Source organism: Leptopilina heterotoma, unplaced genomic scaffold (assembly GCF_015476425.1).
Source record: "Leptopilina heterotoma isolate Lh14 unplaced genomic scaffold, ASM1547642v1 Lhet_191, whole genome shotgun sequence".
Taxonomy (NCBI): domain Eukaryota; kingdom Metazoa; phylum Arthropoda; class Insecta; order Hymenoptera; family Figitidae; genus Leptopilina; species Leptopilina heterotoma.
This window is the reverse complement of record NW_025110910.1, coordinates 640,146-753,197: the sequence shown is the minus strand read 5'-3', so window position 1 is coordinate 753,197 and position 113,052 is coordinate 640,146. Positions and strand designations below refer to the sequence as shown.

The window sequence follows — 113,052 nt, the reverse complement described above, 5'->3', positions numbered from 1 at the left end:
GATCTCTAGAAAATGAACACCTATCTGCGGTCAGGTGTACCAAATACAATTTTTGTCAGTCCTTTACCTCTTCAATTGAGCCTCCTCTGTTCAGTTCAGGCCTTCCGGTCAATGACCTCTTCCCGTCAGGTCTCAATCGTCACTGATTTAAGCACTTGATCCCTTCTTCTTGCACCGTCTCTCTCCCTCTCTTTTCCTTCTTTCATGAGTGTCAATTTTCATTGTTCTAGTCGGCAACAGTATTATTAAATTTTTTTTAAAACTTAATGAATTTCAATAAAACCTAAATATTGTTTGACGGTATAAATATAAATAAAATTATTTATAATGGTAAATAAATTTGAAAAAGTAACATTTACTGAAATTTATTTTTTAATATAAAAGAAAGCTTGATTCTTGACAAAACATTATAAGAGATGATTCCACAATAATAATTACCGCAGAAAGTGCAATCAGTGAGTACGGCTATAAAGAAATTGTGCAATAACTTCCGCTTGCTGGTGAACAAATAAACTTGAAAGCAAAATGTACTGTTATTATTTTCTAAATCTTTACTACTGATGGTGTCTTACGTTTCTTTCGATTGTGATGCGAATTTTATTGTTCGGAATAAGAGAAAAGTAAACCACCCATTTTTTTTTAATTTAATGAGTATTTTCTTCGCGATAAAATTAATAAGTTTTCCAATTATTTGAAAAGCAGAGATCAATTTTAATGTTGAGAATATGAAAATTTTTATTAACGACTTTAAGATAAATTTTTTTATTAGCAAAAAGTTATTTTGGGGAATATATTAATGTTTACAATAGAAGAGTTAAATATTATATACTTTTAAGTTGATAGTGGGTACTTTAAAGTAGAAAAATAACTTTATTACTTCGAAGAAAAAGCTATTGCTGCATCGAATGGTCTGCCCTATTCCACGAAGAATTCAAGAGGGAAGTTATGAAGTTTCAAGTGTTGACTCTAAGGTACAAAGTACGCTTGAGATTTATTACAACGGTACTTTTTAAACCTGTGGAGAGAAAAAAACGTATGGAAGAAATTACCCGCTACCTTTTGCTTCGTCGCTAAGCGAGCTTCAAGTTTATGTTACCTTTCAAAGTTAAATACAGAATGAAACTGAAGATAAAGCGAAAAAACAAGAAAAAAAATTTCCAATATCAACAGGAACTGTTTGTACCATAGCAAGAATTTAGTTTCGTACCAATTCTTATAGTTTACTTTGTTATAACGTTTTATTTGTCATTGCAAACATGACAGAACTTTAGTTAAAAAGGTATCTCACTCATTGTACTATTATAAGACAATATTATTAAAATTAAATTTGTAAGTCATTAAATGAACTAATTAAAATTTTAGATGATAAAGTAAAAAAACTTGCAAACAAAAATAATGATATTAGAAAATGAAAGGTCTTGATCCAGGATTGAAGTTGGCTTTCGGTGGTATGGAGTGAATACTGGACAACAAATTAGTCATTAACACAATGGACAAGCATATTAAAATACAAGCTGCTTCTTTTTGTTGGCACACCCAGGAGAGCAAACGACGAACAAAAAATGCCCACAATCCAGTAAAATATTACAATGATAGATACTTTAATGCATAAAAAAGGCGTACCTTTAATTAGGTAACCAAAGCCTAATGCATTGAAGTCATCGAATGTCAATTAAAATGTGCAAATACTCGTTCACTAGATTCGATATATTTTGCATGCCTGTGACGCCACACGAACTGCTCCTATTTCACCGTATGACACTGAAGTAAATATAGTTTGACAGATTTGACAAGTTGCTGGATAAATTCGTTTGCCTGGAATTCTTGAATAATCGAGATTCACATCCGATTACATGTGTGCCAAGAAGCACATTCCACGATGATTTTCGCTTATAATACGTGATATGCTATGACAAAACTAACAATGGTTGTCAAGTCTAGAGTTTAGACGAAGTTTATACTGGAGTTCAGATTTAGCGAAAGCTACACCAGTTGACTTTGGTCAATTTAATTTTATTTCGATAATCTTCTAATCCAGAAGAACAAAAAGACATTCGAGAACAAAAAGCACAATGTTAAAAAATATTTGACATAGAACGAGGTGAAGTTAATTCTAATTAGATTTAATATCAATTTTGGGAATATTGATAACATTGTTAATTAATTCATCAAACTCGTCCTAAATTTAACGGATTAGTTTAATTAAATTAGGAACTGCGGTAATGTATTATACCAGTGAAAGAGATATTTTATTTGAAATGGAAATGAATTGGTGAAGGCATTGATGGATTTGATTACAACAGATATGTTATGTAGTCCAAATATTCGATTAGCAAAATTCATTATTACATTCGATTAATTATTCTCAATTCCGTGTTGCATGAGTAACTCGATAAAGTATACTTCTTTTGTTCATATAAAGGTAATTGGTGAATTTATTATTACGAATAGTATTTCTGGCTGAATTGAGAAGGAAAGTGTCAAACATAAATTTCAAGAGTTGCTTTCGAGGAAGACAAATGCATACCTGGTTCGCTGGTTGCTTGCCACCCATCGCGCACTACTGAGGTAATTGAGCTTGTTTCCTAGGAAGCTGGGATTACGAGCTCGCCAGACCTTCGTGATTTGTCTTTCTTCAAAGTTTCGACTTATCGAATCAATAGTGAAGTCACGTAATGCCGCCTGCACACGTCCCTAGATTGCGCCGAACCTCTAATAAAAGCAGCTGTTGTCGCTAACCGAAAAGTACAAAGTCTACACGTACCTCATGAGATGTCGAATGTGCCCAAGAATAAATGGGGGGAAAATGTTTTTTTATCATTAAAGTTTTTATATTTTTACATAGAGCCAGAAGTAAGTAATTTTCTACTTTTCTATTTCATTTAATTAATTTTTTGTATCATGGGTAGTCTAGCAAAATATGGGCATTGTTGAGAGTACCCCATAGCAGGTTACAGAGGCTCCCTGCTTCATCTCTGTGGGTCACCTGCGAACAATAGCAATTACTGCCGATCCAAACAAAGGTCAACACAAGTATTCATTTTAAGAAGGGTACACCAGTTGTAACTGGTCAGGTGGCAGTCAAGCCACACAATTGGTGTTTCCATGATGTCTTCCCCTTCGGTATTCCGGATTTATTTACCTGTTTTCACACCTCTTCAGATTTTCTTCTTCGAAGACGAGGAAGGATAGCAAAAAGAATATTTGTCCAATCAGCAAAAATCAAAGTGATCTAGCTTCAGTATTAAATTATCTTCTATTTGAACTAAAATAGTTGGACAAAAGTATTATTTAAACTACTTCTTTTGAAAGTAGAAAAGAAACTTATAAAAATTAACAAAAATTTGGTTTGACTGTTTCAGATGCATCGCACGACCTCCATCACCGGCACCGATTTGCAAGTGCAGACTGAAGGCGCACCACAAAAATTGTTATAACTTAGAAGAATTTCAATATTTTTTAATAATAAAAATTGTTTTTTTAAGCTGAAATATAGTAGAATATCACCTAAAAATTTCGTTTACTGCATTCATTTCCTTCCCCTTCAAAAAAATTGCTGAAAAAACGCTTTTTTCAGCTTCTAAAGGAGACTACTGCCTTTAACGTGAATTTCAAACACGAGACATCAATTGTCTCTTCAAGACAAAAAATTTTAAGTTTGTTTTGATGAGTAAGTCTAAACCATTATTATGCCAGTCGTTGGATTGGTCCTAGTTGTACAGTTTATTAATCCGCTAAAAAACCTATTAATTATTTTTTTCTATCCAATTTTTAGATTCTTTTTTGAATCCAGAAAAATTCAAAAGATCCAAAGAAAAGTTTAATTTATTCTAGTGCCCTATTCCTTACTCTCCCCTCTTGACTATTTGCAGATTTCGAAGTTTAATATCTGTAAAAATATAATTAACATATAAAAATATTTTTAGTATACATAGTATAATTTTTCTAACATAAAAAAGAACTTTTCTTTTTTTATAAAATGCGAAAATTTCGTCCAGACGAATATCTTTTACATTTTCCAGTTTGTTTTATATACCCATGATGAAGTATATACGTCAACGTATTAACTAAGTAACCACACCCAGTTCACTCCCTAATAAAAAAACTCCTGGTATGCTTTTAAGCTTTTCTTCCACAATTATATACTTTTATATACATACATATATATAGAATATATGCGCCACTTTGGTTAGACTATCCATTATTTTAATTATATTTTTAAAAAAATGAACCAAAAGAGAAAATGGAACTTTGGAAACAGTTTTAGTTTCACGAACATAAGCTCCAGAAAGACTATAAAGTGCAAAAAGTTTAAATTAAAATATCCTATTCTCACTTTGCGCCTCAAAATGCATCCTATACTTTTTTTTAGTCGCTTAATAAAAGTGCTTAATTGAAAAATGTTCACTCAACATTATTAAAAACTTTTTAACTTAATGTGTGACTTTTAATTTTCATTTTAACTGTTAGTTGAAAAATTTATATTTTTAGAAATTTTTTCATGCGCAAAATTTTCTCTTTTGAAAAGTACTATGTATATAAATGCGCGCTAGTAAAAAAAAGTGAGCAAAATTGTAGAGGTCATTTCTTTGCAAGCGAAATTCTCCCGCGGGAAATGAAATGAGACAGAAGACATCTTCTTCTACGAAAAAAATAGAAACCCTTAATTATTTTTCCTTTTGAAAAGAAATCGCAACGTCTCTTTTTTTCTTTTACTTGTGTTTTCTCCTGTACTTTCTCAACGCCTTTTCTTTTACGAAAATGGTTAATTACTCTAGAAAAAAGCATTTCTTGTTTTTTCCTTTTTACATTTTTGTTACTTGTTTTTTTTTTCGACGGAAAAAAATTTGGTACGAGAGTCTCTTTATCTTATCCCTTGTAAAACTTTTCACGCTGTATTTAATTAAGCACTTAATTTCCACATTTTTCTGTAAAGTAGAGATTTAAAAAAAAAACAGTGTAGAAGATTTTATTTTCTTTTAAAATTTTCGTATATTTTATTCTATTCTATTAATTAGCGGTAGTAAATTTATAATTCTAAAATTTAGGTATTCGATTTAACAAAAAAGTCCAATTTAAAAATTTGTTTTACTTCTGAATAGAATTTAGTTTATATAGAAATTTTATTTTTTTCGAAAAGCGAAAGAACTCTTAGTCTATGAAAAAGATGTCTAAGACGAACATAAAAAGTATTGGAATTACTTAATTAAATTAACACAATCAAAGAATTTATTTATTACACAATCAGCATACAGGTCAATGGATACGAAAGGTAGTTGAGTCAGTCAAACGAAAAATTAATCGTCGCGTCTCGCTGATAGTTCAATCAGTCGTCATAGAAAGCACAATTATCAACTTGTAAAAATTTCAAGAATTTGCCAATTAAAATCTTAACTCTTTTTTCAAGTCCAGCCATTGATTGAATAAAAAGTTCATTAATATTGTTTTATAAGTAGACATATACAACAATAAATCATTAAAAGTAGAATGACGTATGAAATTTATATAATTAAATAGATTTTTCAGTACGAATAAAATATTTTATTAAAAAAAGTAATTAAAAAACCAACTTTATTTCTCTCTCTTTTTCAAACTTTACAGATAGTTTATCTTTTTTTTTCATTTCGAGGATCGTAACTTGTTTTTGTTGAAAAAGCAGTTTTTGTTTGAAAGTTATGATTTTTTCGATTAAAAGGTTACTATAAAAAGAGTTTTCCAGGGAGCCTTGAATTCAGAAACTTTTTTCTGTGCGACAAGAATTTTTCTTTTCTTTTCTTCTGTTTTTTTTGTTTGTTTACCAAGTTTACGAAATGATTCTTCTCTCTGTGAAAAGTATAGCGATGCTTCTTTCCTATTCCTGAAATTGCCACTTTCTCTACGGTGGAAAACGTAAATAGAAATCTGCAAAAAGGATTGAAACGAGTGTACGTTTTGTATTTTTCGTATATTCACACACCCATTGTTGTATTCACAACAACAAAGACATATTTTTCAAGTTTCTACTTATTTTCTCAGTTATTGCAGATTTACAAACAAAAATATGTAGTAAACTCTACATTTCTCGAAATAACCCGGAGAATATTTCGAGAAAGTTATTATTATAGTTTTTAGAAAAATTTTTCCAATAACTGAAATTTCAAAAGCTTTCAAATTTTTTCCATAAAATTATTGGAAATTTGAGGAAGGAATTGGACAGAAAGTAGTAATATAAATTTTGATATATTTTTGCAGTCATTTTGAAAAAAAATCAGCTGGTACAATACTGGTTTAGACTTACTCACCAAAACAAACTTTCTGGTTGAAGGCATAATATTTTTCTTGACGTTAAAATTTCGAGGAAGTTCGATATGATTGTAAGGACTGTTATGATTTAAACTTTGTGAAATATTGCTTTAATGACAGTAAACCTTGATATTTAAAAAAATCTGCTGGTAAAATACTGGTTTAGACTCACTCATCAAAACAAACTTTCTGGTTGAAGGTATCATATTTTTCTTGACGTTAAAATTTCGTGGAAGTTCGATATGATATTGCTTTAAAACAGAGAATATTGAAATAAAATTCAAATTCTGTATTTAGAGAACCATAACTACCTTAGTGATTGGTCTTATTCAGTGCTTAGTTAAACTAACCAGTTTGCAGCAACTAACGCATTTGGCGCTGAGGCAATTACGACACTCCTCCGGATATAGAAGCACGCGGCCCTCGAGAAACAGACTGTGGTCCATGGGATAATCCAATAATTCCATTACGGCATATTATAACGCAGCAAAGTTACATCTCAAGCATCCACTCGTTCCAAATTGCCTCAGGTGTTTACTCAGCACTACCGTTGACAAGTAAGCGCCAGTCAAAATACAACTAAAGTGACACTGGCTTCCGAACGGAGATTCTATCGCAGCTCATAATTCAACACAACAATAAACAATGTCTATTCAATTTCAAACTTTAATTTCACCCTTTAGCACCTAGCGTAAATTTTTCAAATTTATAATAAATTAAACAAACCATAAAAGGGTTTATCTCCAACTGAGATATTTAAAAAAAGGGTATATTGTATTGAAACGACCTTTTCACTACCTACAAAGATGTGGATTTCATAACACAGAAGTAACAGTTTGCTAAAACGGTTAAAAAAAGGAGTTTAACAATAGAAGAATCGAAAATATTCTTTCATTCATGGCAATGGAATTTTATTTTTTAAATAGTAAATATTCTCCAGTAATTGGAGCATTGATTTTGCATAAAGACGTAAAATTTTTATATTCGTAGAGAGGATACAGAATACGTATGACTTGAATCGATACTATCTTTTTTATGTTCTAGAAAAGTAAATATGAATAGAAAGTTTTATATAGAATATTTACTTCTATTCCTGATTATATCCTGAAACATATGAGAACGTCTAGTTTCAAAAACAGTGCCAAATAGGTTGAGTCGATGTAGTAATTTTTTTTTGTACTTGATTTTGCTCTCAAGGAATCTATCCCTGAGGCTACAAAAGACATACAATGATATGTCAAAAGCCTTTCTTTCTATTTTTAAATTTTTCGATTTTTGGTTCAAATTATTTCTTTAAGAATACCACCCTAGTTGGAGCTTAAAAAAGTTTGAACTTTTGTTCGATAACTTAATTGAATAGCCATTTGATTGTAAAGCAATAGAATAAAAATTTGTTCAGGGTTTTTTATTTAGAAGAAGACCTGACCTAAAAAGAGATAATTCTCAATTACTTTAAACGATTTTAATTTTACCTCTACATTTCTTAATCAACAATTCAGCACTTTTTACTAAAGCTTCTCCTATCTAGACTTTCACTTCTAACGTGAACTTCACAATCTGCTACTAAATTCCCCGTTAAATTTGTTCTTTATCCCAGTTCTCAACTTTAAAGAGTTTTAAAACAGTCAAGATGGTCTTGCCCAGTGAAATAAATCAAAAGAAATTACAAAAGTAGCAAGAAAATTATTAAAGATTAATTGCTTTAAATCTAATGTAAAATAGAAAAGAATTTATTTTGTCCAAATTAATAAATGAATAATTTAATAAACTATGCAATTAAGACAAATGCAATGCCTGGTACTGTAGTGGTTTAGACTTACTCATCAAGACAACCTTTCAATGACTGGTACTGTAGCGGTTTAGACTTACTCATAAAAACAACCTATCAATGACTGTTACTATAATGGTTTAGACTTACTCATCAAAACAACTTATCAATGACTGGTACTGTTATGGTTAGACTTACTCATCAAGACAAACTGTCTCGATTTTTCTTTGGCGATATGCTGTTGTTAATCCAAAAAAATACATTCAAGAAAAATATTTCAATTATTTGTTTTTCTTTCGTATTTCTCTTACTTTCAGATATTTTTCAATATAGAATTTAATGATGAAATAAAAAGTGTGAAAAAGTTTTAAATGAGCTTCTGAGTATTTCTTGATATTTAAATACTTGAATGTATTCGAATCACGTCGCTTGATAAAATCACTTTTGTCCAGTAGTTTGAGTTTGTTGGGAATGATCTGATTCACTCCCAACTCCCACCCACTGAGTAAATTTGTAATGCAAGTGGCATCTATCTTGCCATTCTCGTATTACGAAGAAGAGACACTAAGGAGAGGACAAAATGCAAACCATAAAGCTTGAGGCACTCCACTATGGTGAAATTTGCGATCCAAATGTCGTACTAGCTTTGGAAGTCCTAAAAAATCAGATCACGTGTTGATCTAAAGCTTTTGCAATCTCTCATTTCCACTGTTCTATTTTTTTCCTTTTCCTTTTATCCGAACTCTGTGGAACGTACCTTTAAAACGAGAGCAGTTCTTTACACGTGGCGCTTTATCGAGGCTTCACAAGACTCTTTTTTTTAAGTGTTATCGAGCTACGAACGCGAATGATATGTTTACTTCCAGAAGGTAATGTTTAGTAGATAAAAGCAGCTGCCGTTATTTGGACCGTTGTAAAAAGATGATAAACTTTATATATAAAAAAAAAACATTTTATGTTATATAAGAAGATGAAAAAAAAATTATTATAGTACGAAATGTTCAGAGGAAAGTTTATTAATAAATAGTTTCTGAAATTCTTACTGTAGAAGATAATATTTGTAAAATGGGAATTTTCTCTTTACAACAGAAAAAAATTTCTCCTTGGGTAGAATGTTAAATTTTTCAACTCATTGTTGTTCCTTGATTTTAATTATTGTTTTTAACGAATTTCCAATATGATATAAAATTTTTTTAATTTACACAATATATGTCTGTATACAGTTTCTGAACATTTAATAAAAACTATTTTACCTTCACACTATCAGTTCAATTTATAATTAATATTATAAATTTTATACCTCCATTTACTTTATAACCTTCTACACGCATTGAGCATCAATGAACCAAAAATTAATAATATTCGAACACACAATGAAGTATAATAAATCAATTTTGGAAAATGTCTGAAAAAATTATTTCTCTCTCATCCGTTTTAACGCAATTTTACTTACCATATAACAGTTAAATAATATTCACAGATTTAAGTACATTTTTTAAAAGTTTTATTTAAATTAACCTAAATTATTTAAACAATTCTCTCAATTGTGATTGATCAATACTTACTATTGAAATTTTGTTTCAAAATTAATTTATCTCTTATTCTATATTTTGGAAATGATATTATTTAGTAATTTAATAATTAATTTACAATTACAATATTATAATACCTATAGTAAAACAAACAAAACAACGTCAATATTCATTTTACAAAATTTTCATGTCAACAAAATTTGTTTGGTTAAGTTTTACTGTTTGGAAAATTTAATTTTGTAAAATTTTTATTTGGAAAAAAGGGGAAAAATTAAAAATGTGTCAAATAATTAAATGTCAAGGCTGAATTTAAAATATCAATGGAAAAGAAATTCTTACCGAAAAATTCTAAAGAACTTGCTCTTCATAGATATTCAGGAAAAATTACAGACAAGAAACGTCATTCGAAGAAAGCAGGAGGAATTAAATTGGAATTGCCTAATCATTCAAATGCAGAAGATGCACGAAAGGAGAAATTTGAGAATTTCATTTATTATTCCTTGTCTCAAAATGAGAGTCGATCACTGTCAAGAGATTTTTTGCTCAAGTAATTAAAGAAATATCTTTTCGTTTTTATTAATAAAATTACTTGAATAATTTAATTCTATTCTTGTTTCACATTTTCTATATTTTTCTATTATTACTAAAAGAGTAAATTTTATCATTTATTGTGTATTCTGATATTTTAATTAAAAAGCATAATTTAATTAAATTAAATTAATTCCAAACTTAAATTTGATTTGATAAATAAATATTTATATACATATTGTTTATTACATTTTCTATGTTTCAATTTAATTTAATTAATTTCTCGTCCAGTAATCTTTAAAAATATTTCATTCTTCCTGAATTTCTTTTTCTGTTTTTATGCTTGTTTTCCTTTTAAACTTTGAAATGACCACGAATTTCGAATACAACCTTAAATTTTTGTTATTTCTCACAATAATTAATTTTTACAGAATATGGAATTGAATTTATTCGAAATAATTTAATTCTTAGAGAACTATTATAAAATTCTTACTTATATAATTTATTTAACAAATAATTTTTTATGTAACAAATTTTACTTAAAATTTTTTAAAATAATTGAATTTTAGAAGCTTTGCCTTTTGAAGAATAATTGAATTGCATAATAAGGTTTCAAATTAAAATTTTAGAAAATTGGAATTTTAAATAATATTAACAGAAAAATTCAAAAAAAGTTTGTTTTTGAAAAATTCTTATTTTAATTTCTTTGAAATTAAAAAAATTAAAATTGTGGTTTTACTGACTGGTACTGTAATGGTGTAGACTTACTTATCAAAAAAACTATCTCGAGTCTACTTTGCCGATATGTTGTTAATGCAAGAAAAAATAAATACATTCAAGCAAAATTTTTAATTATTTATTGTATATGTGTAATTATTAGTAAAGGGATAATTTTTATTCAGAGACAGAAAAAAATGTTAATAAAAAAATCTCATTCATATTAAATGCGCCATTTTTAATTTTTTAAATTTTACATTGACTTGGCAATCTGGTAAAAAAAATCCTAAAATCAATTAAAGATGACTGGTACTGTAATGGTTTAGATTTACTCATCAAAACAACTTATCAATTACTGTAGTAGTTTAGACTTACTCATCAAGACAAACTATCTCGATTCCACTCTGGCAACAGGAAAAAAAATACATTCAAGCAAAATATTTTCATTATATATTTATAATTATTAGTAAAGAGAAAAATTTTATTCAGAGACAGAAAAAATTCCTGATTTGTACGAAATTAGAAAAATAATTTAAAAATAGTTTGTAGCTTACCGCAAAAAGTTGTTTGAAGAGGAAGGAAAGTTGTGTTACTTTGATGAACGCAATTGTGTGTTATTATTAAGACCTGTTTATTTCAATATTGATCAATATTTTGAAAGCATTTGTTGACTTGTCATGAAACGTATGTATATTTTCACCATCTAGCTGCTGCTGCTACTGCTGCTCTGGCAATATCAGAGTGAGTGAATGAATCTTGTCGAACGTTGTCGAGTTTGAAAAGCGCTATTGATTTATCCCACTTTAAGACTCTATGTATATCAAGCGGTCACGTGAGGCGTGACGTTTCGCAATCTAAATCGACATCTTAAATTCGACATTTACATTTTTAGAAATTTCCGTAATTTTCGTACACATTCCTCCCTTTAACTTCCGTCTTATGTTCTTTAGAACTCGTGGTTCTTTGTTTATTAACAGAAAATGCTTATAAATAGCCACTTGGAATAAATTTATTTACCTTTACTTTTATTTTATATTTTTTTAAATGAAAATTCTTGTTCCACATTAGTTCACTTTAGTGGAGCCAAAGGTACTTTCTCTTACAAACGATTTTTTTTTTTGCTTTCGCGATATTCGTAATTGACAAAAATTGATATGAAAATAAAAAAAGAAAACTGCGTTATTGCTTTTTCCAAATTCACTTCTAGAATGAAATTGATAAAATAAAGAATTGGGAAAGAACATTTATCGGGAAATTAATATTCTGAAAACGAAATTAGTTTTTCTACGTGTTTGCTTTAAGAAATGATTTTAAATCCTCTGACGCACTGTAGGAATTATTTTCTCCGTGTTTTTTTCCAACATCTTTTTCCCGGCGAGTGATTTGCATATATTTTTTTTCAAAATACTATTCGAGAATTTCTTCTACGGTATATAAAATTGGAAATAACTTATAGCTTTTCTTCCAATTGCTGACATAAAATATTCTTCCTTTTTTTCCCTCTTTCATTTTTTTTGCACCAGAGAATTCGTAATTAGAGATAAAAGTGTATTTTTCTTTTTTTTTTGGCACTGCAGGAACAATAAATTTGTTTTGAAAAAAGAAAATGCCGCAACTTCATCGAGTGAATGGAAGAAGGATAAAGAAAGTTGTGAAAATTTGTCGACAGAAGTACTGGTGAGAAAGGATAGTCCCATTAATCCATACAATCGACTTGAGTATCCTCGAGAGCAGTGGTTAACACCGGATGCGAATGAAAACACAGTTGTTGCAATTTCTGGCGTTGAGCACGAAAACTCTATCAAGGCACACATGTTCCTGTGTTCTAAGTCATCAAAAGAATCGCTAAAAAGGGAAAATTTATTTTCCTCCCCTTCAAGAGTGGAGAGTTTTTGCTTTAGAAAGGAAATTATCAAGAAGGAAATTTGTCGAAAAGTGGAAAATAAAGTTAAGAATGCAGTCAAGGTAAATTTTTTATAATAGATTATAAAAAAAATCTGTTACTAGACTCGCTCGAAGTGCATCATTAAATAAAATTATTCTTCTTTAATTAAAATAGTTTAAAACTATTTTTAAAAATGTTGTTAAATAAAACATTTGTTGAAAACAGTTTGAAACAGTTTGAAACAGTTTAAAAATTTTTTTAAAAATTTCTCAATTAGTTTAAAACATTTTTTAAAAATAGTTTAAAATAAAATTTTTATAAACAGTTTGAAATAATTTTATACAAAAAAATATAAACATTCTTTTTTGCAAAAAAATCCGATTAATATAGAAGCATAAAATTTTTTTTCTTTTCGAATACAGAAACATAAAGTCTTTTTAATACGTGGGGAACTACCGAAATTGAGAGAAGCTTTAGAAAATAGAGGATGGATCCAGAAGTACGAGAGCAGCAAAACAAGATCACTTCCATATGGTTAGATTTTGCGCTTGAAATAGTTTCTTGAGTGGACTTTCCGTTGTCCTTGGTAAAACACGAGGAGATGCATACCAAAGAGGCTGTTATTTTGGCTCCATCTCGTACCACCACCTCCTTTTCAATTCAGTTTAAACGTCGTTTTGTGAAAATCTAAACGCTTCATTGGAAAATTTTCTCACACATAATTTCACTCCAATTGGGTCTTTAGATTTTTTTTCTCTCTCTTCCTCCCAATACTTTGTGTCAATTTCTCTGCTAAAAAGAAAAAAAACACATAAAATCCAGTCAGAGAATTTTTTTTCTTTCCGTTGTCACTTCAAATTTTTTTTCTTAATTTTCCATAAATTTTTTTTTTATTTTTTGTAATTCCTTCAACTTTTGTTTTAATTTTTCATAAAAGAAACTTTTTTCTAATTTTTAATCTCACTTAATTTGTAATTACTCCACATTTTTTAAATTTTTCATAAAAAAAAACTTTTATTAATTTTTAATTTAACTTTTTAATTACTTTACATTTTTTTTATTCAAAAAATTTATAACTTTTCAAATTTTTAAAAAATAATATTTAACACTTGGTCAAAGGATTATTATGAAATAAATATAAAATATATTTTTATGGCATGAAAAATTCAAAATGGCGAATTCAACATGTCTGACAAAATTTGCAAGATTTATAGGTTATGTAAGATTTCTCTCTGGTTTTTGGGGTTCTTGATTATTAAAAATAATTTTCAGTTTGAAATTTTGGGGCATAATGAAATTATGAGTAAATAAATAAACAATTTTTTAATAATAATATAATTAAATAATAACATAAATAAACGTCATTAAAAATGGATTCGAAATTTTTGAAATTATGAAAATTTGATAAAAATTAAAAAAGCGTTGTGTTATAAAAAAAAACCTGAGTTTCAAAGTATTAAGCTACGTAATCCTGGACCAAAGTTTAAAAATTTATAAAAGGTATAATAAAAAGTAGGAAAACAAAAAAAAATAAAAAACGAAAAAACTTTTTCATTTCGAGTAAGAAAATTTATGGCATTGAAATTAAATTGAAAGTCGTCTTTTTTCAACACTATATACTTCTTTCTTTTTTTTCAGGTCAAAATCCATGCTTAGAGAGCAAATCTCTAGGGGATATTCAACAATCCGATGGTACATTGAATGAGAAAGCATTAATTTTCGCAATGTTGTGTCACACAGATCCGGACTTCATTTGGGACTGTCGCAATAATTTCACTGAATGGGACAGCAGTATAAAAAGCAATATACTTTTGAATAGATTACAGAATTCAGCTACCTATACATCGAAAGTATAATTTTCTTCTTTTAAAATTCAACTAAATACCCTGCTGGAAGTGAAGATAATTAAAGATAATTTTTTTTTTGAAGAAAATTAAATCTTTGATTTCTAAGGCTTAGGTTTTCAAAAACGTACATATTTTAAACAATTAACTCTTTAAAAAAATAATTCTGAATCGTAAAGTTCAAAAAATTGATTCATCAAATCTTGAAGATCGAAATCTTGTAATTCGAAGTTCATTATTGCCCTAGGGTAATAATAAGTACTTTATTGATCATGATTGGCACTCATTATCACCCTAGGGCAATAATGACCACTTTATTGTCTATAATTATCCATTATTGCTCTAGGGTAATAATTAGTACTTTATTGACCATGATTGGCACTCATTATCACCCTAGGGCAATAATGATCACTTTATTGTCTATAATTATCTATTATTGCTCTAGGGTAATAATGAGTACCTTATTGATAAAAAAATTTGTTGTAGCACTGAATAATTTTTCTGCCTCATTCTACTTTTTCCATTTGAGTTGACAATAATTGATAGAATTCGTGAAAAATTAAAGAAGGCGTTGAAAGGAAGCACTGAAACAGATGAGTTTCAAATTTCGTAACTTCTAGCGGGGTGCAATTGAGCCATAAAAGCACTATAAAAGCAATTGGATTTTATGATTGTAGCTGGGAATGGCGAACATTTTACAAGACTTTCAGTGGTTATACGAGCAGGACGTAGCAGATGTCAACTTTCCACGTAGCTTCAACCCTTCAAGAGAGCTGACCGACTTCATAAAAGATTTTCGTCGAACAGCCGCAGCGGGACTTTTGCGATGGTTCGTGCAAAGCGTGGACAAAGATTGTGATACACTTCCACCGATGTTGGACATTGCTCATGTGGAATTTGCTCTTAAACGCTGCGAGGAATATGTAGCCGAACTGAAACAGGAGAATATCGATCATCACGATTCAGAAGATATCATCAGTGAAGACGAATGGAAATGCTTTTGTGATGATTACAATTCACTGCTTAAAGTGGACGAGAATTCCAGTGGCAATAGCAGCAGTACCAGTGGCAGTAATACTACGATGAGCGTTCAATCTGGATTCAAGGTGTGAATCTCTCGTTTGGGATTATTCTACTTCTACTCTTACTAACCCTTGTTGCCGTTTCTTCCGATTGTTCAATTATCCAATCTCAAGAGCAGCTTAGGAGAATCTGATCCGTTGGATGAACAAGTTTTGTGGTTTCAACTAACACCTTACTTGTTTGACCTAATTTCCATTTATCTCTATTGTCACGAACCATTGTTTTCCCGCAGATTTTCAATTTAGACTTTTCTCACTCACATTTCGTCTAATTTCACAAATCTCCTTTTTTCATCGAGAGCATTTCGATTTGTTCAAAATCTCTAAAAGAATTTTCTCCGAATTCAAAAGGGAAAAGTATGCGATATTTCTTAAAATTGAAAACCAATAATTTCTGATGTGGAATCGACAACGACAAAATTTGAAATATTTTCATAGTTGAATGCTCGCATTGATACTTGTTAATTTTTACCATTTTTGTAAATTCCATAGGTGAAATAAAAAAAAAAATTGAAAAAAAATTTATTACTGATGATAGGAGGCGTATACAGCGGCCGTTTCTATATTGGAACAATTAAAAGAAGTCGATTGTCAGTACAATTTAAATGGAACAAGAAATGTATGGATTTTAAAACCAAATTATCTATGTTGTGGAGTTGGAATCAGTATTTCACATAATCTAAAGGAAATTCAACAGCGTGTGGAGGCAAAACCGAGGGATTATTTTATCATTCAAAAATATATTGGTATATAGATAGATTGTGTGCCCAGTGTGGAGATATAAATTACAAATAAACTAATTTATCAATGTTTTGTAATTTTCTAGAGCATCCATTGTTAGTGCAAGGCACGAAATTCGATATTCGTTTATGGTATCTCGTGACGTCGAGTTTTCCCCTCACAATATGGATTTTCAAGTAATACTTCATATATAGAATATCAAATATTTCATATTTTCTTCGATATACACATATTTTTACAATGTGGTAATAAAAAAATTAATTAAAATTTTCCACTGGAAGATTCTTTTGTGAAAGTTAAATTGAAAATTTTCCGAGAGATAAACGTTGCCTTGGCTGTGGGGAAAAAAAATTATAAAAAAAGAGACTTTTGTATTAATATTTTGGAATATTAAATTTTTTTTTCTATGAAAATTACTGAGTTGAATGGAGAACAATGTTGAAATCTTATTGTTAAAGGGAAGCGCTTCTTCGATTCAGCTCGAAACGCTATAGCTTTTCTTCGTACCATGAAGTGATTCACATCTGTAACACTGCCATTCAAGAGAGGTATGACTATGAGCGGCGAAGGAGAAGAAAGAGAGGCGATGTCGTCGAGACCACAGAGACTGTTCGAGATCAAGGATGGGATTGCGAGAAGCTCAACGAATGTTTGAAGTAATTTTCTGAAAATCGCTATTCTTTTTTACCAGTCGAGGGATACTTGCTTAATGGCACGTTCCGTTTTGCACGATTCCCCAGGGAAGCTTCACTGAACTCGAGGACTTGACTCGAATACGTCCTCTTTAATATCAAAAGCTATGGACGTGAAGCTCAACTCTTAATGTTTCCCAAGAGAATTTTACAAGGCGTTAGCAATTAGATTATTCTTACTTTGTTTCTCTTTTGATACTTTTCAAAATATTGTCAATTTTTGGAATTATTTGTAAATAATCTGTTTTTGCAGAAATTTTTTGTTTTGCAGTTATGAAAAATGTTTTCTGTATGTTCACTTCACTTTCACTTCACTTTTACTTCACTTTTACTCCACTTTCACTTCATTCTCACTTCACTCCAATACCACTTTTACTTCACTTTCACTTCACTTTTACTTCTGTTTCACACTATGTTCACTTCACTTTCTCTCACCTTTAAATTCACTCCACTCTCACTTAACTTTTACTTCACTCTCTTCTCTTTCACTCTACTTTCATTTGTCAATCAATCCACTTTCACTTCATTTACACTTCACTCTAATACCACTTTTACTTCACTTTCACTTCACTCTAATACCACTTTCACTTTATTTTCACTTCACTTTCTTCGTTCTTTCATTTCAATTCTAAACATCTTTCACCCCACTTTCACTTCACTTTTACTTCTGATTCACACTATTTTCACTTCACTTTTTCACCTTTAAATTCACTTTTACTCCATTTTCACCTAACTTTTACTTCACTCTCTTCTCAATCACTTCACTTATATTTGCCAATCAATTCACTTTTACTTTATTTTCACTTTACTTTCACTTCACTTTCATCTAACTTTTACTCTATTTTTATATCACTTCCGAAGTTGAACTGCAATTAAAGCGACGTGAAATAAAAAAGGAGTGAAAATGTAATTAAAGTGAAGTGAAGTGAAAGTGAGGTGTAAGTTTAACTATAGTGAAGTGAAAGCACCGAAATAAAGTGAAAATGTACTTGAAGTGAAGTGAAAGAGAATTAAAAATGAGGTGAAAGTGTTACTATAGTGAAGTGAAGGCTGTGAATGTGAAGTGAAAAAAGAATTAAAGTGAAGTGAAAATGAGGTGAAAGTGGAATTAAAGTGAAGTGAAAATGAAGTAAAAGTGGATTCAAAGTGATGTGAAAGGGGTAAAAGTGAGGTGAAAGTGTAACTATAGTGAAGTGAAAATGTAGTGAAAGTGTAATTGAAGTGAAGTGAAAGAGGATTGAAAATGAGGTTAAAGTGTTACTATAGTGAAGTAAAAGCTGTGAAAGTGAAGTGAAAGGAGAACTGAAGTGAAGTGAAAATGAAGTGAAACTGGAATTAAAGTGAGGTGAAAGTAAGGTGAAAGTGGAATAAAAGTGAAGTGAAAATGAAGTAAAAGTGTATTTAATGTGAAATGAGAGGAGTGTAAGTGTAACTATAGTGAAGAGAAAGCTGTGAAAGTGAAGTGAAAGTAGAAATGTGCTGAAAGTGGAATTAAAATGAAGTGGAATTAAATTGAAGTGAAAATAAGATAAAAGTGGATTTAAACTGAAGTGAAAGGAGTAAAAAAGTAAGGTGAAAGTGTAACTATAGTGAAGTGAAAGAGGAGTATTGAAGTGAAGTGAAAAAGGAGTGAAAATGAGGTGACGGTTAAAATATTAAATATTATCTCCTTTCCACAACAATATTTTTTCCACCCTATTTCTAATTACCCTTTTTCCTATCTCAATTTTTCACTACTGAATAATGCAAAATCCGAATAAATACGTTGGGGTGAGACACATTTTCATTGAAATTAAAGAGCTTTATTTTTTATCAGAAGAAGTTCTCTATCCTCTACAGGATTGAAAAAAATCGATTTTTAAAGAAATAAATATATTTTCAGTTTACTTTGTTTGGGAAAAAAATGATACAAAATAAAAAAAATACGGGAACAACTGAAAGAAAACATTGAAATAATAGTTCAGTACAATGCTGACAATCCCTCGCCACCAAAACGTTATTTGCAATACGCGTAAAAATTCAGTTTATCCTTCAAACAAAAACACGAATAGTGAACAATGCTTATATCACGTAAACAAATCTTTGCCATGAAAATAAAATGTGCAAAACCTTATGAGCGTTTGCTTAATGGAAATGGAATTAAAATAATAATAAAATTTTGAATTAACGACCACCAAAGATGGATTGAGAAATATTAGCATTAAAATCAAAATAAAAAAAAGTTACTTTTTTCCAGTAGTAACAAAATGAGAGGGAATCGTAAAAATTCGTAAATGTCATTTTTCAGGGTCTCCCTATTTCTCTTTGCATAATTTTAACATCAAGCCAATCAATATTATGTAAAGAAGCATCATCATCATCATGCCTGATATTCGAAATTGCATGTTTCGTAACCACTTTATGATAGTGTTCTCACAAATTAATAATGGATTGATGTTCATTAATTCTTGTTTTTAGTAATCGCTTCTTGTTTGACCTACAAATGTATGATCGCAGTCTGAGTATTTCAATTTATAAACAACTCCTGTTGTGTCAAATTTGCCAACCGAATGTTTACCGTCAATTTTATATAATTTTGGTTTACAATCAAAAGTCAACTTTTGGACCCAAAACGACAAAAAAAGTTTTTAAATGTATTTTTTAAGCTAAATTCAAATCCCTTGTTAGTTATTTTGAAATATTAAAATCAGACATTATTTTCGTAATCATCGACCCCAATAACCCCCGAGTAACAAGTTTCAAGCAATTCTGATTGATTTTTAACTGTTTCGTCCGCCATATTGCATCCGCCATTTTGTATTTTAAAAATCCGACTTTATATTCGTAATCAGCGACCTAAAAAACCCCTGAGTAACAAGTTTCAAGCAAATCCGAGTGATTTTTAATTTTTCGTCCGCCATATTGGAACCGCCATTTTGAATTTTAGAAATCTGACTTTATTTTCGTAATCAGAGACTCCATAAACCTCTGAGTTACAATTTTTAAGCAAATGCAAGTTATTTTCATCTTTTTCAACCGCCATGTTGGATCCGCCATTTTGAATTTTTAAAAACAGACATTAGATTCGAAATTAATAACAAAAAACATGAGGAATATTTTTATTTAAAGACATCTTTTGCATTCTGCTTTTCGACACCAAAAATTTGATTTATTCGACATTTTTATTTATTGAAAAAAATCTGGTGGCCGATAATTGAAAATTTTATTAATTCAAAAAAACGTAAATAAAATTTTTAATATTAAAACAATATTGTTTGATGATTATTTAACAGAAGTATGGGCTATAATGGAGAGCCTTTCTACGACACGATATATCCGAGAATGTCAGAAGCAATCGTGATGACAATGTTAGCAGCACAAGAACCAATGGATAAACGTCGTTGTAGCTTCGAATTATATGGCGCTGATTTTATGGTTATGGAAGATCTCTCTGTTTGGCTCATAGAAATTAACACCAATCCCCGAATGCACCCACCGAGTTCGAAAATCACTCAACGACTTTACGACTCTGTTTTGGACAGCCTCGTCAAAGGTATACACACACATGAATCGATACTAAGTCCCAACTAAGCTCTCCTCTCCTCTTTAATGCTCCAACGATTCGAATTTAATTTGTGACCGTGTAGATAGGGTGTTTCGCAATGCTTTGAAAAGAGGCGCCCTAATCCTAGCCAAAGCAGAACTTGAGATCATTTCCGAGGGACAACATTTTAAATCGGTTTTCATTGACTCAGAGGGGTTTGTGGATTTCTAACAAGATACCGAGGGATAGTTATCAGAGGGCGAGAGACCCTTTCAGTGCATGAGCTTTAGAAAGGCAATTTATCTCCCGCTTCTTTTTTTTCTCACATGACCCTGTTGCTATAATGTTGAGATAAAATTTTTTTGCCAAAAAAGGGAATTTCTGCGTAAGATTTAATCAATTTTGACACGAATTTTAATGGGATTTTGATATAGAGGAAATATTTTTTTTTTGGGGAAAGAAGCGAGGATCTGTTTCACAATGATAAAGCTGGTTTTTCATGCTAAAATATACAATTTGCCATTCAGTCCTTTGTCAAACTGTGACAAAGTTTGTGTGGCTTTTCCAAAAGCGTTCCGTAAAGTGATTTAAACAAAATTTAGTGCCAAACAGTAGTTTGGAGAAAATTTTGCTAGGTGAATGGTGAGTGAAATGGAGATCCAACGGTTGCTGAAAAGTGGACAATAAAGGGAAAATAAATTACAGTGGGCACCAAAAACCTTCTGCTGTCCCAGAATATCCTTTTGGGAACGTTCATCAATCATTTCGTAAAAGTCGTCTTAGAGATATCCTCCTTAAATTTATTTTTATCCTCATATCATAAAAAGGATCTGAAAAATATTCTAAACATGTTCTAAAAAATCTAGAGTATCCTAAACAGCTCCCAAAGATGTTCTAAAGATCTGGGACAGACATATGGGTCTTACTGTCCCACTTTTCCGATTCGTTATTAAGTTAAAATTAACCTATTCCCCAAATCACTTTTAATTGCTGAATGACAACAACAAGTTTCGTAATTTTTACTTCTCTTCTCAAATGAAATTCATTAAAACGAATTTCCAAAGTTTGGAAACATATACGGTCAGTGGTAGACAGAGAAGGAAAAGCGACTTGTAAGGTGTCATAATAGAAGGAAGAGAGAATCTTGGCTTGAGAAGAGGCGAACTGGAAACTAGATGTGCGCTATCAATAGGGAGGAAACCCAAACGTCTTACTCGATTCAAGACGAGGATCAAGTCTCTTGAGCTTTTCGTAACCTCGGTTTCCCGGCCCTTTCAACGACTTTTCCCAAGATTGACTCATCGGAAATCGCGAGACTTGGGGAGTGAAGTTAATTTCAGAGTTTCGCCAACTATATCAACTCGAGAAAGTGGTTGTATGAAAAAAAAAGAAATTGAAAACTGAAACTTTTTTAAACTACTAACGTTTACTGAAATCTCAAATTTTTCTATTCAAATTAGATAGCTTTTGGGAGTGGCTGGCTTTCCTTTTTGTTGTGATAATTCCCCTGAAAACAAACAAAAAAAGTAGTTCTATTTTTAGAAGAATGTTGAAAGGGAAAAAAACATGGATTGTTATTTTTATCTTTATGGAAACATTTTTTTCTTGTCTTTTTTTTTCAGTAATCCTGGATCTACCTTTGAACCCAAGTGCCGACACGGGAGGATTTGCTTTAGCGTATAAGCAAACTACACCAGAGTTTCGTCCATATCTCGGGCCATGTTTATTTGCCGTGGGCAAGTCGATGGAGTTACATGAGTGTCCTGAGAAGAAACAGGACGATAGTCAGGCAATCATTTGTAGTCCTTGGAGCAAGGAAAATCGTGCTCGGACTGCCCCGCCTAGTGTCTCTCGCTTGAGGGATCCTCAAGTCGTTGACTTTATCGACTATTTAAACTCCGAGGGCTGAGCTGCTGGAAACTTAATATATTCTCACATCAAAAGTAAGTTACCTTAATAAACTTATACAGCATCAATGGAATACTTTAAGGATTGTAACAAATTTTCTCCAACAAATAACTAAAGTGATTTTTATTATCTTGTGGCATCGATGCGGGAACTTATTTTACTATTTTTGATTATTTTCCTACTGGGGAGATGCTTCTTGTCAATCAAAACAAGAAGGAGATTAAAAGGCTTATCTGCAGATAAGTCCGCGTCATGTATCAGCGCTTTCTGTTTGCTAGTGAGTCCCAGGTGAACTAATTACTGAATTACAGATTCTGGTTATCTGCGGTCGATAATTATCCGCAGTCGGTAAAACAGAACACCAATTTGTCACAACTACTCTTAGAGCTTAGTTTTTAATTGAAGATGGACGCTGCATATTAAAATAAAAACTGCTTCTTTTCGTAGGCACACCCAGGAGAACAAACGATGACAAGCACTATTTAAAAATGACCACAATCCAGTAAAATATTACAATGACCAGCTACAGACTGATAAATTTAAAAAAATTCAAATTTCGAATAAAGGTAGACATTTCAATGCCTGAAATAGGCGAACCTTTTATTAGGTATCAAATTCCCCAGTAAAGTCTTAGGTCAAGTGATTTATGGAACACCCCAACACTAAAGCTTACAATGCCGGACCGTACTGTTAGTTTATATTAAGAGAGACTTAGATACTAAGTAGTTTAAGTCACCAAGAGCTGGACACCTATTTTAATTAGCTTGCAAATAATCCTCAGCTGAAAATTTTATTTCCAACTTCAGCCCTAAGTGAATAATTTTAATCCTACCTTCTCTTCTCGAAATAATAATTTTATAGAATTACAATGTTATGGATTAAAGATTTCATTCTTTTTTTAAATGTTATATTCATTTATACCATACTTACACAGGTAAAAAATTTATTGTTAAATGCGGCAAGCTGAAAATCCAATAATTATTAAATCAATGAAGTAAATAGACGACGAATTCAATTTAAAATCAGCGAATCAGACGTTATTCAGCTAATAAGAATAATTAATGAAAAATCAACAAATGATGGGGGAGTCAATCGATCAGTTCGAGAATCGACTTATCAATCAAGTCAATTAACTGCTTTTCAATAAATTATTTAATCACTCTAATACCAATCAGTAGTTTAATTAATTAAAAAATTACTTATTCTCTTAATTTGTCATCTCGGAATGTAATTTCTTTTAATAGAACAACTAATTTTAATCCATAATTTTAATAACAATTAAACTTTTATTACAACAAACTTGGTATATTCTAATTTGCAGACCACTTGTTTATATTTTCCAAAAAGACTCCGAGATTTAGAGGCTTTTGAAAGAAATATTTGAAACGCAAAATAAACGAATCGATTCTATTTTCCGCAATCTGTTCTTCGAATGAAATTTGTAATTCAAACCACCACTTTTCAGAATGGAGCAAAATGTACAAACCAAATAAACTATTCAATTACGAAATCTTTTAGATTGTTAATTTTCAATTGCTTTGTTCCATTTTTATTTGAGTGTCGCTACGGGCTTTTATTTTTATTATTTCACGCCAAGATTTTCAATTTCCTGTTCAGTGACACAGATGAAAAAAAAAATATTTAAAAACTTCCTATGTATAGAATATTTTTTTTAAAAAGAATTCTGTTTTCAAATGATAACATGTTTCATGATGCTGTTGCATATGATATAAGAAAAAGATCTTTTTAGAAATTTTTTTTCCCAAGAAGAATCGCAACAGTTGCGAAAGGAGTCTTTTAGTTTAACGAGAGACACTTTTACCGTGGTGATCATGAAAATGCAAGCAACTGCTGCGTCGAAAGAGAAGAATTCCAACGTCGAGTCTTTTTACCGTGAAAATACCTGTATTGGGGCCATGAGAGAGCAGAGCACTACCGAATCGTAAAAGTTTGCCACAAAATTCCTAAAATTTCCCTCTAAAGTGCGATTCTGAATTGTGGAATTTCCGCGCACCAATAAAAATAACAAGTGAAAAGATGCCGCAGAAAAGTCGATTTGCAATTTTCAAACGAATTGCGGTAACGTGAATTTAATTCTCGATCAGTTTTTCAAGAACTCGAAATTTCTTGTTAATAATTTAGATTTTACTTAAGGGGATTAACATAGTGCTATCGGATATTGTTTCTTATATCGTAGTTACTTTGGCAATTCAAAAGACTTGATGTTTTGAAGGTACCCCAGTCTTTGGTACCATCCTTTAATTTTAACGCGGACTCCGGATCTACCACAACGTTCGGAATTTAATGATTCTACCATTGTTTCTGATTTTTATTTATTCGTGCTTAACGCGAAAAAACTTTTGGATTTCCAATAATTAATTGAATAATTAAGAGGGTATGGGACCCTCACACCACAAAGTTTGAAGCCAATAGGTAATTCCGTGGGTTGAAGAATAGTCCAGATTAAGACGGGAGTGGTTTTTAGGGGGTCGACCAGAACAAGAGTGATTATCTCCACATAACCTGAGATTCTTTATCCAGGTATCTGAATTCACAGATTTTCCACTTCTGACTATAAAAAAAATAATAATCCAATAATAAATCCAGTAATTGATTCAGTAGTTAATCCAGTAATTCAATTAGTTATTAATCTTGTAGACCATCTAGTAAGTTACCAGTAAGTTTCTGTTAAAAAAATTTACTCACATTAATGAAATCATGTACTTTTGGGTCCTCAATAATATTTTCAACAAAACATCCTGACTTGTTGGAAAAAAATTCCTTTTTCCACATTATCAGTTGGTGTACCCCAAACTACAAAAGAATTGAACACAAATTTTTAAGACAATCTGTTTTATTGATATGTACATACAATAAATTTATTTACACTTTTCGATTTTTACCAATAATGAATGATATCATTCAACAAAAAGAACTACACATTCACCGACAACGGGTTGATATATTAGAAATAATTTTTTTTTTTGGTCAGAGCTACGTGAACGAGCTGTCGATAAAATTGCTATACCCTGCACACTGTCTTGTTTTTAATTCATAATATATCAACTGTCGTTTGGCGATCCCGATCATGAAGATCGTTTTAATTAATTTAAGAATTGGATTTAATTATGACTTCATATAAACATTATAGTAATTATCAAGATTATAAAACACACTGGATTTTCTCTATTGTAAGAAGTGCTCCCTTCACCGTGATGCATGGCAGCTGGTTGATCCTCTGGAAAAAAATAAAAAAAATTAATTTCTAATCCTCTGCAATAAATCAATCAATTACAAAATTTTCGAAAATTGTTTAAACATTCGAATTTTCTTATTTCCAACCATTTTCTTGATTTTAACATTGCCAGGGAGTGGAAAAAAATATGATTTAGTGGAGTATTAAGAAGAATATAATGTGAAACTACAACCTATGAATAATGGAGTACATTATGTGGAGAAAATATTGGAAAAAGGAGAAGGAAAAGAAAGTTGATTTTCAATACCGCTATAGTTCCTTGTTTGCTTCATTGGACATTTACATTGTTATTCGCAAACGATCGATCATTCCATTACTGTTCTTTTCGAGTTTCTTACTAAAGTTAAGCAAGTTCAACACTAAGGATGTGATGTCCTTCAGGATAATAGATTTTTAAAGTAGGCGACTTGAAAAATTGATCAAAAAAAAATTAAATAAAGAAGTACCGAATGACCGGAAATAAATGACATTTAACCAGTGAGGGAGATAAATCGTTTTTCCCTGAGTCATATAAACTTTTTGCGGAACTTAAGAAACTGCGATCCCTTGTCATTAGTTGTACTGCAGTTTATTTGACACCTCAATCGACTGTTTTGATAAAATATAACGTTTGTATGAACTTTCTAACCAGGTTCAATTTTTTTCTTCTTTAATTTTAATTATCTTTAGGGATTCTGATGAATTTCGGTGAATTAGAAATTAGGAAAGATGATTTAATTGAATAAATGCAGATTAAAGAATATTACCATTAACAACGTGGACTCTAATGCTGCTTGGATTGGCGTTGCTTGGCCCGCAAGTATATTTTCCCGAGTCACTTGGCACAGCTTTCTGAATCATCAGGCGACTCGTTGTTTCAGGTCCTTTTTCCGTAACGAGGCTGATGCCACCGCGCGGCGAGTCAAAATTTATTTCCTACAAAACCGGTGAATTATGTTACATAAAATTTTTTACTTCCAGTTTTTTCAGACCATTACACAAACATGTACATTAATTTTCTCTATTATTCGGATTTTCAAAGTGCATTTAACTTCCCGACATTTTTAAAGATGAGACATAAATGACCCCATTCCTTTTTTTACTCCATCAAAAAAAAAACTAGACGTTCTTTTAACTAATTTCCATATTTACTCGTTTCATAATAATTGATTAATTTACCACAAACTAAATCTACATTACACTAAAAATGCTTTTAAAAAAATTGCAGTCATTCAGTGAAGAGAAAAAAATAGTTTCTGGAACAAGTAATCCAATTTATTTTATATTGTTCATCAGATCAATTCTGATCAGTAATTAAACGTCTGTAAAATAAATCAACCAATCAATGCCCGTTCCAACTTTAAACAAAAAAATACCGTAGAGAAACGCAGCAAAAAAAGAAGAGAAATAAAAAAAATAAAATTGAAGTGATGTACAAGGTGACATGAATCAGGTGTCAAATTGTCTGAAGATAAGTTAATTGATCGCCAATGGGTATTGAACATGAATAGTTTATTGGTGTGTGAGGAGAATACGTTTTGCGACCGAAACGTACATCACAATAGGACATTTGACTAAGCGTAGTACTCACCTCACTGTTATGACTCCAAACCATCATTGGAGGCGGCTCGGGGGCATATTTGACGAGACAGGTTAGGTTGATGGTGCTTCCTTTGTTGACGAAAAGATCTGGAGCTCCCACTATTAACGTCACCGGTTCTAAAACATCAGTAAATTTTGCTAGATAAAACAATTCCCTGTAGGGATACTTGCTTTTGATATGAATGTGGAAAAGAGACCGGCGAAATAATGTATACGATGTTTCTTTATCATTTGGAGTGATAGTGTATGACGTCAAGCGGGAGAAAGAGAGATTCATGATTACCATGGAAAATGGGGTTGTCTTGAAATGGTGACTAGAAAATTTAGTGGCAAACATTGCGAAGTTAAGTATTTGTCTATTTCTCTACCTGAGGTATTATTCTCATTCCTTATAGTTCAATGTCTCTCACCCTCTCTTTTTCTCGCTTCATATCTTCCAACCCTTTTTCCGAATAACTCTGTGACAAAAAGTGGAGGGGATGAGAATGGATTAAGAAGTTAAACGGACAGTGTTCATTCAAAAGTTGAGCTGCTGACATGAGGGAAAATTTCGTGGAGTGCTAACAGAAGGAGAATAATAATTTGGTATGTTAATTTCTACTGCTTGTAATTATGATTGCTCTTAAGATCTGGGCTTCCTCCCCCTGCTGCTGATAAAACCTCTCCCTTTTCTTAAGGCAAACACTGAATCTGTCCAAAATGATGCAATGAGCTTATACGGCTCTGCTGAATTATCAATTTTACGTTTCATTTAAGAAATACGTCATTAATATATACTGATGGCGATAGGAACACAGACAAAAGGATCAATATTTTGGATGATAGTCAGTCGACTCCGAAAAAGAATTCTGCAATCAAATCAAAGCCGATCTGGGAATGCCGGAGGCTACCACACGAGGTGGGCTCAAGAAACAAACTTTTATTGATCTCCCAGGACCCTCGGGAATCGAGCAAGCGGAGAAAGCATATGTCTTGGCATGTATGAGTCAGAAAAAAAATGTTAGAATCTGATTTGACAGTCGCAATGAGGCCAAACCTGATTCAAGGAGCAGGAAAGACGAAGCCAGAAGGAGGAAGAATAGCATTGGACTGGAATCAAGCTAGGAAGATAGACGAGGACCTTGTAGCTGCCAAAACTTAACAAGAGTTTCGTGAAGAACCTTCTAAAACTCGATAAGGTTCAGAATTAGAATTAGTGACCACGCCTCGTCTCTCGACTTTCGATACTTTCAAGATATATTAAGAGTTTTGACGTCGAAGTATAAAGATGTCCACTGTCGATTATTGTCCAGTATCATTAGAACCTAAATATCCACAAAACCGGTTGTACCCACCGGATGAATCCTTTCTTAGCACAATCGGTTTTTTTAAAAACCCACTAGACGACTGGTCTAGGCAAATTCGAGTACTGCTAATTTCAACTCCTTCTGTAGATTCAATACCAAATTTATAATTTAGATTTCAAAGTACGTGATTTAGGAATCAGTAGATAACAAACATCCGCACGAAAAGAGGAACACTCCTGTTTGCATTATCGCAGACTAATGACAATGAGGCATGTGATCGGCATAAAGACGTGCAGAAACTCAAGTATATGCTTTGCTTATGATTCTCACGTACGCAAAGTTAGTCTGCATTTCCTCAAATGCGGATCCATTCACATGGTGATAGGACAAGGATAAAATCATCAATACTTTAATAGTTGCAAAACATTAAAATAATAAAATAACTTTCTGGTGAATTCCGTTCTTGATTTTCACCTTTATTGTTTTTTAACTGATATTTTAAAACAGATTGCACATTTCAGTTCTGTAAACACGTTAAAACTTGGGCACATGTAATTTCCCAAATTGAACCTAATGTACACAAAATTATTCAAATTTATTCAATTCCGCTCCAAATGTACACTACAAACAATTTTATTGGATCAATAAAGAGTTTATAATGTTATGATACGCTTTTATGTAAATGAGGGCATAATATTTTTTTAAGTAGTTATTTTTTTTACTTAAATGGAGAATAAACCGAAATTCAAGTCTATGAGGAATTATAGTTATTAGTCATGATTACCTAAATGTGCGGGAGAGAATTTTATTTGTTTGCTTTTGTGAAAAAAAATATGGAATCTTACCAACTACTGTCAGATAGACTGGATGACCAATAGGAGGAGTTGTGGAGATTTGGCACTCGTAAATTCCCGAATCTTTGCGCTGGGGATATTTTATCCTCAAGGTCCATTCTTCGGAGTGTGGTGAGTGAAGTGCTTCGAAACGTTGATCGCTTGTGTAGGTGTATCGACCTACAGTCAATAAGTGTATATCTCGATGTCTTATCCACGAAACCTGAAAGATAAAATTACATTCACGTTAATTTATCACCAAGAACAATTTACGTCTTTTGATTCCTTGATGCAAATGCAAAGGAGAATAGATTAGATAATGGGTCATGTAGGACAAACAATGATTAAAGTGTAGCTAAATTACGAAACAGATTACAGCTGAAATATAATCTGTGTATCAAGGGAATTTCAATGCTAACCTGAGAGGTATCAGAATCATTATCGAACACACTTCATTGAGTTGGTTACACCATTTCTAATAATTTATGTGCCACAGTAAGCTTTAAATCTCCTTACATGTGATGTTGATGTAATATACCTTAAGGGTCAGCACGTAATGACCGGCAACTTGTTGTCAATTATTTAGAAGTATAAAGCCCTTGTAGTACAAGAGCTGCACGTGTACCAATTATTGACCCCCCGAGAGTTTTTAGAAGTTCTCTGATTTATTAAAAAGCATTAACCTAGTGGGTATGGGGACATTAGCTAATTTGATGTGATCGATTTTTTTTAATCGAAAACAGTTTTATCCTCATCCTAAATTAAGTTCAATTCTGAATTTAAAACACGGAAAATAGGTATATTCAAAAAGGTTTCTTTTTTGACGTAACAAGTAACAAAATATTTACCCAATAAAGTTAATTATACCTCTGTCAAAAATCGGAAATCATCAAATAAAATTACTCATATTTTTTATTTACTTTTACAACTGCGAATTGCAGTCTCTTTTTTTAATGAAACCGGAAATTATTTTTTTTTGAAGACAGGGCAACGAATACTTTTTAATTGAATTTTCTCAATTTGATGATATATGGTAGCAAAATATTGACATACACAGGAACATCCACTTTGATTTAAAATTTTTTAATTGGCCTTTTTTTAAATTGATAAGCTTTACCTTATATTCACGCATTCTAATATTTGTATTTTGAATTCCGATAACTAGGTCAAAATTGATTTTAAATATTGTGGAATCTATAAATAAGTTTAAAAAACTTAAAAATAAGTTACTTAAATTAAAAGAATAATCGTATTTTTATTCCACTCAATAGTAATTTATTAAAAGGATTTTAACATTTAATTTCACAAATGAGGTTCTCTAAATTCCTGGACATAATTTTATTTTAAAACTAAAATCACTGAGACCTTTAGCAAATATTATTACCTTTTAGGTGTATGGGAGTATACATACTGAAATGCTTGGGTAACGCGTTTGACCCATTTACGTCATTTGATGATACAGAAAAAAAGGGGTATTAAAAATATTTTTTTATCAAATATTTGGATATTGTTCGAAAAATTCTTTCTGCCATTGCAAACACTTTTTTTTTCGTTTTACAAACAGTCGGAGATAATTGCTTGTTATAAATAACAGAGAAACTTTTTATTATTCCTTGGTTTTTCACGATTCATCCTCCTAGACTATATGCTTCTTTTTAATTTATTTTTACTTTCATGTTTCCTCACTGACGTTATGAAAATATGTACCTGCACTCTCTCGAGAGACGAACAAGACTCAACATTTTTTAATTTCTTTCATCTCGAATAAAAAATCGAGTATAATATGAATGTCGATAAAGTTAAAAATTTTAAGTTTCGGTATGTGAAAAATAATTGTAGTAATTATTGTTAGTTAATGATGATGCGGTGAAATCTATACGATCATTTGACACAGATTATGAATCAAACGTATAATTATTAAATAGGAGACATTAATGTATAAACCTATTCTTTGTTAAAACGTTTCTAAAGGCTTTTAGTATCAGTTTAGTTCTCCTTTGAATGTCGTAAGTAAACATGGTTTCCTCTTTCAATTAAATTCAACCCTTTTATTTACAGGTCGACAATTATCATGAAAACACACATTCAATTTAAAATAGAATTATTTGATTTAACACATATTTACATTTCTGGAAAATTCATGAAATCGTTTTTGTTGTTGCTTTCATAATTCATCTTTTGAGAATGTACTCACCGCAGAGTAATACGAAACTTCAATAGAAAAAAAAATTTTAAAGGTATTATTGTTTATTGTGAACTAGTGTTTACATTTTCCAACCACACTTTGGACGTTGTTACATCTTTAACAATGTTTTCTCATTCAAGAGAGTTTGCAATTTTGCAAGTTGTATTTTTTACTGAATTGAAAATGGCATCTACTTCAAATAATAAGAAGTGTACTAAGTATAGTAGGGAAATTGCACGTTGTGTTCTGGATGTAAACTTCCTTATCATCCGAGCTGTGCAATGCAGACCTCTACTTTGCCTGATGAATCATTTGCTAAATGCTGTAAACCAAGGTCACTGTCCCCATTAGCTGATTGTCAGTGTTCACAGTCTTCTGCCAATTTGGAGTGTAATATGATTAAAGCAATTAACTCAACCTGTCTCTAAAAACTTTACCACAATGTCAAAAAATTTTGTGGACATAAATGCCAAACTTGATAACACAAACTGGATGATTCTATAGACTCACCCATATGGAGGGTAGAGTGGTTTATTTGACGGATCGTCTTGCTGTTGTTGAGGAGAGACTTGACAAGTATCAGGCTGTTCACAAATAGTTAAACCAGTACTGGTGACCCATGTCTTCATCAATTGTTGATTGGTTGGAAAGAAAGTGTAATCTAGTTTTTGTTAATCTTCCTGAAGATAAAACACGAAACACAGACTCTAATACCTTGAAAGCTGTTGTCATTAACAAATTCAAAAAGTTTACTAAATCAACGGATCTTGATGGATTTCGAACATTCAGAATTGGTGGTCGTGGAATTCCCACAATTATCAAAAACCCTTCTCGCAAATAATCTAGTTTTGTTTTATCTTCCTGAAAATAAAACACCAAACACAGACTCTAACACCTTAAAAGCTGTTGTCATTAACAAATTTAAAAAGTTAACTAAATCAACGGATCTTGATGGATTTCGAACATTCAGAATTGATGATCGTGGAATTCCCGCAATTATCAAAAACCCTTCTCGCAAACTTACTTCAACTCTCCTGGTTCAGGTAGTCGGGTCAACAATTATGCAACTTCTAATTTCGTCTTAAAATCTTCTATCATTATTCCCATTAGTGATCAAGTGTATTCAGTTCGATTCAATTTTCCCAGATTTTAGATCATCCAGTAAAAGTCTGTGTGATGGTCACCGCAGGCAATACACGTTCAGCAGGGCCAAACATACGTGCATGTAATAATACAATCATTATTAATGCGAGGCTGACTAAATTTCTACCCGATTAGGTTTAGTCCACGTACGATGTAACACTACAATAGCAAACCGTATTACCATATGGCGAAGTGTTCACTCTAGCAACGAATTCAGCTGGGCGAAACGTGCGCACAAAACCCGACTCTAATAATAATAATAAACACTTTTCCCAAAAGTAGCACAACTACACTCTACTCCATTTTCCAAAATTAATCTTTCTAAATTTACGAAAACCAAATATCGTAGTCGATTTCCCAAAAGCCACAAAGATCTGAATTATTCACTGTAAGTCCTGGTCGATTGACCAGGAGCTAAAACTAAGAGACGAAGCCAGACTATGTCGTTGGCATTAACCGCTTTATCGTTCGATGAAATCCAACCGAAATCTATGTGACAGGGCCGGGGGTGTAAATCGCGGTCACTCGCACAAGTGCGAGGGCGTTGGGGCGATTGTCGGAATTACACAATCGTGCCACCATGCGGGCATGGTCACCTAGATCGATTTCCGCACATGCATTGCACGCTCGTTGCTCCTTGCTTTTCTCCTCTATATACACCTGCACCAGTATTAGTTCTGGTCCTGTAGTTTTATCCAACTCGCGTATAATCCCGACAGCAAAAACACGTGGGAGAAATTCTGTTAGACACACCTTTTCACTGCTCTTTTTTCCCATTTTTTTCTTAAAACACCTATATAGCTGGACGACAAAAATATACTATTACAAATAATATTGAAATAGCGGATTACAATTGATTTATTATTATTTTAGCAGGAGCGGAATTAGATATTCAGTATTTATGGGTTTGCTTTTAGTATATCAATGTATTGCTGTTAAATATTCACGAATTACATGTTTAATTTGCAGAAATTTGATGATTGATCAATGCACTGAATATGAATAATGAAAATTTTGAATTTATCACTGACGACGTATTTTAGTAGGTAGCTGATATTGATTGTGGAGTTTAGTTTACTAATCGCTCACTAGTGGAGTAATGGCTAGTATACTCATTTATTTTAATTTTTCGAATCGTCTGTCCCTTTTTTCTACTTGACTATTGTGAATGAAAAAGACCAAAAAAAGTTCTAGAAGGTGCTGAAGATGCAGAGGATTCATAACATGATCATGAAATAGACGATTCAATGTACGTTGAAAAAATAATTTTACTATCCAGTCCAGAAATATCCTGCTCACAGCAAGATGCCTATCGACAAAGAAGAGCAGAAAAAGTTGTCTTGATGAGTAAGTCTAAACCAATGTTATAGACAGAGTATAGCAGAAATAGTTGTTCTGATGAGTAAGTCTAAACCAATGTTAGCCGGAACTCTCACAAATTTTTTAAAGAAGTTTTAAAAAAAAAATTATATAATAAAATCATATATCTCTAAAAAAGATATTATATTAAATATATTATTTACTTTTTGTTATTAAATGTTTTTATTTATTTCTATTTTGTAATTTGTTTTCATGTTTATATCCCTGTTATTTCATTCTGGGTTTATTACCAATTCATAAATTAGATTGTTCTCGGTATGACGTCCATAGAATAATATCCATCAAAACCACAAGCGAATATTGAGCGGTTACCAAATCTTGCCATTGCACAATTTATTCCACTAAATATCCTTAAACTCGTGACCTATTGTCATTGAACGATTGATTGCTAACCAAATAATCTATTGTTCAAAACGCAAAAGGAATTCTGTTGTTAAAGATATGAATTAGTTTCATTTTCCATTTTATTTTCCGGTTTAAGGTTATATTACTCAGAGGTCACGTGTTTCAATCATAAATTATATAAGGCACGTGACCACTGAATAACATGACCTTATGGTATATTCTATTTCTTAATTTCCTAGTGCATATTTTTTTACCATCTTCATTCTTGAGAGTAAAAAATTCAGTTAAAGTTTCTATCGAAATAAGTAATTAAATCCCTTGAAAATAATCAAAAAAAATTAATTTATATTTGTAAATATAATTCTTTCAATGTTTCAAAATATTTACATTAAACTTCGGTGAAACTGGAATTATTACACCAACCACAATGTCCCAGATCCAAACACAATAATTGATTATCTCGCTCTTGAATCTCCCCCTTTTCTTGCTGGTTCTTCCTGAAGCTGATATATACTAGAGTGAATTCCAGCCAAATTCTTGTGGCATGAATAAAGTACTTCTTTTTTTTATCATCATTTATTTTTTCTTCTTTTATTTTTATTTCTATTTTATCTTTGAAAAATAAATTTCATCCCACAGGGTTTTCCAAGTTTTAGAAAGGAATTGATATTCCTGGAATTATTTTAATAAAGACATCCTTTTCGCAAAGCGCTGATGTATTTTCAAATTAATATAGAAGGAAATTTTAGGAATATTTCAGCAAATATTTCTGCTTTCATACGTGAGAGCATTTATTTTTTAGTGGTTTTCCATTTTCAAAGACAAATTAAAAAAAAAAATTTCTTATAACTAGAAAACTATTTTGTAAATTAATAATAATTGCAGTAACGTGAATCGAAATAATATAATTAGTAAACATAACCATAATAATTATTTTTTAGAAGGAAATTTGTTTTTTGTTTTACAGAAAAAAATATAAATTCTAAAGTTATGACGCGTAGTAGACAAAGTAGTCTACTAAAAAGATTTATGACAATGTTGATATCATATGGAAATATAAAATAACTGAGCTTAAGAAGGGAAGTGTTATATTTAACCCCTTTTAACACGCAATTAACCCCATTTTACGAGAGTCCTAATCTTTTTCTTTACAGATAGATTTATGAATTAATAGTGGTTTTTAGAGCGAACAAGTTTTGAAAACTCTTTTCCATCTCCTGCGTTATTAAAAAGTTTTTATGTTCCCAAGAGCGCCGTATGATTAGACCGTTATGATTCGTTATGATAAAATTCAAAGTTTTAAAAAAAGTGTACCAGGGCAATATCAAGGTTTTTGGATACAAAATATTTTCCTTAAAAAAATTATATTAATGATTGTATTGTGCTAATATTAGTATTAATTATTTCTCAATAAATATTAATTATCAATCGAAAATATTATGTAATGGTAAGAATATAAGAAAATATATTGGTACAGTCGTCTACTTATTAAATAACTGATTAATGATTGTTTTTATTTCCAATTATTTTCCTCCTCTAATTATTTATTGTATCCTATACATTTTTTCCATCCTTTGTCTCTTTAGTCATTATTATTTTTATTGTATAACATCGAATATGCTTTTTCCATTAAAACTTCTTTTTCGTTTATAATTTGATTAATTTTCCTTATTTTTTTATAACTCAATTTCTATATTGAAAGCCATATAGAATTGCAAAGTACAATCATTAGTCATCGTTGTCAGGTAATTTTATTTTAAGCACAAGAGAAAATCTCTATGTTTTACAGCTTCCAGACAATGTACAACGTGAGACATGAGTTCGGCATTTATCATGTTCAATGTTCTATAAAACAGTTTAAAAAAATGATTCAATCGTAAAAGTTATTTTCTTCCAATTGTTGCTGTTTAAATCAACATTTACTTGAAATTTATTTTTTATTGTTTTCATTATTTATTAATTTTGTTAAATTCTTAAACTTTACAGGGGGGATAGTAGAAGAAATAAATCAGAAGAAACTTTGTTGGCTTCGTTAAATATTTTGTATTGTATTTTAGTTTGGATATTATCCAAAGAGGAGAAAATTTATTGTTAAATATATTGTGTAATATTATTAATAATTTCTGGTGAATCTGATTATGAAATTTCCTTAAGTACAAACACATTCTAAATTCTCAGCAAATAGATGATAATGTTAAAGGATGATCGAGATATTTAGACAACGTGAGCTGCTGGGAAAATGGTAAGCCTCTATTAAGCTCCAACTCATTACTAGAATGGGTTCGTGTACTTAACGAAGAAGATCGTTTACAAGGTTGTATGTATGTGTCACGGCATCCAAGTTCCTTTAGAGGAAGTAAATAATACCTCACTACAGTATCTACAGAAACATTGGACTCTGCCAACTACAATATACTTATGTTCATCATTTCATATTAAGTTTTAGTAATTCCGGCTTAATGATCATTTGATCTAACAATAAGAAACTTTCTTCTTTAATTACATTCAGAGGGAATAATTACCTAACTTTTCGAAACAATTTATGCAAATGTTCAAATGCAGAGATTAACAATTGCTGACTAAAAATCTAATTTTCATCAATTAGATTAAATAACTAATATTGTTAGTTTTGAGATTTTGTCCAGTGGGCACCAGAATGTCTTAAAGATATCCTAAGAATGTTCTAAAATGTCCAGGATAAGTTTAACCCTGGAAAAGAAAACTTAGAGCCTCTGACTCGACCAAGGAAAGGTTGGGACCCTAACGGTAACAATAATCTAGAGGTCCCCCTAAAGTAAGATACCTCAATATGGCCAAACTGAAAATATTCCCAGAATATAAAATTACATCTTCTATTTTCTAATCACATTCCTCATCAATTCGTTAAATCTGATGAATTTTGGAATTGTCGTTTTATTCATGAGCAAAAAAAGGTAACTCCTGTGATATATCAAAAAACAGAGAGAATTTAAATGAGACAAATGATAGGAGAGCAAAGGAAGGGTGAAACATCGAGGAAAACTCACGAGAAAAGAGAAATAACTTGTGTAAATTGATTCACATACGATGTAACAATCCATTTTTCTTACTTGTTATTTGCTGCGATTTCAGTCTCATTTTATGAAGCTTAGAGTCCCTTTGCGCTAATTGGAAAGGGTCTTAAGTGCCAGAAGAGACCAGGGCAATTTATTAGGAAGGAGATTCTACGTAATGGACTGCGACGAAGATAAACCCCACTTCAACGTACTTTACTCAGTTTGGAACGTTTAATTTGTCTTTCGTCTTTCGACGCGTCTTTCCTTCTCCTGTCTCGGAGGGACTTAAGACTTCTCGCGCCTTTCCGAGCAGGAAAACTATTCAACGGCCTAAAAGAAGAAATTACCACTTAAGCTACCATCGCGAGGAGATGGTGATTTAGTGCGACGTGGCAATCTGTTGAGAACTTGAAAAGAAATGTTAAATTAAAGTTTGCCATAGTTACTGATCTGTATACCGAATGGTTTTAATTAGATGATGCTAAAGAACGTTATTAACAAAATATTTATTTTTACAGGAAATTCGCCGAAGGAAGTGGATTCATTCCAGGGGACAAGCGTTCAAAGCGTACTTGCCCTAGGATTCTAGTGACAATTCAAACTAATTTTGAAGTCACACGATGCAGTCTTTAACCTTGTTGTTAATAGTTTAGGAGATTAACACATTAGATACACTTTTTTTATCAAGATTTTTCTTATATGCAAATGAATTTTAAGACCGCCACTCTCCTTGTGTTGTACATTCAATCTTAATGAGTCTAACTTCGACTTTTTAATGCTGGCTCTAAAGGACGCCGTTAGGGAGTTCTTTTAATGGACAGCCATAAGAATCCTGAAGATAACTCACTACCCTGTGGAGAGATGATAATCCTGTCAAAAATTATTGAAAGTTTTTTCTTGGTCTTCATTTGGAGTCATCATTAAAAATCCCTCCTCACTTATGAAGTTGTAATCCGTCGGGAGTTCTAATTACTTATAAACTAAGCAAGAGCAACTTTTCCAAGGTAACTTGAAAACCTGTCATGTTACAGTACATAACCATATTGTGAAGTCGATTCAACCACAAGAATTGTAAATGAAAAATAATTGTGGAGATTGTTAGGAACATTATCGACCGTTAGGGGTGACGTTGATTCACATGTAATTCATTTGTGGCATATTGATCGCCATGAGGCAACGCACATATGTTATTATGACGTGAATATTAATTCACATTGTTGCTGCTGCTTTATTTATTAATATAAAACTATTTGTTCAAAATATGCTCCCTGAAAATGGTTCTTTAATTACGTTAACTCGGGGTTGTTTTATTTTATTATTAACAAATAATGAAGTCAATGAAGTTTTGGACGTTACTAAAGTTTTATCATTAATGTCAATTAACAAGTTAAGTTTTCGCCATCACTAAAGTCTGATCCGTTAATTACCCAGTCAAATTTTGGTTAAATTCTATCTTTAGGGTGAGTTAGGGTTCATCAGTCAACCATAGTATTCATGATAAGCAAGGTTTCTTTATACATTTGGTTAAATTCAGCGGTACTTGACTCAACCATAGGATTCATGATAAACAAGTGTTCTTTGTATACCCAGTTCAATTTAGTGGCACTAGACTTCTAGGCATCATAACTACGTTTAAACCGGGCCTACAAGTCCTTACAAGAATAAAATTATTAGTAACAATTTTAAATCCTCGTGGTAGTTAATATCAACTTTGTGGAATTACAAATATTTCCTTCAATACAAGTAAAGTTAGCAAAAAAATTGAAATAAGAAACCTTTCTATTTTATTGTGGAAAACTTGTACTATAATCTCAGATTTGTATCAGCATATCTGTTGTTAAGAGCAAATGTGCTCTCACATAATGGACTTCGATTGCTTCAAGTTTGAGTAGTTTCCGTTTATCGCAAACATCGTTTTCGACATTCGATTCTTCGAAGTTTCTTGTTCAATTGCTTCTTTTCTTATGTGAAATGCGACCGATTTATTATCGGTTCTGATTCTTTGCAACTCGAGAAGTAGTTTGTTAAACAAATCCTACGAATTTATTATATACACGCAGAGTTTAAATTAATCAACATCTACTGCCAAATTGCTTTTTGTTTTAGTTTCAAAGACAAGAAATTATTTACTAGCTTCTCAATTGCGAGATGCAGAATTGAACTATTGAAAAAATTTTTATTTTTATTTTAAAGCTTTTTAAGAATTTAGTTGAAAATTGTTAGAATCAGAAAAACTATCACTGTCATTTAGATTGAAGCAAAATACTAACATTATTTCGTTCTGAATGACGTATTGAAAATTTGATGACTGACTATTACGAAACACGTCTCTCGTGTCGAATTCTCTGTGGCTTTCCAAATGAATTTCGAGTAAAAAGAAGTCAGTGACAGTAAATACTGTCCTGATTGAAGTTAACTCTTTGTGAAGATAGTAGCGACGGTGTCAATAAAAATTCAAGACCTCAGCTTTACAATTTCATGGTAGATGTAACCTACGTGAGTAAAATTCAAGCTTCGAGCTTTTCGATTTCGATAAAAATACGTCAAACTTGGATCCACATTCAATCGCGTTGGTTTCTTTCCTTGAAAAATATATTACCTCTTTGTATGGAAAATTCTACAGATTCTTACTTTTTACAATGTTACAAACTATCGTTGAAAAATTTTTATTCCTATGTTTCATCAAAATTTCTCATTGAAAATAACTAAAAAGAAAAACTTCAGATATATATGTCAACTGTGTTTTTAAAAAAAATTTCTGTCCTTACCGTTCGATTTCCTAAATTTTTTACTTTGCAGACAAGATGAACGGTTTGTCCCACTAATCCAGTGAAATTCGTTGGCATAACGATGTCGAAATGGGGACCTGTGCCAGGGGTGGGCCATTCTTCTAAAAAATTCATGCGAAAGTTCCTCAGAGAATTTGTTGAACCACCTGGAACAATAAAAGAGACATGCCAATTTTTAAAATTTACTAACAAATGTAAAATTAGAAAATTAGAAAAAATTCAGTGAAATGCAGTAAAAATGTTTGTCGTAATTTTCTCATTTGTCCATAAGGCAGATTGTTTTAAATAGCTTCATTTTCTGGGAAACAAAAACTCTTCATTATTTTTGAGAAATTAAAATACAGTCAACTCACGAAAACGGCATAATGAAAAGTTTAATGAGAAAAAAATACACATCAAGAATTTATTAAACGTAGTGTAAAAAAATTTTCATACTTTAATTAGAATAATGAATTCTAAAATAATGGTTTTGTTTTATGAGGTAATTTATAATCTTTCATAATTGCTTTTTTTATTAAAACGTGTTTGTTAATTAACAAAAGGTAATTAAAAAAAGGTGATGGGTGTCGATTGATAAAAATCATGTATCATAATTTTTTGGTGTACTTTGTTCTCTGGTAGAGGGTTTTTCACTAAAGGACGATCAAATAGCAAGATAATCTGAAAAAGGAGAACAAATTTAGTAATTAAAAGGTTTGGCAGCTATTCACAATCGATAATTATCGATTCTGTTTTACCGATCGCTGATAATTATCCGCGGTCGGTAAAACAGAACACCAAATTGCTCCTGAACGTTGCCAAACTCATCAAGTTAATGCTAAACTACCTACTTCATATAACACGAGACGCGAATCTTGCACTGAGTCAAGAAAATGAATCATTAAACTTACTTTGATATTTTTATACCCGATTGAAACTAAAACAATTACCACGGATTATATAAAATCATTTTTTTCAAGGGATCAACCCCACTGGAGAATATTTAACAATTACATGTGTTTTAAAACGAAATGTCTATTTAATATTTATTTGACAATTGTTAAATGAAATTAATATACCAAATAGGAAGTACATCAAAATTTTGGAATTCAATGTTTAACCGACTGGTCATAGGGGTATTGATATGACAATGCACTATACTATTTTAGTTGATTCGTGCTTTTAGCCCATGTTATAGAATAGTGGTGAATTGTTTTTCTGCTTTCTGATTACATGGTGGTTTAGTCTCTCATATAATGTACTGTTGGAAAATAGACGAACCTCTATCTCCTCTCTCTCTTGTTCCATCTGTCGCTCTAGCGTATACATATCGGTACATACGCTGCAATCTACCTCGTTTTTCCCCACGATCCGAACAATACGTCGCTGAACACAATTTTAACGACATTTCGCTTTACACACTTGTGTATCGAGCGTTAATTACATGTCGCAATCGTCCCTGAAATCGACAGGATCAACCAATCTAATGAAGACACTAATCCTTTCAACTGCAATTTATTTTATTCGAGCAAAAACCAAACTTGTTTTACACTATAAATAACAAACTTTTTGGAATTAAAGTCAGTTGATAGTATACACAATTTAAATTTATCGATAAATTATTTTAGTAGTTGAAATTTAATTATTAAAGAAAATATAATCTTAATTGAACAATCACTCACACAATTTATAAACGAACTTCGTCAACCGACAATTTACTATTTAATCAAGCATTCACTAAGGTCCGGTTTACTCAACCTCGCTTAGAATTTAATCAACAGTTTAAATTTTTAATTAAACAATTAAATTTTATAAGCGGTTAAATACATTTTAATCACTGTTTAACTTCTAAAAAGATATAATCACATCGACACTTAAAAATTAATATTGAATTAAAATATCACGTACAGGAAAAAGTAATAAATTATAAGCAAATAATTTATGTTAGCATATTTTTTCATCAGTTTGCAAAATTTAGTAGTAGATATTAAATATTTTTTGGAGTATTTTTCATAAATGTTCCTTCTGGACACATGAACAGTGGAACACGTACTAGAAGTGAAGGGGGATCTGCAGTGGAATATATTGTGGTAATAATATTCTCCCTTCCTTTCTTTAGTCCCAACCATTTCTTCCCTACTTAGAAAGAAATGGTAGATGTTTTACAAACTCTTAGTATCTGTCAAATCCAGTCATGCTTTTTAGGGTTCAAATTTAAGAGAACTGAATTTCATTACATTACCCGTAGTTTATGAATTTCAAAAGATTATTTAGAGACTGAAATTTGTATTAATAATCAATATTGTCCGGCTTCTAAAAAACACTGTTCAATATTTCAAGTCCAATTTCCTGTGCGGTGATCCGATGGTTATAAATATTTCCTATACGGATTTTTAAAATTATAGTATTCATTATATTTATAGAACAACAATTTTCGAATAGTAATTTCCATTGAAAATTAATTCTTTTTTATAAGTTATTGATTTTATTCACATTGGAAATACTGCAGCAACTCTAACAGATGGGGGATATTCAGAAAAACTGATGGAATAAATTCCTGATTGTCGAATGTCCTATTTTTTTTTTAAAGAATAATCCTTTGGGTACGTTGGACAATTCTCAAGCGTGTATAATAATTATTTCAGTTTTACAAGTCTCAGGGGATGTGCCAAAGTCCGCTGTTCATTACGAGCTAGCGTCATGGGAATCCTGAGTCGACAGTGACGAAGACTGTGTGGTTTTGCTGGTTACCACAAAATCCTATTTCGCAACTGCTGTCCCGCCGAAAGGTAACTTCGTTTTAGTTCTCAACTCTTACGCCAGATACGGTTTTATGCTCGGATAACCGCACTGAAAGCTAGGAAGGAAGTTTAGTCTGCAAGTTGTAGGTGAAATTTACAATGATTCATGACGAATAACTTGCTGTGCAAGGAATAGAACAGGATTTTTACTAATATACCCATTTCTTAATTTTCTTTTGATGATTTGGTACGTACACACATCAATAAGAAAAACTTGACTCCCAAAAAGTAATTAAAGTGGGTGGTGCTATCATATTGTCCCTTTGGAAGGAACTATATAAAAGGTGCCACCCTTGCCAAATTCGTCAGTCCAGAGAAAGTTGTCTTGATGAGTAAGTCTAAACCAAAACTGTGTTAGTCATCAAGTGTCTTCATCGACTCCAGTCCAGAAATAGTCAAGAAATTCTCTTGCAAGGAACTGTATAAAAGGAGCCACCCATTGTCGAAATTGTCAGTCTAGGAACCGCTACCAAGTTAACTAGTTGTGTACTGTCATCAAGTGTCTTCTTCTGCTTCAGTTCAGAAAATCTTTTCAAGTATCAAGTGCCTTCTTCTAATCTCGTCCTAGTCAAATTCATTCAAGCAGATAATTTCTACTGCGAACCACATTTCTATTTTTCTAAGGACTGCATTACTTCGACATCAACGTCATATAAATAATTCGGTCACTCTTAGACCAAGAGATGTTTTATCTAATTTACATCAACACCTGGACTCCGGATCTTTCACTTTGGCTAACCCGAAAACAATTTGAGGGAAATCTACTGCATTCTCTTTTTCCAGCAACCGGTCACCCTTAAAATAAAACTATTTAAAATTTCTTCATATTTCCAATTTGTTTAACTTTGAAAACTCAAAAATCAGCGAACCCTAAACTTCCACAAATCTAACTAATTCGGTGTTATTTCACAAGAAACTAGTAAAAATTCTAGAAAGAATTGTGATAATGATGAAACGTTTGTTAAAATAAAAAGTTTCCCATAACAAAGAAACTGACAATGTTAATAATCTTTTGTTGAAAATAATTTGAAAATCCCTATTCTCATTATAAATGGAAGTCATTGAAAGAGATAAACAGATCAAAAGAACTTATGGATCTTGACCAATTATTCTTTCCTTTATGGAAATTATTCTCAATCGATTGAATCAACTATGAATAAATGAGGTCAGATAATTATTAGAATCTATCCAAGGGATGGAAAAAGATTTTTTTAAATAAAAGTATTGCAAATTATTGTTGAAAAAATATTCTATTTCGAAAAAGCAGAACTAGGAGAAACAATTTTTAAAATTTGTAGAGATTGAAATTTTGTTAGTTTACTACTTTTAAGAATTGATACTTTTGATGAGAAAAATTTACTCTCAGTAGATATCAGTTTCGATTTAGAGATGATTTTATAATATCGGTATATGTATAAAATATAACAAAATTTTTTTATTGATACAAAAAGGTTGTTTCATTTATCTAAAAGGATGAAATGCACATAACAATATACTCATTTTGAAAGCAATTTCCGGTTTTTGTAGTCTGCACTTTCATACAATTATTGGAGATTTCATTGGTTAAGCAATGATAAGTGGATAATTTAATGAAAATGGATTGTCAGTCATGACGATAAAGATATAGAGTAAATTCTCACTGTTTCCACAAATAATAGGAAAATGGAATTTACCATATATTACTATATATATTTGCACTCAACGTCGAAAATCAGCTTATTCTGCAATCCCTAAACCAAAAGTAATTCAAGTTTCATGACAATCTAATACTGTGTCAAGAGAATTCCTCTGAAAATTGTGAGAGTACACAGACACAAATTCCCAAAACCTATTAAGCAATTTCTTTTTTTTTTATATTTATTATATTTAAATAATTTTTTTTTCTAAATGTTAATTTGCTTCATTTCTCCAGTGTAAATATTACGATAACGTATACCTAAATCAATTTATTGTGAATATTGTTAAATATTTGTACAAAGAGGTAAATTTTATAGCATCGACAATCATAAATAGATGGACAAATAGTGTCAATTGAGGGGTGAATAATAACTGTATTGTAACTTTGATAAAGGGAACGTTTTATTTGAATAAAATTGTTGACCTTTCTTTTTGGTAAATAAAGGGATAAAATAATAAACGTTTGTATTTGTTTGTACAATTTATTTGTTTAATAATTAATGAGGAAGAGTTGTTTGGGTGTCAAAGTTTAGTGTTATGTTTCAGAAAGAAACTAAACATACTCTAAATTATACATATTTAAATTGTTTGGCATCGGTAACCCAAACCTGATTTCTGATCTTAACGGTCAGGTTTAAGGAAGAGGAGCTTAAATTGAATTTAAATTATTAAAGTTTTTATTTAAATCCTTTACAATTAGAATGAGGGAAAAAGAGGAGATCCAGATTTTCTTCAGGCACACTGAGAATTAGAACTTTGTGGAATTAATCGAAAATTTAAATTAGGGACAAAATTTAAAAGTATTAGTTACTTCTGTTTTAAAATTATTCTTAGAGACGTAGACCCAACAAGTGATACCTCCTTCAGTGGGTGGTCGAAGAAATGACGTTGTCTAGCGGAAACAGAGAATCCAGTAGATTTCCCTCAAATTATTTTCGGGCCAGCTAAAGTATTGGTTTAGACTTACTCATCAAGACAACTTTCTCTGGACTGACGAATTCGACAAAGGGTGTCGATGTAAATTAAATTAAATACCCCTCAGCCTAGGTGTGACCGAACTATTGATTTGACGTTGAAGAAATGCAGTCCTTAGAAAAATAGAATTGTGCCTTGTAGTAGAAATTAACTCATTGAATGAATTTGACTAAGACGAGACTCGAAGAAGCCACTTGGTACTTGAAGAGGTTTTTTTGGATTGGAGTCGTAGAAAACACTTGATGACAGTACACAACTAGTTAACTTGGTGGCGATTAATGAACTGACTTGAAGAACACAGTCATCTGATCAGACGGTAATTTCTGGACTAGTCAATTTGGTGGCGGTTGCTGGACTGACACGAGGAACACAGGTAGTTGATTCGGTGGTGTCTTCTGGACTGACTAATTCAGCAAGAGTGGCACCTTTTATAGGTTCCTTTTGCAACGGGATTTAAGTCATACCACCCACTTATATTTATTTCTGTGACAGTTCTCTTCTATTGATTTAATTTTTAACTCCTGTATCAGACAAGTAAGGACCCAATAGGTGGGTGACAAAATATAGATGATATTTGGTATCTGCTATCCAGGTGAAGACTTTTGGATCAATGTTGCTTCGGTTACAAAAAAAGGAGGATTCAGATTATAACTTTCTAAAACATTATCTTACAATTGTAAAATTCAGTTCCAATTTGTCCGCATTCAATACGAAATTAGATAAATTTTTCCGTCTTCTTTTCCCCTAATGAATTTCAAAATTTTGCTGATCAATAATCATTAGTCACACGGGACGAATTAATTTCGAACTTAGCGGACTAATTTCGAATGACAATAATCTGATCATAAATCGTAATATTTCGGATTAATTCCAAATTCAATAGTTACATACAGGATTAATTTCCAATTGACTGCAATTACAAAAAATCTGACAGTGAACCACTTTTGAATGAATTATTAAATTCGAAGTCGCCAGTTACTCAGGATTAATTCTGAATTTACTCTTTAGAAAAATTCGATTAATTCCAAAGTTCACTAATTCCAGGGGAGAAAAAATTGACTATTCTAATTGGAGATTAATTCAGAATTAGTAGAGAATTATCCGCTTCGGAATTCCTTCAACAAGTATAAAAATTTTAATCATACCGATTGAAATATTTTCTCTTTTTATTGAATATAAAAAAATTTAAACATTAATAATCTATAGAAAATAGCTCATAATATTCGAATCAAAGTTATTAAATATAACATGAAATGCCTTTTCATTGCATGGAGAAATATGTTTTTGAAAAAGGAAATTTCAGACAATAAAATAAATTAATAAACGCGAGAAATTGGACGATTGGAAAGATGAGAATAATTGGATTATACGTGAATCGTGTATATGAAGTCGATATAGGTTCGAGGGGTTAGGGGGGTTGAGGAAAGGGTTGAGTTCAATTGGCGGAAGTATTTCTTCTTCCTTTACTGGCTTTGAGCCAAACAGCTGGCCATCAACGAGTGCAAAAGGTAAATTGGATTCAGTTGAAAATAAATTCAGTTACTCGAGAATCGATGGGTGAGAGAAATGGTGACATCAAGTGTGGGAAAGTTGCGATATTTCTGTTTGCTAATATATATTGTCAAGCATCAAATGTCAACAGATTAGTAGATGTGATTTTACATTTAAATTCTATTCAACAATTTGACATTCGATATTACCCAATGGCAATTTGCTAAGTGGCAACAATGAAATCAAATAATTTATTTCACCTTTTTGATAATTAGTTGAGAATTTAGCTTTACCAAATTGGTAACAGGAGGAGGATGATGTAGTAGTCATTGAAATTAGAAAAGAAGATTTTTATTCTATTCCAGATTCATTTAAAAACTGCGTTCAGCACAGGACCCCAAAAAAACAATTTGATACGAATAATTTTAAATGGAAGCCTAAAAACATCTTTGAATATAATTAGTCTTTAACTTTTTCTTCCACAAAAAAATTTTATAATTCTACCCTCATCCAGTGGTCTAAACCCTAGAAAGACTTTTATTCCATCTCGCTTAATATTTTCTTCATAAACTGCAGTTTGAAAACATTTTTAAAATGCCATCTATTCAAATGCTCGTTATCGTTAAACAGCACTCCAAAATCGGATGTATAACGGCAACCACAAAAAGCAAAGGGACAATTTATTCCAATCGTTTATCAAAATTGTATAACTTAATAGATTTTTCATTTTTGTTTGAAAATTTTATTCGCAGAGATGGAATTTTTTATTCGCCAGATTGTATGGTAACTGTTGCCAGATAATTCGAGTATCGATACTAACTCTATATATGTGTATATGGTAAAATGAAATAATAATGAATTGAAAAGTTTGGATGTTTGTATGGAGGGGTAAGGGTTTTATTGTCATACATATGACATGTCAATAGATTTGAAATTTGGACTCTCTGATTTGGCTCGGGGCACATGCAATCCACTGGCGTTTGCACGAGCGATTTCTCGTTAATCACACGACTGTTTCATGTCTATAGTAATTGCCAACCGTTAATTACTCATATCCGCAAATTCTGCTTCGCACATCGATTTAGAAATTTTACTTACTTAAATATTAAATTGTTATTTAAGCCTTCACGACTATTACGTTTCATCGTAACATATTTTCAGTAACCAATAATAATTATGTATAATTATTAATAATGATAATAATGAGAATGGTAGCAATAACAATTAAAGTGTAATAAAAATTTTATAAACAATTTAAGTCGTAAATTTTGGTTTTTTCATTTTAGATGATCCTGTCCAGAAAAATCCTGCTCACAGTAAGATGCCTATTGACAGAGTAGAGCAGAAAAAGTTGTCCTGATGAGTAAGTCTAAACCAATGATACTTAGAGCTCTCGCAAATTCTTTATAGAAAATTAAAAAAAAATTATTTTTATAAATTACAGTCGACAATAATTGCAAATAATAATATTTGACTCCTGCTAATGGTAATATCTTTAAATGAAAACTTTAAATTTTCAAGTTAATTAAAATTTTCTTTAAAAAATTTTTCTTAGATCTTCATGAATTACATTTTCCACTGTAGATCAAAAACCATCTGCTAATTAGTCATCAGTAAGAGATTTATTAACGAGTTTTTTTTGCCTTCCAAAAGGGCAGAAAGAAATATAGTAAAAAATGAGGTAACAAAAAAAATAAGATGAACAAAGTCTAGGCAATGGTATTAAATCTTCTACTCTTTTCCTTCCGGCGAAAGGCGACCTTTTCTCTTCTCGTTCATCTTTTTCATCCTCGTAACATTAACAGTCTGCAGTATAATCTTTACCGAAATAAAAATCCAAGGTAGTATTTTTTCTTATTATTATTATTACTATTATTGAATTTATTTTTTATTTTTATCTTTGAAATTTGTATAACTTTGCAGAAATTTAATTTAAAATTTTATTATATTTTAATTTTTCCCAAAACGTATGTGTCGACGTTTGGAATCCGTGGAAATACGATAAGTTTCTCAAAATACAAAATAGTGGATCCAAAATGGCGGAATTTTTAAAAAATCGTTTGAATTCGTTGAAAGGTTAATGTGTTTTTTCGTAATTTAAAGTAGGGAACAAATTTTCCTGATGAATTTAAATTTTGTTTTAAAAAATATTTTTTAAATTTAGAAACATTTCCTTCTTATGTAATGATTACATAAAGTGACTAATAATTTTTCAAAATATAAGATAAAAAATATTTTTCCTCCATAATAATAAAAATTGCTCTATTTGTATTCGCTCTGAAGCAACATTTCGATTCTAAATTGTGAACATGAACAATATTCATGTTGTTTCTTCACTTTTTATTTTAACATTTTTAAGAGAGAAGGTATTTTCTTGTTTTCAACTTTAGTGAATTCTATATTGTACATATTTCATGTTTCAACTTTATACATTCCATTTCTTTTTAACATTTATTCCGCTTCAGCTTTCTTTCAGTTTTTCATATTTCTATTGTATTTTATTTTTACAATTTGTTATAAATAAAAGGGTATTTAAAAATAAAAATTGTGAGCATTTTTCAAAAATTACATTCTTTTAAAAATTTACCAAAACGATTTTGTTTTTTTTAATTGAAAAGTACGGTAGGGTGCAAAGATGCCTTCTTAGTTTGAACGTGTCGCACTGATATGTTTCCATGGAAACATATGAGTGTGACACGTTCAAACTAGGAAGGCATCTTTGCACTCTACTGTACCTACATGTAAAATTTTTTTTTGGAAAAACATTAGAAGGAGAAATGAATTTACGGATTACGAAAAATTTTAGATAACGAGTAAAATGTACATAATAAAATTATTTTTCAGTTAACTATTCAGAAGTATTAAATAAAATAAAAATTAAAAAACTAGAGGCAAAAATAATTTGCTTTCAATTATTAAACAAAAATTGGAAACAATTTCTGAATAACCTATAAAAAATATGATGTATTTTAAAACATAGCATTCGGATATATGAAAAATGTTTTTAAAAAAAGTTTTGAAAGGCTTTTACGTTTTTACAAAAATAAAAATTGTATAACATTGTTTTTAAAAGCGAAAAATGAAATAGGTTGAAATCATATTTGCAGAAGGGAAATAAAATGTTGTTTCTTGAAAATTATATCTTTTTTATGAACTTTTTGATTGTAGCAGGACGTTAACAAAATATTTTTGTTTTATTATTCTTTTTGCAAAAAAAAAATTTATTTTATTAAAATTAAATTATAAATTAATTATTTAATTAATAATTTAATAATTAATTGTAAATTATAATCTTGTAAAGGACACTTGAACGTTGATGTAGGTTAGGTGTTGATTAGTACGAGGTGCAAATTTATTGTGATTAGGTGAATAGAGTAGACGTTGAGGTGAAGCTTATTCTGAATCGATACCGAAGCGGCAAGTTGTCAGTAGTCACGGTCTATCTTTGATCAGACGCTAGTGGTACGAAAACATTTTGGTCGGTCAGTAGGTATAGAAGCAGCACTAGCCTCAGTGGAACGACGCAAACTATGCAATTTAAACCGTCGTTGCTGTATACAAGCAATTATCTTTCTCAATCCTTTCAACCAGCACGAGTTGCATTTTAAAATTCCCGAAAAAAAACGAACAACGTCACGCCCCTCCGACAGCCTATGAATTTAAAGATTTTATTCCTCGAGAAAAAGTCAGAAGTGGATTAAAATGAAAATACGAAAAGATAAAAATTTATTTATTTAGAAAGTTTTATCAAAACTAAAATTAATTTTCACTTTTTATTTTAACTTTCACTTGTACCAAAGCTGAAATTAATTTTTTTACTTTTGCCACGATGAATTTACTTTTCGTCATGCTTAAGGGGCTAACATTGGTATAGACTTACTCATCAGAACAACTATTTCTGCTTTACTCTGTCGATGACATTGGTTTAGACTTACTCATCAGAACAACTATTTCTGCTATACTCTTTCGTTAGGCATCTTGCTGTTAACAGGAAGCCTGCTAACCGGCATCTGGACTGGATAGTAAAATTTTTTTTTCATCTTACATTGAATCGTCTATTCCAGGCCCATAAAATAAATCTTCTACATCTTCAGCACCTTCTAGAATTTTGTTTGGGTCTTGTTCATTCACAATAGGCACGTAGAAAAAAGGAACAGACGCTCCGACAATGTTTACAAACTTGAATGTTGGGGAAGATTCAACAGATCGCCTTAAAATTTTCTTTCGCCACTCTGTTCACAAGAGTTGAGAAAAGTTTCACTTTCGCCACGTTTTTTTTAACATGAAAAGAACTGCTTTCATAGCAGGCGTTGGAGAAAACTAATCTTAATTCTAATAAAAGTGAAAGTAAGGTGAGAGTGTAATTACCCGAAGGCACCCCTATAATTTTGTTGACCGGTTCGATAAAAACTAGATCTACAACTTCTAGAACTTGAAAGGAGTGATTGGATTCTCGCCCGCTGCTCGAGATAATTCCATTAGGCACAATTTTATCATCGGTTTTCCGATATTTCCGAGGAGTGTTAGTTTGTCGACCACAACGTCCCACAGAAGAAAACCCCTATTTCGGTCAAATGATGATCGATTCCAGGACTCCCGGTTTTTCCATATCTCCAGTAAATGCGACAATTATTAATGAGGAAATAAAAAATAATGTAAGTCACAGTGTTCCATTGTGTTATTTATTCATGACTCTGCCTTATGGAGAAAAAAATTATCAGGTTAAAGTGTGTAAATTATTAATTCCCTTTTCCGAGTTTCCGGAGTGCTCATAATTTGAATTAGTCATGGGAATCCTAGCTAACGTAGGGGAAGTTTTCGAAAACGGAAAGCCTGGGGGTTGTAGGTAGTTGAGTATATGGTGATTTCATTCCGTCTTGTTAAACTGTATTAGAGACGTGGTGATGAAAGAGGGAAATAGGATTTTAATAGTCACGCCCATTGGTAATTGACTAAATTAATGACACCGTCTAATCGTCATGTTTAAGGAAAAGGTCCTCAAAGATTACCTAAATCAAAACAAGTGTTGTCAATATTGTTTCTTTAGCTCCTTTTCGAAAATGGGTTTATGTCCAGGTAGCTGGATTACACCACAACTGTTTTTTGGAATTAAATATTTGCTTCCTTACCAAAACTGTTGCGTACTACTCTGTACCATATGTTGACAAAAATTTAAAATATCGCAATAATCCTGTTCCTCACGGTAATTTGTCAAATCTGTCAGGGATATGCAGTTTTTATCCTGAATCACTATTTTAGCAAATTGTTAACTACTCCCACTCGATTAAATTAAGGGGGAAATACTCCGGAATCAACGCACGAGGAAAGATGAATATTGCCCATCAGATTAGGATTATTGATGATTAGGATTAGTTCTTTTAATCAATGTCGAAATGAAAGGGAGATATGAAATGATAGGCGACACTTAATAGATGAGCTCTTATCAATCAAGGAACATTTTCCACTGAAGTCTAGGAACTGATTCCTAGAGTTCTCTCCCATTAATTCGAATATTAATTGCTTCCTTCTTTGAAAGGATCTCCTGCAAGAGATCTATGGGAGGAGAATCTAGATCAATTTTTCCTTTTTTATATCTCATCCTGAACAGATATTTAGACATTATTGTAAAATCTGGCTCAAAATACAGGTTTATTCACCACTGTTGGAATTCTTCTATTGAGGAAACTTTGCTATTCCTTTGTGTACTATCAGCTAAGTCGAATTCTTCCTTTATATTTTTTAATATTTCTTAATTAAATCTTAACTTGGTTGCCACAAAACGAACATAAATTTTTGTTTCTAATTATCAAGAAAAGAAGCAAAATTTGTCCACTATGAATTCAATTAGAAATTAACAACCAAAATGATGTGAAGATAGTTTTGTTGATTCGCAAGTTTTCGCAAATACAAGAAAAGTCCTTTATTTGCTATATTCAGATAGGGAGCAGGAGGAGAAAGGGAAAAGGATGGATATGCAAAAAAATATTCGAGGCGAAGAATGCTTACCCGAAGGGAATTACGGAGATTATCTTTCCACCATTAATATCCGCAATTATGCTGGTCTCGTCCTCTCGGCGTAGCGTTGCGCTCTATCCGCATAACGTTAATGCAATTACTGCTGGAGCTCCAAATGTATTTCTTTCTCCGGATGAGGTTAAACTTTGATTACGTGTCTCTGCCGAGTCAGCGGATCAGTTTGATCTTCAAGATCCTCCAAAACACACCGTCGACTTGTTTATCATAAATCAAATATTTAATTTTCTCCCTTTTTCAAAACTATATAACGTTCCTTCCACTTTTAATTAAAAATCTAATAAAAAAAGAAAGAAAACGTGTGTATAGACTGAGGGAAAAAAAGACAACCTTCATACTGTGGGTTTCATTTAATTAAACATCAAACAGGAAAATGTTTCGATTAAACAATTTTCCTAGATACTAAAAAGAATCTCTTTTAATTTTTTCCAAAGTTTAATATTTCTTTTGTTTGTACACCAATTTTTTTCTCTTGTTCAGCTTTTTCTAATAACATCCAATTTTCTTGCTTAAAGAATACTAAAAAGTTATTTTTCAGTTTCACTATTTTTTTTACTTATTGCAAAAAACTCTGAAACTTTGTCAATAAAAAAAAGGAACTAAAATTACAAAAAATTCACCGTGTTGGAAAAATAGGAAATGCTATTCATGAGTTTCAGAAAAGCTGCTCATATTTTTTCATTTTAGTTTATAATGTTGTTTCGCAAAGTTATTGCGATTTGAATGTACACGCGGAAAATTTGTCCCAATTTTTCTTTGTAAAACATTCGAAGGGAGGGAATTTTTTTTTTTTTGAACAAATCTAAATTTTTAATTGTAATATTGTAAAATAAATTCAGTGGAAATTGAAAAGAGATGAATTGTTGGAGTTGTTGAGTTTTTGATGAGGTTTATGTGTGTGACTTTGATAAAAAGAAAATGTTATCATCAATTTAGCTTCTGTCCCTTTGTAAGCGGATATACCGTTCACTTACGTAGCAAATTAGAAATCTGACTTATCTTCCAGGGCTGTAAGCTGATTGGTCACGTTTGCTTCTCAAGTGTCTCTTCAAACCTAAAAGACGACCATAAATCCTATCGTTAAATTTCCAGAAGATTTTAGAGGGTTCCAAAACCACTTGAAATATATATCTTTCAATATCACCTTGGAACAATCCATTCGTCCTTCTTCGCAGGTCCTTGACATATCTAACGAGCGTATCCGGGGGGTGAAGGGAATCCCTCTTTCGGGAAAATGAACTGACTGCGGGTGGATATTATCCCTTCATATCATCTTTTCATCCTAGGTCAATAACTTCCCCCAATGTTACGTCCTTAACTTCTTCAGAGAAGAAAATTTTTTTAAAACATTTCACAAAAATTAATTCTAGTCGTTGCCCATACTTTGCTAGACTTCTCATAGTTCAAATGTCGCAAAAGTTGAAAATGGAACATCAACTAAAAAGAAGAGGGAAAATAAAATGAAGGAGTAATTTGGCAAAAAAGCGTAGAATATCAAAAGAGAAGAAATGGAAATTCAAAAGGTAAAGAAAGGAAGAGAATGAATAAATAAAAGTTTTCAATAAGCAGTCAGGAGGAATACTCAACAGTAGAAAATTCAAGTCTGTCTGGATAAGACGAGTCTATAATTAAATTGATTTTTCGCTTTTCTCCAATTACTGGGAATTCTCGATCTACTAACTCGCCAACTTGCTCCGAGAATGAACGATCAGTATCTATTAGAGCTGCAAGTTTCACAAGTCACAGACACTCATTAATATGATCTAGAGTAACATGCATTATGAAGGTAATAGACAATTCAGTGATTATTTTATTAAAAGTCTATTATTGCAGTGTATCGAAAAATTCGAACTCTGGCAAAAGAAATTTGCTTAAATATTATTTTCTTGCCTTCTGATTCCAGACAAATAATTGCAATTAGATTTTTTTAATAACTTCCGCTAGCTAATGTTCCGCTTCTCTTTTCTGATGGTGTCTTTGATAAACTTAAAGGGTTTATTGCAGTGTTGAGTAATTCATCCACTTCCTCCCTTTAGTCACCTTCTTGTGACAAGCGATGGGTTACGGGTGAACTATTCTCACATCAGTCTACCGAGAACACCTCGACGCCCACTTCATCAGTTTCTCCTGAACAACCTCGTTGCTCCATCAAATCAAACCTTCCAGTGATCAGAGTCCACCACTCCCAATCCTGTAGCTATTAAACCGGGAAAAGCAATAAGGAATCGAAACCTTTGAATTAATTGTTTTTTCTCGAACGTCTGCTATTGAAGGAGTACTTTTCATGTTAAAAAAAACGTGGCGAAAGTAGAACCTTTCTCATCGTGACAAAGTGGTTCCAAATGCCAAAAACGTGGCCAAAACCCTCCAATATTTAAACTGGTGAATTTTAATACCCCAAATAATTAGGTTATTACTGTTAGAAACGACCCAAGCGTCATCATGGTATTTCAACCAATCGCGACCGTCATCATGGAATTTCAACCAATCGCAACCGTCATCATGGAATATTCATCCAATCACGATCGTCATCTTGCCAAATTCATCAAAAAAAAATTCTGTTTTTCTATTAGGAATGTAATTGATTAAATTGAATAATTGAATTCAGTTAAATTGACAATTGAAAGTTCTTACAGTCAATTTCTAACTGATTTTCTCTTAACAACTTTACGCAGTAGTTTGATAGATTTTTCCAGTAACACGAAAACAATTTAATTGATGTATTTTCAAGTGAATGTGGGCGCAAGGAATTACATTTGCAGGATTGGTTAACAAGTTTTAAAGAAGATGGAACGATTCCTGTTACTGATGACCTAAAAATGCCTCTAGAATTTGAAGAGACGGATAATCTGATGGGTTCGTGAGTTTTACCAGCTATGAGTCAAATTTCGGTGTTTAAATTCAGTAATTCAAACACCGAAATTTGATAACAGTTTCATTGTCTGTTACTATTTGATTTTTGTGTTTAGCGATGGGGGTTAGTAAGACACTAATTGCTGTAAACGATTTTTTAGAATTATGACCTGTGGCTGGAGTTTTTATTGTCTAAACTTAGGACAACTTGGTAATTCCATTTTGGGACATTAAATCGAAAATTCAAAGTGCCTTGAAAGGTTAAATAAAAAAAAGGTTATCAGATCGATTCTAATAACCAAAATGCAAGTTTTTTATCAGTTTTAATTTAGAAATTAGCGACGAATTGAATTATTAAGGAATAATTCATGAGATGGAAAATTTAAAGACTTTTCGGTGGAATATGAAATATTACTAGTTTCATAACTTTTCATTTTACTTACATTACATTACTTCCATTTTCCCATGAGGGGAAAATGGACTATATTGGCCGCCATTTTAGTATACATGAGGCTACATTCTAATATGGTTTTTGCTGTATAAAAAGGGGGCAAAAATAGGTCAAGTTTCATCTAAAAGAGCAACGTTTTATATATAAGGTTTCGTCTATTGTTGTCGTCGCGTTCCACACACTATAAATATTTCCGACGTCATCAAAAAGGAAGTTAATTAAAAAGCTCAAAAGCAGACATTACTTACCAAAAGAAAATAGTAAACAGACGAGGATGGAGAGAGAGGTAGACATCGCTTGATTGGCCAACGCTAATTTATTATTCGCATTCTGGCTTCACTATCTGTCTTGCATTCTCCAAGTGATCAAGTCCGACGGGCAAGTGTCAAATGCACTCCGTTTCTTCGTTCATTGTTCTAATTCCCAATAAGGGAATTTGGCAATTTTCACCAATAGTTTCACTTTCGAACAATTCACTTGGACACGTTTTCTTCTTTGAAAACTTTCTTCTTCAACCCTCATCATCTTTTGGCAACATTGCTTTTTCAATTTTTTTTTCAAAACTTGAATTAATGGAATTAATTAGCGTCACTGAATTCGTTATTTAATCACTTAAACTTTAATCGACGCAATTTATTCATTCCATTTTTGTCCTCTTGAGTTTCCGGACGTCCTGCAACTCGATCAGAGTAAGTTATCCGGCATAAACTTCAAAGTTAGACACTCATAATTTAAATATTCACGAGAGCCGACGATTTTAATTACCTGGGACATGCCGTCGAATATCTCAATTATGACTACGGATCTTAACGTTCATCGCGACGTGAATAATTCGTAACTTGATTCACAGATCCAAGCTTCATTTATTCTCGTTTTTGAATCTAGATCTCGCGACTTTGAGGAAACTTTTTTTTTCACCTGAACAACAATAAAAATTTCAGAGATTTCTCATCAGCTTTTTCTTTAAATTACCTTAATTTTTTTGTTCTTTTATTTTTCGTTAACGCGTTCTTTCATAAAACTAATTTTCAAGTTGATACCAAGAAATATGAAATTGAAGTCAAAAAGTATAAAACAGAAGATTTTTTTATATTTTGACTATGCCAAATTTAGTGAACCAACAAAAATATTTAAAACCCTCCAATTTTTTTTTATAAATTTTCATGTGTGCCATACTTTTTGGTATTAGTGGAACTTCTTGATTAGTGTAACAAAAAAAATATTTTGCTATCAAGTGAAAAACATTTTTTACTCTCAAAAAACATTTTTCAATAATTATTTAGCAATGAAAAAAATAAATTAAAAAAATGTCTACATCCTGCAGTATAAATACGTCCGATATGTTAAATAATAAATAACAATAATAATTTTGATATCAATGCTAAATCCTTTCATTCTACATCAATAATAATGATAACGTAGAGCTTTATATGCGACCTCTCCAAAATCAACTATCACTAATCCTAACAATTTCCATCGTAAATCTCCCGTATTATTGTCAATAAATAGTACGATATGTGGAGGATTGTTTAGCGAAAGTTTATAAATCCATTAAATGTTAGACTAAATAATCTTTCGCTGCGATCTCCAATTCTTGATAATTTGAAATAGTTTATGTAAAATAATTACAGAAATTTTGTTCTCTAAAATTTCTAAATGTTATAGAAATATATAATATGTTGGTAAAATTTCGATTGATTTTTTATCAATTAGCAAAGAATTACTATTAGTTGGCAATATTATTATTTATAAAAAAAAAAATATTATTTTATTTCTTCTTAACTTTTTATTTATTTTGTATTTTTAAATTCATTAGCTTATTTTATATAAAAACAAAAAAGTTAAACTGATATAATCTGAAATATTTTCACGCATCAGTTTGTATTTTAAGATACTATTTAAACATCGATAGCAGTTTAAGATGTTAATTTATATTTAATATACATACGAAATATATAATTAATTCAATATAAACAGTATTTAATTAATTAAAAATTTAAATGGAATGTACCACAATGAAAATAAAATTTTAATTTATTTCAATAATTAAACACTTTGAATTTATTTAAAAATTAATTAATTTCAATTTCATTAATTAATTTTAATTTAATTAATTAATTCGAATTAACAATTTTCATTTAAAATTGATTGCAAAGAAAATAAAATGTTTTTTTTCTAATTTTTCCAGATAAAAACAAAAGGATTTATTGTCTAATAATTTTATGAACAAAAAAAAAAAAAATTTATATAGTAAAAAAATGCTAAAAAATATATATACGATTTGATAGTTTGCCAAAAAATTTATTGTTAACAAACATCGCATTTTTAAGGAAATGCACCAAAAATTATTTGGCTGCCATATTACACATAATACATTTTCTCAAATGTGCGTTTTTTGATTCTTATACTTCTTTTGGCAAAATATCAAAACACTTAGATTACACAAGACGTTCTTATCTATAGATATGGATATTTTAGATTTCTGCGCTAAAATTTAAAATCTATTCCTTAAATATTTTACATTTATTTCGTATAATAAAAAATATCAATGTGAAAAAGTTTAAAATAAATATAAGTGTTAAATAGTGTAATAATTTTTTTGAAGTAAACAAATGTATAAAATATATTATTTATAATTCAATTTTAAATATATTATGTATTTAACAAATTTTTATTTTATATATTGTTAGAATTTAATATGTGACTTACTCCGAAGAAAAAAAATTTGAGGTTATGTTTGAAATTTTTAAAACTAAAATATACAATACGGATTGACTTTAAATATAAACAACTGATGTTTAAGTCCTCACTACATTCAAAGTAATGATTAAAATTTGATTTTAATTTTAAATTAAATGCAGAAACTTATAATTAAGGTAAAAATGGTACAAACATAACCTCAAAATGATTCACCTCTTGAGTACCTTTCTTCGGAGCGTGTCACATAATTATTTGCAAATGAATAAATAAATGATAAACACCTAAAAATTATAAAAATTATATTTTATATCCTATACTTAAAATACTTTTGAAATTTATTTAAAATTTGAATTTATAAAAGAATTCTTTCATCAAAAAGTATTTAATAAATATATTTATCAAATATTTATTTTTATTTGCGTATGCATTTTTAAAAAATTTTAATCTACAGTATTCGATAAAGAATTTCTTTTTAAAAAATTATTCAAATATTTATTTTTTAATCCTAAGTATTTTTTTCTAAAATTTTAACATTCATTAATTAAATATTTTCATTACAAGTATACTTTACATTTATGCATTCATTACCATGACATTTATAAATTTTTACACATATAATTTCCACTCATTACATGCTTTCACTACATTATACATTCCTTACCTCACATTGATTTAATACTTTCATTAAATATTTGCAAAATAATTTATTAAAATTCCCACATGTACATTCATTACCAGACATAATAATAACATTTTTTTTCCATTCATACAATTTGCAAAAAATTTACATTTTATCAAAAAAAAAAAAAAAATTTTCAAGTGAACTTGAAAAAGTAGAACGTGAACCAAAAAAAAACAAAAGTTTTAATGTGAAATTTATTCCTCCTCTAAATAATTAAAAAAAATGGGAAAAATGAACAAAAAAAATAATAGAATTACTATAAGTAATTGTCTAATTTTTTTTTCTTAATTATTTGAAAGAGAAAAAATGTGATAAATTTCACAGGCAATTATAGACTTTTTTTGTCGCACACTTATCGTGCCTTGAAAAGTGGTTAGACTTGAAAACAATAGGCACTTTTTTCCAGTGAAAAATTACAGTAACCAAGTTTTACTTATGTGACTCTTTTCATGCATAACTGGTGATTATTTTGTCGAAGAAAAAAAGCAAATTTGTTTGTTTTCTTTTTTTTTTTTTGCTGTTGCATTCGTGACAAAAAAATTAAGGTAATTCCATGAGGAAGAGACTGCTCATTTCACGGTTCACTTATTTACACCACTGTTTTTTTTTCTTCAAAACTATTTTTCGCATTATTTTCGTATTTTTGGGGATTTTTATTTGAAATTCATTTATTTATTCATGCGAATTTATGCTTTTACGTTTGTAAATAATAATATTTATTATTTACAATTTAAAAAAAAAAAAAAATCTGAAAACAGTTTTGAAAATACAATTTTCAATTTACTGCCAGAAACCTTGCTTAACACCCATGGATTCTTAACACCTAGGGGTATTTTTTCGACATTATTTACATCAATAATTGTTTTGAAAAGTAATTGGTCAATTGAAGACGTGGTCAATTGTCAACATTTAATATTAAAAAGTAAAAAGTTAAGAATATTTTTGTAAAATAATTTTCAGTTTGTGATGAGTAAGAACTAAATAAATGAATATCAAATTTTGCAGAATGGATAATAAGGTCAAATATTACTTGATAGGGAAAATAGTGAAATTAAAAAAAAAATTAGATTCACACCTTCGATTCTCGTGAACGGAACGTGTCTTTAAAATTGTTTTCACTATCACAATTTTCACGGTGGTTAAGAAAAATTACACTATACCATTAATTAGATTAGAAGAACATGAAGAGAAAACTTATTCCACACTTAAACACCGGTTTTTTTCTATTTCTACTTTTCAGAAAGCAAAAAAATGATTTATAGGGACGGACAATTTTAGAATGGACAAAAATGTCAACAACACCTTTCGTCAAATGTTTTCCTTTTTCTAAAACTTTTTTTTCCCCAAAAATGAAATGAACGATAATTTCATTTTTAAACTAGAACAAATGTTTTAAAAAACGAGATTTCATTAATCACTATAAGAAGAAAAGTGCGACGACGAGAAGAAGAACACCGTTTCGAAAAGAGATCCTCCCGCGTCAGGGATAGCGGAGGAACTACATTGCGCGAGCGCCACGGGGTTCCAAGCACGCAGCCGCCACGGTGCTGATATAATACACGTAAAAAAGTGCAGTATTCGTGTGCTGCGACCAATCCGTGCGCTCTCTCTCACTCACTCTCTCTCCCTCTCCCAAAGGGGGGTAGAAACAGCGTCTTGATAAAGAAGCGAAAGAGCGTGAATCCGATTATAACTTATGGCCCAGATAATTAAAAGAAATTACAAAGCGCACCATTGAACAGGCACGCGATTGGTCGTAACCGCGTTTCGCGAATCGTCAAAAAAAAGTATAAAGAAAAAATAAAATAAAGGAAAAAAAAGAAAACACATAGAACACAAGCTTCCAACTGAGTTATTGCTATCATTTGTGGTTTGGGCGTATTCGCGACCCAATGGGGGCACTGAAAAATGCCTCTCGCCTGCTGGCTAAAAGTTAGATATCACTGAAATGGTCACGCCAACGTCTCTTTTTTTATAGAAACACTTCCTATAAAAAAAAATAACAAGTGACCAATGATCTTTGAGATGGAAATGTGAACACTTTTCTCTGTCTTCTTCTTTTCCTCTATTCCACAAAAAGTAATAGGCATAATATAATGCCTCATCTCTACAAAAAGTTGAAAATATCCTCCACTTCATTTTATTATTAAATTACAATTAATTTAGAAACAAAAAATAAAAACGGTTTCCTCGGATAGCAAAAGAAAATTGAGCCTAAATGGCTTTGGCACTATTTAATTTTCAAATTTTGATGTCAAATTCGTCATCAGCGACCCCAAAAACCCCCGAGTGGCGTATTTCAACCCCATCTGAAAGAATTTTAAAAAATCCGCCATATTGGTTCCGCCATTTTGAATTTTGAAGTTTTTATGTCAAATTCATCATCATCGACCCCAAAAACCCCTGAGTAACGTATTTCAACTCAATCTGAAGAAATTGAAAAATATCCGCCATATTTGTTCTGCCATTTTTAATTTTCAAATTTCGATGTCAAATTCGTAATCTGCGACCCCAAAAAACCCCTGAGTAACGTATTTTAATCAAATTTGATGGAATTAAAAAATATCCGCCATATTGGATCCGACATCTTGAATTTTAAAAATCTGATATCAAATTGGTAATCCGCCATTTTCAATTGTGAAGATCTGATAGCAAATTTCTAATCAACAGGGAGCCTAAAAACCCCTTAGTCACGTATTTTAACCGAATCTGATAGAATTGAAGATTATCCGCCATATTGTTTCCGACATTTTTAATTTTGAAAATCTGATATCATATTCACTGTTGGCGATCACAAATACCCCTAAGCAATAAGTTTCAATTAAGTTGAATTAATTTCTATTTAAAAGTCCGCCATATTGGTTCCGCCATTTTGAATTTTCAAAATCTGATGTCAAATTCGTAATCTGCGACCACAAAAACCTCTGAGTATCGTATTTCAACCCAAACTGAAGAAAATGAAAAATATCCGCCATATTGGTTACGCCATTTTGAATTTTGAAAATCTGTCATCAAATTTGTAATCATAGGAGCTAAAAATTAAAAAAATTGTGACGTGTTTTTATATCTTATACAGTTTAAAAAAAGTCAGTTATATTTTTGAAATTTTAATGTTTGAAAACCTGTCTTCGAATTTTTATTCGGAGGATTCAAAAATCCTCTAAAATGAAGTTTTATGATAAATTTAATGCATCGAAAAACGAGGCACAAGGTCATGAACTCTTAATTTATCAATAAAGAATAGCAAACTATGGTAATATTTCAAACACTACAAGTTCTCCACAAATATTGGAGTTTTGCCACAAGAAACTAAAGTTTCTACTAAAAGTTGGCTAGGATGAATTGAATTTTGCAAATTATAATATTGAATTGCCAGCGAGAATACTTCGACAAGAAAATGTTGCTTAACCTTTGTGAATTATCAAAAATAAAGTACGAAGACTTGTCAAAAAAGACAAAACTCTAAAGGACATGCAAATGTATCCATATTTTTATGCCTAGAAATGATGACGTTGATGAAATTAATAATTAATAATAAACATTGATAAAATGATGATTGTTTTTTATTCTCCAAAAGTACAGAGAATTCGTACTTTTTCGCAAGTACGGAGTTTATCCGCCAAGAGGTTCAGACTACATTGACCTTTGTACTAATTTTGAGGTTCTAACTTTGAATGATTGACGCATTCTTTTTAAATGTAAATTTATTTACAATTTATTAAATTCTCAAATTGATTGCCCTTTCTTACTTAGTAATATAAACTTTAAAATCCCACGTCTTACCTCTAGGTCATGGTATCCTTTTTATTTGCGAAAGCCTACAAGACCAATTGGTTATATGTCTCCGATGTATAGAATGTGTAAAACCATTAACGATATATTAGAGTGTAGCGATACAAATTTCAACATTTTTAGTTTAAATGCTTTAGCTTTCAAACGTAATATTATTTCACGCATAATAGCCCTGCGACCATAATTAAATTTGTATTTTGATTTTTCTCTAATTCCTTTATCATTTTTGTTTTCTTTTGTTCCTCATTTCTTCGCCTGCTTTTGTTTATTTGATAATTACACACATTTTTCATTTATTTTATACATACTTCTTTCTTTTTTTAGTATTATTATACATAAACATGTATTACTTTAATTTGTAGTGCCTATAATGGTTTACCCTTGGCTGTATTTTTTGGTTCAAATAAAAAAAAAGTACGAACTGAATTGACTCTGTAGTTGCGATATTTTTTGGTAGAATGGAAAAAATCTCTCCTAACTGTCAAAGGAAATAATAACTCCTGGTATTCAGATATGAAGGAGCTGAGTATTTCACTGTTAGGTGAGAATGACTGCTCTTGTCCTTGCCGACCCACTAAATCAACACTCTCTGTCTGGACAATTCTTCTTCCAACGGAATTACTGTCAGCTTTTACTTCTTAGGATAAAGTCTCCAGAATTCCTCTTGTGCGACTATGCCTTCTGATTTTCTCGGTCAGTTTTTGCGCCCGGGCTTCTTGACTTCTTCAAAAGATGAAAAATGGCCTAAAAACCATGTGACCACTTTTATTTTTAACATTGAAATGTTTTGTTGGTAATTGTAAACCAAAACTATAAATATCCTTTTATTGATTTTCCATTCAGTATTTATATAATTATCTATTTTATTATACTATTCTATTCGATAGTTCATTTATTGAAAATAAAAGCCTGTGAAATACAAAGACACGGTATAAATATAGGAAAAGATGGAAAAGAATGTATCTTCCTATAAAAGCAGATTCATGTTTCATGACTCTTTCTTTTTCAATTTCCAATTCATGCCGCATGTTCAGTGCCTTATGTTTCCAGATTTTTCGTTTCTGCTTTGTACATGACACGCGACGAGAGTATTGGTTTGTTTACTATATCATCAGAAATTTTCTCTCCATTACAGCAATTGCTACTTTTCGATAGGAATTGATTTATCTAATTTTATTTATTTCTCTGAAAAAATTCACTAAATAATTATTTCGAAGTTCTGCCTTTACCTGGACTGATCTTTATTGAAGATTCATTGAATTCTTCAACCTACGCATCATTACGCATCCATCGGTATGTTTTACTTTTCACAAACAATTTTTTGTTTTTCTTTTTTTCTGTAACAATATTTTCTCTTATTACACCAGGAACAGTTACAATTCTACCGGGATCAATTCCCACAATTTTTTTATAATTTTCTACATTAAATGTCTTGAACCCATCTTCTATTGATTTGAAAATTCAACTAATGATAAATCATGAGTTCAGTAAATTTCTTTATCTCTTCATAGCATCCAATTCTAAATGCATAAGTATTGGTAACAATGAATTTAATTTTTTTCCCTTTAGTTATTTCATCCTCACTAATATTTAATATTTTTGAAATTAAATATGTCATTCCCATTAGAATGTTAATTTCTGTTAAGTTAACATCTTTTCTTTGTTCCACTGTTATTTTTCTTTACCTCTTTCTACTCATTGCAAATATAAAAAAAAGTTCAAGTAGCATTAGTATAACAGACTGATAAGTTACTTTCCACAAGAAATAATATTACACAACAAAAATATATTTTTTCAGAAATCAGGTTCTAACTGTCTTTAATTAATTAAAGTAATGATGTGCGATATTTTGATGCTAAGTGAAGTTCAATCAAAACAGCGCTCTTGTATTTTGTGTGCATGACGTATAATCGATCAGAGGAAAAAGGAATAAAAAAAAAATAGAAAAAAATATAACAGCCAGTGTTCACTGGTCGTCACAATGGTGAAAGTGGACGTATCCTGAGTTGGGGGTTTATAGCTCGCGTGAAGGTATGAGATGGCAGACACGAGCGTTGAAGCTACTTAAATATTGACGCTACGAAAAACGGTAAGCAAATAAACGACCTCTCCTCGTCTACCTATTTTACGTTGATACGAAGTTTTCAACGAAAAAGGTCGTTTCTACTAAACTTTATTTGAAATTTTTGAGTAAAGTTTACGGTTCCTGTATTTCACACTAGAAAAAAAATTCCTTTTCCTCACGTATACGTACAGGTGTGTGTGTGTGTGGGTCTGGTGATAATGATATACGACTTTTTTTTAGAATTTCTTGTTTTCAAATTGAGTGCAAGTTTAAAATTTAGTTCATTGAAGAAAGTAAATTTCTCAGATAGAGAAGAAATTTACATAAGTTTTATAAGTTTTAAATGAATTCCTCCTTTATTTCAGTTACGGTTGAATGAAACGACCACTTTTTACCAGTACTACAAAATTTAATTAAAAGATAAAACTTACCCTAAATTCATCCTTCGCTTTAAAATTTTCCCCATTTCGACTGTATAATTCCGTCTTGGATACCAATTAATTAGCAATTAATTAAAGTCATTATGTCATATATTTATAGAAGAAAAGTAGGAATTTAAAAATAAAATAAAACCGTCTATAAACGAAAATAACAATCATGGAAATTACCACAGCTGTTCTATTATCGATCCACAATTCCTCGCTTACATTAAAACTAATGTATTTCTCTTCTTTTCATTGTTTTCGTTTCTTTAAAGTTAATTTCACGTAGGAATCCTCTTTCCTAAGAATAGATGGCGAACTAAAAATAGTGGGCAACTATTTTAATAAAAGCACAAGATGTTTTGTTAATAAAATCTTAAAACTTATTACTCAGGGGATTTTTGGGGTCCTCATTATGAATTCGCTGTCAGTTTTTAAAAATTCAAAATGGCGGATCCAATATGGCGGACGAAAATTTGACAGTTAATTAAATTGTCTTGACATTTGCCACTCGGGGTTTTCTAGGGTCGCTGATTACGAATCCGATATCAGTTTTCAAAATTCAAAATGGCGGATCCAATATGGCAGACGAGGAATTAAAACTTCATTAGGTCTTTAAAAATTATTTTATACTTTACAAAACGGCTTATAGCAAAAGTTGGCAAACAACTTATTTGAAAAATAACATTTTTGGCTTTATCTTGTAGAGATGAGAAGTTATCAGCGGATGAAGCAACTATAATTGAGTTTAGAATCAAATTTGCTGAAACTGTTACTCAAAACCAATTGCAATGACCTCCTATTTAACATGGACAGAACAGATCTGTAGTTCGAAAACATATTCCAAACAGGACTTATGTTTCTGTGAAGAAGTATCGTATATATGTCTGAAAGGAAAAAACTATTATTGGTATTAATTTCAAATAGTAAAAAAATCTTTTCTCCTTTAATGATTATAAGACAGTGATTCACCATTCACGGTTTCTTTCTTAAATACTGAGAGGATCGACTGTAAAATAAATAAACTTATATAAAAAAATTTTATTGCCGTAATTTCTTACAAGTTGAACAAAATATAATGGAAAAAGAAGAAATGATAAAACTTTTTTTTAGTATATATATCGTTTATGGCGAAAAGATAGGGAAAAATTTTTAAATACAGATTATTTCCCAACGTTCAAGTTTACAGCTTTATTATCCCATATATTTTATCACTTTCTACAAAAAGCGCGAAACAAGCTCTGAGCTTTCAGATTCGTGGGCAACTTGGCTCATTACCGTATATAATAAAGAGTCGTTATTTCACTGCTCTTATCTCCGTGAAATAAAGAGATGAAGGGTGGCTTCGCGTCTAGACTAAGTAGCTCCAAGGCCTCTAAGCTAAACATTCTCAAAAAAAAAAACCGCACATAGCTGTGAGGCTCCGCTTTGTTTCGTTACATTCACGTCACAAAAAAAGCGGACAAAATCACCCTGCAGGAGGTGTCAGTTGAATTCAAAAGAAACTTTTTTTTTACCTCATTTTCCGCAGTGTTTTGTAATAAACCCAACTCTCGAGCTCTCTCGGTGCAAATTTCAACAAGCGATATTAACATATTTTAAGTTTAATCATTCATTTCATAAATTCTTAAACTAAAGAATGCGGTCGTTTCTTGGAGAGAAATTTATAGGAGGGCTTTTATTAATTACTAATTATAACTTTTCTTTCCGACAGCTTTTAATGGGAATTTTATTCTTTCATTTAGAGTGAAAAAACAAGGAACATTTTTAGTATTGTTGTTTTGAATTTACTTTTACAATTAGCGTAAGGGAAAGAAATTAAGTTCATAAATTTAAAGTAAAATATAACGCTACGGGTCTTTGTGATAAGAAATTATTCGATGGTGACAGATTTTTACAGCCGTGACAATTTTTTTTACATAAAAAAAATTTAAGGGGTTAGGCCACCATACGTGTATAAAAAAGAAAGGTTTGGAAATTTTTCAAAGAGTATATGAAATTTTTTTATACTTCTATAAAGAATTTGCGAGATCTCCGGCTAACATTGGTTTAGATTTACTCATCATAACAACTATTTCTGCTTTACTCTGTCGATTGGGGATTTAAAATTGCAATGCGACACATAGTGACCATAACGTGAACTAAAAAAAATGGCTACTGTAGGTGTACAAGGTTGCAAAAAATGTTAATATTTAAAGTATTCTAATGTTTAAGAAATATTTGTTAAGATTGTTGGTCATTATTTATCTTTTTATTGAAAAAATACTTAAAATTAAAACAGAAAAGTCACAATATAAGTTTATATTTTTTTAAATTTGTACACCCATTTCGTCCATTTTTGGTGTAAAACACTAGCGGCACCGAGCCCGCGGTGGTAATTTTCATTGCCAATAAAATTGGTTTAGACTTACTCATCAAGACAACTTTTTCTGCTCTACTTTGTCGATAAAATTGGTTTAGACTTACTCATCAAGACAACTTTTTCTGCTCTACTTTGTCGATAAAATTGGTTTAGACTTACTCATCAAGACAACTTTTTCTGCTCTACTTTGTCGATAAAATTGGTTTAAACTTACTCATCAAAACAACTATTTCTGTTATACTCTGTCGATAAAATTGGTTTAGACTTACTCATCAAGACAACTATTTCTGAACCTGGAATAAACATTTGTCTTCATTAGCTGAAGGATGTGATTTTAATTGACGAACACCACCAAATTACGCCTTCTTTTATGGATCCTCTCCTTGTCCGAACTAAAATTTTTCTCACTAAAATTTTTTCAGTGATTGGAGAGTGCCATCAGTAGGTCCTCTTCATGGGAAGATGAATGAGAAATGCTGCATTGTTTTCTTAGGGATTTCCGTCTTTTCAGACTGATGTTCGCACTAAATAATTATAGAAGTACATAATTAATAATTAATTAATAAATTCTGTCGCCGATTGATTGATAAATGCAATGATTGAGAAAAACAATAGAAATTAATGAATGTATAATTATTACTTAAAAAGGCAATTAGAGATTTTGAAAATATTATGAGAAACGAGAATAAATGCAGATTAGCTTTTACCGGTTTTATGAGAAATGCGAAAATGTTAAGTACTTACGTTAATATGCAGTAAATACAAAAAGCGGGAGCGCTGTGCCGGAAGAGAATAATTAATTTTCTCTCAAACCTTGCAAGCTCTTGCTTAAAATATTTACTAAATGGATAAAGTGGACAAGACAGTTAAGAATTTCCTGTGTCGTTCATCAATTATAAACTAAACGGGGAAAATTATGGCTATTAATTATATTCAATTGCCTTTCAAGTCTGTGAAAATGTTCAATAAATGTATAAAGATTAACAAATTTTAGCACTGTTAAGGTATTGAAGAACATTATATATAATTTTATTTCACTCTCTAGACTAGATTTTTTAAATAAAATTGTACCCTAATTCATTTAGTACTTCCAAGAGGAAAGTAGAGAAAAAAAATTTAATTTTTAAAAAATCTGATACGATTTTTGAAATTTTCAGAGTATTTTAATTATATTTTAATTATATTTAATAGAATTCTTTAAAATGAATTTGATGGCAGAAGGTGGTTTTTACTTTTTTGTTCTTTTTTTGGGATTTTAATCCACTTTGGGGTCTCGGGTCTTTTCCAGGAATGAAATCTCTAAATTCATACCCTGTTGGCTGGGCGCGTCGTTATTGCTTTTGTTTTAGAATTGTAAAAAGCAACGACTGATATATCTAAGAGGATTGGGAAAGATAATTGGTTTTATACTCCAACGACGGTTTGAAATGTAGCGTCGCGTCACTCCACAGAGGTTGCCACCACAGTCGGACTCAGTTTGTTTTCGTACTACTGCTACTACTACAGCTGTGGGATCAAAGATAGACCCTGACTACTGACAGCTATGCGCTTGCTTTCATATCGACTGAAAAATAATCTTTACCTCAAAGTGTACTTTGCTCTTTTCCAAATAGCACAACATACGGTCAACCTTGACTACTTTTTTTTGAAATTTTTAGTTCTTGTAATAATTTATTTTCTGATTTTAAAAATCATCAAATATATTATGATAATTATAATAGTATTATAATTTTTTTCAATAATGAAAGTCAATGTTAAAAATGACGTACATTATTATTTCTTTAATTATTAATCCCGACTCCATAAAATACATCTCAGTGCATCATCATTATTATCCGTTATTATTTAATTTCTATTAAAATATTTTTATCAATTAATCTCTACTGAAAATATTTTTAAAAATTCCATTTTGTATTCTGCTTTCATTATTAAAATATACGTACTTTTTCATGCAAAATAAATTTATTTAATACAATTTTGCCTTGTACTTTTTTAATTATCAGTTGAAATGCATTGAACAGGTGAAAATATACAATATGGAATAAAATTGAATAAATGAAAATGTGTGCATAATACCAGATAAATTTTTTTTACCTAATATTGTTAAAATTCTTAATATAACATATTGTTCAGGAAAATCGTGCTTACAATTATTTTATTATAGCCAGGTTTATTAGGAATTGTTCGCTTACTATTTAGTCATTGAAAAGAAAAAGAAAATATAAAAATTGAAATATAAAGTGCAACGAAAAAATTCACTGAAGTAGAAAATAAAACATGTTCACTTTTATATAAATGTTAAATTGAAATATTGCAAAAAGAGACAGCAAATATTTAAATTATTTATAAGTGAATTTTCCTCTTTTAAGAACAATAAAAATAAAAATGAGGTATTGGAGATAGTAATAAAAATTGCATGAAACGGAAATGTACATATCATAATATTAATAATGACATTATAATTAATCCCTTCTCGAAACTGTAAAACTTTTTAAAAGCAGTATATAAAATTAATTTTTTTACCCTCAATGACCTAATTTTTTATTAAACTTTGTTCTTTTAACTAGAAATATAAAGTAAAAGTTATTAACAGTAATCTATCAAAGTTTAATTTCGAAATTTAAAAATATTTCTTTGATAAAAACTTAAATTGTTTTTTTAATAAACAATTAAATATTAGTGAAAAAAATTTCGTCTTATGAGGCAATTATACAAAAATAGAAATTCACTTAAAAAGTTTCGCGATTTTGATTTCTCTCGACAATCGGCGTGTGAACATTCAAGAATAGAGACAGAAAGAGAGAAATTTTGTTACTAGTCCAAAGGAGAAGTATGTACAGGGATAAAATCAATGGTGAATTTAGCAAGCTTCGTTTCAAACTAGTTTAATTCCAGGAATAACTCGACCGTTTTAAACTTTCTTCGCTGGATAACAACGTCTGTAAAGTACCTAACATTTTCCTACACGTGTATAACATCTGCATAACTGCGCAATAGAAAAGTATTTTCTTGGTTTCCTGAGAGATCATTATCACACCTTTATTTAATTATTACTTTAATAAAAATAAGATTATAATTATTCTAAATTAAATTTCTAAATTTTTATTTTTATAATCCATTAGGAATGAGGATTACAAATTTAATTAATTTTATCATCAACAATACAAAATAATTTCTTGACCTTTTTTCGATTTAAAGTTTCCGTTAGGACGACACGTTATTTTTATATTTATTGTTTCAAACAAAACAATGAATTTAAAAAAAATCATTACTCCAGTGAATTGTTATATTATTATTTGAGATTTAATTTAATTATATACAAAATTTAATTACGTTTATAATTTACTTAAAATGTTTCTCGCAACAATGAACCCAGCAATTAACATACAGGAAATTGAATCTCTAGAATCGAGTACACAAATGCTGAAAAATGTTGTTTTGCTAACTAATTATTTATTTGCAATCTTCAAATACTGAAATCACAGAATTCTATCAATAAAGGTTAACCATATTTACAGAACATGTTCTGCGTTAATTAGGCTTCGCAAATAAATTTAATTTGAAATCTAAAAATTTAAAAATTTTTATCTAATATTTAATTTCATTTCTCTTTAGGATATAAAATTACATTTTGTATAGTCTCAAGAGTGTGTGTGTGTCTGCGTACTATTGTAGACATATTTGTGTTTGCTCTTTTTGGCGTACAATATTTGCATTTAGCTCTAAATTTAAACAATTTTCTTTTATGTCTTCTGTTAAAACTCATTGTGCACGTGTTCCAACACGCCTCTGTATTTCTTTTAATTTCTGTGGCACGTTTGTACTAAAAAAAGGAAGAAAAAACAAAAACATTGAAACTGAGGTTGTAATGTAAAAAAAAATTTTTTTAATTCTTTTATATAAATTTCTCTCAGTTGCAGATTATTTTAGCACACGTGTGCCAACTGGAATTGCTTTGTGAACCAAATAGTAGTGATCCTGGGGGAATAAATAACAAGACTTGCTTCTATAAAACCATCGATATAATAGATCTCTGGAGAGCTGGATAGTGGTACACCGAGGAAGGAAGCTCAAGGAGAGAGATTCCCTCTGCGGATGTAGGACCTCGAAGGTTCTTCCTAAGAAGAAAGTGGCCCATCTTCTCCTTCGAACCACCAGAGAGACATTTTTTCCATGAAATATTGCCTTTGGAAAAATTACTGTCTTTCAGCTCCTGACGCTTGGATGGAAAACAATTTACTACTTGTTATTCCTTAATTGACAAAATTAAGTCAATAATAAAAACTTGACCACGAAAGCAATAAAAGTAGGTGGTATTATCATATTGTCCCCTTGGAAGGAACTATATAAAAGGGGCTGCCCTTGCCAAATTCGTCAGTCCAGAGAAAGTTGTCTTGATGAGTAAGTCTAAACCAAAACTGTGCCAGTCATAAAGTATCTTCATTGACTGCAGTCCAGAAATAGTCAAGAAATCCCCTTGCAAGGAACTATGTAAAACGTGTCACCCATTGTCGAATTCATCAGACCAGGAACCGTCAGTCAAGAGAAAGTTGTCTTGATGAGTAAGTCTAAACCAAAACTGTTCCAGTCATAAAGACTCCAGTCCAGAAATAGTCAAGAAATTCCCTTGCAAGGAACTATGTAAAACGTGCCACCCATTGTCGAATTCATCAGTCCAGGAACCGTCAGTCTGGAGAAAGTTGTCTTGATGAGTAAGTCTAAACCAAAACTGCGACGGTCATCGACTCCAGTCTAGAACTATATAAAAGGTGCCAGCCATTGTCGAATTTGTCAGTCCAAGAACCGTCACTAAGTTAACTAGTTGTGTACTGTCATCAAGTGTCTTCTTCTGCTTGAGTTCAGAAAATCTTTTCAAGTACCAAGTGTTTTCTTCGAGTCTCGTTCTAGTCAAATTCATTCAATGAGATAATTTCTACTGCGAACCACGTTTCTATTTTTATAAAGACTGCATTACCTCAACATCAACGTCAAATCAATAATTCCGTCACTCCCAGGCTGAGGGGTGTTTTATTTACCCGAAAACAATTCAAGGGGAATCTACTGCATTCTCTGTGTCCACTCAGATAAAATTATTTTTACAAAAAGAATATTTCTGATGTTTATCGCAAGAGCAACGTGATTGGGAATTACACAGAAATATCAATCAGATTTCGACATATTTAGGAGGTCAATGAATCCCATTTCCGGAAACTTCGAGAACTTTGAGAATTTAGTAAGAGTCTATAAATAGTTATAGAAACGCGTAAATCGCGAAAGATCGTGATATTCTTTTCTGATCATTCCACTATATAACCGAGAACAATAAGTTAGATCCTATGGGTTGGAGTTTGTCTTCACAACTTACCACCAACCTAAGCAATTTAAAATAAAAGTTATTCTATATTTTACAAAACTCATGTTAGCTTCATTTTAAAGTTCAATTAATCATGTTCTTCTCGAGAGAGGACAAATTATTACCCTAGAAATAAATTCGATGATGGTCTACAATTAACAAACAAATAAGGCGAATGTCCCAAAGCAGAAAAAAATGTTAAGGACCTGAAATATATTCAAAACTAATTGCTAGGTAAATATTTCTCCCTTAAAGAGGAAAGCAAATCTGTAGGTACTCCTTTGCATATTATCCTAAGAGAAAAGCGTTGTTAAATTAAAATTTCATCCAAAGTGGAAACTTATATGGATACATGAACATGTGGGTGAGTGTTGTTGGCAGGACCTTTTAAGGAGCGTCACGTTACGAGATATTATGTGACATTTGACGAAGAAATCTTTTTACCAACTTGTGAGGGAGGAGAGAAAGATGAACAGAGGGTTCGGATCATCTTTAAGTAGAACTCAGTATTCAAAGTCTTGAAGTTTTTCTCATCATCCTTCAGGATAATGTTTTTCTTAGAAACCTAACCCGAGGGCAAATCCCATTCATCTTATGGAAAGGTGCCTGCTTCCTTCGTGTCGATTCATACTTTTGGACCGACGATGAATTCTAAATGGAGCTTACTAATGGACACGATTTATAGATGACCCGGCCGAGACTATGTCTGACGCTTTTTCCTTCTGTTAGTGAATTTCTCCTAGATGAATTTCTCTTTCAAATAAAAGAAGAATGACACGCGTATTATTTCTTTTTTTTAACATTAATGTTCGTATTTCGGAATAACAATGATTTTGTTCTTCATATTACTCGCGATTTTGTAGGTAATTTAAAAACTTAATTCTAAAAGTCAAAATTTGTAGAGATGGATATTAAGAGAAGTTCTCAAAGAACAATTTTGATGTAATGGAGGAAAAAATCTGGTTGGGACAAAGTAGAAAAAAAAATCTCCCGGACGAAAAAAAATCTGGATTTTTAGGGAGTAAAGGAAGATGAGAGACTTGTTAGAATTCTACTGTTTCTACAGAAGACAAAAGTTTTTTAATTAACAAACAAAAAAGTCAAAGCCCTCATTCAACTTTTCTCTTTTTTTGCTGTTGCCCAACCTCTTTTTTGGGTGGCATTAACTTCCTTTTCTTATCGGGGTCCTTAACCCTTTTTCTTTTTATCTTCAAATCCCTGGTCACTTTTTGAAAGTCATCCTTTGTTTGCACCACCTGCCGACATTTCCACAATTCATTAGTGTAACAGTTTGTCTTTTAACTCTAAATTTCTGATATAAAAAATCGAATTCGAAGCCATAGGTGTAATTGAATGATTATCGTCTTATTTTTCTGAAATCGAAATTTTCATCATTTTTTTAATAAATAACTGCTAAAGATTGACAAGGACTAAGAAATGGCAAAAACGATAAAGAGAGAGAGAGACGACATAAAAGTTCGGAGGAAGGAATTATGGTAGGAGAAACTCCAGACTTGGTCTTCGTTTATGTGGTTTTTCATTTTGCTTTTTTTTTTGTTGAGACCTCGAGCGATAAGTACGCCGGAAGGAAAGTTCCGGGGCCACCCCATTCCAAGCATCACGTTCCCGGGACTTACTTGGGGAAAATGTGGAAAGCAGCGTGCGAAATTTTGGTTGACGCGACGTGCATAAAAAAACATCTGCAAGGCTTGCTCTGGGTAAAAAGGCTTGGGTTTCGGTGGGAGTACACCGTGACAGGGAGGACGGGGACGAAATGTTTCCATGAAAGAGAAACAGAGTCACTAAACCGCAAATCTTTTTGGTGGCCGGGAGAAACAATCCCCGTGTAAATTACAAAGTCAACGTCGCGCGGCTTTTCTCTCGCGCGAAGCCTGGCATTGAAAGAAAAGATCCGAGAGAGAGAAAGAGAGAGTTTTGTTTCCACTGAAAGCCGAGAAGAATGAACTAGATTTTTGCATTGTTTTTAAGGGGCCACAGGATAATGACAACGAGACCAATTAGAAAAACGTACGTGACGAAAAGAACCATTTTACTTCATTCAAGACACTTTAACTGTTTTTTAATTTTTTTTTGTAACAGAAAATATTTTTTTTAACGAATATTCCTTTCAGAGGGAAGGAAGTATTTGCCAAATACACGAAAATCGAATGATGACATGATGTTTAAGGTAAAGAACTGTCTTGGCAATTTCCTGAAGAATATGAGAGTCGAGACTTTTTGATTTAACGCTCGCTATGTAAGTGAACCTGCCGGATGAGATGGCAAGAGTCCAGTAGGTCGAATGCTTTGTGGAGCATATTGCAACTATTGTGCTGCACTTGAAAACTATTGTTAGAGTTCTGGAACATCAAGAACTGTTGGATAAACTTTAAATTCTCCAAGGTATATTATCTTCCAAGTAGTTTTCCTCCCATGAAGTTTGTATGAACTTGAACAGACTGCAATTCTTACGTCAAAATTTATATAGCGGATGTTATTAATTCCATTTACTGTTTTATGTATTACTACCGATATTCTTAAACCGCATCACCAAATATTTTGTTCTTTACTAATTACAATATTTTCCTAATACTTGATGTTCTGTTTTACCGACCGCGGATAATTATCAACCGCAGATAACTAAAATCTCATTAAAGGTAACAAGTTATATAAACCAAACTGTCAAAAAATTTCAAATCTTGCATGAAATTCAGTGTTTGCAATCCACATAGGGTACGCAGTAATCGGATCCCTAAAAAAAAGTTCCCAATGAAAAAACTATATTTTTTTCTCTTACAGACGCAACGAACAGATCCCATTCATTATGTAGAACTGCCGAGTTAACGATCAGTTAATCTATCCAGTGAATACGATATGTTGAGCACGTATTAATGTTCTCGCAAGGATCGTTAATGAAAGGAGGAAATTATACATTTACGCCCCGATAGGGAATCGATAATTTTCCTTTGCATGTTCGAAACTTATTTATTCACTTATTTTATGAAATCTGAAAATTATTATCCATCAGTATTTCAAGCATATCAACGATTGCATAATAAATAAGTCGATAAAAAATATCCATTAATTAGCAATCCAATTGCATAACGACGATTTCTATTTTTCATTATATAAATACGAAAGTAATTCCAGGATAAAAATATTCAAAAGATAAGTTTGAAGATGAAAAATAGAAATTAAGATTAAAAGTTGATTTGATTGTTAAATGTGTATAACTTTTTATGACTTGAAAGCGTAACAGGTAAAAATGTAATCTTTGCCAGTGAGGTTTTCAGTAAATTGTTTACTTTACCAGCAGTGTGTATGCATATTCAAAGACCTCTCTGAAATCATTATAAACTATTTTAATGAGAAGCTTCCGGTCAAGAATTTTCCGAGTCCATCTCAACGCGTAATGGTATGTAAATATTTCGAAATAGGTAAAAAATAGTTTTCCATTATTCAAAAACAGAAGAAAATTGACAAAAGTTTTTCAGTGTAAAAACTTTTCCTATTTAGCTAATATTATTCATTGTTATTATTAAATAATTAGCTCATTAAAATTTCGATTCAAGTATTTTTATTCACAATTTTTGTTTTCAAAAGATGCAATAACTTAATTTGAATAATTTCTATTCCTCAGGAAATCAATCTCATATTTGAGAGTATAATTTCTCTCGTGGAGTATAAATTTTCTTGATATCTGACCTAGAAATGCATCATTGCTTGAAGTAGATATTCTAGGGGACGATAAACCAAAAAAAATTTTTTTTCCACATCTGCCCTTGTTTGCTTGCTTAAACAATATTTTTCTCTCAAATATAATAAAATGGAACTGTCAGCCTTTGTCTTTAAAGTTTTGATTGTTTTCCCCGAAAAGAAAAATTTCCCCCTTATCAAAAGAGTAGCAGGCGCGTCGAGACCATTCGACTGGGAAGGCTAACCAATAATTTTCCCTCGCGGTTATCTTTTTTTCAATTTTGAGTTTGTCAAACGTGACTTCAAAAAAAAGTAGAAGAGCATGATTTTTATAATACTAAACGCAACTTTTCGAATGGATTAATTAAAAGTTTGCGCAAGTAAAAATATTAAGTATCTGTATAGGCAAGAATGAAAATGAAATAAAATTCGAGAATAAGTGTGAAGAAAATCTGATGGCACAATTGACGTGAAAAACTTTGCTTAACGGGAAATAAATCCTTGTTAGTCAATTTAAAGTTTAAAATGAACTCGAAGTAATAATGATTATACTTTTCGATTATAAGTACGACTGTAACTTGAAAAATGACCTGATATTAAAGTTTAAGTAGAGTAAGTCTGTAAATATGAAGAAATTAAGAATTCTAGAAAATCCTGCAAGAACTTTTTTAATTACACTTTTTTTATGTTAAAAGTGTCGAATAGTGAAAATTAAGAAACATGAAGAGAAAATAATTCCTTTTGTGCATTAACAGCTTAGTTAAGAAAAAAGAATGATAAAAATTGATTATAAAAATTAGCATCCCATTTCTGACAATAAATTTACATTGAAAATTACATTGCACCTCGTTAAATGTTCCCTCTTTTAAAGTGATAGTCTCGTCTCAAAGGTAATTCGGCCCTAGAAATTGTTCGTATCTTTAGTAGCTCTTACAGCTCGAGTATATGACTATTTTATCACAATTCTTTCAAATAACGAACCATTCTTTTCATTCATTTAAAAGCGTTGATAGCCAGTTGAATAGGCGTCATATCGATTTCAGTACGGCACTAATCTCACGTTAGATGGTCATTCGACATTGCTCCTTCTATTCAGGAATCTAGGGGGGTGGAAAAAAATAAAACGATAAATTGCCTTATTAGCATTTAGCAGTGTGAAAGTTCTATACATAAATAGCAGTTGAGCGCTCTTTTCACTAAAGCATAGCGTAAATGACATCTCGGAGAAAAGGTACGTGATTGCAAACATCAAGGTCTCAAAGTGCTTGCCGTAAAATGTAGTAATGAAAACTCGTTTCCTTAGAAAATTCCCCTTCTTGATCTGATACCACTTTGTAAGTAATGTAACAGCTCAACACTCAAACACCAGTATAATTAAGTATCATCAAAGGAAGGCTTTTACATTTCCTTGAATTCAAATACAACTTGTATTTAACTTCTTCGCGAAATTGTATAATTAAAAATTTTAAATTATTTTGAAACAAGTTATTCTCCTTTGGGAGAATTATAATCCTGTCATGAAGGCAAATAATCAACTAGCGAATAAATTTATTAGACTGCATCACCATTTTTTTGTTCTTTACTAATTAAAACAATTTCCTTATAGGTGTTCTGTTTTACCGACCGTGGGTAATTATCGACCCCAGATAACTTAGATCTCAGTGTAGATAACAAGTTATGTAAACCAAACTGTCAAAAAATTTCCAATCCTGCATGAAATTCAATGTTTGGAATCCTAAAAGGAAGAATCCACTTCCATCGGCGAATAAATGTTGTTCATGACGTTTTGTTAATGACGTTTTTCAACATCATTAATTTTTACATAAAAAATATTTAACGAAATACCTTGAAACATATTTCTGGAGTGTTTTCCCCTTTAGTCGCCTCTTACAACACGCTGTTAAATTTACGGGCATCCTATATTCTTTGCTCGGCCGGTAATGCCAAGGCCAATTGTCCGGAACACCATTAGAATTCGACTGTCGATAAATCCGTAATACTCAAGGGAGGTTTTCCACCGATTCTCCACCAACTTTCAATAGGAATACAGCAGGCAAATTTGAATAGGTACAATTTTATTTCTTGTATACCAAAGAGTAAGATTTACCAAAAAAGATGTACATTTACTATACGGGATATTTCTCCTAATGATCAAAATTAGTAAAACTTTCATTCTAATTTAAACATTAGTATTTGTTTCCGAATTTAATATCATCCCAACAGTGGATATTTTAATTAATCTTCTTAAAGTTAAATGAATTCGCTGAAAATGTTTTCAAACTCCCTAGATTATCTTATGATAAACTGGATGTAAACAAAAATTAATAATTCACTCTCATACTAAATCTCGTAGCAAGTTTGAAAACAACGAGTTTCCTGCTAGTTTCCGCACACAATTTTTTAGTTTATTGAACCATCGAGAGCTAAAGAATACGAACCACAATGAACAAAGGGGGAGGGTTGATGAATTCGTTTCAACAGTCACACAGTTCGAAAGATGTTTTTTTAAAATAGGAAGCGATTTTGTACTGAACATTTAGAGAATAGCGTTTATTCACCAAATGTTAGCGTTAGTTACACTAGTTAGACTTTGAGGAGTCTAGACAAAATAGAACTACAAAGGGACAAAGTTAGAGAAAGGTAAATCCGAAATTCTACGAAAAGGAAAGACGTCCGCTCTTTCATCCGGGGAGAAATAGTATTTGATTTCCTGATTCGATTTTGTTGATTACAGACACAAGGAGAGATAAAAACATTGTGTGAATTGTGAAAATATTCATTACAGTCACAAGTGATATAAATTAATTCCTTTAACTAAATTTCAATCTCTTTGATTTATTACAAAATCCCTGTAATTTAATTTCGATAGAGGAGAAAATTATACTTAATGCATAACTTGATAAATATTTTATGTTTTACCGCGAATCGGGAGAACTATTTCGAACCGCTTTTTTCGTTATCGGTCTGACATTTGTCAAACGATCATCTTGTTTATTCTTTTGTTAAATGTCAGATCCCATCGTAAATTTTTGTTAATATCATCAAACGGATTTCTCGGTTCAACGTCAGAAGTGACAGATTAAAATAAAGCCTGGGAATTTTAATTTCCACATCTAATAGTTCGATTGTGATATTAGAAATAGAAATTATTTTTTAGATTATGATTTTGAAAATTTTAGCGAAAATATATAACTTTCAAGCAATCGAAGTTGCACGCGTGTTTTTCGATAAGTTTAGAGGAACTTGAACAATTTATCTTTGATGTTTGTTGCTGGCTCTACTAGGCACACAAGTGGAGCAACACTCAGCAAACTCTGACAGGACGGCCTGATCCATTAATTAAGTTAATTAACTCGAGACAGGTAACACGTTGCTCCTATGGGCAGGGTGTGAACTGAAGCAGGTTGATGCAATGAAGTCGGCTTCGGGTCGTCCATTGAAATACGAATCTACGCTCTCTCGAAAACTTATGAGGATATGATATTGCGACTTCTCCCTAATGTTCAAACTGACAAGCGAATAATTTCATTATGTTGCCTTGGCGTGTAACGGTCCATGAAACTTTACGACAACGACCAAACGCAGTTGACATTCACTGCATAACTGCTTCTGTCGACGTCAATTAAACATTCCCAATTGCTTCTTTCCCTTGCTAAGAACTTGAATGGGAACTTAGTTTGCCCCTGACCACGATTCTTCGAACTAATTTCAAACAATTTAGCAAAATATAAACTTGGTTTCTCTGAATAGTCAACATCAGATACAATTCCAATTCAATCTGAAATAATTAATTTTATACTCGTATTTCTTAATTTTTGTTTTTGAATTCTGATAATAAATGTAATTAATTAGAAAGATAACTATCAAAAGTCCCCAATGGCAGATTGAAAAATTTGATATTCTGTCTTACCAACCGTGGGTAATTATCGACAGGAGATAACTAAAATCTTAATGTATAACAAGTTATATAACCAAAACTGTCAAAAAATTCAAAATCCTGCATGAAATTCAGTGTTTGGAATCCAAAAAGGGAATTTAACATCGAAAAATTAATTAATTAATTAAAGTCGATGGTGAATTAAAGAAAATATATTGAATTATTTCTCGACATAAAAATAAATATCCTTCGTATGCAACAACAATATTTGTTTCCTTAAATCTAGTTTAGAAAAATTCCACATTGTAGGGGCCGAAAAATCCACTTAGCAAATCTTCCGATATTTCCCTTCAAGAAGATTATTTTTTGGGCAAATAAAAAGTTCCCCTTCAGTATTGAATAGATTTATTCATGCCTTTTGAACCATCCTCTTGAATGAAGAGTAATCTTTCAAGATCCATCCGCAATCAAATGCTTCTTTGAAAGTACGTAAATCCGACAACATAAGAAAAGGAAAACGTTGCATTTTAACATCAGCAAACATTAACAGTAATTAACATTAAAAAGATACTGGTTAATAATTATTTCTTAATTAAATTAACAGTTTATTAATGGTTAAGAGAAAAAAAACTGGTAAAGTGATTGTGAAAAAAATCCCTAATGGTGTTAGCGATGTCAGTTGATCTAACGGGTGAGTATCATTGCTCGACAAATTGCTGGAAAAAACTGGGTACAAGTAGAGCAGAGGTTAAACAAACGATGGGTTCCATAGCAAACGGTTTACTCGATTCTATCGTAACATCTCTGCTCGGTCATTTGCACTCTTTTTCCACCACAAAATGTGGATAAGGTTTTTTTTTTATTGGAACATTGTAGCAGTTAAACAGTGTTCGTGAAAAATCCACTAGTTCCCATTGTATTGGAAAAATCTATGCACACTGATAATGTCGACTTAGAGGAATAAACGTCCTTAATTCGAAATGTAAAAAGTATAACAAAAATAGAAAAATTTTAGGTAAAAATTGTAATGAAGTATTCGTTAGTCAAGATTGTCTTTGTTGGTCTAGTAAATTCAGAAATTTATCCTACAAAAAATATTTAATCAATGAAAAATTCTCACCATTTTCCTCGAGTCCTGACAAAATGTATGAACTAGAGAGAATATTTGACTCTAAGGAACAATCTTTTTATTCAACTGGATTTCTGATTCGCCCGCTTGAATAGGTAACAAGTCCGGACAAGAAGTGGAAAAAAGTCGTTCATTGTCGCGTGGAAAACAGAACCTGTCCTCCTGGGAGTCATGGGAAGATACTTGCGACTACATTGCCTTCGCTCGATCAAAAGCGTTTTCCGTGGAGCATAAACTAAAGTATCAAAACGTTCAAGGTGTGCTCAGTGTGCACTTCTTTTCTTACAATAAGATATGTCCTTTGAAATCCTTCTTAAAAGATCATGATGGGTTTTACTCTTTTTATAAAAGATTTGTCCATTATTTATTTAAATTGACGTTGTTTATTTTCAAGACTAAAATGGTAATAAAAAATCAAAATCTCACTCCAAAATACATAAAATTAATTTAATTAATTTAAAAAAATGTATATAATGTGATAATCTCCTAAATTATTAACAACAAGACCATCTTAAATTGAAGACTGAATAGAAATCTCACGCCATGTCTACTTATAAATACACAAAATTAATTCGACTAATTTAAAAAAAGTTGTGTATAATGTGTTAATCTCCTAAACTATTAACAACAACATCATCTTACATTAAAGACTGAATAAAAATTTCACGCCATGTCCACTACAAAATACACAAAATTAATTTGATCAATTTAAAAAAAGTTGTGTATAATGTGTTAATCTCCTAAACTATTAACAACAAGATCATCTTACATTAAAGACTGAATAAAAATCCCACGTCCACTCCAAAATACACAAAATTAATTTGATTAATTTATAAAAAGTTGTGTATAATGTGTTAATCTCCTAAACTATTAACAACACGGCCATCACAAAATGAAGTATTTCATTTGAAACTAAAGAAAATCAAAACAAAAAATGCATGCAAGATAAAAAATTAATACCAGGTACACCATTCAGATCAGGTTGAAATTTATTATTAAAAGTGTGAAATTGATTTATTTTGTATTGCGAATAAGAACAAGTCGATAAATTTTTGAATGACTGTGACATACGTTGTGTGTTGCTCTCAGGACATAAAAAGTTTATTTTCATTTTATTGATCCAATGGATCGAGTGTGATGTGTGTTCGATTTCTGGGGATTTGAAAGTCGTTTCCAGTTCTCAGAGCATCCGGATGGTAGGTAATGGAGGTTCGCATGGTAGTCAGTGCACGGATTATATCAAGCAGCTAGCGTACTTTTAGTTTGCGATTCGAGAATGCGGGCGGGTTTTCTATGGTGCGCGGCTTGCGTGATTTACATGAACGCATGATTTATTTATGTCTCTCCAGCCGGCAAACAAGTAGAATTTTATAGCAGTGAACTTTACGATCAGCTCCAACTTCCGCTGAAGCACTCGTCGAACTTTATTAAGGATATACACTCCCTTCTCTCCTTACGACTCTGATGTCGTATTGAATTTTACACGCTTATATTTTTCCTTACGTCCATTTTCCCTGAAGCGAAATCTACATCGGAAAAGGAAAATGGTTCCTCTGCCCTTTTTTCTCGGGTCAAACAAGAATAGAACCAGTCCAAGAAAATAAGGTTGTAAATATATCCGGGAATAAATTTCCAGCTACCAAGAACAAAGTGCATCGTTCGCGATGGTACGAAATATCGGCGAATGATGCGATCCAGATGTTGTAAAATACATTGGAAATATATTCCTTTAGCTTTGTAAAAATGTTTATCAGAACGAATTGAGTAAAAAATAGCACTTATAAAAGAATAAAATGTTCACCAAAAAAGAATTGCAAATTGCAAACTTACTTCAATGAGAACCAACGTCCATAAATCTTTTGATGATTTCGAATTTTTAGATGATAATTCCAAAAATGATTTTTGTGAATTCGACAATTAAATTGAGAATGGAAGATCGAATTTTCGTTGGTAAGAAAAGTCTCGACAAAGAATAACGGTCATGTGAAATTGTCCTCGAAGGTTTGGGGGAATCGAGAGAGAGAGAGAGAGAAAGAGGATACCGAAGGGTGGGAATGAATTTATCGGACGGGCGACAAATCTAACGCGTTGAAAACCACAAAAAACGAATGTGAAAAAAGGGGTGAGAGTCAAAGAAGGGGAAGAAAAGCCGTGGCGAGTGACCAAGTCCGCAGCAATATCTCGTAACGAAAGCCGCAATAAATAAAGCAGGGGACGTTCCTGTGGTATTAAAACGCATGCATCTCGATAGTAAAACGAGGCGAAGCTTTGGCTTTACCAGTTTTCTCTCTCTCTCTCTCTCCCTCACTCTTTGGAAACAGAAATTAATCCCAGTTGAGCACTGATGGGTAAATGATTTCAAATCAATCCCAAACCAACCAACTAAAACCCATATCGAACATTTGCATTTAATTTAAGATTGCAGTAATTGTCATCCCACTCAACGAAATGAAACCAAAAATCGGGATATAACGAATGTCAAATAATTCGAATTGCCATCATATAAAACCATTTTACTTTTGTCCTGTTATTCAATTAGTTCCTCCAGCAATCTGTTCCTGTGAATCATTTGCGAAATAGTTTGCACAAATAGGAATAAAATACTTTCCTTGCAACACTACATTGAAAAATATTATTTAAACCACAATATTAATAATTCTATTGTTTTATTGTTCATCAACCTAAAAAGGGTCCAAGTAACAAGTTTTAGAGGTTAAAAACTCTAAAGTATCAAATATTATTTCATAAATATCATGAATAGCCGGATTGTAAGTTTTAATATGAGATAGAATATATATATGTAACTAGAAAATGTAGGGAGTCCTTAAACGAATGGCTGTTATGTTTAAACTTTATTACAGTTTATAGAGATAAATTTTAGCTAACAAGCGATAAATTGTTATCGGATTAATCAAACACTATAGGAAGGTTAACAAAAGCTTTAGCAAGGTAAAGCTGTAGTGGTAATGGCCATTGGGAGAACGTTCGTTAGCCTTACATTCTCCAAACGCACAATAGGCTTTAAATTTCTGTTCCACTCCAATCTCTTATCGCCACTGTATATAGCACACTGTGTAGAGGTATGTGACGTACGAAAGTTTGAAAAACTCCCAAGAGAATTGCCTACCCCCGTATAACAGGCTGATGTTTCCTTCTGCTTCATGAATACTTAATTCCGCTTGTGTGCCCGAGATTCGAACCAGCAGCAGCAGTGAACACTATAACCACTGAATAGTCTTTCAAACTTTTTCCAAACGTTTCGCACGTCATTGCTGTAAATCAAAGCATCTATTGAGAGACAAAAAGCTATTCTCAATTTTTAAAAGATTTCCTTTTTAACGATGGGGAATTATTCTCTTCATTTGCGTGTCCTATCTAATAAAAAAAAATTTTTATACATAAAAAAAGTTAGTTTTGACTACTGTAAAATGAAAGCAAAATCCAAAATGGCGGTTCCAATATGTCGGACAAAAAAAATTTCGGATCGACACATTGGATCCACCATTTTGAATTTTAAAAATCTAGCATTGGATTCGTAATCAGTGACCCCAAAAACCCCTAGTTAGCAAGTTTCATAAAAATCTATCAAACGCGTAAAAATTTTGGTACGCCATATTGGATCCGCCATTTTGAATTTTAAAAATCTAGCATCAGATTCGTAATCAGCGACCTTGAAAACCCCTAGGTACCAGCTTTTATAAAATTTGAATGATGAACAAAATTTTGACTTTAAAGGATTAAAATAGTGACCAGAATTTTCCACAGTACATCAATATTTGAATAGAACAGAACAAAAATATTACATTTAAAATAAGTTTTTTCTTGCAATCCATTTTACAGGTATATATATTTTTGTGTTTAAAGTAAATATTCAATGACAAGCGGAATAAAAAGAAAAGAGCTTTTCAATTCGAGTTATTTAAAAATACTTAAAAGGTATTCCAAGTTTAGAAATTAAACATCGGTCAAAGAACCTTTTAAAATTAGAGATAAATTTAAATTTTTATGTGAGAATATTTCTGGATTACATCAAAAAATAATATTGTCCTCTGTATGAAAAATTTTTCCACTCAAAAATAATTGAAAAAAAGAACGTTCGTCTTTTTTTTCCATAAGTTTATTATAGTTAGGAAAATAATTTTCGTAATAATTTACGTTTCAGTGATAATACCGCCAGGTTAATGTATGATATCGAAACAAATTGGACATTATCCAACGGCAATGACAGTGAAAAGCCGCTCACTGGAATAAAACGGCAGCCATTGTTTCCGTAGGCGAGTTTCCTGCGTGTTAAAGTGAAAAACGATGATAAAATATTATAATTGGTTTGTCGATAAAATTCAGATATGTAGAGAACTGGATTTCGATTGCGTTTCAATTAGGAGAACGTGGATATTCCGTTTAACGGCTGTTAATATTGAAGCAAGTATCAGTCAGCAAAACAAACACTGCCACTCATTCGCGAGCAGACTGCATTTTTCAAAATGCAATTGCTATTTTCACTCACATGTTACTAGGAACTAATTAATTTGCAATTCTCTCTCGCACATATAAATATTGCCAATATTTAATCATATTAAAGGGGAAAATAATTTTTTTGAAAGAATTCCCCCCTGGTTACGAATTGCAGTTAATTAATACGACTAATTACAGAGTGATGACAAACTCGGGGCGTATTCCTTAGGGAATATCAAAGTCGAAAGATATCGGGGCGCTCATCTAAACCAGCAGCTCTGAGAGTCTCATCGTCGTCGGTGGAACAACGGAGTTAGAAGCCGCATATATAGTCCAAAGAAGGAAAATTAATGTCTCCCTTTTGCGTACATCGAATTCGATGCCTGACATGACTTTCCTAACACAGTGCATAGTTTTCCAGAACTAATTAACTAACAATTAAAATTAATTTCACGCCACGCCGAACTGGAATTATTCGCACTATTGGCGAACGAGTGTAATTCGCTGAAAAGCAAACGGGAGGAAGCTAATTTCCAACATAAATCAAATAAGTCTTAGGGATGCGTGTGCATTGTGTTTGTCTGGAACGATTAATGAATCTAAGTTATATACGAATTCAGAGAAACGTTTTTCTCGATTGTTTACGAAGGGAGGAGAATTGTATTCAACTTCCTGTTTGTATACTTTCACATTTCCAGAACATTGCTTTCAATAACAAAGTTTTATATTCTTAATTACCAAAATAATTAACAATAATATTTGATTCGATAAAATTCCTAAGCTATTAGACAGCGGGGTCGATTCTGTAACTTTTTTACTTCCCACTCCCATTTCCCACCTTCCACTTTCCACTCTCACTTCCCACATTCCACTTTCTACTCTTACTTCCCACTCTCACTTCCCACCTTCCATTCCCACTTTCCACTTCCCACACCCAGTTTCACTTCTCAACTACTCACTTTCCATTCCCCATTTTACTTTACCACTCCTAATTTTACTTCCAACTTTCGTTTTTCACTTTCAACTCCAATTTCCACTCTCACTTCCCACTTTTCAGTTCCATTTCTCACTTTCCACTTCTAATGGTGAGAAAGTGAAAAATGGAGAGTGGAAAGTGAATGTAAAAAGTGGGAGTGGAAGGAGGGAAGTGGGAAATGGAAAGTAGGAAGTGAAAGTGAAAAGTGTTAGTTGAAGGTGGGAAGTAAAAGTAGAAAGTGGGAGTGGAAAGAGGAAAGTGAAAGTGTGAAGTGTTAGTGGAAGATGGGAAGTGAAAGTAGGAAGTGGGAGTGGAAGGAGGGAAGTGGAAAGTGTTAGTGGAAGGTGGGAAGTAAAAATAGAAAGTGAAAGTGGAAGGAAGGAAATGAAAGTGAAAAGTGTTAGTTGAAGGTGGGAAGTAAAATTAGAAAGTGGGAGTGGAAAGAGGGAAGTGGGAAATGGAAAGTGGGAAGTGAAAGTGAAAAGTGTTAGTTTAAGGTGGGAAGTAAAAGTAGAAAGTGGGAGTGGAAAGAGGGAAGTGAAAGTGGGAAGTGTTAGTGGAAGATGGGAAGTGAAAGTAGGAAGCGGGGGTGGAAGGAGGGAAGTGAAAAGTGTTAGTGGAAGGTGGGAAGTAAAAGTAGAAAGTGGGAGTGGAAAGGGGGAAGTGAAAGTGGGAAGTGAAAGTAGGAAGTGGGAGTGGAAGGAGGGAAGTTAAAAGTGTTAGTGAAAGGTGGGAAGTAAAAATAGAAAGTGAAAATGGAAGGAGGGAAGTGGAAATAGAAAGTGGAAGGTGAGAAGTAAAAGTGGGGAGTAAAAAGTGTTAGTTGAAGGTAGGAAGTAAAAGTGGAAAGTAGTAGGGGAAGGTGGGAAGTGAAAGTAAGAAGTGGAAGATGGAATGTGAGAGTGGGAAGTGGAAAAGTTACATAATCAACCCCCAGAATTAAAGAAAATTGACTGACCCAAGACCAACATTGATTTTTTTCGGAAATTTGACCCTCGTATTTTTTGTCCACCTAGTAAAACCGTTTTTAGATTTAACGAACTGCGCAAACAAGAGGAATACAAATTTTAATACAGACAGGTATTGCAGATAAAAGAAACGCATTAAAGTTTTTCCTCTCTCATACTACATACGTACACTTTCCCTATATTCAGCAAATATGCCTCTGAGCAATACGCCAACTACAAGGAAAGTAACTTACCCAACGGATGCGAGTCGAATACAACATGAAATATTTTACATTCATAAAATTTTGTCCTTTTTGCAATATCTTGTTCCAATTGAAAGTAAATTACAATCGACAGATGACACTTATTTATTTTTTGACCTACAACTTGATGTGTTATTTATTTTTCGAAATAAAAATTCCTCAAATAAAACGACACCTTGTTAATGATCTTTGCGTCCTTTATCAAGTCATTAGGAAGACTTGCATTCGTTACTGTACTTTAGAATATTTATTTCAATTTTCGATAACAATGATAATTTCTTAAAATTGTATTTTAACTTCCAAGGGAAAAATTATTTTTTTCTCCTTTAATGATAGCAAACTTCGGCTTGATAGCGTGGGTTGAATGAAAGTCTCCGGGTAAAAAAAGAAAGGTTAACGGAAGAGGATGCTAAGATTCCGCAAAAGTCTGAAAAGATCGCGCATCGTTAACTTTAACGAGATAATAAATGATCTTGGATGTAATGTCGTGCATTTAAAAAAGCACGGATGACGTCGTGGTCTGAACCTTAAGACAAAAGAATCCGAATTAAATACTCGAGAACAAAATCTTGAAGTATTGACTCCATTCACCAATGTCAGCACTCTTATCATTTTCTTGTTTCAGTTGGCTTTTTATATTATCGATAGTTTGAGGAGATGAAAAAGTTGGAACTTCCAGTGTCGTTAATTTTCTCCTTTTTATCTTTCGCGTAATTCTCTACCTCTATGCACTCTATAATCAGAAATTTTAAATTCTCAATTTTCACTTTATTAATAAATGCCAGGAAGAAGGAAAAATAAAATAAAAAATAAACTGTTGGTACTGATTTTTCAGTAGTTTGAATTGTGGTCTAAATATTTACCAGGAAATAATAATGTAGGGTAGGTAAATATTCATAGTTAGTGCCAACTGTAGCGATTAATATTGTATGAGCAAACAAGAATAACGACGCAGGACACAAGAAATTCCGCTCTCCAAGTTCATCTTACTGGTAACGTGTTTAGGGAAAAGTAAAAGAAAAAATAAAAGAGAAAGAATAATTGCCAAAAAAAGTGACTTGCAAACAGGCGGGGTATTCATAATTATGATTGATGGACTCCACGTTAAATAAATTGCCCTCCAAGATTCGAAATTATTTTTTCTTCTATAGAACCCTAAAGAAAATAATCTCCCACACATGACAATAAAAATGTAAAAGCTTTTTCATTTTTCAAAAGTTTTTTTTTCTGATAACGTAACAAAAATAGCTAGGATACCATGTACCAAACAAAGCATAGATTTCTTGACGCCAATAACAATACCGCAGCCACATGCGTATTAAAAAGCTCACGCGAACAAATATCCCCGAGGAACTAGAAGAAAAAGGAACAAAGAGCTGAATGTGATTTCTCGTCACGTAACGGACTTCCAATCACCCTCTACAGCAAGAAGCATTTTAACACAAGTTGTGAATTACATCCAAAGTTTTAGTGGTAACGATGAAACTGTTCTTCTCCTCTAACAGAAGTGTCTTGCTCGATCGCCACTGTTGATTTAGTTCGTTTACTCTCTCAGTAAATATAAGTGTCGAACAAAGTAATTACAGTTGAGTTTTATGTTTTCCGATAATATATAAGTCAAGAGGGTTTATTTATTAACCTTGGGTTAATTTATGAATACTTTCCGTCCGTGGTCACAAGTGCAGTCGTAAAATTCATTATGACGAATTACTTCCTACTGTCAGGTCAATAATAAAAAATTGACCCCGATGGTGATTGAAGTGGGTGGTGTAATCATATTGTCCCCTTGGAAGGAACCATATAAAAAGTGCTACCCTTGCCGAATTCATCAGTCCAGAGAAAGTTTGTTTTGATGAGTAAATCTAAACCAAAACTATGCCAGTCATGAAGTGTCTTCATCGACTCCAGTCCAGAAATTCCCTTGCAAGGAACTATGTAAAAGGTGCCACTCATTGTCGAATTCGTCAGTCCAGGAACCGTCAGTCCAGAGAAAGTTGTCTTGATGAGTAAGTCTAAACCAAAACTATGCCAGTCATGGAGTGTTTTCATTAACTCCAGTCCAGAAACAGTCCAGAAATTCCCTTGCAAGGAACTATATAAAAGGTGCCACCCATTGTCGAATTCGTCAGTCCAGAGAAAGTTGTCTTGATGAGTAAGTCTAAACCAAAACTATGCTAGTCATGAAGTGTCTTCATCAACTCCAGTCCAAAAACAGTCCAGAAATTCCCTTGCAAGGAACTATATAAAAGGTGACACCCATTGTCGAATTCGTCAGTCCAGAGAAAGTTGTCTTGATGAGTAAGTCTAAACCAAAACTATGCCAGTTATAAAGAGTCTTCATCGACTCCAGTTTAGAACTAGTCCAAAAATTCTTTTGCAAGGAACTATATAAAAGGTGCCACCTATTGTCAAATTCGTCAGTCCAGGAACCACCACCAAGTTAACTAGTTGTGTACTGTCATCAAGTGTCTTCTTCTGCTTCAGTTCAGAAAATCTTTTCAACTACCAAGCGTCTTCTTCGAGTTTCTAATACAATAAGGTTACTACCAGTATTTTAATGATATTAAAACAGAAAATACTTTTTGTCTTTCCGGTGCTCTTGAATATTCGGGATTCGCATTAATTTATTTAATTTTAGGACTCAAGAAAGGATTCCCACTTTGAAGGGTAACCCAAAACCAATTTTCCAAAAAATTATAGACAAGTCTACTTTTTTAATAAATATTTGTAAGATAAGTCGTTATTGTTTTAAGCTTTGTAACTTATCGTTAAAAAGAAAAAACAAGTTTTCAAAGAAGCTTAACTCCGAATACAATTGTCGAGATACTAAATCTCCATCGAGTGAGCCGAGGAGAAAAAGCGCCATTCGCAAGAAAATTCAGGACATTCTTCTTATAGTCTCGTGGTTTTGTTTTCCTGCAATTCCCTGCAATATAGCGGGAACCAGCAGTCATGCGAAAATAAACTACGCCAATAAATCGGTAAATCTCGTTGGACCTCTCGTTATCGCGTTCGCTCGTTAGAAGACAAAGCCAAAAGGAGCATCGAACATGGCATGAAATAAGGATAGACACGACAGATAAATGCTCCTAATGAAACGAAAATAGATGTTCAAAAAAAAACCACCGTTACAATTTAAACCTAAACAATTGTAATAAAAAAATTTCCCAATTTCGTATTGTAATACAATACACAACATTGTTTTATACTATTTTTCAAATAATACATTTTTTTCTATTTTGAATTCTTTTCTAAATCGGCTTTCTCTCCCTTTCTTCCCTCCTTTATTCTTATCTCATTTGCTTTCTGTCTTACGCCTCTTCAAACTCCATATTCCTTCAATATCTGCTCTCATTTCCTGCTTCATTGTTCCTTTTACATTACGGAAAAAAGTAGATGGATTAAATAAATACCATTGTCGTTTAATAAATGTCGCTTCGATTCTATTTAAAATGTCAGATTGAAATTGCCGTCTAGAAAGAAGGTTTTATTCTGTAGCACGTAGATTGTCTCAAGTCCTTTCTTATTCATTATTTCAAACTGTTTTCCTTTCATCGATAGTATTTTATTTTATTCCTCGATTGAGATAAAAATGTATTATTTTACTGATCAGAGAGGGTAGTTGTTCGCACTATTAAAAATTCCCAATGAATTCTCAATTCACTCGAAATTTAAATTCTCCACTTTCACGGATTTTAACTTTTCAAATTAAGATATCGTTTTGATTATACATGGCGAGAGATTTGTAAGTCATTATTGGGTCTGGGACTCTAAATATAATTTATTTTATCTATCTTAGAGTTCAGTCCCATGCTGGGGATCGATTCTGAAACTTTTTTTATGAATCCCTCCCACTACCCACCTTCCACTCCCAGTTTCCACTTTCACTCCCCACCTTCCACTTTGCATACTCATCTTCCACTTTCACTTTCCATTCACTTTTCATTCCTAACTTTCACTTCCCACTTTCGTTTTCCACTTTCAACTCCTAATTTCTCACTCCAACTTCCATTTCTAATGGAGGGAAAGTGAATGTAAAAAGTGGGAGTAGGAAGTGAAAGGTGGAAATAGATAGTGGTATGTGGGAAGTGAAAGTAAAAATTGGGAGTGGAAGGTGGGAAGTAAAAGTGGAAAGTGGGAGTGATAGGTGGGTAGTGGGTGTAGAAGGAGGGAAGTGAAAGTGGAAGGTGGGTAGTGAGAGTGGAAAATAGGAGTGATAGGTGGAAAATAAAGGTGGAAAGTGAAAGATGAAAGTGTGAGTTGAAGGTGGGAAGTAAGAGTGAAAAGTGGGAGAGTGGAATGTGGGAAGTAAAAGTAGATACTGGAAGTGATAGGTGGATAGAGAGTGTAGAAGGTGGGAAGTGAGAGTGGAAAGTAGGAGTGATGGGTGAAAAGTGAAAGATGAAAGTAGGAGTTAAAGGTGGGAAGTAAGAGTGAAAAGTGGGAGAGTGGAATGTTGAAAGTAAAAGTAGAAACTAAGAGTGATAGGTGGGAAGAGAGAGTGGAAGGTGGGTAGTGGGAGCGGAAAGTGAGAGGTAAAAAGTGGAAGTGATATGTAGAAAGTGGGTTGTGAAAGTGGAAGAAGGGAAGTGAATGTGGGAGTGGGAAGTGGTAGTGGTAGTGGAAAATGGGAACTGAGAGTGGAAGGTGGGAAGTGAGAGTGGAAGGTGGAAAGTGAAAGTGGAAGGTGGGTAGGGAAAGTGGAAGGTGGAAAGTAAGAGAGAAAAGTGGGAGGTAAAAAGTGGAAGTGACATGTAGAAAGTGGGTTGTGAAAGTGGAAGATGGGAAGTGAGAGTGGAAGGTGGGTAGTGGGAGCAGAAGGTGGAAAGTGAAAGTGGAAGGTGGGTAGGGAAAGTGGAAGGTGGGAAGTAAGAGTGAAAAGTGGGATGTGGAAAGTTACATTAGGTATCATCTGTTAAAAATTAATATTTAAATCCTGGAAAAGTAAAACAATAGATTCTTGGAACAATTTTCGTGTATTAAGCGAAGGGGTCGACTGGAATTTTAGTTGACGATAGATTTTAATTTGAGGGCACTTCCAATATTGGAGTAACTTGGCAAGAAGCAAATTTACAGGTAATACATGTTCTTGTAGATGCAAGTGTGTCGTGTGGTCGTGTTACGCTGCTATTACTCTGAAGATTCCATTAATTATCTCTCATGAAATAGCAGCCGCCCAACCAGTCCGACCTCGGCTAGTAGTACCGTTGCGTTGCCATGAAATACATCCAGGTATTTAGGCATTTCGAGTAATTAGGCGAGCGCCCAGGCGTTGCACTCTCGTACCTCCAAATCCTACCCACCTTCCAACCTCTACCTCTGCTTATCTAATTATACGACTCGTTGTCGGTTCACTCGCACATTATATTGAGATAGTGCGGGAAAAAACAATAAATATCCTTTAGCCCTATAATTTTGTAAATAGTACACTATAAATAAAAAAGTGTGAAAATACCCTAGATTTTAATTTCATTCTTCTAAATAATAAAGTATACCTACCCTAGTTAATACAAAGCTTTATATTTCGTTACTCTTGTCGAATTTAGTATATTTTCGGTTCGCACCGTGAATTTGAATGTCAATTAGAGATAGTGTGCAGCGTTATCAGCAGACGAATGTGAATTTCAAATTCATTATTTTTCCGATAAACCCTAACAATCACATCTATAATGAATACAAACATAGAGTCTGTTGGTACAAACTCAAGAGCACTCGTGAACCCTCACAAATTTGCGGTTTCCGTGCCACATTGTTGAAACACAAATTGTCGAAAATGCCCTAGTCTGCCATACAGACTACAATATAATAATTACATATTTTTTTAACTCAGAACACATAGAAATGTATTTTGAAAGCATCATGAAGTACCATTATGCGAAACATAATGCCAAACAGTTAAAACACATTGCATTGATGATGATAATAATAATGGTGGAAATAATAATTTTAATAATAATAATAACCAGTTGAAACGCTTATTAGCTTGCAGGGGAGTTATTTGTATGTTTAATATTATTTTAATTTTTACAGAAAGGTTTTAACTATTGAATCAAGTAAAGGGTGTATTATTCTACACTGAAGCTAGGAACATTACTATAATTATGTTTAAGCCTAACTGATTTTATAATAAGGATAAATTTTGTGATTTTCAGAATCAACAGTTGATATTATTGTTCTGAAACAATATATCTTTGTGTAAAGTTTGCTTAAATAAAAGCCACCGGAACCGTGTCGTTCGACGATGGTTCAATTTATCAAGGATTGCGAATGCCTTGCTCCCTGAGATGTTTTTCCTAAGGATCCGAAAAGAACTACTCCTTCCTTCATCTGAGCACTTATCCCCCTGCTCACTTGGTAATGGAGTCTAATCGATGATTCACTCTTTTCTTGCCACCCTCTTCCATGACTGCGTTTTATGATAATTTATCATACATTCATCTTTAACCGAAAATCACAAACTTGCCTCTGGCAAAAATCACTTTTAACTCAGAAATGATCCCTTGGGCGTATTATTAAAATCTTTCCGCTTTCAAATTGTAATAATTTATCTATTTAAAATAGATCGTCATAAATGGTATCAAAAAAAATATTGGAAAATAAAAAGAATCGATTAAGCTGAAAACGACAACCCTCCTTAAAATGTCAACTGATGCTTTATCAAAATTAAAATCATGAATGAATTACAATGTTCGTATTGTTATGATTTACGGTTGGGTACGAGTCAATCTTTATCGATATTTCCCTGATGTCTTTCGCTTTAGGCGGATCTTCCTGGCTTTTTGAGAATTTCTTGCAACAGTTGCTGGACCTCTTCTTTCTAAGATTTAAATTTGTGACCTATGCTCAATAGTATGAGCCTTCTTCGTGGAGTCTCCTACGATTTTAATCATTAGTTTTTCACCAATTTTTTTTATCTTGCTTTGAACAGCATTTTTTAAAGCAGTAGACTTTGTGTCATGTGCCATCTAGAGACGGTTCTAAAAATTTTTTAATCCGTCAGTGAATGTTCTTTTCCACTTCCCACTCTCACTTCTCACCTTACACTTTCACATACCACCTTCCAGTCTCCAATCTCACTTCCCACCATCCACATTTGACTCTCACTTCCCACTCACACCTTCCACTATCACTTCCTACTCCCACTTTCCACCTTCCACTCTCACTTCCCTCCTTCCACTTCCACTTCTCATTCCCACTATTCTTTTTCCTACCATCAGAAGCGGAAAGTGGGAGAGAGAAGTGAGAGTGGAATGTGAAACTGAGAGTGGTAAGAGCAAAGTGACTCTCACTTATTAAAAGTAAAAAGTGGAAGTAGGAGTGGAAAGTGAGAGTGGAAATAAGAAATGAGAATGGAAAGTGGAAGTGAGAGTGGTAAGTGAAAAGTGAGAGTGGAAAGTGGAAGTAGGAGTGGGAAGTGAGAGTGGTAAGTGGAAGTGAGAGTGGTAAGTGAAAAGTGAGAGTGGAAATGGAAAGTGAGAGTGGTAAGTGGAAGTGGGAGTGGAAAGTGGGAATTAAAAGTGGAAAGTGGAAGTAGGAGTGGGAAGTGAGAGTAAAAAATTGAAGGGAGAGTGGTAAGTGGAAATAGGAAGTGAGAGTGAAAAGTGGAAGTGAGAGTGGCAAGTGGAAAGTGAGAGAGTGAAGTGGGAATTAAGAGTGGAAAGTGGAAGTAGGAGTGGGAAGTGAGAGTTGTAAGTGGAAGTGAGAGTGGAAAGTGGGAATTAAGAGTGGAAAGTGGAAGTAGGAGTGGGAAGTGAGAGTTGTAAGTGGAAGTGAGAGTGGAAAGTGGAAGTAGGAGTGGGAAGTGAGAGTGGTAAGTGGAAGTGAGAGTGGAAAGTGGGAATTAAGAGTGGAAAGTAGAAGTAGGAGTGGGAAGTGAGAATGGAAAATGGAAGTGAGAGTGTAAAGTGTAAGTGAGAGTGGTAAGTGGAAAGTGAGAGTGGGAAGTGGGAATTAAGGTGGAAAGTGGAAGTAGGAGTGGGATGTGAGAGTGGTAAGTGGAAGTGAGAGTGGTAAGTGGAAAGTGAGAGTGGGAAGTGGGAATTAAGAGTAGAAAATGGCAGTAGGAGTGGGAAGTGAGAGTGGTAAGTGGAAAGTAAGAGTGGAAGTGAGAGTTGGAAGTGGAAGTAAGAGTGGAAAGTGAAAGTAGGTGTGGAAAGAGGAAGTGAGAGTGGTAAGTGGAAAGTGAGAGTGGGAAGTGAGGGTGCTATTTACTCACAGTTGTTAAGGGTTCAAATAAAGCACATTTAAAGAAAATTTAGCATTGAATTTTACTCTGAATTTTGTAAACGCAAAATTGTTAACATTGACGTAAAAATAAAAAGTCGAATATTTGCTTAATTCTTGGAAAGACTTTGCAATGCTGTGTTGGCGGATCGTGCTCGAGCAGTACTTTTGAAATCGTAATTTACACTGTCGAGCAATGTGTGTGAGAGTTTCACGCCTCCAGTGGTTCGCTTTTTTTTGTCTACATTCTTCTGTCCAATGCCCAAAGGCTATTGGCCGGCTTTTTTGTGACAACTATTTTTTTCTGTTAAGTCTCTCTCTCTTTTTTTTTGTTTTCATTTGTGTCTCTTTTCGTTTTTCTCTGTTCTAAAATGGCTGACACTGATAGGCTCCAAACACAACATACAAAGTTTTTTAGAACAATGTAAACCTATTGAGAGATATTGAAAACAGTGAGTGGTGTGTGGAACTCGACTCGGAATCATTTTCGAGACTTTTGACCTTTTGGCCGAGTTTTTACATTTAACGATAATCCACTTGGCTCGTTATGCGCTCGTTAACTGTGTGTATGCATAATAGGTGGGCTGATTTCATATTAATCTACAGACCCTGAGCAAACGAATTGTCGAGTGTGCAAGTAAAAGGATCCTTTTGTTTATATTTCTCCGCGCACTCTCTGGTTATGTTGCCACACAAAAAAGTATTCAAGTTTCAAACTTTTGTTTAATTAATGTTCAATTTTTTATTCTGTTGGCTGTTTATTTTTATTCACAATATCCCAATTGACTGATCAATATTGAGTTTTCCAAACTTTTTCTCGTTCAGTTCCTCTTTTTTTCAACTCTCAATCTATAATTAAAGTTTGCACCGAAACGTTTTCTTTTTTAAGCTTTTTGTTAATGACAAAAAAAATGTTTTAAAACGATTTTCTATTCTGTAGAATAGAAAAAATTTATGACCATATGGAATAAACTATGTACATAATAGAATAATTTTGTTGAGGTAAAATATATTATTCATCAAATTACAAGAATTGTATTTTTTATTATAATTTTCCATTGAATAAAAACTCGATCCGAAGAGAAGAAAAAGTAGGTCGCAATATTTCTATATTTATAAATATTGTTAAATCTGTTGAGTAAAGAGATTAAATAATAGTGATTTGTTTTAAATTATTGAAAAATTTTAATGTTAATATCGGATAAATTTTCAAAAGAAAAAAGATATGAGAAAAAATGAAATATATAAAATTCTCTTTAATAGTCCTATGTCAATAAATATTAATTTACAAATAATAATCCTATTGTAAAATTTAATTTCAAAAAGTATGAAATTATTTTTCGCGTGTTGCAGCGAAATTCAAATGTTATTTTTATGCATTAAAGAAAATAAAAAAAAAACCTCCATTCCTTTGTGTTATTATTACAAAATGGAATTACTATACTAATTTTTTTAGTTCAATAATTTTGTAAAATATTTTTTTATATTACTGAAGACTATTCTGTCAAAGCAAAAAAATAATTAATCTAATTTATCAGGGGAAATTTATGCTACAAACATCAAAGAACTCTAGGAATTTTTTAATCTGTCAAATTATTACAAAATTCATAAATTTCCAATTTTCTCTTTTTGTACAATTATGTATTTTAATTATTGAAATGATTCATTGCACTATTTGAATGAATTCGTAAATTTAGTATTACTAAATTATTATTAATAAATCTAATTGAAGTAATTGGAATTTATTATAGGCAAATTAGCATTAACTTGAACATATATTTCTACAATAATAATTAATGGCTTATCATAATTATTGGAACTAATTTGTCAGAATTTTAAATAATGGTGAACATTTTATACCAATCTGGGTCGTAATTAGTATAACGAGTGGTTTAATATTGTTAAAATATTTTTATTCCCTGAAAGTTTGTTAAATTCCAATAATTACAATTCAGATAAAACAAAAAAGTTATTGTAAAAATAATTTTATTTCAATCGTATGGACAAGAAATGTTTCTAATCAATGAGAATAAAGAAGTTAAAAGTGGGGATTTTTTTCATGTTTGCAAAGTTAGATTAAATTTTTTTATATTGATAAACTGGAGAATATGATTTGTAGTCACCTTATTTGAAAATCTTTGGAATTAATGAATTCAATCTGGTTTAGATACCTTCTTGTAAACTGATAATTAAATCATTCCATTAGTATTGAATTTTATGTCTAAACTTTGCAGAGTTTATTAGAAGAGAAGTAGCAGCGAAGGAAATTGTGAAAGGCCAAGTTTGTAACTTGCCTTCTGCAATAAAGCAGTTATTATCTTTGTGTGACCTCTCTTATGGTCAAGCTTTACTGTTAAGGATTTTCGAAATACTAAAACGTTCGACATTGGTTAACAGTTTAATTTACTGAACGTGTAAATACTCCCTCTACACAAGTGTATAAACCCTTTTTTATGATCATTTTATTCCTGTGCGCTGCATTTTATTATGGGTTTAGATAAGAGTTTTTTTATGAACTCAACTTTTCTTGAAAAAAGAATTCAAAGAATCTCAAGTGTCACCAGCTGTCTCTCTTCGTATCTCACATACCGCCTTTAGTGAATTATCAGCCTGTATGATTTTTTTCAATATAATTCTTTTTCCATCCAGCCACACGACTCGTTTTTCAAAAATAAATTTTTCCTTCATCATAAAATTTTGAATATCTTTTTTGGTCTTTTTGATCTTGTCAAAATGATGCCCATGATCCATAATTTGAAATATTTTGTACAAATATTTTTTCCAAAATATTTGGAAACTTGACATTGTAACAATACTGAACCATATCATTTCAGTGCAATCGCAGTAATGATATAGTAACTTTTCAAAGTTCCAGAAACAATTCTAAACGTCTAGTTGTTTGATATGATTATATAAGTTTTGATATACAACAAGAGAAATGTATATACTTGTATATAATCTATTTTTCACCTTCCTGTAAACAGTAGGTACACAAAATAATTTCGACTTGAGATGAAAATCCTTAGTAAACAATGAGGCATTTGCCACATTCTAGTTTAATGTATAGCAAACTCAACACGTTGACCATTCAGTTAGATGCCGCAAGTAAACTTTTCAAAGCCCTTGAGAGCTAAAATTTGAATATTGTTCGTTAAAGTTTAACTATGATGTGAATATAGATCTAAATTCTGCGTTGTGAGCATGTATTTACTGTAAACTTAAGGTTGAGGGAAAGGGAGGGACTTTAACAGGGGGACAAGTTTATGGCATGCATGTAAGTTTGAATTCCAAGTCGGACAATGAAGAATACAATCCAGGCGAACATGTACCAACCCCTTCTGACCAAACCATCAAAACTGAAAAAGAGTAAATATTTTCTCAAGTTCCAGCTAGAAACTATCTTTACTTCCCACACGACTTATCCCTGTGTACTTAGGGAATCGAGCCGAAAGCTTCTTATCCCAATGCTTTTTAATGCTGGACAAACAATATACTAACATTTTTTTTTTTCTTCTACTGTATTTTTTTTATGCAAGATTTTGCTGACCAATTTGAAGTTTAAATAAGGTCCCCTATCGATCCAGAAGCTGATTCAGGATTGAACCGAAAGGGAAATTAAAATTGTGTGAACGATAAAAAAATGCGTTTTGTTTTGTATTTTGATTACTAACCATTATGGTGATAACGAATGAGATAAAAAGCGAATAATGCTATAGAAGTTTTATTACAAACGCTGTATCCAACTCTCCCACTGATTATATAATGAAAACGTGCAACGCTTAGTAATATTTTAGATGCATAGGAAAGTGAGTGTTCTAATTAAGATTCGTTGTTCAGAAATTTGAAAACTCAACGATGCAATGTATTCTTCCTTTATCAAGAGCACAAGTTTCACAAATGAAAAATATCTCTCCATGAACAAAAAGCTAATGAATTTTCGATAACAATAATAACAATGTCGATTCAGACAGCAACAGAATCTCCATACTAACAATTGTAACAAGAATGACACCGGGATTACAAAATTGAATCATTCTCAGCTTTAATGAAGACTTCTTATACTAGCGGTAATACAATTCATCGTTATCTTGAATTTACGATTTGAAATTTATTATTCAGACGCGGCTTTTTCAAAGGTTTTATTATGGATTATGATATCTGGGAGATATTAACTAAATTAAGGATAAATTAAATCTAGGTTTGCTATTCTCGTGAATAGGAAGGATTTAGTGGAGTGATTTTTATCTAAAGAGGATAATTATGAATCCAATAAAAAAGATGTAGGTGAGAACTTGTGATGGAGATGAACATGGTCCTCCCATTGTTCCTTCAGTTCTAAGGGTTCAGTACGTTTTGGAAGTTAATGTCTAGGATTTGTTTTTGAATTCCTCTGTCTTTTTTAGATTGCCTCCATCAATATTCTCCCATCTGCCACCTAATGCTGCTACTTCGCGTATAAATATGCCTATCAATTGATCTGTCTTTATTAGATGGAATAGATGATTTGAATAGTTATTAAAGTCATGAAAGAATTAAGATAAAAATTTCATAACCGGCTCACAATTCAGATGAACTGATAATTAGTTCAGGAGAAAACGTAAATTAGTAGCAAATCAAAAGAGAACTATTGTTCCCTCCTGCATCCTTGGGTCACTGGCCACCACTCCGCAATTTTTTCAATCGCTCATCATCATCCTTCTGTTTTGGTTGTCCTTTAGTGAAAAGCCCCGCCACCACGACAAGGTCTACCGAACATATCCATGATGTCAGTCATGTTTGGAAGTCTACTAATATCAGACGGTAGCCCTAGTCCCATTCCTTAAGCTGATCAATTAGTGGCATCCAGTGTGGTTTCCCTTTGAAGTCTCGAATTATACTGACTCTGCTTTAAAGCTGACGAACAGTGGAAAGAAAGAAAGGAAGAGAAATAGGAGAGGGAAGGGGTATTAAGTAGACGACGCGACGGGGATTCTTCTTAAACATGAATGCTATTATTCCCTCCTGCATTCTTGGGTCACTGGCCACCACTCCGCAATTTTTTCAATCGCTCATCATCATCCTTCTGTTTTGGTTGTCCTTTAGTGAAAAGCCCCGCCACCACGACAAGGTCTACCGAACATATCCATGATGTCAGTCATGTTTGGAAGTCCACTACTTCGTACCCTTGATTGAAATATATTTTAAAATTAAAGACTTGTTAATTTCCCTAATAAAAATTGTCAAAATAATAAATGTCTAATAAAGAACGTGAAAGAGTACCAATTTTTATGACTAGAGAATTTATATTGTTATTCGTCGTGACTATACCCACCTAGAGACACAGCTGTGTTTTCAAGAGCTGTGTGTAAGATATTACATCATTCTGGTGTGCATAAGCCTGAGTAACGGCGAGTATCAGGTATACGTCGTATTGCGGTTGCTCGACGGATCAGCAAATGCGAAAAAGAGCGAAGAGAAAATGATATATTTATTTTATACCTCAGAAGACCTTAACGTCTTTTTCAAATGCATTTTAATATCGTTCAAGTTTTATAAGCTCTTCCCTCTTCACTTAAGCGTGAAGTGGGAGATATTTTCAAGGAAAATATTCCGCTCCATTCTAACTAAAATCATTAAACGAATAAAATGAAAAATACATTGAAAATCATTTCACCTCGTGAAAAAAGAAAAGTAGAATATCGTAGAGTAGTTACTTTCTTTATTCACATTTATTTCGTAGCTTTATGAAAATTAACCGGAAGTTCTATAATGTTCTTCACGAATACACATTACCAGTTTGGTATTCGTTTGGCAATTTGGACGACAGGTTTGCTGTTTACTCACACTATTCCAGGCCACTCTTGTTATGTGGAAACTTAATCAGGCAACTTTAGTAAACCAGCAATTAGCACACGTTTCAATAACATATCTACTTTAATTACTTCCAACAACTACAATACAAATTGCAAGACTAAGATCTGAAAAACTTTTTAAAGTACAATAAACAAGAATTTACTGAATGCAGAAATATACATGAATGAAAATTTATGGAATAAATTTCGTTCGGGAAAAAAATGTATGTCGTAAAACGTAAAACTTCATTTTGTACATATACTCTATCGTTCTCACGATGTTATTGATCCGTAACGCGGAAGACATTTTATTAATCAAACTTGTCAATTTTCTAGTCTCCAATTTTTTATTCTTTCGTTTACAATATCACTTTTAAATGTACCTTAAATTCGAAAAAAATAAACGATTTGTTTCAATGAAACGTAAACAATGTGAAAAAAAAATTTCGCCAAAAACGATCAGAATGCAGTTGGAGAGAATTCTATAAATGAAAGAATGGAATTTTTAAAATTTAAATGTTGTTTTTCCTCTCCTTTCTTTTTCTCTCCCTATTCCACTTTGAAAGTTTCATACATCAAAAATCTCGGTTGCGCCATGTCGTCCCCAAGAGAAAAGAGTTTTGTCAAAGTTCGCGTTCGGCGTTGTTGAATTTCCAACTTGGTTTGTGCTCGCGAAGTGAAACTGTATGCTTTACTTTCAAGAAGGTTAGACATATATGTGTATACATAAACGCACATGTCTCCGTAAGCGCACGTACCCAAATGAAATTACCGATATTATTGTCAGGAAAGTGAACCGTCTCTGGAGAGTTGGAAAGGGCGATAGTTCATATTCATGGTAATTGCCGGCGCTGGGTGCGAGATGTCGAGCGTAGTTCATAATTAATTCATTGGATTAAACTTTACGCCATGTACCTATATGCATTACCTGCGTCCCTCTGCCTTGTCATCTCCAAGTCCCGTCTCTCGTTCTCGGGGTTCTGCCCCTCTCTGTTCGAGAAAATGAGGAGAAGGAGGTCGAAGCTATTAACTTGATGTTTTTCATACGTGGACAAATTTTCAGTATAACTATTCTATTTTTCGGCAAGCTATTGCGCCAAATTTCAATTGAAGGGTTGTTGCCATAATTGGGAGTTTTATCAACTTTATCGATTAGCGTTGCCGATCAACAGAGCTCTACTATTCCAAAAGGTCGAGCAGGAATCTTCAGGCAGAAATTTAGTTCTATATGACTTCCTGTTATCGATAACTATCAAGAGAAAGCGCCACTACCGATAGCGGAAAATTTATATTATTTTGAATTTGTCTACCGAACATATCCATGATGTCAGTCATTATTATACATCAATTTTTGCTTTAGGTATCAATAACAAATTTTTTATACTATATAATATGTTTTATTAAAAAAATTTGGAAAGGTATCTATTTAAAAAATTATAGTCATCAAAGAATTTGGATAAAAATTTCATAACCGGCTCACAAATCAGATGAACTGATAATTAGTTCAGGAGAAAAATAAATTAGCAGCAAATGAAAGAAAACTCTAATCATGAATGCTATTGTTCTCTCCTGCATCCTTGGGTCACTAACCACCACTTCGCAATTTTTCCAATCGCTCATCATCATCCTTCTGTTTTGGTTGTCCTTTAGTGAAAAGCCCCGCCACCACGACAATGTCTACCGAACATATCCATGATGTCAGTCATGTTTGGAAGTCTACTAATATCAGACGGTAGTCCTAGTCCCATTCCTTAAGCTGATCAATTAGTGGCATCCAGTGTGGTTTCCCTTTGAAGTCTCGAATTATACTGACTCTGCTTTAAAGCTGACGAACAGTGGAAAGAAAGAAAGGAAGAGAAATAGGAGAGGGAAGGGGTATTAGGTAGACTAGGATTCTGCAAAACAAAGTAATAAACACAATTGCAATTTTAAGTTCCTAATTGCTGAAAGGTCAACCCCAAAACAATGACCTAATTCCTAGCAGGTATTCGAAACCCATAAAGGACAAGACACGTAAATAAAATAATAATCCATAAGGTCTTACATACCCAAATAGTGGTTTTTGAATTCCTCATCCTAAATTCCACAGCTAACGCATTTTCATCATAGATGACCTTTCGAGAATAAGGTTTCGACATAAGAGAGTCTGCGCTCCGTACCTACCCTCCCTCTTCCTTACAATATTAGCATCAACATGTTTTCGCACTTTCTCCGTTGTCTTCCCCTACACTGCATTATTCATAGGTTTAAATAAATTTTTTTCCAAACCCGTTTGTAGTCTTTTGCGTCAGGGGTTAGTTAGTAGCTTTGTCTCTTTTAATCAAAGTGATCTTGGAAAGTTGTGTACAAAAAAATTTATGATTCCTCTGGACTTTTGAATAAATAAATTCCACAAACTAATTGTAATAACAAATAATATTTAACTACAAATTGTTTTTGTAATAACAAATAGTATTTATATTGTTTCAATTTTTACTCTCTATTTATTTGCAGTTTTGACTCAGGTGATAAACTATTTTTATCGTTGAATCTCTGAAATATCTTTCTAAAATTATGTCTCGTCATGTTTGGAAGTTTTGTTGGATCGCGGTTAATAAGGAAGTATCGGATAATTGTTAAACAGTGGTCTTTGCACAGAAATTACTGCGTTGCTTGCATTCTCTTCATCTATTCGTAATTTACTATCCTTAGAGTAATTTAATTATGTTGAAGGTCGTAAGTAAATGATATCTTGCACTCTCCAACTACACCATTATTCATTTCAAACATTTAATTAAGTTATAGGTGTATTTCCACGCACACATAAATGGAATTCATAATTAGTGTAAGTTCGATAACTATTTACCCCATTTTCTGTTAGACATCAAAAGTCAAGTCAATAAACAGTACTTGAGCTGATCAATTATGGAAATTAATTAAGTGCTTCTGTTTATAATTAACTGTAATGACTAATTTAATTAATTGGCATTATTAGCTGCAACCCGTTATTTTTTTCGATAGTGTTTTTTTAAACGGTTTTCATTAAATAAGAAATAGAATAAAAAATAAAAAATATATTTGTTTTAAAAAACTATAAATTTCATCGTTTGACAACCTTTTTTCACCCTCGAACAATGTGACATAGTTTTTTGAACGAATCTCATGTAAATAAAACGATTCCAATGTCCATAAAATGTTGCAACTGTAACGTAATGCTATACATACATGTAGTACGAGAGTTGTTGGTGCTTATTGTCGCCAGGCAATAAAAGCTTATAAGAACGTGGGTCGAATTTAGAATGCACTCTATAGTGGAGAGTATTTCATGAAGAAAAGACGCTGATTTTAATTCTCTTATGAATAGTTACTGCTTTACGACCCAAATATAATATTTATTCTCAGACATTAATATTTAATGTGACCGTAAATTTTCAAACTCTTTTCTACGTAATTTAATTTCCACTAATGCTCCTGAGCACTTTAGTTAACAATCGCAGAATTTACATTTGAAATCAAAAATGCTGATCTTGTGAATTATCGTCTGTTTCTGATTGGTCATGCTGAATAACATATTTAAATATTACAAAGTTAAGAAGAGAGCCAAAATTTTTAAAGTTATTTAATTCGATATCCACTACAATTTCCAAGGTTCGGCTAGAAGGTTTATTGGATCTTTGAAACTAGATAGTAGCAAATTCTCAAAGGATTAAGTTTCCTGAGACAGTAAGGCGTCTCGAATTCTTTTAAAGTTGCTTTATGATTACAAGGATATTGATAAAATTATAATCATTAATTTTTAACAAAAGAATGAAGGGAGATGTAACTAGAAGAATTTTCCAGTCTAAAAATTGTAGATCTAGAGATGAATGATGAAATTTTTACAAAGTTACAAAAGTACTCTAAAAATCGATACATCCTTTAGATATTTTTGACGTTAAAGTAAAGGAACGTCACACATAGATGCCCTGAAATGGAGTCTTTCTAAAAAATATAAAAACTGCCAATGCAAGTTTATCATCCAGGCAACGATGTTACCCCTTCTTTTAACATTAAAATAGAGTTTAGAAGAACGTAGAAGCCCTCTGGGCCTGAGAGTAACTTGCCCGATCCCATTAGTAGCCAGCGGCTTCTTAAGTTCCTCCGGGGGTATCTGGAGTTCTCCTGGTACTTCATACGTGCCATTCTTTCAAAGCATCGCCGACCTGATTAATGGGGCCGCCTCCCATTCCTTGCTCTTCGATGCTTGGACAAACTGCAAGCAGACATTCGCTCTTTGCGATGCCGTACACGACATCTCGGCAATTGGAACACAAAGGAAATCAATAGGAACTTATGTTCGACGAGCGAATTCTCCGAGTCATTTTCCTCATTTGAAGCTGTGTCTAGATTGCACAATTCAATGGAAGAGTTTGTCAAGTTAAGACTTTGGCGTCAATTCGACTTGGATTTTCCTTTGTCCTAATCTTATTAATTTGTTTAGCAAAATTAGTTTGACAAACAATAATTCGATTAGAAGAATTTTTCCAAAAGGTTCCTCCCTTTTTTCCTTTCCGAATAATTTTGTGACAAAAACTGGGGGGATGAGGATGGATTGGGAAGGTAAGCGGAGGGACGAAATCGACAGTGTTCATTCAGAAGTTGAACTGATGACATGAGGCTCTGCTGAATTATCAATTTTACGTTTCATTTAAAAATTGTTTGTTATGCGTTTTTATCTCAACCATACTTAATTTAAAAAGTGTTTGATTGTCTTATCTATCTTCATTGTTTGATATAAAGAATAAATTCACACATTAAATCCAGAAGTCTTATTAGAAACACAGAAACAAAATTAGAATTTCTAAGGAATCAATTTCGAAATTTAAATGAGGTCTGTAATCAAAAAAGTTAGATCTATACCTGACCTAATAAAAAACTCATCTAAAAATATAAAATACAGTATTAATTTTGAAAACGATTTATTCCCTGACCTTAGACTTATGAAGAATTGGAAATTCCTGACGATTTTTTGTGAGCAGATCGCTTCCGGAAAAGTATTCGCCTAGATAAGTCCGTAGAAGTTTGGTCCATAAATCAGGAAATGGGGCGGTCAGTATCACCCTCGCGTTGTACGTATAGATCCCAATGTAAACGTGATTTATGTGGTCATTGTGTACTCTAAGCATGCAAGTCTTCTTGAGTCGCGTCGCACAGGTTCAGCAAACTTGATACCACCTCTCCTGTAACATGATATGCCATTCATAGCTTCTGAAAAAAAAAATTATTTTCATAAGAGAATATTTTTAGATCCAATCAGAAAGAATTTTTTCCTCTTTTACTTTTCAACTGAGAAAAAAAGGAAAAAATACACTTTAACAGAATGATTCATTTTTGAAAGTGGAAATTCTTTATGTCGATTCATTAGTAATTTACATTTTTCATGATAAATTTAACTTTTATTCTGAATTTGAATAAAACGAAAGCTGTCAACTAAATGTGCACACCAGTAAATTTAAAGTATTTAAGTTTTTTTAGAGTACGTTCACCACAAGCGCGCGCCTGACGCTCAACAAATTTTGGTTTTGAGAGTCAAACACCCGCAAGTTTGGCACCAAAATACAAGAGTGGTTGCAATTATTTCAGTGCTGAATAATTTCCAAGCGTTATAAAAAGGTTATAAAATCCTGCTGATGGAAATTAATTCATTTTGTTAATTCTTAAATTAATTTTCGATTTTTAAACTCTTGGGAATTTAATTTGACTTCATAAACCAACATGACAATAAATAAACATTACCAATTGATCCATTAAAAAAAATCAATTAAAACATGACCTATTCTTGCAAAAAAAATAAAAATGATCAACGTGAATTTTGTTTGATTCCACTTGCAAGGGAATTCGTAAAAAAAAATTGTTGAGCGAAATTGAAATTCCACTGCGACCAAAAGTGCAGAAAATTACATTAGAATCACATTCCCCACGATTCTACTGCTGTTCATGCAAATGAAAAATCCATATTTCACTTTAAATTCTAGTTAAATTTACTCTCAGGTTGGTATTCAACTTTAAGTATAAAATCATCGGTATATTTCTGTGTGTATTTATAAAAACTAAGACGTGATTTGCATTGCGACACTTGTAGAAACTAGCATTTCAGTTAACCGTTAAATATTGAATTTTTCTCCACATCAAAGACTCTTTAACGAGCGAGAGCGAAAATTTTCGGTTCGCTGCATTCAAACGATTCTTTTCATCCTTTTAATACATTCAGATACAAATTGAGCATCAATTTACACTTAGATATTCGATTTCAACAACGATTTTTTTAAACGAAATATCTATTTTCATAGTTACTGACAATTATTTTGTTAGTAAACAAAATAATCGTTCCATAAAACTAGTTTTTGAGGATATCGAATCAGATCCTACAAAATTCAAAATGGCCGATCCAATATGGCGACCAAAAGTATGATCGCCATATTGGATCCGCCATTTTGAATTTTGTAAATCTGACATCAAAGATCTTTAGTAAATATTTAATATATTAGAAAATTATAATGCAATAAAAAATATTTTTACAAATTTTTGTCAGGAATAATTTATAATGAAACTGTTTTGAATACCAAGGAGAATTTCATCTAGAGATTAGTCTATTGGAAATATACAAAGACGCGACTATAATAGATCCGATTATGCATCGACAGGCACTTAAGTGTAAGTGGTTAAGTGAATTATACTTCGCGCCACCCTTAAGTTCTGAATTACCACCTGAATATTATTACGATAATTTGCTTTGTTATAAGGAAGGAAATTTTATGAAATCAAAAGTCGTAAACACTCAAACTATTGTTTGTAAACTAAACGAGAGTAGAAATTATCTATATCTAGATATATCGATCGAAAAAGGAATCTCCAAAGCTTTATTGTTATCCCTCAACATCGATTTCAAATACCATTCCATGCGATTTAACAAACAAGTGACTTGACCAAATCCAATATAGGGTTGTTAAATGTTTACTGGATTGTTTCGTAATAACTTGTCGACTCCATAATCTGTTCAAATTATTGTGGGTATGCACTAGATAGGAGGGTAAATTTATGACTAACAAAAATTAAGGGGATAATATAATAAACATTAGTTTTAATTAACCCTCCTGTTATTGTTACATTTGTTCTGTTATATTAAATTACTGTTCTAATTGTTAACGGAATTTTATGCTCCTTCGCATCTTGTGATTATTAAATTAATAATTATATTAATTTCTCCTAATTTTAATTTATGTCACGTATTTTGGGAGGGGAAAAAATTTAACTGTATCTTCGTAACATTAAAATACGTTACAAAGTGAATTAAATGATTTGTTAGAGATGAATATATTTCATTTAAAAAATTTGGAAAGGTACTTAGTGAAAAATTTATAGTCATCAAAGAATTAAGATAAAGATGATTCGATGGTGAGATTAAAAATTTCATAACCAGCTCACAAATCAGATGAACCAATAATTAGTTCAGGAGAAGAGTGAAATAAGCAGTAAATCAAAAGTGACGAGAGGGGGCATTAGTTTCCTAATCATGCTCCCTTAGCTCATAGCCTATCGCTTTGTAAATAAATCAGGCAAATAATTTAAATACCAAAACTGGTCTCCTTCTAAGAATTTAAAAAGTTTTTTCAATACAGTTCATATTATCTCTAAAGTTTTCAAAAAATGTTTTGACTCTAAAAATAGAGACAGTGTGTCAAAAAAACGTGAATATATCCCTTTAGTTCTATTTTAAAATCTAAAGAGCTTTGTGTACAGCAATGGCAAGCAGGGATTACAAGCGAGTGTTAATGGATTCGTGTCCGACGGAAAGTTCAAATTACGCTCGAGTGCCCTGAAAAATATGGAAGCGTCACGAACGACACAAGTCATTTTTGTGTGTGGAATATTGAAAGAGATCAAATGCATCCTGTAAGATTATTTATCACTCTTGATCATAGAATTTTGGGTCCATTGCCACCACATATACCCGCAGAGTGAGAATATTTACCTGTCCTTATCGGACAGTTTGATCCTTAATACTGCTGGAAATATATAAAAAATTTACCCTTCAATAACAAGCCTCGATATTTTTTTGAGTTTCCACTTGCAATATGCTTTTATCAAACGTTTTTCCATAGAACATGTCAATTTCAAGGGAAGCTAAACGATGTTTCGCAAATTGACGTCAAATTTTTCAACATTTTTTGGGAGGAAAAAAAAATTTAACTGTATTTTCGTAACATTGAAATACGTTACAAAATTTTACATGATTTGTTGGAGGGGAAAAATATAAATTAAAAATAATTTGTTAAAAAATTATAATCATCAAAAAATTCAGAGAAAGATGATGTCGATGAGATTGAAAATTATATAACCGGCTCACAAATCAGATGAACATTTTTAAATGTTGCATCTTGTTTAGATGCAAAAATAATAATTTTTTTATAGGAAATAGGCACGTGATGCCTATCGATTTATCCTAACCATTATGATTCTGTTATAATTCATAATAATCAGGTCTTGCACGCGCTAAAATTCACGCAACACTTATCGATCCGTTCCACATAAGCTTTATGTTCATTACTAAATAGTACGTAAGCATCTTCATTAATCCAAGGGTTACCGAACTATTTTCTGAAAAGGTAGGGCAAATTCTGTACTATACAATCAGTCGCATTAGTTTTTTCTACAGGCGTTGCTTTAATGTCTGATTACTCCAATAACTTCGATGTTTATTATATTTTCAAAAACGGTTTAAAGTTGTCTAATTTTCACAGTTTAGATTAGAGTAACAATTTAAAGTATCTTTAAATAGCTTCAATATTACTAAATGAAAATGAGACATCCACGAGAAACTCATGTTGTAAGAGAAGTTTACATACACTTCCGACAAGTTTCTAGTTATGGCAATTAAAACAGGTTTAGTGGATTAAATTAAATCAAGAGATAGAGTATAAAGTACTAATCTGGTGTTATCTAATTAAGCTTTAACCATTTGTGAAATATCTGAGAAGCAGATACAAATCAGTTTCCGCATAATCTCACATTGTTGAATCGAATTTCTACATTTGGGTTAACAAAATTCGGACGTATTTTAGTTACGATCTATATGAAGATTAATGATTATTTACTTTCGTTGAAAGTTTGATTAATTTATCCAAGTTGAGCAAAAAAAAAAAACTTTTCTAGAGGGATAACATAAAATGTGAGGAAACAAAATATCAATTATCATCAAAAACAAATGTTGACGACCAAATTCGTCACTGCTAAGCTGACGTGGACAATAATTTGATGTATAACAACAATTTTGTATTAAGTTTAAAATAAATGGATATCTCAATTCGCTAACCGCACAATAAATGGAAGTCACTCGTCACGGGAGTGCGTCGAGGTACAATTGTGCACTGGCAAACTAACCACCTCGGTTTCCAAAACTATTCGCGGTAATCGTGTCAGCACGTTGATAGCTACTACTACCGAGATGAAGTTTCCGAACAGAGAATTTTGGGAGGAGGGGAAGATACTAATCAAGTTTTCAGGTGGCTCCTAACGGCCGGAGATTAATTCCAACTCCAATTATCATCTCTAGGTTCCCACTTAACAATGCACGTGGCCTCTAATGCCATGCCGCTCGAGTCTCGAAAGCACGCGATACGATAACGGAGTATATCGTGCCCACGTATCCCAACCAAACTTAGAATT

General features: G+C 32.0%; 2 protein-coding genes across 7 annotated transcripts; one reads left to right on the top strand and one right to left on the bottom strand.

Annotated features, from left to right (window-relative positions):
- Nucleotides 1-1,408: 1,408 nt before the first annotated feature.
- On the top strand, nt 1,409-22,629 carry LOC122500764 (tubulin glycylase 3A-like). Its single transcript, XM_043609850.1, has 11 exons — nt 1,409-1,455; nt 9,953-10,129; nt 12,405-12,792; nt 13,135-13,246; nt 14,351-14,562; nt 15,234-15,644; nt 16,180-16,384; nt 16,465-16,555; nt 16,838-17,035; nt 20,344-20,603; nt 22,217-22,629. Exons 1-11 carry the CDS (start codon nt 1,409-1,411, stop codon nt 22,501-22,503), a joined length of 2,388 nt encoding a protein of 795 aa, XP_043465785.1. The 3' UTR covers nt 22,504-22,629.
- A 2,731-nt stretch (nt 22,630-25,360) lies between these two features.
- LOC122500906 (zwei Ig domain protein zig-8-like) lies at nt 25,361-61,482 on the bottom strand. Of its 6 annotated transcripts, XM_043610062.1 has the most exons (8): nt 61,053-61,482; nt 57,361-57,513; nt 56,844-57,268; nt 40,315-40,481; nt 29,471-29,681; nt 27,329-27,456; nt 26,505-26,673; nt 25,361-25,740 (listed from the first exon to the last, which is right to left on the bottom strand). In XM_043610062.1, the coding sequence occupies exons 3-8, from the start codon at nt 56,887-56,889 to the stop codon at nt 25,637-25,639; spliced, it is 825 nt and encodes a 274-aa protein (XP_043465997.1). In that variant the 5' UTR covers nt 56,890-57,268; nt 57,361-57,513; nt 61,053-61,482; the 3' UTR covers nt 25,361-25,636. The 6 variants fall into 6 exon arrangements, with proteins under 6 accessions (XP_043465997.1, XP_043465995.1, XP_043466000.1 ...); XM_043610060.1 differs by having other exon boundaries at nt 56,844-57,513; XM_043610065.1 differs by lacking the exon at nt 57,361-57,513.
- Between the last annotated feature and the right edge of the window lie 51,570 nt (nt 61,483-113,052).

What these genes read in the sequence shown, in the direction of transcription:
- LOC122500906 (XM_043610060.1), bottom strand. Translation starts at nt 56,889, where the DNA reads ATGTCTACCTCTCTCTCCATCCTCGTCTGTTTACTATTTTCTTTTG. An exon ending in AGTCTATCTGACAGTAGTTG is followed by an intron (nt 27,457 to 29,470) that starts GTAAGATTCCAT and finishes CTGATGTTTTAG; the next exon opens with AACCGGTGACGTTAATAGTG. An exon ending in TAGAGTCCACGTTGTTAATG is followed by an intron (nt 25,741 to 26,504) that starts GTAATATTCTTT and finishes ATTTTTTTCCAG; the next exon opens with AGGATCAACCAGCTGCCATG.
- LOC122500764 (XM_043609850.1), top strand. Translation starts at nt 1,409, where the DNA reads ATGAAAGGTCTTGATCCAGGATTGAAGTTGGCTTTCGGTGGTATGGA. An exon ending in AACAAGATCACTTCCATATG is followed by an intron (nt 13,247 to 14,350) that starts GTTAGATTTTGC and finishes CTTTTTTTTCAG; the next exon opens with GTCAAAATCCATGCTTAGAG. An exon ending in TTTGGACAGCCTCGTCAAAG is followed by an intron (nt 20,604 to 22,216) that starts GTATACACACAC and finishes TTTTTTTTTCAG; the next exon opens with TAATCCTGGATCTACCTTTG.